The 121896-nt window shown below is 41.0% G+C and overlaps 1 long non-coding RNA gene across 1 annotated transcript; it reads right to left on the bottom strand.

Moving 5' to 3' along the window:
* Positions 1-559: 559 nt before the first annotated feature.
* LOC124882314 lies at positions 560-99371 on the bottom strand. The gene is made up of 3 exons (XR_007041858.1): positions 99100-99371; positions 10833-10931; positions 560-616 (listed from the first exon to the last, which is right to left on the bottom strand). It is a non-coding gene; the product is annotated as an uncharacterized LOC124882314 (long non-coding RNA).
* Between the last annotated feature and the right edge of the window lie 22525 nt (positions 99372-121896).

Below are 121896 nucleotides of genomic sequence, written 5' to 3'. Positions count from 1 at the left end.
GTTAAACGTTTTTCTATCTAAGGAAACCTAGTAGATTGCATTTAGTCAGTGACTTGCAGCATTCACTCCTCCTGGATGAGCCTCTACATGCTCACAGTGGAATGTCGCTTGCATTGACTTTGTGGCAATCCCTCATACTGAGCATGCAAGTAGCGAAAGTGGAGAGCAAAACTCCCTTTTAACAGGAAGAAACCTCCAGCAGAACCAGAACCAGGCTCAGTGTGAGCCGCCATTTGCCACGACCAACTGGAGGTTTGAGAGAACAGAGCAGAGACACAAAAAGAACATAGAAGCACTGATCCAGTAGTACTTTCTATAGGAAAGAAAAAGTGAAGCACTAATAGTTATAGCTCATTTAGTGGCTTCATCTAGATGAGAAAAACAGCTAAGCAGATGAACTGTGAGCCAGTTTTCAAGTCTAAATTATGAAAGAGAGCACATACAGTTTGTCACAGTAGAAGCTCAGCCAGTAGCTGAGGATTAAACACTGAAAGACAGGGCCAAGTGTATCATCTGTATAAAGTAAGCATTAAGTTGTTGGCATCAGAAGCTCGGTCAATGCCCCCCCTCCAGGAAGGTGCCACAGCTAAACACAGAGCCAGGTCAGATGTAACTTCTAGGAAGAGAAAAAACAGAGATAACATATAGTTAAAAGCTGAAATAACACCAAATAACGCAAAATTGGAGAGTAGTATGAGAATGTAGCAGAGTGAAAGTGGTCATTATGTCCTATAGTCTAAGCCTATAGCAGCATCACTACTGAGATAGCTCATGATAACTTAAGCCACTCTAGCTTTATCAAAAGGAAAGTTTTAAACCTGGTCTTAAAAGTAGACAGCAGTAAAACAGCCGTTTTCAAATCTTGCCACAGATTTTTGATTGGGTTTAGGTCTGGACCTTGACAGGGCCATTGTAACACATGAATATGTTTGGTTTTAAACCATTCTATTGAAGCCCTGGCTTTATATTTTGGGTCGTTGTCCTGCTGAAAGGTGAACCTCCGCCCCAGTCTCAAGTCATTTGCAGACTCCAACAGGTTTTCTTCCAAGGTTGGCCTGTATTTGGCTTCATCCATCTTCCCATTAACTTTGATCACCTTCCCTGTCCCTGCTGAAGAGAAGCATGCCCAGAGCATGATGCTGCCACCACCATATTTGACAGTGGGGATGGTGTGTTCAGAGTGATGTGCAGTGTTAGTTCCCAGCCACACAGCGTTTTGCATTTTGGCCAAAAAGTTCAATTATGGTCTCGTCCGACCAAAGCACCTTCTTCTTCATGTTTGCTGTGTCTGCAACATGGCTTCTGGCAAAGTGCAAACAGGACTTCTTATGGTTTTCTTTTAACAATGGCTTTCTTTTTGCCACTCTTCCATAAATACCACATTTGTGCAGTGCACGACTAATAGTTGTCCTGTGGACAGATTCCCCCACCTGAGCTGTGGATCTCTGCAGTTCATCCAGAGTCACCATGGGCCTCTTGGTTGCATCTCTGATCAGTGCTCTCCTTTTTCGGCCTTTAGGTGGACGGCCTTGTCTTGGTAGGTTAACAGGTGTGCCATACTCTTTCCATTTCCGGATGATGGATTGAACAGTGCTCCGTGAGATGTTCAAAGCTGGCAAATCTTTTTATAGCCTAAGCCTGCTTTAAACTTCTCCACAACTTTATCCCTGACCTGTCTGCTGTGCTCCTTGGACTGTATTCTCTTAACCAACCTCTGAGGCCATCACAGAGCAGCTGTATTTGTACTGAGATTAGATTATACACAGGTGGATTTTGTTTAGTCATTAGAAATCATTAGGCAACTCCTGAAGGCAATTGGTTGCACTCAGAGTAAAGGGGGCTGAATACATCTTTACAGCGCACTTTTCAGTTTTTATCAACATCTGATCATTGAATATTGTTCGGGACATGATGTGGATCAATCCTGGAAGGTTTTGTGTCTTTGCAATTTTCCTTGTAGGAGCTATAACAGTTTAGTTTTTTTTGGCAAGACATCAAACTTCGTGGTCTGGCTCTGCCCCTTCAATAAGCTCAAAAATTCACGATTTTAATAAATTTAGATCCCCCATCCTTTCTGAGCCAACTGACTAATTTTCAAGCTGATCAATCAAAATCTCTAAGAGAAGTTCAATCGAATACAGGTGCTATAAACGGACAAAATGAGGTCAAACTTGCAAATTTAATCCAAGATGGCCAACATGTTTGTTGTAGAACATGGGTGCAAGAGTTTTAGGTAGCTCTCAGGGAGTACTCCAAGGGCCTGATCTTCAAAGATCCTAAATAGTGTGTGCTAATTTGCGTGTACTATAAATACATTGCACATGCAATAAGTGGGTGTGCTGCATGCGATCTTCAAAGATTGCGCGTGCAATGGATATTAGGTGTAAAACAGGTGCAGACCACCCAATTTAAATGAGGAAATTGCGTGTGCTACTGGCTGGAGTAAAGGGGGCTGAATACATCTTTACAGCGCACCTTTCAGTTTTTATCAACATCTGATCATTGAATATTGTTCGGGACATGATGTGGATCAATCCTGGAAGGTTTTGTGTCTTTGCAATTTTCCTTGTAGGAGCTATAACAGTTTAGTTTTTTTTGGCAAGACATCAAACTTCGTGGTCTGGCTCTGCCCCTTCAATAAGCTCAAAAATTCACGATTTTAATAAATTTAGATCCCCCATCCTTTCTGAGCCAACTGACTAATTTTCAAGCTGATCAGTCAAAATCTCTAAGAGAAGTTCAATCGAATACAGGTGCTATAAACGGACAAAATGAGGTAAAACTTGCAAATTTAATCCAAGATGGCCAACATGTTTGTTGTAGAACATGGGTGCAAGAGTTTTAGGTAGGTCTCAGGGAGTACTCCAAGGGCCTGATCTTCAAAGATCCTAAATAGTGTGTGCTAATTTGCGTGTACTATAAATACATTGCACATGCAATAAGTGGGTGTGCTGCATGCGATCTTCAAAGATTGCGCGTGCAATGGATATTAGGTGTAAAACAGGTGCAGACCACCCAATTTAAATGAGGAAATTGCGTGTGCTACTGGCTGGAACAAGAGGAAAAGCAAATAGATCCTCTGCTGTGTTGCTGGAAACATGCAGTGATTGATCCAGTTCCTTCTGCCCTTGCTTTTCTGGAAATTTACACTTAGTTAACTTTGGTGTCCTGACGAGATTATTTCTCCTATCTTGCTTGATGTAACTCGCAACAAATTGGCAATCAATATTAACAATATAACAGACAAACATGTCTGTATTAGAGGTTTGCCTCCCTTGATCTTTTAATTATTTTCAGAGACTCACTGGGTTCTTTTGTTTTTTTGAGAGTCTGTTTGAAGAGTTCCGAGTTAATGAGAAACATCCACAATATTTAAGCCTGAATGTAATATTAGCAACATAAAACAGTTTGTTGTAGAAGTTGGCTAATTTTAAAACACCATAACTGTTTTGCAAAAAATTTTAATCGAACATTTATGTACATAGAAAAAAATTATTTTCCAATGATTTTACTGACCTTGTTTTGCCAATTTTTTAACGATATACAACGTGTTTAATTATTTAAATTGTTTTTTGGAGACACAAAATAATTGTTTTACTGCATAAAACCCTCCCCTGGCATATGTTCACATTTAAACAGCATAATCAAATTGATCCAGCTCTGATTGCCCTGCAATGACACAATGTTACTATCAATAATGCAATGTGTTTAGTTTAGTGACAAGGTTAAAGCACATGCACAGAAGATTATCTCTTCCTGCCATCTGTCATTCTATCTATGCCTCCTTCTGGCCAAAGTGACAGCAGACATTTTTGCAACCCAGTTAGCACCTGCATTTCAAACATGCTAAATCCACATGCAAAAGTTGCGCCCGTAAACCGTTTCAGGTTTGGAAAATTGCATTGCGGGTGGTAAGAGATGATATTTGCATATCCTCCTCCCATGAATTTGCACATTTGGGTCATTATCATATGTTTTGCATATTTATGAAGGCAGACGCTAAAAGGTTTGCACCCGCACTTCCGCTGATTTTCCACACGCAATCCGATTACCACCTTGCTTGTGAATCAGCTTTGTGGATACAAACAGGTTTTTGTGTGGTTTAGTACACGTAAACCTTTTGAAGATCAGGCCCTAAGTGTACAAAATTTAATATGTTTGTGTTAAAGTAAGGTAAATGTGGTGGGTGTTTTGAAAATTTCAGGGGGGACACTGTTAAGCTACTTTTATTGAGATTTTTGCGAAACCCCCAAAATACGTAAATTTCACGCACGACTGATGCCTCCACCAAATTTGGTGAGTTTTTGAAAACGTTAAAGCCACCAAAAACACAATTCATTAGATGTATGAATAATAAATATTCGAATTACAACAGGCCTTTGTAGCGCTTAGCTGCTCGGGCCTAGTTAATCTGCTAAAATAAACTTATTTGTCATTAGTTGCCAAATTTAAGTCATTTAATGAATAAAATCTTTACATTTTTATCCAGCTGTATATCTAACTATATTCAGCCAGTTGTTGACCCCATGGTTAACAACAATGTTAAGTTGGATCATTCCAAGATCCAACTTTTAAATATGAGTTTACATAGCACAAACTGTTAAAAAACAAATGAGCAAAGTTCATCACCTATGCATTTTTCAAAATCCAATTTGTTGTTTTCAGGATGGATGGAATTATTGGGGCTGCACGGTGGTGCAGTTGGTAGCACTGTTGCCTTGCAGCAAGAAGGTCCTGGGTTTGATTCCCAGCCGGGGGTCTTTCTGCATGGAGTTTGCATGTTCTCCCCGTGCATGCGTGGGTTCTCACCGGGTACTCCGGCTTCCTCCCACAGTCCAAAGACATGCCTGTTAGGGTAATTGGTCACTCTAAATTGCCCTTAGGTTTATGAATGAGTGTGTGCATGGTTGTTTGTGTGTTGCCCTGTGATGGACTGGCGACTTGTCCAGGGTGTACCCTGCCTCTCGCCCATAGATTGCTGGAAATAGGCACCAGCTCCCCCGCGACCCACTATGGAATAAGTGGTAGAAAATGACTGACTGACTGGAATTATTAGAACCATGCATCAGGTGACTGTGGATCTGTGGGACAGAACCATCAGGGTTGGATAAATTATGTGTTGGATTGAAGTTTCTATGCTGCCCTGAAGTTGTGTGTTTAAGTCTGAAAATGATTTATTGTATTCCCAACCCTTAAACTTTTGCACATTTTGTTACAAAACAACCACCAATTTTACTGGGATTGTTTGTGATAGACAAACACAAAGTAGGACGCTTGTGAAGTAGAAGGAAAATGGTTTTCAGTATCTTTTACAAATGAATATCTGAGTGTTTGTATGTATTCAGCCTTCCTGTGTCTATACTCCCTGTTTTAACTTTTTCTACCAGCTTTTCCTCTTTTCAAAATAGCTCAAGCTGAGTTTCATGAATAAGGAAGATCTGTAAACATCAATTTAAAGTCTTGCAAAAAATCCTCTGTTAGAGAATTTAAGAGCATTCTAACTCAAGAATATGCTTTGATCTAACCCTTTCCTTAGTTATGTTTAGGGCTGTTGCTACCTCCAGCAGTCATTGGGCAAGAGGCGAGGTACACCCTGGACACCTCGCCAGTCCACACATACTCACACCTAATGGCAATTTAGAGTACCCAGTTTAGAACCCATGCACACATGGGGAGAACATGCGAATTCCATACAGAAAGACCCCAGGTCAGGATTCAAATCCCAGTAAAACCCTGGTTGCTGAAAGGCAACATTGCTACGAACTGAACCATCAGACTGCCTGACAGCTCATCAATCTGTGAAAAATATAAAACAAAATATGTGATCTACAAATTATAGGATTTGATGTATTATTTTGAAAAGAATAAATGCTGAAATGTATACCTTTTTGAGTTTGACAAGACAGTAGGCCTATACAGTTGTAAATACAATATATGTTACTTATTTATGTGCAAAATGATTTGTAGATCACAACACTGCAAGCTCAATTAAAATGTGGCCACAATGTAATGATATAGAACAATCCCGATGCAGTTTGTAGTGTATATAGGAGGTTAACATGTTTACTGTAGGATCTAGGAGGTACAAAATCTGCATGTGTAATTAAAAGTCCATATCTGGCTTTTGAAATTATTTCAATCCAAGTCCACTCAGTTTATTTATATAGCCCCAATTCACAGCAAACATCATCCCCAAGCACTTTATAAAAAGGTTCTACAGTACACTAAAAGTGTAAGAGGTATTAGACAATTTTGAGTTTTTCATTCTTTTATCACATTTTAATGTTTCATAAAACTAATTTTAATATAAGAGATAATCAGAGTATATGTTAAATATAGTGTTGGAATGATTTGAATTATTTAGAGTAAAAAGCTACCCAACCAAGCTGGCCTACTAATTGCTCACTAAACCTAATTAGTTGTGTCACCCTTTGTGTCAACGAGTACCATCAAGTGTGATAACTAGCAAAGAGCCTTTTATATTGCTGAAGAGGAATTTTGCGCCACTCTACTTTAAATAATTGTTGTTTTTTTGGCTATATTGGAGTGTTTCTGAACATGAACAGTCTGTTTAAGGTTTTCTTTCTGAAATGCTTTGAATTTTACACCAGCAGTGGGTTTTCTCCCATGGATGCCATTTTTTTTTATTGTTGAATTCTAACACTGACCTTAACTGAGTCAATTCAGGCCTGCTTCAGACATTATTTTGTGACCTCCTAGTATGAAGAACTTTATAGGTCAGAAACTCCTGGGAAGGTCCATCTCTGTTTCATGTTTTCTTCATTTGCGGATAATCTGAGGTTCAGAGTAGTCGCGTAGCTGAATAAATGGCTTTGTCAGTCAATGATTTTGTTTCTCTTCTGATCCTGAATATTGTTTGATTAGAGCATGAGGTGTTGCTTTTTTAATCTTTTAGCCTACTCCATGTTGTCAGGTTCTATTTCAGTGAAATCTCCATTTAAAAGCTCTGGCAGTAAGCAGGCATAGGTGTGGTTAATGACACTAAACTAAAAATTTTCAAAAAATGTTCAAAGATTTAACAACGGAGGCAATTACATATTCAGATAGGGCTGGGTTGGTCGAGATTGCTTATTTGTCTTATAAAATGTACTCAACATTTCAAAACTCAAATTTCTATTTATTTGATGATCTGAAACATTTAGGTGTGACTACCAGAGGAGTTTGAGGGGTCCCCAGAGAATTTTAGATGTTCCTCAGAGTATGTTCCTGAAACCACTAAGGTTTTGACTTTCCATAAAATATTTTCTCTTTGGGTTCTTGTTTTTCTGAAGTGTGTCATGTTTATTTTCCTTTGATGTTGATGTTGCTGTATAGCTGTATATCGCTAGCGTCCTCCTGTGTACGTTTTCAAACAGAATCATGTCCACTTGGTAAGCCATCACGTTTTTGTCAGTGTGGATCTGGAAGTCATATTATTCCTAACTGAACGCCGTCAGTCTGCCTGCCGGTGTTGTACACCCAGTTGTTATGTGCTGGATGTTTTGTAGACCCTGGCATTTGTTGTCTTGTGCTGAGTGTCTGTCATTTTCCTTAGTGCTTAGTTTTATTGTACTGTGCTTCAGTCCTGCCTTCAGCCACTATCTCACTCTACCAGTCTAGACATATTTACTTAAGCAAGAAAATCTGACCTTGGAATTCACTGAACCACAGAACAGCGTTCCAGAAAGTAAAAAGTGAAGGAATCTGGTGTTGTTTGACATATTTCCCCTAATCAGATGTTTGCAATGGCTAACAACAGTCTACAAGTTGACATCTTAAAAAAACACAGACACTCAGACATGGTATTCTTTCCTCCATGGTGCTTTCCTTTTAAAATATTAAGACAAAAGTTATGGGATGTAACAAAGTCTGTATAAATAATATTCTGCAAAACCATATTTAAAATCTAAATATTTGTGTGCGTACACTGGACCACAAAACATGAATATGGAGCAAAGTTGAGTTTTCAACAAATGAGAGCATGTGTAAGCCTACTCACCTGAATATTTGTTATTAATCTGAGACCAGCTAAGTTCAAGTTTGGATGATCACTGACTGATTAACTGTTCACATAGTTATCGATTACAGCCTGCATGAATGCAGTCTCACTGATCTGCAGTGGCTCTGGTCGTGAGCTCTCACTGGATGTCTGCTGGTTGTATATTCCGGAGATAGAAGTGTGCGGGAGCCTGTCAGAAAGCCATCAGTCGTCTGGCATCCCAGGGATGAGCCGGGCATGACAAAGCCCCTGAACCTGAGCCTCTCACTAGAGGATTGAGTAAAACTTCAGTGTCGTTCATGCTCTGCCGACTCTCTGTCTGCTTTCTTAAGAGCTGCCATGTGACTCAGCATGGCTGGGAGGGAAGAACATGTGTGCATGTCAGTGCCACAGAAAACATGAAATCTGATATTTTATTTATTCATTTGTGTTCATGTTTCTCTCTGGAAACTCTTGATCTGCACTACGCAGATTTTAGCTACATCTCCCCCATTCTGTCTGTATCCTCTTCAGTTAGACAAACAAAACACACATACATCAGATTAATTTAGCTAAATATACAGTGGGAAGAAGGCATCTCATTAAGTGGGATTTTTTCAGTGTCTGGAGTTAGAGCTGCAAATCAGTGCTAATTGCTATTCTCAAGATAAACACCAAATTATGCTAAAATGTGCAAGGTGTGACAACACAGGGATTCCATCTGCACTGTTGGGGAATCTGCATGACCTCTCAACATGACAACAAACCTGCAGGCAGTAGTGGAAGATTTGTTCATGTGTGGGAGCAGAGCTGTGTCATATGTGTGGGATTCAAGATTACTCTGCACCACAAGAAAAGTTGCTACTTTTTTCCTGCTGTAATGTGCACATGAAACCAGTAAACAGTTCTGCGTGTACTGGTCAGTGACATTGTACGAGCATGTGTTATACAGCAGAGCAGTGAACCGGAGGACAAGGAGGGGTTGCTCCACCCAATCTGTCATTAAAGACTTCAGTTCTAGGCAATAAAAGTACTTGAGAAGAAGTGGCCACCCTTCTATTAAGAACAGTTGCAATGTTCTCTGGCTCTGCAGCTTTCAGCATTACATCCCATAGTTATTTTTCCTTTATTAAGTAATCTTTTATGTTGGTGAAACCACATTTGATTAATATGAAATGCTCCAGAATGTGTTTTACTGAACAAACGATATAAACAATATTTAGGGTTCCTTAAACCCTAAATATACAGTCAAACTGTATGATTCTACTTAGTTAAAGCACGTGAACAAAGAAACAGTTTGACAGTTACAATAATCTATGTATTTTATTGGGATTGTATAACTTAAAGTTGTGCACAGTTGTGAAGTGTAATGAAAAAGCAACATAGTTTTTGGGGTTTTTATTTAGAAAAAATCCAAAAGGTATTCCACCACCTTTAATCCGACAGCCAAAATAAAATCCAGTTGTTTGCTATGCCCGATACAACCTATGCCGTGGTAACAGTAAATATGTGGAGGAGGGTGCTCTGCTCAGATGAGATCAAAATTGAACTTGTTGGCTGACATGAGCAACCCTATTTATAGTGGAAGACCAACACTGCCCAGTACCCTGAACAATCCATACCTATGGTGAAATATGGTGGTAGCGCCATTATGCTGCAACTGTGCAGAGGGCAGGGAAGCTGGTCAGGATGTAAAGATGAGTGAAGCTAAATATAGGACAGTCCTGAAAAATAACCTGAAGATTGGACAGAAGTCACTTTCCAGCAGATGCATGTGACATTTTTCACATAAGTTTCTGATGAAATACTTCCTGGTTATAACATAATACAACGTAAATACATTCTTCTGTAAGGCGCGGTGTTTGTGGCCTGCTGTTTCATTTTCCCAAGCTTCTCTTTGTGTTTTCTTCAAATTTTGACACAGTTGACTAGGAACACCCATCAGATTTGGTCACACGTCACGGCGATGACAATTCAGTATAAAGGGTGATGGAAAGAATTGAAACAACATTTTAAAAAAGAATGGGCTGAAATTCCTTCACAAAGATGTGAGAAGCTGATAAAGTTATAAGAAAATTAGTTCTACAGTAGTTGTATAAGCTGCTGAATTATGGGGTGGACTTAGTTTTAACATATGTCTTCATCAGTCTGAAATGTTTAATATTTGTTTGTTTTTTTGAGGTTAGAAACTTGAAGTTAGAAAAAAACATTTATAGAATCTGGCAAGAAGTAGTTTATTTTTTACTATGTTCTTATACAAGGACTGTGTAGTGTTCTGTTCAAAGCCAGAGTCCTCATCTAGTGAACATCTTTTAAATCTGAAGATCTGAAAACATGGTCCTCGCCTAAAACTGTGATTTGTAGTGGAGCTTCTCATCGAAGCTAATAAACTCTGCAAAATTTCACTATGAGCTATCATCAGTAAAGTGAATTTAGTGCACAACTATCAGTCTCCAAAGAAGGCCCTCCAGAGCTAAATTTTAAGCCATGTTTTATTTTTCCATTTTTCTAATTTCACAGGAAAGAATCTGTCTACTGTTAAACTACTTCTTTATGCAGATGATGCCATATTTTATTGGGGTGGCTTTATCACATAGTAAAGTTGATTAGCTTCCAACTGTGTTTCAGATGTTACAGGCAGGAAAATAAAGTAATGTTGTTGTCATCGGGGTTTCTATAGCTACTTTGGTGTTCAACTATAGTTGTGCACCTGCACCTGCACCCCTTTAGTACTCCATGCAGTCTTATGAGACATTTTCAAACTCTTTCATCTTCAGATTTGCACTCATATATGTTCTTCAGAAGAAGAAGAAGAAGAAAAAGAAAAAGAAGAAAAACAGTTACCAAGACTGACCGAGACCGGCAGTTGTAACCATGCCAGGTATGGTTCTCTGGTCCGTTTCAGGGTCCGGGATGGGTTCACAATGGTGTGGGCCGCTCCAGAAACTGGACTCTGGAATGGTACAAAGCATTCCAAAGGTTTGGTGTGAAAGCATTGTTAGATTTGGGTTTCAGTTTTAGGTTTCAGCTTCACTTGATCACTTCACTTATACAGTTTCTGTGTTGTGATGATTCTAAAGCTTGTCTTGGTGTGCCTTCTTGACCAGGTCTCTCCTGAAAAAGATCAAGGGCTCTTTTGGATACATAAAGGTAAAATAAAATATGTTTTTGTTTTATTATATGATGGCACCTGAGCCAGAGAAACACGTTTCATGAACGTTGTTGCAAAATGTTGTAATAAGTTCTACTGGAAGAATTGTTAGAAGCAGTAGGTCTGGCAAATAAGTTATTTATATCATGGCAGTTGTCTTCCTTAGCTGATGTCACTGTAACTCCTGATTTGTTAAACTGTTGCCAAAAGATTCAAATATTAATACTTTATCAATTAGATCAGAGAATAAAAAAATGGATGTTGTTTTTACATGTATAGGCTGAGACTAGAAGCTCTTGCTGCCTTTTTGGATCACTGAGAGCTTTTTATTGTTTATTTGAACTGTCTGCCTCTGAACTCTCGCTTCATGTGTTTCATCACTAAGCAGAGATTCAGTACATTAAAAGACCCACCACTGTGCTAAATTACACTGAAGTAATGTAGCCTGTCACGACACCCCGTTTACTCCATCACCAGTGTGACGTTTGTCTGTGGGAGCACATACTGCTCATTCCACTTTTGCCTTCAAAGTGTAAAACACAGTGATATCTTGCCAAAGTGTCCCTGAGAGCTCTGCATTTGCTCCGCCTCAGAGGGTGCCGCCCTGCAGCCGACCCTGACCTCTGACTTCCCTGTGGAAGGGAAAAGACAGGAACTCTTAAGGGATCAATAAAATATCAAATCACACTATGTCCACTGTGTTAAAGAGCAAATTTTCCTTGAGTTAATCTGCCATCTGACCATGTGCCAGTTAAGTGTTGTTTTCATAGCCACTGACAGCTGGTCCTTATCATGAAGTCAAGACACGGTATCAGATTTCAGCATCACTCCAGTTGGTGAGAAATATTAGTTTTATCTTTGTAGTTTAAACATGAACAAAAAGCAGAATAAATGTGTGCAATATCATCAACCTCTGAGTCTGCAGCTTTCTGTGGAACAGCCGCCTTCACCTCAGGGTTACTGTGAACAATACAACATGTTACCCTCTGACTGCACTGGGTCAACCTTTGGAGACTGGATGCTTTATCTTTTCTTTCGACCAACAATGAGTACTAGTTGACACAGATTTCAGGTTTTCGTTTAGGTCTGACCACTCAGTTTGACAAATTTATATGGCCTGACTAATTTGCAATAAACCTTATTTGAATTCAACAATTAAATATAACCCATTCTTTAAATAAAATAAAAATGTGCAGCAAGTTTCTTGATGGGAGTTTCTAATCCAACAGAAAATGAAGGTATCACATGATTATTGCCATTTATACATTAAATCAGGGTTTCATCTTAAATGGAATAAATGCATGCAGTTTGTTGATGCATTTACAGAACCAAAGCAGGTTGCTTTTTTGATATATTTAATGCTTCAAAAATGTCCAACCTTTGATCATTTGACCTGCAGATCACATCAGAGACGTTCAGGGAGAATCTGATTTCACTCACTTGCTGATTTATAACTGCATCACTATTCTTGACAAATTTCTATGTTATTAAAAAGTTCAATAACAACCAAGATGGCGCCGACGATGGCAGCCTCGGAGCTTTGCTCTCTCTTTGTTTTTGTATTTTGTGTGTTTTTATGTTTTTCGAGACACAGTTCTGTGGTCTTGGGCCACAATCCTGTGGTCTCATTCAGTAGAGAGGAACTTCTCAACATCAGAGAGTCCTCTCTTGGGATTTTTTCACCATCTTTCATCGATCCGAAGTTCACTGAGCTCCTGGAGCTGCAGCACTATACGGGATACTGCGCCGAAAGCGTCGAAGGGGAAAGCGTGCTGGTGCACTGGTAAAGCACCGCAAAAGAGGACTTTGTACACCACTGCCTTCAATCCACCTGGCAAATGTCCGCTCTCTAAACAACAAGATGGACGAGCTGCTTCTCCTCACCGGTAAAAACACAGACCTCCACGGATCAGCGGTTCTCTGCTTCACCGAGACATGGCTGAGTGAAAACATCCCGGACCGCGCACTGCTGTTGCCGGACTTCCAGCTGTTCAGAGCGGATCGCAGCGGGGATCGAGCTATCAGGGAAGAGGCGAGGAGGCGGAATCTGCTTTTATATAAATGAAGGTTGGTGCAGAGACATAAAAGTGCTGGGAAAAACATGTAGTCCAGATCTGGAGTCATTTTCCATAATCTGTAAACCGTTTTATTCACCGAGAGAGTTTTCTTCGTTTATAATAATTGGCTCATATTTTCCACCGCATGGCTGCACTTCTGCCGCGAAAAAACATCTTGCTGAACTGATTACAGACGTGGTGAAAAAATACATGGACTCTTTCATCATAATACTGGGAGATTTTAACAGAGCAAACCTCTCAAATGAACTCCCCAATTACAGACAGCATATTAAGTGTCCCACCAGAGACAAAAACACACTGGACCATTGTTACACAGCTTTAAAGGACTCATATCATGCTGTTAGAATCAGAATCAGAATCAGAATCAGAAAAGCTTTATTGCCAAGTACGTTTTTGGACATACAAGGAATTTGTTTTGGCGTAGTCAGTGCAATACAATACAAATTAAACAGTATAAACATATCTACAATATAATATAAATATATGTGCACAGTTTTAAGTGAGTGAGAGTAAATATAGAGCAGTATAAGATGCAAGAGCAATACAACAGTGCAGATGATCAGTGTGCAAGTATGGCAGTGCAAGTAAAGCAGGAGTCCAAGCGTAACGCATAGAGTTACAGTTTACAAGTGTCCTGTCAGCAAAAAAAAAAAAAGGGGGGGCAGATGGGAAAAAACTGTTCTTGTGGCGTGAGGTTTTGGTCCGAATGGACCGCAGCCTCCTGCCAGAGGGGAGAGTTTCAAAGAGTCTGTGACCGGGGTGGGAGGGATCAGCCAGAATCTTCCCTGCCCGCTTCAGGGTCCTGGAGGTGTACAGTTCCTGGAGCGACAGTAGACTGCAGCCAATCACCTTCTCAGCAGACCGAATAACACGTAGCAGCCTGCCCTTATCCTTGGCTGTAGCAGCGGCGTACCAGATGGTGATGGAGGAGGTGAGGATGGACTCAATGATGGCTGTGTAGAAGTGCACCATCATAGTCTTTGGCAGGTTGAATTTCTTCAGCTGCCGCAGGAAGAACATCCTCTGCTGGGCTTTCTTGATGAGGGAGCTGATGTTTGGCTCCCACTTGAGATCCTGGGAGATGATGGTTCCCAGGAAGCGGAAAGATTCCACAGTGTCAATTGTGGAGTCACAGAGGGTGATGGGGGCAGGTGGGGCTGGGTTCTGCCTGAAGTCCACAACCATCTCCACTGTCTTTAGAGCGTTGAGCTCCAGGTTGTTTTGGCTGCACCAGTCCAACAGATGGTCCACCTCCCATCTGTACGCAGACTCGTCACCATCAGAGATGAGTCCGATCAGGGTGGTGTCGTCCGCAAACTTCAGAAGCTTGACAGACTGGTGACTGGAGGTGCAGCTGTTGGTGTACAGGGAGAAGAGCAGAGGAGAGAGAACACAGCCTTGGGGGGAACCGGTGCTGATGGTCAGGGAGTCAGAGACGTGCTTCCCCAGCCTCACGCGCTGCTTCCTGTCAGAAAGGAAGTCAGTGATCCACCTACAGGTGGAGTCGGGCACACTCAGTTGGGAGAGCTTCTCCTGGAGCAGAGCTGGGACGATGCTGTTGAAGGCAGAGCTGAAATCCACAAACAGGATCCTGGCATAGGTTCCTGTGGAGTCCAGGTGCCGGAGGATGAAGTGAACATCCATCCATCCATCCATAGTATCTGCTAAATCTTTCGGTGTGCAAGGATAACAACTACTGTAGGTCACCAGTCCATCATAGGGCCCCATGCAAAGCCTGTTTCATTCACTATATTGCCCAAAGTATTTGTCTGTCTACTTTTACATGTACATGAACTTTGAAGACATCTTATTCTTAATATATATGGTCAAATTTGTTGATAGATCTACTGTTGCCAGCAACAGCAACTTTAACTATTCTGTAAACATCTCTAAACATCTTCCACAAGGTTTAGGAGTGTTTTCATAGTTAGATGAGAAAACCAGAACTGCAGCTTCCACTCAAATTCACCCAAAAGGTGTTCAAGAAGGTTGTGGTCAGGACTCTTTGCAGGCCGGTCAAGTTTCTCTATGCCAAACTTTATACATCTGCAGCCATGGAAGTGATTGGAACCCCAGAATTTATTGATATGGTGGTTTGACTCAGTACTTTTGATTATATAGTGGATATTGTTTCTGTAAATGCTCCATCTCCAGTTCAAAGTTTCAAACATGTTCATCTCCTGTTTAATATTTGTTAGTAACAGAACAAAGTCTTGCCCTCCTTCATTCTTGTTCTGTGCTTTAATCTGATCCTTTGCATCTTCTACAGATATTATCATTCTGGTTAACACTAACCATATATCAGAGATCCCCTGTTTATATTTCCACAAACTGTAGAACATTATAAACACTGACTCCAAGAAAATTTTTATATTCCCAATACAGTCCTCAATTCTGAACTTTAATACATTTCTTAAATCAAGTTAATATATAAAAAAATGAAAATAATAGAAATCCCAGAGACATTAATATTAAATCAAGTGTTCTTGTTAAGATATAGCGTAATTTAGTCAAGGAATTTGGTTTTATTTAGTTTCCATGACTCTGTTCTACAATTTGAGACATGCAGCACAAAGAAGTCTTGAAGATAGAGTGCATAAACAGCTACTAGAGGAAAAAGGTAAGATTTCAATGAATCAGTCCTGCTTGTTTCTGAGCTGCTACTGGAACGTTTTAGGCTGCCAGGCGTTGTGCTTCCCAGCCTGCTAGTGTTTGCAGCTTCCCTATTTAAAGGTAATCCACCATAAAAGTATGTGCCACATGTTCATAGTTAAGTTTTGTAAAATTTTTAATATGAGCTAAAAAAGATTGAGAATACTGGTAATGTGAGTCTGGAAAAGAATGGAATTCTGATATATAAAATGAGAAGAAACCCAAGGTGACAAAGTGTAGTATTTTACTATGCTTGCTTGACACCTTGTTACCAAACTGGTTTACTGCTATTGTGCACCACTTGTGTATTTAACCCATCATGATGCATCTATGGCCTTTTACTTCCTTTCAAGCAGAATCCTTAGGTTTTATTTTAGAATAACTTTCACATTTTGCTTTGTTAGATCACTGCATTTATCTTAACTTGCAAAATGTTATTTTTAAAACAATAAAAACGTAAAAATCCTTGCATCAAATGTAAAAAAACATTTCTCATGAACAGAAGCCACAGGAAAGGGAGATTTCTGCATGTATTTATGCTAATGCCTGGGTATCAGTATCACTCTGCTTTTATCTCCTTCAGCCAGTCTGTGTGGGTGTGTGTATGTGTGTTTTCCAGGCCACCCTGGCAGGAGAGGTTTCATTAGGCACATTTCATCCCAGTGATATCTCCTTGACCTCTTTGACCCTTTAATCTCCCACACAGGCTAAAAGCAAATGCTTCTAAAAAAAGAACGAAAGAAAAACAAAAACCAAGTGATTGGAGTTCAAAGCAGGTTTACTGCAGGTCAAAACTTTTGGCTGTGATTCCTTTTACATTGAGATTATATCATGTTTAATTTCAACTTCTCACTTGCTTGACCCTGAATTCATGTTTATCTAACTGAGAAGACATAAGAATAAAAAGGAAAGCGTGTTCTCTTCTAGGGACTCATGCTGTCGTCCCACACACATATGACACATATGGTCCCCCCAGAAACCAATATGTGTGAAAGAATGGCAACTTTTTTTTTTTTTGGTGTTGTTGCCAGTGTTTGATTTCAGCCTGACAGGTGATCCTCCTGAGGACGGCAATTAATATTTAATTTGATAGGCCGGAGTGGCTGGCTTGGAGCAGAGCGAGGGCACAGTGAAAGAGGCAATTTAAAAATGTAAAAGGAAACTATTGAAAACTGTGGATCATAAGTCATCTGTGAGCGATTGAAAGGGTTTGTGTGTATTGTGCTGCAGACCCAACATTCAATTAAAAATGCTCCATTATTTCCTCTCATCCATATTTGTTGCTCTTTGTGAGGCAACCATGTTCATATCCAATCCTGGTGCATGAAGGGAGCCAGCATGGCGCCTCACTATTATGTTTCTTTGGCCACCAGATTCAGTCAGTGAACCTATATTGTTTACTAATAAGTATAACAGTTGTAATTCCCCTTTAATTAATTAGACATCCTCTGGTGACCCCTAACCTCGTCTCTCCTTTAAACTTTTGAATGAAATCCAGCCTTCTCCTTTAAAGTATTCTTAGGAGCTCCCCTGGAGATTCTGACATTCTGCCCCTTCCATGCCCAGTCATATCTGGAGGTAAACATAGCAGTGAGGTAAGGGATCGCATTCCAGCATACAAGTTCCCCTCAAGCAAAGCTGCAGAGGAAGTACGCAAGGAGTGTACGCTGCCCTGTCTAAGGTTTTTTATCAGTTCAAAATCTTTCTGTTCATCTTCACTTATCTGCTTTAAGCTTGTAAGCTGCTTTAGTGAAATACTCTTTCAAGCACGGGAAAAAGAGAAAACGATTCTGAAACTTTTGTTTTTTACCACATATGATGCTGATACAGACTGTATAATGAATTGACTTGCCTGTCAAACTGCAATAAAAGTGTTAGAGGGTTTGTTTGCACCACATGTTCAATTTGAAAAGGAATTGGGATGGAGCATAAAAACTCTTCAGACTTTCTTAAAACGTTTATTTATTTTTCAGACACACAAGAAAGAACCAGCAAACTGACAAAGGAAACAATATGAATCCTAAAAATAGATTAACAGTTCACAACTGCTCAGGCATGAGTATGTGTGTTTCACTTTTAGATTTTATTATTGTAAATGTTAAAATCACCAGCATTTTTTAAATGGACTGGAAAATCAACTGGGAGTCAAAAATAAGGAAAAGAAAACAGATAAAAGAAATATTAGATACAAAATTAGATTAAGATTATATTAAATAAATTAGATTAGATATAAAAAAAAGGGCAGTGCAATACTTCTAAAATAAAACATAAGGTATGGCTGACATTAGTATAGAATGGTTCTAACCACTTGCAGCTTATACGAGGCTCCTTTAAATATGATATTTGTATACCCGCTAATGTCCATGTTCCCCACTTAACAAGGAACCCGTTCTAAGGTTAATCTTGAATAAATTCAAGTTGATAGCTCACCACTAAGCTTTCTAAAACACATCCACTATCCACACGTGTTAGTTCACATTCATTCCTTAATTTTTCATGAGATCAGGTTTGTGATGATGCTATGCATCCATGACGGTATGAACACTGTTGTGTATTTTAATTCTAGTCTACACCACTGTGTTTCTCTCCTGTTACATTTCTGCAAATAACTTGTATTTTATCCTTGCATTTGTTGCTTAGATCTGTTCTCCCTTGCAGCAATGTGAGGGCAACGGTGTCTATCTCTAGCTGCCACTGGGGGAAAGGCAGGGTACACCGTGAACAGGTTACCAGTCCATTGCAGAGCACCACAAAGAACCATGCACACACACAATCACACTTAAGGACAATTTAGATAGGGCAAAGGTGCGTTCTGAACGCGAATAAAGCGACAGGAGCGAGTGATCGAAGGACTTAAAGCAAACGGCTCGATTAGAAAAAATATATGGAAGTGGCAGCAAAGTGAGAGCTAAGCGAGACCAAAGTGAAACCCGCTATGAACACGAAGCATGCGATGCGAACAGCGCAAACAAACATTAACTATAATTTTCTCACTGTGTGACATCCACAAGCCTTTCACAATAGAAATGTTGTTCCTGACAGAATAGGTGGAACTGGGCTCATGACTATGAATATTGCAGTTCACACTGAAGGCATCAAAAATATGAATTAACACATGTGGAATTATACACTGCACAAAAAAGTGTGAAACAACTGAAAATATGTCTTATATCCTAGGTTCTTCAAAGTAGCCACCTTTTTCTTTGATTACTGCTCCGCACACTCTTGGCATTCTGTTGATGAGCTTCAAGAGGTAGTCACCTGAAATGGTTTTAGAACAGTCTTGAAGAAGTTCCCAGAGATGCTTAGGACCTTTTGCCTTCACTCTGTGGTCCAGCTCACACCAAACCATCTTGATTGGGTTTAGGTCCGGTGACTGTGGAGGCCCGATTCTCTATGGGGTTCAGGTCAGGAGAGTTGGCAGGCCAATTGAGCACAGTGATACCATGGTCAGTAAACCATTTACCAGTGATTTTGGCAGTGTGAGCAGGTGCCAGGTCGTGCTGAAAAATGAAATCTTCATCTCCATAAAGCTTTTCAGCAGATGGAAGCATGAAGTGCTCCAAAATCTCCTGATAGCTAGCTGCATTGACCCTGCCCTTGATAAAACACAGTGGACCAACACCAGCAGCTGACACGGCACCCCAGACCATCACTGACTGTGGGTACTTGACACTGGACTTCTGGCATTTTGGCATTTCCTTCTCCCCAGTCTTCCTCCAGACTCTGGCACCTTGATTTCCGAATGACATGCAGAATTTGCTTTCATCCGAAAAAAGTACTTTGGACCACTGAGCAACAGTCCAGTGCTGCTTCTCTGTAGCCCAGGTCAGGCGTTCTGCCGCTGTTTCTGGTTCAAAAGTGGCTTGACCTGGGAAATGCGGCACCTGTAGCCCATTTCCTGCACACGCCTGTGCCCAGTGGCTCTGGATGTTTCTACTCCAGACTCAGTCCACTGCTTCCGCAGGTCCCCCAAGGTCTGGAATCGGCCCTTCTCCACAATCTTCCTCAGGGTCCAGGTCACCTCTTCTCGTTGTGCAGCGTTTTCTGCCACACTTTTTCCTTCCCACAGACTTCCCACTGAGGTGCCTTGATACAGCACTCTGGGAACAGCCTATTCATTCAGAAATGTCTTTCTGTGTCTTACCCTCTTGCTTGAGGGTGTCAATAGTGGCCTTCTGGACAGCAGTCAGGTCGGCAGTCTTACCCATGATTGGGGTTTTGAGTGATGAACCAGGCTGGGAGTTTTAAAGGCCTCAGGAATCTTTTGCAGGTGTTTAGAGTTAACTCGTTGATTCAGATGATTAGGTTCATAGCTCGTTTAGAGACCCTTTTAATGATATGCTAATTTTGTGAGATAGGAATTTTGGGTTTTCATGAGCTGTATGCCAAAATCATCCGTATTAAGATAATAAAAGACCTGAAATATTTCAGTTAGTGTGCAATGAATCTAAAATATATGAATGTTAAATTTTCATCATTACATTATGGAAAATAATGAACTTTATCACAATATGCTAATATTTTGAGAAGGACCTGTATATATATATAACCTCTATGTTTAGTGCTTTTTTTTTTTTCTTAGATTCACACTGATAAGCCCTTTGAAGGCAGACTTTCTCCTGTTGTCTTCGATAAGCTCACAGATTTCTTCTTCAATATTTTCTCTATGAAACTCTTCGATATGTGGGCTTACTAGGAACCAAAGTATGGAGTCTACCAATCTATTACTCCCAAGGCCTCTCCTGTCATGGTCGTGTCGGTTTGTGAGGGATCCAAGTGCAGACTGAATGGCAAACACAGTTTGCAGGGAGAACAGGTCCTGGAACACAGGGAATAGCAGACAGAGAAACGGAGCACGGAACATAAGGTGTACAACAGAAGAAACCAGCAATGAGTATTAACAACCAGAGAGCATCTATACAGAGGCAGTGTGGAGAAAGGCATGGAAGGCAGGTATGAGTAATCAGGTGAGAATGTGGAACAGTTGAGGAAGACAGAGGACCTGAGGGGAGGTGACTGCTTAACACAGAGGAACTGAATGGAGATAAATAAAACCCTAGGAAAATCTAACAGAGAAAATCTAGATATATAAAGAACACAAGAATGAGCTAACAAACTAATAAACAAGGAATGAACTAAAATGGCAACAACTGGAGAAAATAAACAAGGAATGGATCTGCTAAAGTATTTGGTCTGCAGCATTCTTCTATGTATAAAAATATATAAATTTTTGGGAGTAGTGAAAAAATTTAGTGTCACGACTATGAGATGGTGGAAAAAAACACACAAATGTGACACTGCTAAAGAACTGGCACAAGTATAAATAGGGAGCCAATAACAACATGACCCAAACCTATGCTACACTGATGCAGATTCACTCAACTCCAGACCCTCAGTGGAAGGCAATCATCCAATCTGATCTACTTGTTAAATAATTCTGCTAATAACAGTTTGAGCACCTGGGAACACTCGTAGATTGTGTATACTGTAGTGAATAAGTATATATATATATATATATATATATATATGCATATATATACCTGACAGACCAGGTATGTTGATGGCTACTGAGTATGTCTACCAGGGTACTTTACTTTAGATATAGAGCTTGGGTCTCCTTATTAAGACATGCATGTTGTATCATCACCTTCATGTACACTAAGGAGCGCTCCCTGTAGGATTAGAATTGCAGAAAAAAATACTTGTTTGTCACATTCAATGAGGATAAAGGAAGAAGGTTTTGCATGTATACATTTGTGTTTTAAGAATTTCTCTGTTTCCCAGATCCTTTTAATAAGATGTGAGTGAGATGCTGAAATGAGAAGATTAGTCGCTGTCAGTCTTTGTCTGATTTTTGCTGCTAATTTGCAACTGGGGTGCTGAGTCAATATTTGCATCTTCTGATATATTCTTTTGTCTACTTCTTTGTTCTTTGTTAGACTGTCACAGGCTGATGTCTTTGTCAGAGATGTTCCTGAATAGAGCCAGGACCTGCCTGTACCTCCCAGTCTGGCAGGAAGTATTAAAGCTTATTTGAGATATAATTATAGAAACCGTAAAGGTTGCCATGAGGTGCACCAGCGATAATTGATACAGGCTTTTTTTTTATTGGGGTATTATCTTGTCATCTCTGCTGAGTATGGCTTTGCTTTTTATAGTTCTGAGTAGTGGCAGCATACACAGATGTATTTACACTACATGGAAAGTCCATTCCACCACCTTTACTATAAATTATTACCTCTTTCTGGAGAGCTGTATATTTCTTTTACAATCTTTTAAAATTCATAGGCTTTTACTGAAACACAGGAATTATGGCTTTGTGATGGATCCCTTCCTTATTTATTGTGACTTACTAGTGGCAAAGACCGTAAACATTTTTGCAGTACATTTGAACTGTCAGCTCCTAACCTTTCTCGTTCAGCTCTTCCAACAATTGTTCTTATACTGCAGCTCTAAAAATATCCCAGGGCCATCAGATTTCCAACCCCGCCACCCCCCTTTGGAAGACCTGCAAGTGCAGGTCGGTAAAACATGCCATTAGATAGATTTGAGGAAGAGGTATGACCTGCACCAGGCTGTGTGGAGTGTGTGTGTGCAATGTGTGTTAGTGAAAATAGGATTGTGTTTTGGGTTGAAATATCAGACCATCAAATAGGAATTTGGAGGAGACTGTCAGAGAAAAGCAGCTCAATTCCTCCATAGATAGGTGAAGCATTAGTGTGAAAACTTGGCAGCTTTGGGCCTTAGAGGAGAGGGATGCTCCTATCAAATGGAACACTGAAGATGATTATTACATGACCAAAAGCATGAAGCGGGAGCTCCTTGGAGTGATTGGAGGTGTTTCAGTGGGGTGGGGTTATGAGGGGGAGACATAGCTGGTTATCAGGATCACAGGGAGGCTTTGGGAGAACGGGAGTAGGCCAATTTGACACATGAGGGGGCACATTTAATACAGGAATCAACCTAAAAACAGTTGAATTGCCTATTTGTCCCATTGCAGAGCATAGAGTACATTCCTGGTGCTTAAATCCTTTCAAAGCCACTGCTCCTCCGGCCTGTGTGCTCCAACACAGCAGCCATCATCCATAGTAACCTTATGTTACTGTCTGTTACTGTAGCAAACATGCACTAAGTTAAAGTTGTAGCTCTCAGAATAAAAAGGGCCTTGCTGATCTTGTCAACAACATAAAACAATCTGTATCACACTTTCACTTTTGGTGTGAAAGCATGATACATCCACCAGGAACATCTATGTCTACATTTAAACGTTTGTGGTATTTTTATATGTAGATACAGTCCCTTAGAAAAGGACTCATATCACTTGAACATTTTACAATTTTGTTACATTACAATCATAAACTTCATAAATTTTCTTTTGTGAGCTGGATAAAGTTCATTTAGATTGGATGGATGGTATCTGAGCATCAGTATTAAGACTTGCCACAATTTACCACTAACATATAGCTCTGGGCCATTTTAATGCATTAATTTGCTTTGATGTGAACCATTTCACTCCTCTAACTGCATGTTTGGGATTGCTAACCTGCTGGTTGAACCTCTAACCCAGTGTCAGGTGTTGTCTTTTCTTCCAGGATGGTCCTGTAATTAGCCTTGTCCGTCTTTTCATCAACTCAAACCAGCTTCCCTATCCCTGCTGAAGACAACAATCTACACGGCATGATTCTACCACTCGGCAGTAATCGCCAGATTTGTGGAGCGCGCAACTAATTGTTGTCCTGTTAGCAGATTCTAACAACTGCGCCGGTGATTTTGGGCCTCTTGGCTACTATTCTGATTAATGCTCTCTTTGACTGACCTGTCAGTTTAGATGCAGTTGTGCCATACCGTTTGTATTTTTGTATGATGGATTAATTAGTGATAATGCTTAGGATGTTGTTTTTAATCCTAACACTGCTTTAAACATAACTTTCTCACTGCCCTGTCTGCTGACCTTAACATCTGAGACCCTCACAGAAGAGCTGGATTAATACTGTGATTAAATTACAAACAGTTAGATTTTATTAATTATTAGGTGAAGGTAACTAGTTGTATCTAGGGGTATTTGAGTAAAAGGAGCTGCTTATAATTAATTAATAACACACAATTTTGTGTTGATGTATTACATAAAAACCTGATAAAATACATCGAAGCTTGTGGTTTTAAAGATTTTCTTCCAGCCATTTCTTCACTACAATACAAATATAAATGACCAAGTATTAAATGGATATAAATAAAAAATGTTGATGAGTTTGGACAAAGTATGTCAAAAACTTTTAAATCACGTTTTGAGCCAGATGGTAAAAATAATGCTTATCTGTGCCATATTATTAGCCTCATAGCATAATTGTCTAAGTCATATTTTGGCTTACTGTGACAATTTTAATAAAAATATAATGTGGTTGCTGAATAACTTGTTTTCTCTTGTTTTCTGAAAACGTTTAAATATGACTTAGGCAATTATGCTATGAAGCTAAAAATATATTGAAAATGACATGCAGATCTGTGGAGGGGTTGTAGTTTTTTCCATTACCATCTGCAGAATATTTTTTTGTTTTTTGCTTGTTTGTTTAGTTGAAAACATTCCAAAACATTGTGATGCTAGAGTTTTGTGGAAACCAATCTGTCACATCTACTGATGCTGAAGCGGAACCCCTCCATTTCCAGTGTCGAGTCCGGTTTCAACTCAGAGATGTGCCACTAATCCATTTTACACAAACATGCTCCAGCAAACTGCAGGTGTTAACCATTTGTCGTGTTATACAAAAATTAAACTCCAGAAAATGAATTTATCTGGTTAACACCTGCAAACACCTGCAAAAGGCCCATCTCATCTCATATACCTGAAATTAGCACAAATGATGCAACAAACCAATCTGGGTCGGCAGGAGTCACCAGCTCAGTCAGCTGCTCAGTCAGTAAACTTTGCGGTGTTGCCAGTTTCGTTGCTCATACATCTCTTCATGTGTCCAGACAACAGTATTAACATCTTCTATATATCTGATGCAACTTCGGTACTCTGACTGTAGTTTTCCTTACTGCTATCTTTTTAGCAGAAAGCCATTTTGCTACAGTGTGTGTGTCTGGGATGTGTTCCTGCTACACTGCCCCTCATGGCAATCTAGACAAGTGCACTACTTCAATTTCCATCTCATATGTTCTGCAAAACCTGTTTAACTACTCTCAACATCTTATTCTTAAGTCAAAAAACACAAGGCATTGTAAAAGATGCACAGTGGTGAGATAAAGCCTTTAACCTGAAGAAAACAGAAAAAACCTCATGGGTATTAGTATTATTTAAAGGCACAGTACACCATGGCAGTGGTGTCTACTTCTGTCTCACGCTTGTTTTAACCCCTTAGAGATAGAGCGTGCAACACCAACGGCCTCATCAGTCTAATAAAACCTCGGCAATCTGTCAGACTGCTGAGAGCTTTGAGGCCTTTGGAAGCAGTGTTGGTTAAAGTACTTTGAAATCTATTTGCTTGAGGCGACTGTGGCTCAGTAGGAAGAGTAGTCGTCTTGCAATCAGAATGTTGTGGGTTCGATTCCAGCTTCCTCCTGCTGTATGTCAATGTGCCCCTGGGCAAGGCACTTAACCTCAAGTTGCCTACCGATGTGTGAGCGTTAGTGAGTGCGATTGGGTGAATGTGGCTCTAGTATAAAGCGCTTTGAGCAGTCTGTATGACTGGAAAGGCGCTATATAAATTCAGTCCATTTACCATTTACAGCATAAGTTCATGGCTAAGTGCTTTGCATAAAGTATAACAATAATATCAACTGAATTGTTTTCATCTGTTCCCTACATCAGACTGTAGACAAATGTTAGTCTTCTATTGAACAGATGCTCCCCAAAAAGCTGAATAAACTATTTTATAACAGATGACATAAGCACCTCCTTCAGCCTTCCTGCACTTGAAGATAAAGATGCAAATAAACGGGCTGTACCCTTTAAATAAACAAGAGCTGAAAAAACCCTCCCTAACTCTGTAATGTATTCACGAGCCTCACCTCAGCTGCCTGATGAGATACCTAATTTGTCTCAGATTCATTTTACAAGATGCAGCCGTGTTTGTGTTTATCTGATAGCTCTAGTTCGGATAAGGAAGTAGCGTGCATTTTGTGTGGAGGAGGCTGTTCATCATTCTGTGCAGCAGCTGGAGACCGGTATGAGCTGGACAAACCTCCCTACTCCTCATCATCCCTCTTAGAACACTTGCCCGACTGCGAGCCACATATCCGCCTGCTCTCTGCCAACGTGGAAAGCAGTCATTATGGGAACAAGTGATTTCTCTTTCAGCCTGGTTCATGGGTCAATGGCTCTTTCCCTCACCATTTCATGGCAGAGTTGATGGGATTGAAGCTCTCCTCTAACCTGAGCTCCCCATTCCCACGCATTCTTTGGGGCTATTGAATCCTCCAGAGCCTCACAGTTTGCTCTTGTGCTTTTGCAGCATTGTGTTTTACTTTATTGATCCTAACGAGGGGGCGATTTGTGTCATCCCAATAGGCGGAGTGCGCTGTTTGTCCAGATTTATGCGCCGCCCCTTCAATGAAAATCCCTTCCCAGTAAAATCTTTAACACCCTTTGCTGTTATCTTATTGAATAACTGTCAGGCGTCTTTTGATGACAGAGTTTAGGGCTTTTCATCACTGTAGCTGGGGTCTCTTCACACACTGCCTCTGTAAAGGGAAATGCATAACTTATCATTAAAAAGTGTCACTTTTATCTTTTTTTATGATGTGGATACTGCAACTTTGACAAAGTATGATATTGAATTGACGAGGGCCCTAGCTGTCAAGCATAGAAGGCTTTAGCATCAGTCTGAGAAAACCAGGCAGCTTTTCCCTATCTTTCTCTACTTTTATATGTGAAGCAGGAATTATCATTGATTTTAGTGGTAAGCATTTAGAAAAGCTAAAGTCATCCATCTATCCATCCATCCATCCATCCATCCATCCATCCATCCATCCATCCAAGTTCATATATAATACATTAGTTAGCACAGGCCAGAGAATACGTTTTGAACATGTAAAGCCTTTTTTACAGTAAATATATTTCTGAGGGTATTGTCATAAAATGCACTGCAGATGTTGGCTAAAAGCCTAAGTAAATCACACAGACAGAAAATTCAAAATAATTAATTCTATTAATTATATTAGGTATAATAAAAAGGGATGAAGTGAAAGGAGGTGCAAACAAGTGCAGAATGTCAAGAAAATAGCACAAATTTGTAACTACTCAGAAAGCAACCCAGCCCTATCTATTATCAGCTGATGTATGAAAAGGTTACCTATTACCAAGCTATTGTACATGAAACATCTCATGATGGGTAAAAGTATCTGAAGGTCATAGAGCACAGAAGAGTTGAAGGGTATTTGTGTGGAAGAATGGGTCAAAATCACATCTGAGCAAATATACGACAGATTTCTTCCGACAGTTGACATCTTGAAAATGTTATTACCATAAAACGTTACAATTTAGACTGCTTCTGATTAACTGGGGCTGTCAAGCAATCATTCAATATGGTTCTGAAATAACTTGTAGTTTATGTGATGCCATGGCTATATGTTTCAGGTAAATCTTCTCCGATGTTGTAATGGTTACATTTATATATTTTAAGGATTAAATTCTAAAACATCTACTTCAGAAAATCTAGGACTTTTTTTATTCACATACACACTTGAAAATCTAAACAGAGCTGATCATACTCAGACTGGAGGAACAGTAAGCAGGTGGAATTTTTGCTCCATATTGTTTGTTTGTTATATTGTTTGGGTATTGTTTCATACATCAAGATGAAAAAGATCTCAAAGGAGTAAAACTGAGTGGCACACTAAACAACTGCATCTTTTTCTCCTACTCCTGATCTGTATTTAAAGGGCGAAGGGGCTGTGGCTCTTATTACCTCTTCTTGTCCATATCCCAGTCTCCACCTGCCATCCCTGTCCCTCTCCTAAAGGCATTAAAGTAAACACAGCTAAGTTGTTGACTTTAAATCCTGATTCTGCTGTGCACCACACCACTTCCTCATACCCGTTTCCCTCACAGGATATATTAGCAAGAGTCCTTTCTTTTCTCACTTTACCCAAGAATTCACACAGATGCTTTTCCCAACAAAAGCAGCCCATTAAACTTGAGTCATCTCCTGGAAGGTAACACAATCTCCTTGAAGCTTAGGTGCAACATGTCACACTGTGATTTAGTATTGACACACAAGGACAAGCAAGAGTACAGACAGACAGCAGCCACTTCACACACTATAAAGATCACTGATAACAAACTGTAAACTGAGCACATAGGACTTTTCAAGGATCATGTGGTGACACTTTCACCAAGGGAATAAAAAAATCAACTACAAGCCAATAAACACATCCCTGACATATCAAACCCCCTTCAATCAAATCACAACTTTCAAATTTTTCATGTTATGATAGTGTGTCTCAGTAAATTAGAATATCAGTGTATATATGTATTGAAGTATATTAAAAGTAATTCAATTACTGAAAAAAAGCTTAAAATTTATTTTATCAAAACATTCATTAAACCAATAGAGAATACAGTAGGCTACTTTAACAAAACCTCCCAGGGGCCAGAGAGGTTTTTGTGAATTTTACAAGTTGGTCTGATTCCAAATTCAGAACATTTGTTAAAATAATCACATGAATTTTTGGATCTTAAAATCTTCAAAGTAGTTCCAGCTTATTGTCATCATGAGGCACCAATCATTCAGTATCTTCATCGATACATTTTTTGATTTTTCAGGCATAAAATCATACAACCTAAATTTATATGCCTGCTTGTACACATAATACTGCAACATCACCATTTCCTTTAATATCCCTGGTAGCCCTGTTTGTGTACTCTGTCTTCAGGACTCCTTATGCTGCATGTTTCAAATTGTTTAGAACAGAGCCATGCAAATAAAGTAGGACCTTTTTTCTGATTAGAGCTGTTTCTCAAGGACAAAACCTGGTTTAATATTACTTTCTCTGGTATTTATATTCGTTTCATTTTCATTTATCCTAATTATATTTATATATTTAGCCTAAATAATTAAAGTTCAAAATGGAGGACTGTTTTCAGATTATGAAACTGTTCCAGGTGCCAGTGTTTTTAATGTGTCTGAGACAGGCTTGCATATTGTGTTGTTAGTACAGTTTGTGGAAATTTAAATATGGGATCTCTGATATGTAGGTAGGGCTAACCAGACTAAAGCATGGTACAAGAATGAAGCAGGACAAGATTGCTTGTTCTGTTACTAACAAAGGAAAAGTATGAGATGTTCAACACATTGCACTGGAGATGGACAATTAGAGGAACAATATAATGAAAATGGCTTTGTAAACGGTCTTGGGGCACTATGATGAAGTAGTGATCTAAATATGACTCAGACAGATGGATGGATGGATGAGGTAAGGGGTCAGTAGTGTAGCACCCTGGTACCTTGGCACCAACTGTAGAAGAAATGTCTGGCAAACAAGTTCTGGGTTTGCACAAGAGTCTTTTCCGCATGGGATGCACCCAGAAGTTATCCTAATCTGATGCCCGCACCACCTTAACTGGCTCCTTTCAATGAAAAGTCTTACTCCAAAGAAAAAGTTCATCTCAGTTGCTTGTTTCTGAGATCTCATTCTTTTAGTCACATTCAATATCTCATGACCATACATGAGGGTTGGAATGTACATATACCAGAAAGCTTCCCCTTTTGGCTCAAAAGGTCTCCTCCCAGCCCCTTCTTCTCCTACCCAAAACCCTAATTAGAATAAACAAAGGCCTAATCTATTTGTCCATCTGGACTCCTTGCTACACTTATGAACATCACATTAATACTTAATATCCTCCTTTGAGACATAGACTTACTCCATCTCCTGTTGATAACCAACACATAATGTAGCTACTTCACAAGAAAAGTAGAACTATTCTTTAAAAAAACATAACATTATTATTCCAAATTCATTTCCTACACATTCCTACACAATCCTCCCTGTTCTACCAGACCCATGTTCAAGCTCAACCACCACAACACACTGTAAAGGTCTTGCATACCAGTACCAGAAACCTTCACAAAACAGATTCCCCAGTGTGGCCACAAATATGGGCTCTTCTTAACACTGTTATAACATTTCATAAATCAATATCAACTCGGCATCATCTGACAAATACGTGAGCATTTAGAAATAAAGTCGTCATCATGAAGCAAAGGAGGCATGCAGTGGAACTAAGCAAGGTTAATTAGGAATGCTTAGCAAAAGAGGTGATTTATTTTTTTTATCTGGCTGGTGGCACAGGCCAATGTCATCACTACATTACAACCTCAAACTGTGAGGCTTACCCTTTAGGCTGTCACTACCACGCTCAGCAGCCTCAGAAACTTTGTATCAGCAGGTTGTCCTCAACCTCCCACACCACTTTGGCCCTTCAGCATTTCATGAAGAGTCTGTCTCCCAGCTTGAAGAGTTTTGTGAAAGGGACTGCTGTTGTTTGCAGTTGGTAAACTTTACAGAATAAAAAGAGACATGATGAAAGTCAAGTATAAAACCAGAACCTGAATACTCATGATTGGCTAAAAGATGAAAATGAACTTACATAGTGCTCAAACAGGAATATAGAATTAGTATATGTAGACAGATTGTGGTTTAGTGGCTTGTGCAAGAACACTTGAGCAAGACGTGGGTGGAAGATGGAATTGGACCTGCAACTTTCTGATTGCCAGTAAACTACTGTTCCCATTACTATTCCCATTTAGCTTCTCCAAGATCCATCTAAATTGAAGTTGGAATACATTTTTCTTATCCATCCGTCCATCCATCCATCCATCCATCCATCCATCCATCCATCCATCCAGCCATCCATACACTCACCCACCCACCCACCAGGATATTCCCACAGTGTATTTTTATTTATCTGTTTTGCTGAACCACAGAGGGAATTTCGTACTTACTATAGAAATATACAAAAACCATTACACTAAGAAAAAAATAAATACTGTTATTTTAGGAAATGATCTTCTAAGTCTAGAATAATAATGCTAGTTTTTTTTCTTTTTTTCTTCCTATTAAATTAAAATGATTGTGCTCAGGTTCTCACAGAAATAACCCTCAGAAATTAAGTGTCAATTTACAATGTTGAGATGTAACTGAGGGCATAAAAACTGCTATAAGAAATCACTACAGTTTTGCAGAAGTCATTCACAGAAATTCAATCACAGATGTGATAGAAAGTTGTACTAATTAACAACATCGCAGGAAGCCAAAGGCACAACGCAGTTTTTGTGGAATAATCAACTTCAGAGCTTGCATGTAACCCACACAGCCAATGGTATGTGAGCTCTCAGCATCTGGCTGCAGAGACGGGAAATGTGCTCACTTGAGTTCAAAAACAAACACGTAATTTGATGGTATTCTGTGTTCTTATATTTGGTTTGGCTGAAGCCCTGATGAGTGATGTGGCAGAAAACCTTAGAGATGCTGCACACTGTGTTGATGGTCTACTTCCCTCCTTAATAAGATGGAGTGTGTGTGTTTGCATGTGTATGTGTGTGTGTGTGTGATTGATTATTTTTATTCTTTAGGTGCTTGTGTTTTTTAGGCTTGTGTCTCTATTTTGGATTACCTGATTGGTTAGGAAATACCACCCTCTCTGGAGAGATATACCTCTCCAGCTGTAGAATTCAAATCACCCTAAAAACAACTGCTGCAGGGAATAAAAACAATATCTGTCCTTAAACTCATTGTTCGACTCTTGAGTAGGCAACACCAACAGGCAAGGTTTGCAGGATGATATTTTATGCAGAGCCCATGACTCACTGCAAAGACATTTGGAAGAACCGATATATGTCTTTTTTACCATATGTATGTATGAAGCTGCTATTTGGTGTTTCAGCAAAGTTCTCCACAGGAAAACATCATCAAGAAAAACAAGGTGTGATTTTTTTGCATACTGGAACTGTATGTCCAATTAGATATATATTTTTGTATCGGAGGATGTGTTTTCAGGAAATTATAGCTTAACCGAGTTAACAGCATGTTGGAGGAGCATATTCAGGCTGTCCTGCAAAAAACATTTCTGCAGTTGAAAAACACAGATACTTCAGCATCCCAATCAATGCTGAGTTAGTTAAGCCCTTGTAGATGATTGTGGCAAAATTGCCTCAAACTGCTCCCAGCTTTAATGCAGCAGAGATTTCTGTTGGTCCATATTCTTTAAGAACCATTCTGGAAGCGCTTTGCTGTCTTCTAGTAGTCAGAGTGTGAACAACACCTGGTTGTCATTTTACAAAATGAAGCTGTACTATGGAGATGGACCACAATGAATTACAAAGAAAATTATGTTTTAATTCCTTTTTAAGGCTTTGCCTAGCAACGGCAAATAAAATAATCTACATGTTTGAGACTGGAACAAATAACTAGCATAACCAATTATGCTTAATGTCACTAATTTACATCTTACCTAAATGTATATATATTCCATGTGCTGTAATTCAAATGACCAATCTTTTCTTATTCTAGTATTTGCTTGACAGCAAAAACAGAACACATTTATTTTTATTATAATTTTAAATAAATTCAGGCATGTGTTTAGTGCTAAACTGTCACAAAACTAAGACCTGATATTGGTGGAATGTAGTGTGTTATTTTACTGCATATGAAAAGCTTTTTTTGTATTGATAAAATATCTGATAGGCAGTCTATATTAGCAGTTGACTATTCATAAATGACTCGAAATAGTTTATGAGAAGAATTCCTGATTAGCACATCCTTTATTCATATATGTACAAATACTGAAGGTTTCAATGAAGAATGACAAGTTGTAATAAAATCAAATGATGCAGTATAAGCCTCCCACTGAAAAAAAAGAAAAACACTAATATGATATGATTATTTTCCCAGGGTAATAAAAAGAAGACCTGCTGCAGAAAGATAGAAGATGTCAGGTCTTAGGCAGAGGGTAAACACTCGCTGTCTGCAGTCACACCTAAACCATCATTGACAGGTGCCAGAACACATCTCTCAGTCAACAGCTAAAAACACTAGAAGAACTGAATGTGACTATTACTCTTCAGCAGAAATCAGGCTCAGTCTGGTAGAAACACTCAAAGTCAGGAGTCACATTAAAAGTCACTCTGCTAACCTAGATGAACCTTTCATTTGTTCCTAAGAACTCTACTATGGGACCAAGGGGTGAACAGAAACTAACAAACGGAAACCAGAAAACTAAAAATCACTAAAACAAAACATAACCCAATATAAAAATTGCTCCATCCACCCACCCATCCATCTATTCACCAATCATCCACCCATCCATCCATCATCTTGCACTTATGTGATATCAGGAGTGAGAGGTCCAGGAGGCTTCCCAATGGGGTCCTGGTCAGATACCTGAACCCGTCTACTTTTAATGTAGTTTTAAGATATCTGTCAAGCTGGTGGTACTTGAAAAATGAGGTATTTACTGAAGCGATTGTCTGTACACTCAGCTACTTCACTGAATCCACGCTCTCTTGATAAAAATATAAGGAAATTGCACAGATACAATCAAACATGTACGCTAAGGTGCTGGGTGATGATGTTTGGGCTTTACCATCTACCCCTCTCAGTTCCCTTATCAGAATGCTTTAGCCCAACTCACTCTCTGTCTTACTACAGCCTCCTCTTCTTCATTTTAGAGTGCATTTGTGGTTTTCTTTCACTCCACAATTTGTTATTGAAGGAACTTCCCTAATATAAGTCATTTGTCATTTTGTTCTATTTCCTACTGCAGCGAAGACTTTTTCTGCATTTGCCATGTCATCTAAGTGTGTCCTTTGCTCTGTTATTTGAAAAATGGTCATCTTTAGTGTATCTGCAAAACACAAGTAATATTGATTTAGTAGCACTGAGCAGAATAAAAACAGGTGTGTCAACTGAAGATGAAGAGACAGAGTTAAATAAATGATCCAGTTATGTATCTGCAGGACCTGTCAGTGTAACTTGGAGAATACATGAGTATCAGTTTCCATCGTGAGCTGATTAACTATCGAGTGTGATATCAGGGTCAGCAGTGTTTCCACTCCAGTGGAGGATTTAGTGACTTTAATGTATGGTGGGAGCGCATGTCTGTGAGATTCCCCTCGGCTAAGTAACCATTAGGATGAGGAAACAGATCTGCTTCTGAAATCATCAAGGGGGTCTCCTGGGTCCAACGGCAACAGCCTGCAGGAAGGAGGGCTGCCACGGTGGCAGTGGATGACCAAATATGCTGCTGATTGGACATCTTGCATTCATTAAGGCAGGTTCTGTGATGCACCGTGTCCATCAGCCCAGAGAGATCCAATAACAAAGCCGAACTGTGCTGGGTAAGGCGATCCCAGAGCAGGGCTGTGGCTGCAGGCCTCTGCCTCCAGTTCCAAAGAAACAGCCCTCTGTTCCGCTGCCGGGGAAATGGAGACCCTGAGGTGCACATGAAAAGTCACATGTGGACATGGACATGTGAAGAGGACAGAGAGAGACAAACAGAACCGCCCTCTGAAGGCTCATTCCAAAACCAAACAATTTGTCTAAACTTACACACACAGACCATTGTTAATTGTCCCATAATCTTTGTAATGTAGATGGAATCAAAGTCTCTTTTTTAATTCTGTCATAATCTTCTTAAAAGTTCCAACATGATGATGTGTAACACATTAGATTTTATTTTTTTTACTCAAATTGAAATTAGAAGAATGGGGCTCAATCTACATATTCATAAAAGCTGATAAATGAATTGAAAGGTTAGCTGTTGTTTATTTGGGTTATTTTCTCTGTTCTTCACAGATTTCACAGTTGAATCTTTACTGCTTTCTCCCAAAACTCACTCACCGCTAAAGTATTTCTAACTGCTTCCAGGTTTACCCTGATTCCCTTAAAATCCCAGAATATGTCTGCTTTCACATTTAATGTTCCTGTTTGAATTGCTTTTCAATTGTCCTCCAGTGAAACACATGCTCAGGTTTTTATGCCATCTGCTTCGCCTCTTATTAGGAGGCTATTTCCTGTTTGGTTACATTCAGTTTCTTATTTATAATTTTATATTCCACAGCATACAATTGCAATATATTGCATAGAATGATACAGAAATGAAATGTGTGTGGCCAGCGGTAAAATAAATGGGCCTCTTTGTGATGTCATCTTCATACCACAGGAAAACATAAAGTCATGGATGACTAATAAGTTTAAAAAAGAAAAATGCTTCATTTACTTTTATTGTACAGAAAATGTAAACGGTGTTAAAATGTTTTATTTTTGGTGGATTTGTTACAATTAGTTTTTCCAGATTTTTCAATATGACAGTTTGCCACTTCTGTTATAATAAGACTTTTTACACATTTAATAAGTGTGGAAATAAATATTGCCAGTATTGTATACTCAAGACAATAAATAAAATATTTTCCCATGGATTTCTGTAAATCTATGGCACAACCTTTCTTTTTGTTTTTTACTTCCAGTGAATAATTACCTCTTTTACATTGATCTTGATCAACAGTTCTTTAAATTTTTTTATGTCAAGTCCTTGTTTAACCATTTTTAAAATAATGGGTCCAATTTTATTAAAAAGTCTCCACTGGTTTCAACAGTTTTTATGGGCACAGGTGAAGTTATACCGTTGACTGAAAGAATCTTGATGATAACTAAGACCAAGACAGAAGAGTACTGATCTGCATAGCTGTTGGTGAACATGGCAAACAGGTTTCAACCATCTGCTGACAAACAATGCAGATTACTTACATCAGTCAGTAACGAGGGTGGACTCTACGGTGCAAAGTCGTGTGGTAAAGACTGATGGCAAATGTTCCTTTGCTATGCACAGAGTGGGAAAAAGAAGCCCAATATATTAATTATATTGCATGGTGAAGCAAATTTAGTGAGAGTGGAAAGGAAAAGTGTCTGTTGGTGAGATTTGTCCCTTGGCTCAGAGCGGCCTTTATTGGAAAGATCTATGGTTCAGCTGCCGTGATCCAAGCGCCTCGTGGATGCACCCCCCTGCCAACCTTCAAGCTGAATTATAAGGAAGTCGTCAATTGAAAAACCAGCAGTTGATCCAAGCCATTCTGCAGTTTTATAACTGGGCTTCCTCTGTACTTTTTTATTTTGCTGAAGGAAAAAAACAAACCATAGTTATGCAACATTAACATCAGCGTTTACAAATTATTTTATTATTGCCAGTTTAACAATATTGGGTTTCGTTATTTGACATTCAGAAATGGGCGCAATATTCCAAATTGGCAAAGCTTTCCTTTAGCAACAAAAAGACCTTATAGGATTGCTTTGATAGGCTTAGCAATACTAGCAAACAATGTTTTCCATTTTTCCATCTTGTCATCAATTTAAAAAGTGCAAAATATACAGTTTGGCTAAATAGTTCTCCTTATAACATTTTTTATTGAAAAAGTTATCTCATGGCAAAGACGGCTAAAATATTTATCAAAAAGTGAGGCATGAAGAACATTTTGATGAAAACAAAAACAACATTCACCTTTTGATTTGGTAACAGAACCACTGAAAAGATCCACAGCTACTCCACTGTGTACATTTCTACCCCATCTAAATGTTCCGCTTCAGATTTGGTAACGTTTGGTGAAGTCCTGTTAGTAATAATTTGCTTAATTTTAAATGGACCAAACAACACATATAAAATAAGCTACCATTTTACCTTTTCAAAAAACCAAAATTACATAAATATATTTAGGTACGTCTTCCCCCCGTGATCTGATCCTGGTGGTGGCATAGGCCTTGATATGGAAGGAGTTGGGAGCCTATGGTGGAGAAGGGGTGGAAGAGGGTCGAAGCTCATCAGAAAAGCGGTGTCTTCCATGCAGAAGTTCTTTAAAAGTGATGCCCTGGGAGATGATTGACCGAGGAGGAGTGCGGACCTGCCGTTGATTGGAGTAGCCAATGAGGAGTGATTGGATGAGACGGGGTGGTGAGTCTTCCATGTTGAATTTTCGTTTAAACTCCATTTCAAAATCAGTCTAATTAATCTCAGTTGGAATCCAAACATTAAAGATTCTCCAAAGTAGACAGGTTGTGCCTCATGGACTGAACCTGGGAACTGGTTCTGGGCTTTATATGTGAGAAGGATAATTACAAATTCTATTCTGGATTTAACAGGGAGCTCAATAAGAGAAATATGATCTTCCATTTTAATTTTATCAGAATTCTTACTGCAGCGTTTTGGATTAGCTGAAGACACAAGTCCATTATCTGAGGTCATAAGAGTATCATTATTGACTTTCGCCAGTGCTGTAAAAACCTTCTTTTTGTAAAAGCTTTTTTATCTACAACGTAAAACTACAAATAAACTTTTAATTCTTTATACTATATTAAACAAATTTTATATAGTAGGTACACATCCAATTTGTTTATTCAGTTAAATAGTAAAAAATGCTTCTTTTTATAAAGGTTGCTGTCCCCTGACCTAGACAATGAGTTCATACTTGCACACATCAAACTAAAAGCAGCTTTACTGTCAATGTTTGAACAGACAGTGATATAAACAATATTAGAATAAGAATCAATTGGTTATTTTGTTAGCTTGCTTTTTAGATTTTGTAGCTTATTTGCCAATACTAGATTTCAGATGACACTGCCCCTTTCCTTAATTCTCTTCACCGAGAGTCCCCCAACCCTGGGCATCCAGCATCATTCCGCCAAATCTATCTTTCCAAGTCAGGTCCAGCCTGAATAATGGAGAAAATAAAGTGATCTAAATGTCAGTGGGGAGCTGAGTGCATTCTCCTCGCCATGTCCAGAGACCGGTCACCCAGAACAATTCGTGATCCTGGGACAAAGCTGATGACAACAGGTGGCCACATAAAGAAAATTTCCTGCAAGAATTAGATCTTATCCCAGGAAAGTGCCATTGAGTCATAGATAATACAGCCCCCACCCCACCCCACCATCCTGCTGGGTCCAGAAGGATTTTCATTTCAATTTCTTTACACAACAATGCTTGTCATCTTGACCAGGGTGAGATGACAGTGCTGCTGCTATGAAATAAATGGGAAGCAGTTGAAAGGTAGAATTATCCTCAAGACCTGCAACATTGCTTGGAATGTCCTACTGTTTCTATTCATGTATATTTGTGACACTCTCAGATGCAGTAGAAAAATCCCCCACACACACGTGCAGTCATGCACAGATAGATACACACTTTCCAAGCGGCAGTGTCACCCATTCACCCCCCCTCCCCCCCACCCCACCACCACCACCACACACACACACACACACACACACACACACACACACACACACACACAAGCTTAATCTAAACAGCTCTGGTATTTCATAATTTCATATGCTGTATTCTTTTTCCCCATCCCGTTTTCTAGTTGTCTGGGGGGCATATAAATGATGCATGAGAATGAAAATGTCACCCTCAAAATAAAGAGAAAACAATTTTACCACATAGAAAATGGTAATTTTTTACTCTTTCCTCAGTGTTTTCAGTTTTTTTCAGAGGTCTCCAAGTGAAATGCCAACTCATACAAAGAGCCAAATGCTTCAAAGCATTCAATGAAGGGAAGACATTATTCACACAGATGGTGCACATCACATGATCAGAGGTCATACAATGTGATCTAAACTGACTCAGATCTCACTGTGATTCCATCCGGTTGCTAATTCTAGATGTCAGGGTGCTACAGGTACTGAAGACATGACTATCAATTTCATGAATTAATAAACTTTAACTTGGACTGACCTTTGCTTCCATTGGATTTCTTTTTAGTGCTGGTCCTTATTTTCAGATGTAATGACATTCAACTCAAAACAGCAGTTGCAGCATACCAAAGGAAGCGCTACAGGGACTATAAAACCAAAGCAGTAAAATGATTAAACACGCTGTAAACAACCCAACAGCTGATTCACATTATCTTAACCAGTGGCTCCCAACTGAGGGGGCCTCGGACTTGCATGAAGCTCCAACATAAATTGGAGGAGTCACAAGATGACAAACAGATAAGAATAAAAATGTACACTTTTGGGCCTGAACAAAGTACAGGTCTTTCTCAAAATATTAGCATATTGTGAAAAAGTTCATTATTTTCCATAATGTCATGATGAAAATTTAACATTCATATATTTTAGATTCATTGCACACTAACTGAAATATTTCAGGTCTTTTATTGTCTTAATACGGATGATTTTGGCATACAGCTCTTGAAAACCCAAAATTCCTATCTCACAAAATTAGCATATCATTAAAAGGGTCTCTAAACGAGCTATGAACCTAATCATCTGAATCAACGAGTTAACTCTAAACACCTGCAAAAGATTTCCGAGGCCTTTAAAACTCCCAGCCTGGTTCATCACTCAAAACCCTAATCATGGGTAAGACTGCCGACCTGACTGCTGTCCAGAAGGCCACTATTGACACCCTCAAGCAAGAGGGTAAGACACAGAAATAAATTTCTGAATGAATAGGCTGTTCCCAGAGTGCTGTATCAAGGCACCTCAGAGGGAAGTCTGTGGGAAGGAAAAAGTGTGGCAAAAAACGCTGCACAACGAGAAGAGGTGACTGGACCCTGAGGAAGATTGTGGAGAAGGGCCGATTCCAGACCTTGGGGGACCCGCGGAAGCAGTGGACTGAGTCTGGAGTAGAAACATCTAGAGCCACCGTGCTCAGGTGTGTGCAGGAAATGGGCTACAGGTGCCGCATTCCCCAGGTCAAGCCACTTTTGAACCAGAAACAGTGGCAGAAGCGCCTGACCTGGGCTACAGAGAAGCAGCATTGGACTGTTGCTCAGTGGTCCAAAGTACTTTTTTCGGATGAAAGCAAATTCTGCATGTCATTCGGAAATCAAGGTGCCAGAGTCTGGAGGAAGACTGGGGAGAAGGAAATGCCAAAATGCCAGAAGTCCAGTGTCAAGTACCCACAGTCAGTGATGGTCTGGTGTGCCGTGTCAGCTGCTGGTCTTGGTCCACTGTGTTTTATCAAGGGCAGGGTCAATGCAGCTAGCTATCAGGAGATTTTGGAGCACTTCATGCTTCCATCTGCTGAAAAGCTTTATGGAGATGAAGATTTCATTTTTCAGCACGACCTGGCACCTGCTCACAGTGCCAAAACCACTGGTAAATGGTTTACTGACCATGGTATCACTGTGCTCAATTGGCCTGCCAACTCTCCTGACCTGAACTCCATAGAGAATCTGTGGGATATTGTGAAGAGAACGTTGAGAGACTCAAGACCCAACACTCTGGATGAGCTAAAGGCCGCTATCGAAGCATCCTGGGCCTCCATAAGACCTCAGCAGTGCCACAAGCTGATTGCCTCCATGCCACGCCGCATTGAAGCAGTCATTTCTGCAAAAGGATTCCCGACCAAGTATTGAGTGCATAACTGTACATGATTATTTGAAGGTTAACGTTTTTTGTATTAAAAACACTTTTCTTTTATTGGTCGGATGAAATATGCTAATTTTGTGAGATAGGAATTTTGGGTTTTCATGAGCTGTATGCCAAAATCATCCGTATTAAGACAATAAAAGACCTGAAATATTTCAGTTAGTGTGCAATGAATCTAAAATATATGAATGTTAAATTTTCATCATGACATTATGGAAAATAATGAACTTTATCACAATATGCTAACATTTTGAGAAGGACCTGTAGAAGCTGTATGTTGTTCTGATTTAACTTCACTATGTAAAACTGAATATTATATTCTCTTTAGACCTCTTGAAGAACATAAGGTTGAAGGGTTACGCAATCAGGGAGAAAAAGAAAAATATTTTTGGAGAAATTGAAACTTGAAGGCGAGCTAATGCATTATGTATGAGTGGATAAAAGACGCCTGCTTTGTTTTAAAAGAAACATGTGCCAAAAGGTCTTGTTTCCTGTTTCGAACCACTTTATCTGGGGTAATTCTACAAGTTAACACAAAGGTTTTGGTAATAATCCCCTACTCAAGGTCAAAGTTGATCTAATCTTTAAAATTCTGAATTGTTTTAGTGTTACTGCAAATGTTTGGGTCTCATTATATTGCGAAGGCAAAAAAGAAAATCTGAATAGAATTCAGCCTGAAATACAGTAAACAAACAGAATAAATGTTAAAGAAATTCAGCAAGGGAAATCTGATAGGTAATGTTTACTTGTTTGTCACTTTGCTTGCAATCAAATTCTTATTGTAATTTTTGTTATATCAGATTGAGGTCAGGACTGAGCTTTTCACAAAAAACTCAGTAATGTAAGTCTTTGGGTTTGTGCTCTGGTGCACCGGTCAGGTTTCCACAGGCTTCAGAGCATGAAATTGCCCAAAACATCTTAGTATGCTGAAGCATAAACGTTGCTTTCACAAGCCCAACTCAATTCCATTCAGTTTCAATTCTGTTTTATTTATATAGCGCCAATTCACAACACATGTCATCTCAAGGCACTTCACAAAGGGTTTGGAATGGTATAGGGTTGTTGGGGAGGTTAGATTAAACTACTGAGTGTTAGAGTTTGACCATTTTAGAATGGGCTATTTGTAGGGGTACTAAGTAAAATAATACACTGATAAAGTTTGTCCATCTTGAGCCCACTGGTGGCCATTGTTATACTCAAAACCACAAGGTTTAGGATACCTCTCTCTGTCAGACTGATTATAACCATTGGAAAAGAGAAGAGGTCATACATGTAGCAGAAATGGAGGGTGTGTTTGCACCTCAACCATAACTGAGACGGTTTAGGCTAAACCTGACTCCCCCTTACTTCATCCAACAGGAAGGGAGGAAGGCAGAGGTAAAAACAATTGGCGAGTGTGGTTTCCTGTTGCATTGTATGAAAGGTGGGCAACTTTAAAATGGGCTAAGTCAATTCAATCGAATCATATAGATTTCAAGTCAGGCACATGCATTCCAATTAATAACTAACCATTGAACAGTACAGTCAGATTCAGTGATTTATTCAAATTGGATAAAAAGTTTTTCTATCTAAGGAAACCCAGCAGATTGCATCCAGTCAGTGACATGTAGCAGTCATTCCTCCTGGAACTCCTGTGTTTATGTGAAATTTTGATCAATCTTCCAGGATAGAATTTTCATGCAGTCAGAGACTGATATTGGACATCAATGTCTGGTTTGCATTCTCAGGTTTAATGAATTACAAATGTACTCTATCAGGTTGAGGTCTGGATTATGTGCAGGCCAATCAAGTTCTTCCAGTGCTGCTATAGGCTGCTGGAGGACATGCTAACCGCTTTCCTTCCCTCTGCTACTCTCCAGTTTTGAATGATTTGCTCTTATTTCAGCTTTTAACTTCATGTCCTCTTTTGTTTTTCTTTTTCCAGAAGCTACATTTGGCGTGGCTTGTGTTTAGCTGTGACACCTTCCTGGAAGGGTGCACCGGCTGAGTTACTTCTGCCAACAACTTAATATTCTCCTTCTATAGATGATACCCCCTCCTGGACCCCCTGCAGTTTGCCTACAGAGCCAACAGGTCTGTAGATGATGCAGTCAACCTAGCCCTTCACTTCATCCTCCGGCACCTGGACTCCACAGGAACCTACGCCAGGATCCTGTTTGTGGATTTCAGCTCTGCCTTCAACACCATCGTCCCAGCTCTGCTCCAGGAGAAGCTCTCCCAGCTGAGTGTGCCCGACTCCACCTGCAGGTGGATCACTGACTTCCTGTCTGACAGGAAGCAGCGCGTGAGGCTGGGGAAGCATGTCTCTGACTCCCTGACCATCAGCACCGGTTCCCCCCAAGGCTGTGTTCTCTCTCCTCTGCTCTTCTCCCTGTACACCAACAGCTGCACCTCCAGTCACCAGTCTGTCAAGCTTCTGAAGTTTGCGGACGACACCACCCTGATCGGACTCATCTCTGATGGTGACGAGTCCGCGTACAGATGGGAAGTGGACCATCTGTTGGACTGGTGCAGCCAGAACAGCCTTGAGCTCAACGCTCTAAAGACAGTGGAGATGGTTGTGAACTTCAGGCAGAACCCAGCCCCACCTGCCCCCATCACCCTCTGTGACTCCACAATTGACACTGTGGAATCTTTCCGCTTCCTGGGAACCATCATCTCCCAGGATCTCAAGTGGGAGCCAAACATCAGCTCCCTCATCAAGAAAGCCCAGCAGAGGATGTTCTTCCTGCGGCAGCTGAAGAAATTCAACCTGCCAAAGACTATGATGGTGCACTTCTACACAGCCATCATTGAGTCCATCCTCACCTCCTCCATCACCATCTGGTACGCCGCTGCTACAGCCAAGGATAAGGGCAGGCTGCAGCGTGTCATTCGGTCTGCTGAGAAGGTGATTGGCTGCAGTCTACTGTCGCTCCAGGAACTGTACACCTCCAGGACCCTGAAGCGGGCAGGGAAGATTCTGGCTGATCCCTCCCACCCCGGTCACAGACTCTTTGAGACTCTCCCCTCTGGCAGGAGGCTGCGGTCCATCCGGACCAAAACCTCACGCCACAAGAACAGTTTTTTCCCATCTGCCACCAGCCTGGTTAACAAAGCCCGGAAACCACCCTGACACTGTCCCTTTCCCCCACACCCCCCCTTTTTTGCTGACAGGACACTTGTAACCTGTAACTATGCGTTACATTAACGCTCAGCTTGGACTCTCTTATACTGGACTCATCTTATACTGCTCTATATTTACTCTCACTCACTTAAAACTGTGCACTTATATTTATATTATATTGTAGATATGTTTGTACTGTTTAACTTGTACTGTATTGCACCGACTACGCCAAAACAAATTCCTTGTATGTCCAAAAACGTACTTGGCAATAAAGCTTTTCTGATTCTGATTCTGATTCTGATACACTTGGTTTTGTCTTCAGTGTTTAACCCTGTCTTTCTCCTATATATAGCTATTGGCTGAGCTTTTGCTGTGACTAACTGTATGTGCTCTCTTTCATTGAAAACTGGCTCAAAGCTTATCTGCTTTGCTGTTTTTCTCTCCTCGATAAGGCTACTGAAGGAGCTACTATTGACATTAATGTTTTACTTTTCTTTTACATAGAAAGTCCTCCTAGACTAGCGTTTCCGTGTTATTTGTGTGTATGCTCTGTCCTCTCAAACCTCCAGTCGGTCATAGCAGCCGGCAGCTGACACTCCTGTTAAAGGGGAGTTTTCCAATCTATTGTTGCTACATACATGCTCAGTATGGTTTGCTGTAAAATAAACGACACAATGAAAGCGACTGCCCACTGTTGGTACATGCCCACCTAGGAGTGAATGCTGTAAGTCAGACTCGATGCAATCTATTGGGTTTCCTTCGATTGAAAACCCTTTAGGCAATTTGAATAACAAACTGAATTTGACTGCACTGTTTGATAACTAGGATCAACTGGAATGTAGGTTCTTGATTTGGAATCTGTATGATTCAATTGAATTGACTTTGTAAAGTGCCTTAAGCTGACATGTGCTGGGAATTTGTGCTATATAAATAAAATTAATTGAAACTGAACTGAATAACCACTATCCCTCACACTGCTACATTCTCCTACTACTCTCCAATTTAACGTTATTTGCTGTTGTTTTGGCTTTTAACTCTATGTTCTCTCTTTTTTTTTTCTCTTTCTAGAAGCAACATCTGTACTGGCTCTGTGTTTAGCTGTGACACTTTTCTGGAGGAGGCCATCAGCTGAGCTAGTGCTGCCAACAACATAAAATTCTCCTTCTATGAATGACACACTCGGTTCTGTCTTTCAGTGTTTAACCTTGGCTCTCTTCTAGACATAGCTATTAACTGAGCTTTTACAATGATTAACTCTATGTGCCCTCTTTCATACTCAATTTCGAAAAATGGCTCAGATCTTATCTTAGCTGTGCTTCTCTCCTAGATGAAGCCACTAAAAGAGCTACTACTGCCATTAACATTTACTGTTATTTTAAAAACAAAGTACTCCTGAATCAGTGCTTATGTGTTCTTTTTCTGTCTCTGCTCTGTTCTCTCAAACCCCCAGTCGGTCATTGCATATGGCCGCTCACACTGAGCCTGGTTCTGGTTCTGCTGGAGGTTTCTTCCTTTTAAAGGACAATGTTCCTTTCCGCTGTCGCTACATGCATGCTCAGTACAAGGGCAAAGTCAGTAACCCAACGTAAGCGACTGCCCAGTGTTGCTACATGCTCATCCAGGAGAAGTGAATGCTGCAAGTCAATGACTCAATGCAATCTGCTGGGTTTCCTTAGATAGAACAACTTTTTAACCAATTTGAATAATAAACTGAAGTTTATTTGATAACTATGATCAGTTGGAATGTATGTACTAGACTTGGAATCTATATGATTTGATTGAGTCAAATTTGTAAAGTGTATTGAGATGACGTGTTGTCACTTGGTGCTAAATAAAGCTAGATAAACTGAATTAAAATGAATTAAAGCTGAATTGAATACTCCTCAGCATCCACTGATGGAATTTTATGTGGCCTCCCACCTTGTGGCTATGTTGCTTATGTTCCCAATTGCTTCCACTTTCTTACTATAACACAAACAGTTGACTGCAGAATATATGTAGTCAGGAAATAGCTCAGGAGACTTCTTATCACAGTACCATACTGGGATTCACTGAACTCCTGAGAGCAACCATTGTTCCACACATAGTTGTAAAGGCAATCCTAATGCCAAATGACTTCTGTTTGTGGCCACAGAAGTGACTGGAACATCTGAGTTTAATGAGCAAATATATTTGGCAATATATTATATGTCTTGACCTTGACATCCTTTGCCATTTCTTTGGTCTTTCTTCACCACAGTGGTGATAAAGCTGGAATTGAGATGGTTTTTCGACCAGGTGTACTGTACATAAAACAAGCTGTGATCAGGAGTTTCAGTAAATGATGGATTCATTTGAGAGCCACAAGCACACATAGCAAACCTGTCAGAACCAGAATTCTAGCTTGATTGTAGATGATTGAATATTTCTTTTCATGTAATAAGGTGCAGATGTTTTGTTTTGTTAAATGTTGTTCAGCCTGAAATGTTGTTAATATTTTACCTGTCCATTTAGAAAAGAAACTACCATAAAAATCAGCTTGGGCACGAATAGTTGTTTTTTTCTATACTGTAAAAAGAGATGAGTTCCGAGTGGTCAGTGCTGTTTCATTCACAGGCTTTGGGTGGTTGCTGCTGGGATTGATGGGGATATCCACCTCTGTTCCCTACATATCCATACAGGCAGATAGGTATTTCCCTGTGTACAGAATTATTTGTTTTTTGTACTCTCATTTTGTCATCTCTGTTGTTCCTGCCTGGTTGTCTGCCTGGTTCTCCCACCATTTCCTCTGTTTCTCAACCCCTTGTCATCTTTGTGTCTTTATAACTGTCGCCTAGCTCCTAGCTGTCTATGCCAGATACAGTCTATCTTCCCATTAAATAAATAAAGTTAGTTATTCAACAGGGGTAGTATCTGCTTCCCCCTCTTTTTCAAGCGAAAATCTGTTCCAACATGGTAAGAAAACCAGATCCACCATACTGTTTACCTAAGCTGTCAGGGCAGGACATGATATGCACAAAGAAAAACGAAAACAAAATAATGTCTTAAAATCTGGCCAGGAGAAACATAAGGACTGATCTGTAAACAAAACTGAAAGGAAATTTTAAAAGAAAATCAACAAAATGAGGGCTCATCAGTTTTATTTTAGAAAGCTGGCAGTTGTTTTTTGTGCTTTCCTATCAAGTTGTCAGGTGGCTATTATTGCATTGTGCCCATTTGTCCTTTTGAATGGTCAGTTTACAGTTACTGCGGAAGACTTGTGACGTCACCCTGCAGATCACAGTGAATATTTGAAAAGCTAAAACCAAGGTTTCAATTTTCGAGCTGGGATCTGTAAACTGTGGTTTTGAGTCACATTGTGCTTTGAAATGTACTGAACCAAAACGTTTCAGCCATGGATAACTCATACTTTGAAAGGCAGAGTAAAACATATTTTCTGAAGGCCATAGTATGTACAGATTCAACACTGCAGTTGTCTGCTTTACTCAGACTATATGGGATCAGAGTGCACTGAGTCCAAAAACATGCTCTGAAGTCTCATGCAATATATTATCAAGTTTCACTCAAAACTAGGTTAACCTCAAACGCACTACTAGCTAGCCAACTTTAGATCTGTGTGCATGTGTATGATATTATGTGGCTTTAACTTAGCTTTGACTTGGATTGCATTTACCCACATATGAAAAAGTGTGCTGTGATGCTACTGTATGTATGCTATTTACATTACATAATAAGCCACATTCTGTTATTTCACAATTTGTTTGGGTTTTTTAGACACAACAAAATGTGGAGCTAACAAAGAGATTATGGCATGGGGTGGGGGTAGGGGGTACAAATTCAAACTAACATGAATTCAGACATTTACAGTTTCACACAATGACATTTAATGCCAAATCCCAAAAAGTCATACCCAGGCACTTTATCGGAATAGGTCCCATTCATATCCAGGGATATACAAACCAATTCATTATATTCAAGCCTTGTAGATCCCTTAGTTCCTGGGTGTTATGAGGATTAATAAGTCTTCTTCCCTCAGCTGCCCTGCTGTCTACTCTCTCACAGCTGTTCTACATTCTCTGATTAGGCTCACCTGGTTCCCATGTCATTGATCGCATCTCCTCTGTATATAGGCTTCCCTGGTTCCCTTAGTTCACTGCTGGTTTCTGCTGTTACCAAGGCCTGTTCTCTTTGTGCACTACCTGTAAGTTCTCTGTCATCTTTATCATTAAAATCTTGATCTACTATGCTGTTTCCAGGCAGTACTAAATAGAGCTGTTAACACACTCAAAATGCATTGAGAATGGTCCTTCTCAGACCTACTGGACACTTGGCCTGGGACACTTTTGGCAGTCTATAACCAATCCATCCTGGGCTACATTGATGGACTGAAATATGGTGGTGTCAGCATCATGCCGTGGGGATACATTTCCTCAGCAGGAACAAGGAAGCTTGTTAGCACTGATGGGAAGATGTATGGACTAGGACCTGTAAGAGGGTTTAAAAGACTTATGGCTTGGGCCAGCGCTGACCCGAATATGTAGCAGAAATTTATTTAGGGCCCCTCTTCCTGTTAAGAACATTTCCACCACAAACTGCATTTCACTATAGGCTTGGTGGAATCTGGGAGAAGGGGATACATTTGATTGGTTGAGCTTAAATGGAATCATGGATAATCATTTATCAATTGCTGAGGTGAATTTGTGAACGAACCACAAAGAAAACATTAATTTGTAGCATTAGATTGTAACCATGTTAACACAACAATCATAAAAGGAAAATTATTATTTGCACTTTTACAAAGTAAATTTGATGATTCCTTTAAATGTTAATTTAAAAATTTACCACTTTAAAAGCTTTTCATGTATCTGTGCTGAAGCAATCGCATCAATTACAATTGGATTTTTCTCAATCAACTCTAAAATCCCTTCTGTGTGTTAAGTTTCAAGCATTTTAGGCAAGGTCTCCGATGGTCTGGAGGCTCTAAGCAGTGGCTTAGCTAGCGTTCGCCTTGGGTTGGCACTGGCTGGGGCGGAATGACACTAAGCTAGTCCAGAAGTAAAACTGTGACAATACCTGAATAGTTTATAGACACTCTACTCACTTACATAGACAATCTCAATGTGACTGAGCTTGTGCTATTTTGCATAGAAGAATGGGCAAAAATGTGGAAAATCATGTTTCAATTCAAAATTCAATAACAAAGGTCTATTACAAAGACTCTTAATAAACTACACCAAAGTTTAAGATTTTTGGGGACAAAATATGCAGGGGAGTGTAGATCCATAACAATAATATTTAGATCAATAATGAATTGAAAATGTTTTGCTAACAAGACTGTAAAAATCAGGCTTTCATACAGCTTAAAACATTCATTTCTTAGAGGAGTGGGCAACTAACCCAGTGCATTGCTGAAAAAATAAATCAAATTTTTTATTTTTTTGTTTCATACTGGATCTGGAAAGCCTATTATATGTTTATTTAAATAAACCATTGGGATGTTGTATGAAAACAGACCAGTGTTACATGGATGGCGACCCTCCTCTATGCATCCTAAAGCAGCCAGTCTGCTCTCCCAGCCTCACCTTTACCGGATCATTTGCTCACTAACACCTGATACTTTCATTCCGCTAACTCGCAGGCTGCCTACAACTGGCTTGCCAAATGGCTGAAGACCAACTATTTTGCAGGTCCCTATTGTGGCTTAGCTGAATCTTATCCAGGAGCAAACTCTGCCTAATTAACCCCATTTGTTCTCCCAGAATTTCTGATCCACCCGCTGGTCATATCTGCAGTTGACTACCAAATCACTTATAATCACTTGATGCATGTATGAGCTCAGCAGTCAAAAACACATAGGAGGTATTGATCTAAAGGCAATAACTCTAAGATAAAAGGCACTGCTTGGTTTTGGTGGCAAACAGAAAGACCTTCCAGCATTTAAAAGACTCCATAAAAAAAGATGGCATGCATGAAATTCACAGAATTATTTCAGAAGATCAAAAGACAGCATTCTTTTAAATTTTTCACAATTTAAAGTGTTTATGTTTTTCAGTGCTGTGATAGTGAGGGACCTTAAAGAGATATAACAGCTGGAGAGGAGGAATAAGCTACAGTTGGCTGGACTGTTGGGAGTCCAAGAGTATTGGCAGCTGCATAGTGGGGAGTAGCCACTGTTGTGTGCAGCCTTCACCTCTAACTGTAATTTATTTAGGGGTTGTTGGGGGAATTTGTAACAACACAACAGAGCATTTGCTAATAAACACATTCCCATTCAGTTGCTCCTTGTAAACATAAAATTGATTTAAGAAGTTCATGAAAGCTTTAGAGTCTCTGCTCTAAAGGTTTGTTATTCTGGGTCTTTATAGGGAAGAACCAACATGCTAAACACATTATCCTGTGCTTTATGTTTTTTTGTCCCCACAGTAATGTCTCAGAGATAGACGGCAAAAACATTGTACTCCTTACTATTTCTCTACTGAACCATGACAATCAGATTTACATTCAGTTTTCAGTGCAATTCAATTTACATTTTTTATTTATATAGCTCCGATTGCATCAAGTCAGTGACTTGCAGCATTCACTCCTCCTGGATGAGCATGTAGCGACAGTGGGCAGTCGCTTGCATTGACTTTGCAACAATCCCTCATACTGAGCATGCAAAGGTGGAAAGGGAAAACTCCCTTTTTAACAGGAAGAAACCTCCAGCAGAACCAGGCTCAGTGTGAGCGGCCATCTACCACAACCGACTGGGGGTTTGAGAGAACAGAGCAGAGACACAAAAATAACACAGAAGCACTGATCCAGGAGTACTTTCTTTGTAAAATTAATGTAAAACGTTTTAGGCAGTACTAGTTCCTGTAGCTGTTTCATCTAGGAGAGAAAGACAGCTAAGCAGATGAACTCTGAGCGAGTTTTCAAGTTTGGAGTATGAAAGAGAGTACATAAGTAAGTTAAAGTAGACGCTCAGCCAGTAGCTATGTCTGGGAGAGACAGGGTTAAACACTGAAAGACAGGGCCAGGTGTATCATAGGTAGAAGGTGAGCATTAAGTTGTTGGCAGCAGAAGCTTGGCCAATGCCTTGCTCCAGGAAGGTGTCACAGCTAAACACAGAATGACGCCAGGTGTAGCTTCTTGGAAGAGAAAAAATAGAAAGAGAACATAAAGTTAAAAGTTGAAATAACAGCAGATAACTCAATAAACACATCTCAGACTGAAAAGAAAAATAAAACAATTAAATGTGACTTACTGAACATAAAATATTTCTCTTCAAAGACTGTTAGTTAATGACTTGGTTTGTGACAATCAGATTAATTTATTTAGTCTCACAGAAACCTGGCTGCAGCAAGAGGATTATGTTACTATAAATGAGTCAACTCCTAATTATTAAAATTTTCACATATCTGGAAATACTGGGCGCGGAGGAGTAGCAACAATCTTTCAGTCCGATTTATTGATTAGTCCCAGACCAGATAAAATGTCCCCTCCTTGAACCGCCACCTTAACGTGGTGGAGGGGTTTGAGTGCTCAAATGATCCTGGAGGCTATGTTGTCCGGGGATTAAATGCCCCTGGTAGGGTCTCCCATGGTAAACAGGCTCTAGGTGACGGGTCAGAGAAAGAGCGGTTCAAGAACCCCTCATGACGACTACAAAATCGAGGCACGTGACGTCGCCCGGTATGGCGGAGCCGGGGTCCCACCCTGGAGCCAGGCCTGGGGTTGGGACTCGTCGGAGAGTGCCTGGTGGCTGGGTTGCTCCTCGCGGGACCCGGCCGGGCCAAGCCCGAACGAGAAACGCGAGACCATCCCTTAGTGGGCCCACCACCTGCAGGGGGAATCGTGAGGGATTGGTGCAAAGAGGATTGGGCGGCGGACGAAGGTGGAGACCTCGGCGGCCCAATCCCTGGATGCTTAGTCTGGCTCTAGGGACGTGGAATGTCACCTCGCTGGGGGGCAAGGAGCTTGAGCTGGTGCGGGAGGTCGAGAGATATTGACTAGAAATAGTCGGGGTCGCCGGACCCTGGAACCCATCTCCTCGAGAGGGGCTGGACTCTCTTCTACTCTGGAGTGGCCCACGGGGAGAGGCAGCAGGCTGGGGAGGGTTTGCTTGTCGCCCCCCAGCTCAGCCGTCTCGTGTTGGGGTTTACCCCAGTGGATGAGAGGGTTGTATCCCTGTGCCTTCGGGTTGGGGAGAGGTCTCTGACTATCATTTCAGCCTACGGGCCAAGTGGTAGTGCGGAGTATCCGGCCTTCTTGGCGTCCCTGTCGGGGGTGCTGGATAGTGCCCCTAATGGGGACTCCATTATTCTGCTGGGGGACTTCAACGCCCACGTGGGAAATGACAGTGACACCTGGAGAGGCGTGATCGGGAGGAAAGGCCTCCCCGATCTGAATCCGAGCGGTGTTTTGTTATTGGACTTCTGTGCTAGTAACAGATTGTCCATAATGAACACCGTGTTCAAACATAAGGGTGTCCATCATTGCACTTGGCACCAGGATACCATAGGCAGGAGGTCAATGATCGACTTTGTTGTCATATCATCAGACCTTCGGCCGCATGTTTTGGACACTCGGGTGAAGAGAGGGGCTGAGCTGTCCACTGATCACCACCTGGTGGTGAGTTGGATCCGCTGGGGGAGGAGAAAGCCGGACAGACATGGCAGGCCCAAGCGCATAGTGAGGGTCTGCTGGGAACGTCTGGCGGACCCCTTGGCCAGGGATGTGTTTAAACCCTCACCTCCGGGAGAGCTTTGACCAGATGCCGAGGGATGTTGGAGACATAGAGTCCGAGTGGACCATGTTCTCTGCATCTATTGTCGATGCTACTGCCTGTAGCTGCGGCCGCAAGGTCTGCGGTGCCTGTCGCGGCAGAAATCCCCGAACCCGGTGGTGGACAAGCTGAAGAAGGAGTCCTATCGGCTGTGGTTGGCTTGTGGGACTCCTGAGGCAGCTGACGGGTACCGTGAGGCCAAGCGTGCTGCAGCCCGGACGGTGGCAGAGGCAAAAACTCGGACCTGGGAGGAGTTAGGTGAGGCCATGGAGAAGGACTACCGGTTGGCCCCGAAGCGATTCTGGCAAACCGTCCGGCGCCTCAGGAGGGGGAAGCAGTGCTTCGCCAACACTGTTTACAGTGGGGGTGGGGAGCTGCTGACCTTGACTGGGGACATTATCGGCCGGTGGAAGGAGTACTTTGAGGATCTCCTCAATCCTGCCAATCCTCTGGTGGAAACAGAGGCTGGGGACTCGGAGTTGGACTCTTTCATCACCCAGGCTGAAGTCACCGAGGTGGTTAAAAAGCTCTGCGGTGGCAGGGCTTCGGGGTTGGATGAGATCCGCCCTGAGTACCTCAAGTCTTTGGATGTTGTGGGGCTGTCATGGTTGACACGCCTCTTCAAAATTGCATGGCGGATGGGGACAGTGCCTTTGGATTGGCAGACTGGGGTGGTGGTCCCCTACATAAGAAGGGTGACCAGAGGGTGTGTTCCAACTACAGGGGGGATCACACTCCTCAGCCTCCCTGGTAAGGCCTACGCCAGGCTATTGGAGAGGAGAGTCCGGCCAATAGTCGAACCCCAGCTTCAGGAGGAGCAGTGTGGTTTTCGTCCCGGCCGTGGAACACTGGACCAGCTCTATACCCTCTACAGGGTACTCGAGGGTTCCTGGGAGTTTGCCCAACCGGTCCACATGTGTTTTGTGGACCTGGAGAAAGCATTTGACTGTGTCCCTCGTGATGCCCTGTGGGGGATGCTCCAGGAGTATGGAATCGGGGGCCCTTTACTAGGGGCCATCTGATCTCTGTACAAGCGGAGCAGGAGTTTGGTTCGCATTGCCGACACTAAGTCGGACCTGTTCCTGGTGCATGTTGGACTCCGGCAGGGCTGCCCTTTGTCACCGGTCCTGTTCATAACTTTTATGGACAGGATTTCTAGGGACAGCCAAGGGCTGGAGGGGTCTGGTCTGGGGACCAGAAGATTTCATCTCTTCTTTTTGCAGATGACGTGGTCCTGCTAGCCCCCTCTAGCCAAGACCTACAGCATGCACTGGGGCGGTTTGCAGCCGAGTGTGAATCGGCTGGGATGAAGATCAGTTCCTCCAAGTCCGAGGCCATGGTTCTCGACCGGAAAAGGGTAGCTTGTCCTCTTCAGGTTGGAGGGGAGTTCCTGCCTCAAGTGGAGGAGTTTAAGTATCTCGGGGTCTTGTTCACGATTGAGGGAAGAATGGAGCGGGAGATTGACAGACGGATCGGTGTGGCTGCCACAGTAATGGGGGCGCTGTGCTGGTCCATTGTGGTAAAGAGAGAGCTGAGCCAAAAAGCGGAGCTCTCGATTTACCGGTCGGTCTACGTTCCTACCCTCACCTATGGCCATGAACTTTGGGTCATGACCGAAAGAACGAGATCCCGGAGACAAGCGGCTGAAATGAACTTCCTCCGTAGGGTGGCTGGCCGATTTCGTAGTCGTCATGAGGGTTTCTTGAACCGCCACCTTAACGTGGTGGAGGGATTTGAGTGCTCAAATGATCCTAGAGGCTATGTTGTCTGGGGCTTAAATGCCCCTGGTAGGGTGTCCCATGTTAAACAGGCTCTAGGTGACGGGTCAGACAACGAGCGGTTCAAGAACCCCTCATTTTAAAGCACAATGTTAGAAAATTGGAGAGAAAACGGCACTCTAGACACGTAGCGGATTCCTACTTAATCTGGAAAAATAGCCTACTGTTGTATAAAAAGACACTTCACCAAGTTAGAACAGCTTATTTCTCATCATTAATAGAAGAGAACAAGAATAATCCTTGGTTTATCTTTAGTACAGTTGCTAAACGTACACAAAGTCATAACTCTGTTGAGCCACCCATTCCCCCAGCTCTCAGCAGTAATTACTTTATGAGATTCTTTTTAAACAAAATTGATTCTATTAAAGATAAAATCATTGGCATACTCCTGAACATGATTACTACATCCTTGGTAAATAAAACTGCATTGGAAGTAACTGTAGAACCTGATCTGTGTTTGGACTGCTTTGATCCAGTGGAGCTTCCTGAGTTATCAGAAATATTAGCTTCATCTAAACGTTCAACTTGCATGTTAGACCCAATCCCATCCAAATTATTTAAGGAAGTGTTCCCTCTGATTACCAGCCCCATTTTTAGATATGATTAAACTGTCCTAAGTAATATGGATATGGATGGATATGTACTACAGACTTTTAAAGAAGCTGTAATTAAACCTTTACTTAAGAAACCTTCGTTTGATCAAGATGACTTAATAAATTACAGGCCTATATCCAATCTTCTAGTCTTATCTAAAATTCTTGAGAAAATAGTTGCTAATCAAGTGTAGGAGCATTACCCAGCAATGATCTGTTTAAAGTGTTTTCAGTCTTGTTTACAGTAAGCAAGAGATGAAGAAAATGTTATTGCTGCTTTTTCTAATATTTTAAAACTTGGATTTTCGATTGGTTTAGGCTTATTTTTATATAACAACTGAAACACTGAGAATCACACATTTAATAAATGCACCAACTGATGGAACATAGATATAATGATTTGTCAATCTTACTTAAACCAAACATTTCATCAAACTGCTGAGTAAACCCTAGCTAGGGCAACAGTTCAAAAGGTAAACAAGCATACCAGATGGTTGCAGTAATTCACCAATTTGTTGTATGCCAACTGCAATATAAGCTAAAGAACAGGAGAGAAATTAACTAATGTGGACAACAATGATTAACTTAAAACAAGCATATTGTTATGAATTATGGCCAACTTTCATATTCATGAAATTAAATTTCAACATCATACATGGGGGCAACTGTGTTTTAGCGGACTGAATAGCCGTCTTGCAAACGTGCAGTTGTTGGCTTTATTCCATCTCACTTCTCTTGCATGTCAATGTGCCCCTGAGCAAATCATTTAACCTCAACTTGCCAGGCCTGTCAGTCTGCATATTGGTGTATAAATGTGTGTGCATTTGAGATGGGTTGTTTGACTAGAAAAGGGCAATATAAATTCAGACTATTTACATTTAAAAAAACAGCCAACCAACCTCACACACCAGCTCTGGCTACTTACCCACCAGATGAAATTCCATGTCCCTGGAGCGAGGAAATGACAATGGAAATTACAAACCCAGGCCCCTCCTTTCGCCTACCAACAGATGGTAGGTCCACATGGGACACATCAACTATAGCTACTTTAAAGATAGTAAAAAAAAAAGAAAATATAGCTTTTTAAGAAGTTCCAATCTTTGAGGTTTTGAAATCAATATATTCAGTTCGGAAACTCTAAATATAAAATGTATTTGTTTGACTACATACATAAGTGAATATAGTTACTAAATGATGACTGAAAATAGATAGACAACACTATTGATAGCCCGACTTAAAGCTAACCAAGCTATCTTTGTAAAGTTGCACTAAATGAATGACTGATTTTGCCTTTAATCAAACATTTAAATGTTTATTTGTAGAGTGTAGTTAAATAAGCTGCTCATTAGTTTAAACTGACTACAAATCCAGGAAAAACATTGTGTTTGATCATTTTCTCTTTGGTCATTAAAGGCAATTTAAACAGAGCGCCATGTTGCATTTTTGTTTTAGACAGGCTGCCATAAGCTTTATTTGATTGTACAATTTTGGTGCCATCTGGTAAGCCATCACATTGCCTAGGAAATAGAGTGATTAGAAAATGGTTTGCAACTTTGAAATGAACAAGTTTTTGTTTTCTTAATGTTTTTAAATTATGTACGAAACTCAATGGGAATATTAAAAGGTGGATGTCATGATTTGTGGGTGTTTTGGGGTTTTTCTTCTTATTATTAATATTCTTGATGGGTTTTGAATCTTGCTTCTGTTTATTATTTTCCTGGTCATGCTTTAGTGTTTGTCTTCTAGTTCATGTTTTGTCAAGTTAGGTTTTTTGGATCTGGTTATGCTTTAGTTTCATGGTTTACTAGTTGTGTTGAAGTTTGCATTCAACAGTCTCTGTTTTGCTCCAGCCACGTTTTGTTCTCTCCTGTCTGTCAATTAACTTTATTTGGTTCACCTGCACCTAGCATTCTTTTTTTCTGCTCTCGGTGGAGGAGGACGCTTTTTCTCTGTCTCCCGCAGCCCTCCCATATCTGCCCTGCTTCAGCTCTGTGTCTTGTCTTTTTGGAGCCTCTTTTTTGCATATTTTCCAAATTCTTCCAAAATATGGATTTGGTCAGCTGGTCTCTCAATGCAATTGATCAAATTTTCTCGACGAGAAGACAGGGGTCAGGAGAGCCTACTTGCCCGGACGGAACATTTTTCTCCGGATACACGATGGACTCCTGGCAGAAGTGGAGGATTGTGTGTCTGTCGATAATGTCAGTTGAGGATGTGGAAGATGTGTATATAATTGGATGTTTGATATCCGGATTTCTGCTTTTTGGAGTCAGCGGTTACCTGGAATATCGAGAAATTCGGAGAATGTCAGCAGCTGTTCTGGCCATTGTGAGGCTGCCTGGCATGTGTGATGGGATCTTTGCTATGGGATTCTGATGGGATAATTATTGTTTTTGTGAATCTGGCTCCCCTGCACGGCCTTGATGGCTGGCTATCTTCAACCTCTCCCGGAAGTTATGTAAACATGACGCTCTGCTCCCTCTGCCCCCTCCCTTCCCTGAGGACATCTGTGGACCTGCTCTCAACTGTGTGGCTGGTTGATGAACATTCCAACGTACCATCAAGGACAATGGCCTCTGGGACAGTGCTTCATGGACTTACATGCACACACTCATTTGCACACACACACATGCTCAAGATAAACATATGCACCCCTCACACCACCTTCACTGTTCCCAGCATGATGTTGTTTTGTCAACTTGTTGCTTCTTTGTGCTGAGGTTTTTTTTGCAATCTCAAACTCCTGCTAAGGATAAAGCGTGAAATATGATTTTTTCCCTCTACTTACCTAATGTGGCCTCTTTTCTCATCTAGCAAGGGCAGCGCCTGTGAGTGGGCAGCAAAGCCTCGGTGACCCGTCCCCCCCTTGTCTTGTGTCATGATGTATGTTTGGATGGGTTGTACTGGAATTCTAATTTCCCCTCGGGGATCAATAAAGTATCTTTGAATTTGAATTGAATTGAATTCAGTATCCTCGTTTCACCTGGTTCTTGCTCCATATATACACCTCTGTACTGTTCTTTCCTCACGGAAACATTAAGGTTCATGCCATGCCTGTCTTGCCTGCCTGTTCATTGTTTTGTTCCTGCCTACTCTAGAGAGTGAGTTTTTGTTTTTCTAAGATTATATATTTTACTTACCCTCATACCGCCTGCTTGTCTGCATTCCGGGGTCCTCCGCTACACAAACTTTGACAGTAGATTATCCTAATTTCATTTTGTGAAAAAATAATAAACCCTTACTTTTCCTTTTGTGTGCAATAATCAGTTCAAGTACTGTCCTGTGAATACCAGCCCAATATGCTGGTGACATTAGAACAAAATTTAAAAGAGTGATTTTTGCAATGGCTTTAAGAAAACAGCAATTTCTGCACACAGAATAAATTCACAACAATTATTCCTTAAGATAATAATTGGCTACGAATTTATCAACAGAAACATTTCAAATCTAACTAAAACATCTATTAGTCTCTAACTCTAAATAGGCTAGTAAACATAAACTACAACTACTCAGCAAACATGACAATAACTGAAGCTAAGGAACTATATACAGTGCAAATTAAGGAAAAAGGGAAAGAATAAAATGGTTGAAAACCATAACTAAGAAAATGATGCAGTGACATGACAGTATAGTGTGGATATTTATGTTTGGGAACCAAGGTTTAATTTGAGGAATTTGGTAATGAGGTCAAATTTGTTTTAAAACTAATTAACAATGATTGTATTCAAGCAAGTCACAATGCAAATAAGAACAGTAGATAAGACATTATTTAATAAAATAATATTTTAAAGAATAATTTGCCGAGTTAGAAATAAATAACCTTTTTGGACAATTGATTCTCAATGTGGTTTTAATAAGTCACCGTTATTTTAGTAAAATAATATTTGAAGTGTTATTATTTGCAGAATTAGAAATCAATAATGTTTTGGACAGTTTATTTTGATGTTGTCAACTAGCCATCATATGAAGAAACTGACTACTAAATTGATGGAGAGGAACGTCTACGGACTCTCGCAAGATGGCGACAAGCTGGAAATAAATATTTGACCTTCCTGGCAGTTATCAGGTTTAGCAAACGAAGGAAAGCTTAGAGTATTTTTTAGCAACCCTATAGGTTTTACTCATACTTTATCATTAATACAAACATTAATGTGTTTATAAGCGATGGTAGTGCATCATCTAATGATTACAGAGCAAACAAAACTAGTTCTGTTGTAAAACACAGCCGAATACTGGTGTGCTATAACAGAGCTATTAGCTTGTAAGCCGCTATCAGAGAAAACATTTGGCATGTTTTAAGCATTATTTGGACCTAATTCTAGCATGTTAGTTTATGAAGATTAAAGGGGACATACTGTATCATGCTTTTAAATCTTTCCTGTTCACACTTAAATCATTCAGCTGTGGTCTATATAAAGTGGAACTCCTTGTTCTTGTAGCTCCACAGGCTCCACTTTTACCTGTTCTGAGGTGCGTCTGAGAGCAACTGGTTTTGGAGTCGTCTCTTTAAACGCTAATGAGGCACTTCACACCCCGCCTCCCTCTCCTCGAGGGCTGCACTTTAACCCGTTCAGCTATTTTTGGAGTTTGATAATACTTATCTAGTGGTGCAGAAACAAGACAAAATTGATCAGCAAGATGTCCATGGCCTTATTTAGCTGTTCAGCAGTAAATAATGTGACATAACAGTTGGAAAAACGTAACAGATGATAGAGAAAACTGAACGGACTGAAAAATATGACCCAATCAGAATATAAAGATATCTCCGTAACACCTGGAGAGACTAAATTAAACTTTTCTGCACTTCTACAGACTCCAAGTATACAACAGAATGTATTTAAGGGCTGCAAAAGTGGATTTTGCATTACATGTCCCTTTAAGGGGGCATGTAATACAAAACTCACATTACTGGACGATCAGTGTTTAAGACATCTTACTGAAATAAAGTTTGTATAAACTTCAAAACCAAGCCGATCTTGCTTGTAACCTCACGCTCTTTAGCCTGGTAGCACCCAAATAGTTTAACTTTAGAACCACAAAAAAGTGAAACAACATGAAATAAACAATATTTAGGTTGTTTTATGCTAAACTTTTTTCTCTGCCCAGACGCTTCCTCTTATGTGAACCGTTCTGATTAAAGGACTCCTGGATCAGTGCTTCTTTGCTTTCTTTGTGTCTCTGCTCTGTTCTCTCAAATCCCCAGTCGGTCGTGGCAGATGGCCGCTCACACTGAGCCTGGTTCTGCTGGAGGTTTCTTCATGTTAAAAGGGAGTTTTTCCTCTCCACTGTCGCTACATGCATGCTCAGTATGAGGGATTGCTGCAAAGTCAATGCCAGGGACTGTCCAATGTCGCTACATGGTCATCCAGGAGGAGTGACTGCTACAAGTTTCTGACTCGATGCAATCGGCTGGGTTTCCTTAGACAGAAAAACCTTTTATCCAATTTGAATAAATAACTGAATCTGACTGCACTGTTCAATGATTAGGATTAATTGGAATGTATGTACCTGACTTTTGTGAAGTGCCTTGAGACAACATGTGTTGTGAATTGGCGCTATATAAATAAACTGAATTGAATTGAAACTGAATTGAATTCAATGAGCAAAAGTGAAGAATGTTCAAAGGACGTTAGGCTGCGTGGTGAAGGTGAAAAAAACTGCTCTCAGTGGCAGCTTGTGGTAGCTTCAGCTTCCTGGACACAGGAAGGTGTGTGATACTGTGGTTCCTTTGCTGTCTTCTCTCAGGGCTTCACTTAAAATGTTTTCTTCTGCTCTTGTTTCTATCTTTTGTCACTTGTTTGAACACTTCTTTTTTACAATTTGAGTGTATATTTAGTATTTTTTTCCATGCATTTTCAAGGCCAAAGGGCCTTTTCAAATCATCATTCATCTGCAATATGTAATTTCTGGTGCTCTGTGGGTGACTGCACTGCTGCACAAGACCAAAAAAGGTTATCACTCATGGCTGTGGATAAAAAAAAAAAAATAAGACCCAGAAGCCAAACAGAAAACCACCTGAATCTTGAGAAAAATTATTATCGTATTATAATTTTATTTTTTATAACCACCATAAGAAAGTGTGCGTGTGTGCCTTGCGTGTGCTCAGGAGTAAGAGACAGAGTTTTAAAAGGGCCCATGAGTGCACACAAACAGTTTGGCCTCTGTGGCGAACTTCCCATAGTGCCAGGGGAGAGCACTACATATACAAAATAGCTGCCTCAAACAGCTCCTCCAACAAACTGCCACACACAGAATCTGGAACAAATTGCGATCTAACTCTTGCAGGAATTTTGTGCAAGCTGCTGAAAATATCAAAAGCTAAAGCAGTCTCCAAGCCAGTTATAGTCAAAACTGCAAAAGTTGTCAAAGTGGAAAGAGTAATAACGTCAGAACAATTTGTGTCAGTAAAGTTTATTAGACAACAGAAAATTATGATTTAGTTCCATTTGATATATTGCCATCACTATAACACAAGAGATTGGCAACAAATTTTTAGTATAATAATTTTCCCCTTTAATTTTATTTACATCGTTATGTCTATTCATCTATTCTAAAGAGAGCGTCAACTAAATGTAATGTCTTCCAGCGGGATGGGAGGAATTATGCACTGACTGCTACATGATGATTCACAGAATGTGTTCATTCCAACTGCCCTGAGCAACACGGAACAAAACTGTCTTACCCTAAATCTCAAAAGTTGTTGTCAAAATGTTGCCCCACAAGTTTGTAAACCCTTCAGATGAGATTCGAGAAAGAAGGGCAACTGTTTTCTGTCACAAAAAAACTTTCATATATGCTGTACTTAACTGCAACCTGTGTTCAGAAACCTGAGCCTAGATTCTTGTGCAGATCATTCGAATTGACCCCATGATACATTCAAGCCGTTTTGAGGTATAATCTATCTTGGTTTGGCCTCAAAGCCTGGGCACTGGAACTGGTGGGACATGTTTTAATTCTTTATAGAAAACAATGCAGAAGGCATCCTGCCCAAATCATCTAAAATGGTTTCTTTCAGTGCAGATGGCCAACATCTGTCCTCTAAACCTTCTGAAGCCAGTCCCTCAAGTTGAGCTTAGCCTCTTCACAGAGGAAACAAATTTAATTTTCTTGTATTTGTGATCTCATTTTCTGACTCACAACGATGGACACAACTAAGCATTGCTTTCCTAATCAGCCACTGTTTTTCCACAACATTATTCATGTAACTGCTGACCCTTCCCTTTTAATGTGGTACCCCGTTATACTTCCACTTATCAACCAGACCTGAGATATTTCAGCACCTCCATTTGTGGCAGTAGATCATTCCCTACACAGAGTTGACAAGCCATAATTTTCCCTTATGAGCATAGTGGCCTCTGATTTACTGTGGAAGACTCTCTCCAGTACCTGCTGGAGGTCCCTGCATAATGAGGTCAAAAGGATCATATCTTCAGAAAGCAGTATTAGTAGTGTGGGCTCCTCCACTGTCTGCTGGGTGTATGTAGAAGTTCTGTTCATAACAAATTATGAATAGAATTGATGACAAAGGTAAAAAGTGGTAGATTTGAACAACTTTGAAAAATGAGTCTACCTTATTACTTGAAATACAAATAAAGCTTTACTCTCAGTGTACAGGGACCAAATGGTCTTCAACACAGATCCAGAGGTCTCACCACCTAAGTAAACCACACTCCCTGAGGAGCTCTGATGTAGAACCTATCCAAATCAACAAAGCACAGAAAAACTGGTTTAATAACAATCACACATTTATCACAGATCTTCGGGGTCTGGACTTGAACAGCTATGTCGAGGACTTAAGCATCCATATAGGTTGCCTGCTCTACCACTATGCTACGCACCCCACCCAAGTTTAACATTAAAAAGGACATTTCACTGAAGGGCCCTGAGATAAACAGTCCCATGGGGACTGAGAGATGTATACTCAAAACCTTGAGGAACTCTGGGTAAATCAAAGCGAGTTATTCAAGTCTTTAGACATGCCTTATCTCAGTCTTTGACTGAATTATTGTGGCTTTTTCCATTGTTTATAATCCGTCCACATTTACTCTCTTTACCACAATTTTAATTGAAGTTGTGGCTGCATTTGTTGTCATTTTGTAAACTATACTGCAAGCAGTACTCTTATCTGCAAACATAGAGAAGAAATAAATATTTTGAATCTGCAGAATACACATACACCCTACTTCAAATAACTCCCTTCAGCTTCAAAACATAAACACTGATTTCACATCAAATTATTTTTTTATTTAATTGTCAATTGACATTAAATGTGCATCTTACTTGTAGTGTATATATATTTTTATTTAAAAAAAACTTCACTGTGTCTCCAACCAGTTTGACATTTTGACTGAAAGAGGTCATGATGGATGGAACAGGCCATTGTGGTGGCAGATAACAAATGTCCTGTGGGCCATGTTTTCCTCCCCTGATGAGATGTTTCCTGCCCAAGTGGCTATTAGTCTTCTTCACTTCACAGACCTTTTCTAAAGATTGTTATCTTCACATCTGTCTGAAGAATATTTGGTCTACAAATACTACATTACATGAGCTTCTAAAAGAGACAGAATAACTGAAAACTGAGGCTTAAATGCATAATGCAATGTTATATTGAATACTGTTTTTTACTGAACTACTCATAGGCATGCAGAATATTGCTTTCATATTTTTTATGCTGGTTAATAGATTTATTAAAGAAAATATGTCGGCTTAATGATGTAAACTAGGATAGAATAAGCCAAACTGTGGCCTAGGGCAGCACTGTGGTGAGACATTTTCAAGCTTCAATAAACGGGAACACAGTTGATACTTTGACTTTAAAATGCTGTTCAAGAATAAATATACGGCCCTGACCATTACTAGTGGCACAACTCTGGTGGTGCCACTGCTTTTAATATTTTGTACAACCCTTTTTACCAATAGAACTGCACTCTCCTCTAACATTTCATAAAGTTGGGGCAGAGGGAGGATCTTTGACCATTCCTGTTTGCACAACCTCTCTAAATTAGACTCCTGGATTCTGTCAAATGCTCTATTCTCAACAAGTTTTCTGTATGATTTATACTGTAGAAATATCCAGTGACATCCTGTTTTAAGTATTCATACAAGTCAGTCAGAATTTTACTTGTCTCAGCAGTTCAAATAGTTCATGATTCCATGTACTAAAAAGGTTCCCAGGATCTTTGAGAAAAAAAAAAATTCAATAAAATTTCATTTCCGTTTATTTACATAGCGCCAATTCACAACATTTGTCGTGTCAAGACACTTCACAAAGTCAATAAAATCGAATCATACAGATTTCAAGTCGGATACATACATTCCAATTATTCCTAACTTTCAAACAGTGCAGTCGGATTCAGTTTATTATTTAAATTAGTTTAAACGATTTTCTGAAGAAATGGGGGTTTGAGAGATCAGAGCAGACACAAATAACACAGAAGCACTGATCCAGGAGTACTTTCTCTAGGAAAGAATAGATAAACATTAATGGTTATAGATCCTTTAGAGGCTTCATTTAGGAGATGAATACAGCCAAGCAGATGAGCTCTGAGCCAGTTTTAAAGTCTAGAGGATGAAAGAGAGCACATACAATTATTCACAGTAGAAGCTCAGCCAATAGCTACAGGGGTTGGACAATGAAACTGAAACACCTGGTTTTAGACCACAATAATTTATTAGTATGGTGTAGGGCCTCCTTTTGCGGCCAATACAGCGTCAATTCGCCTTGGGAATGACATATAGAAGTCCTGCACAGTGGTCAGAGGGATTTTAAGCCATTCTTCTTGCAGGATAGTGGCCAGGTCACTACGTGATACTGGTGGAGGAAAACGTTTCCTGACTCGCTCCTCCAAAACACCCCAAAGTGGCTCAATAATATTTAGATCTGGTGACTGTGCAGGCCATGGGAGATGTTCAACTTCACTTACATGTTCATCAAACCAATCTTTCACCAGTCTTGCTGTGTGTATTGGTGCATTGTCATCCTGATACACGGCACCGCCTTCAGGATACAATGTTTGAACCATTGGATGCACATGGTCCTCAAGAATGGTTCGGTAGTCCTTGGCAGTGACGCGCCCATCTAGTACAAGTATTGGGCCAAGGGAATGCTATGATATGGCAGCCGAAACCATCACTGATCCACCCCCATGCTTCACTTTGGGCATGCAACAGTCTGGGTGGTACGCTTCTTTGGGGCTTCTCTACACCGTAACTCTCCCGGATGTGGGGAAAACAGTAGAAGTGGACTCATCAGAGAACAATACATGTTTCACATTGTCCACAGCCCAAGATTTGCGCTCCTTGCACCATTGAAACCAACGTTTGGCTTTGGCATGAGTGACCAAAGGTTGGCTATAGCAGCCCAGCCGTGTATATTGACCCTGTGGAGCTCCCGACGGACAGTTCTGGTGGAAACAGGAGAGTTGAGGTGCACATTTAATTCTGCCTTGATTTGGGCAGCCGTGGCTTTATGTTTTTTGGATACAATCCAGGTTAGCACCTGAACATCCCTTTCAGACAGCTTCCTCTTGCGTCCACAGTTAATCCTGTTGGATGTGGTTCGTCCTTCTTGGTGGTATGCTGACATTACCCTGGATACCATGGCTCTTGATACATCACAAATACTTGCTGTCTTGGTCACAGATGCGCCAGCAAGACGTGCACCAACAATTTGTCCTCTTTTGAACTCTGGTATGTCACCCATAATGTTGTGTGCATTTCAATATTTTGAGCAAAACTGTGCTCTTACCCTGCTAATTGAACCTTCACACTCTGCTCTTACTGGTGCAATGTGCAATCAATGAAGACTGGCTACCAGGCTGGTCCAATTAAGCCATGAAACCTCCCACACTAAAATGACAGGTGTTTCAGTTTCATTGTCCAACCCCTGTATATCTATGAGGGACAGGGCCAAGTGTATCATAGGTAGAAGGCGGGCATTAGGTTGTTGGCAGCAGCAGCTTGGTCGATGTCCCCCTCCAGGAAGGTGCCACATCTACACACAAAGCCAGGTCAGATGTAGCTTCTGGATAAAAAACAGAGAGAGAACATAGAGTTAAAATCTGAACAAACAGTAAAAACACAAAATTGGAGAATATTATGAGAATGTAGCAGAGACAGTGAAAGTGGTCATCATGTCTTCCAGCAGCCTGAGCCTATAGCAGCATAACTACAGAGATAGTTCCGGATATCATAAGCCACTCTAACTATAAGCTTTATCAAAAAAGTTTTAAACCTAGCCTTAAAAGTAGACAGGGTGTCTGCCTCACGGACTAAAACTGGGAGCTGGTTCCACAGGAGAGGAGCCTGATAACTAAATGATCTGCCTCCCATTGTACTTCTAGAGACTCTAGGAACCACCAGTAAACCTGCAGTTTGAGAACGAAGTGCTCTGTTAGGAACATATGGAACAATCAGATCTCTAATGTATGATGGAACTAGATTATTAAAGGCTTTATATGTGAGTAGAGAATTTTAAAATATATTCTGGATTTAACAGGGTGCTTTTAACTGCATTCTGTGGACATCCTTTTTGGACATTCTGGTCAAAGGTGCGCTCACCTTTGTTCACGCGGTGAAACGCCGGAAGAGAGGGAAACGGGCTGGGGTGCTGGTACGTCTTCGCCAGCGTGGACTACGAACACCATTACCTGGAATATTTCTCTCTAACGTGCGCTCACTTCCCAACAAAATTGAGGAACTACAACTGCTGTTGGGGAAAAACAGGGACTTTTATTCATCGGCAGTTTTGTGCTTCACGGAGATGTGGCTGTGTGGATTAATACCGGACTCTGCGCTGCAGCTGGCAGGATTCCAGCTCTACAGAGCGGACAGAGACACGGAACTCTCTGGCAAAGCGAAAGGTGGAGGAATCTGTTTTTACCTCAACAGTGGTTGGTGCAACGACGTGACAGTGATTCAGCAGCACTGTTCTCCAGACCTGGAATCCTTCATCATAAACTGTAAGCCTTTCTATTCCCCCCGTGAGTTCGCTTCGTTCATCCTGGTCGGTGTTTACGTCCCGCCGCAAGCTAACGTGCAGGTCGCACGGCGCATGCTCGCCGACCAGATACTGAGTGTGGAGCGGACCAACCCGGACTCCTTAGTAATCGTCGTTGGCGACTTTAACAAAGGTAATCTCACCCACGAACTCCCCAAATATAGACAGTTTATAAAATGTCCGACCAGAGAGGACAACATTCTGGATCACTGTTACACCACCATCAGAGACGCTTATCACGCCGTCCCACATGCTGCACTGGGCCAATCCGACCACATCATGGTCCACCTGATTCCTGCATACAGGCAGAAACTAAAGCTCTGCAAACCTGTTGTGAGGACGACAAGGAAGTGGAGCAGTGAGGCTGTGGAGAATCTCCAGGCGTGTTTAGGCTGTACAGACTGGGATGTGTTCAGGACTACTACCAACAGTCTGGACGAGTACACAGAGGCTGTGACTTCCTACATCAGCTTCTGTGAGGACAGCTGTGTACCATCATGCACCAGGGTGAGTTACAACAACGACAAACCCTGGTTCACAGCTAAACTCAGAAGGTTAAGACTGGATAAGGAAGAGGCCTTCAGGAGTGGGGACAAAAACATATACAGAGAGGCAATGTACAAGTTTAGCAAGGCAGTGAAAGAGGCCAAACGACTGTACTCTGAGAAGCTCCAAAACCAGTTCTCAGCCAACGACTCTGCGTCTGTCTGGAAAGGGCTCAAGCAAATCACCAACTACAAGCCGAAAGCCCCCCACTCCATCAATGACCGACGCCTCACCAACGACCTGAACGGGTTCTACTGCCGCTTTGAAAGACAAAGGGACAGTCCTGCAACCATCCCCCACGACGCCCCCCAACAGCTGCAGCCACAATCCACCACCCCCACCTCCCCAACCTCAAGAGGGGCCTTGGCACCTCCAACCCCCACCCTGAAGTCCCCCCCCCCACCAGCCCCCTACCCACGCCGAGGACGGCTCTTTCCATCCAGGAGAGGGACGTCAACAAACTCTTCAGGAGACAGAACCCCGGAAAGCTGCTGGTCCGGATTCTGTCTCACCAGACAGCCTGAAGCATTGCGCTGATCAGCTGTCTCCAGTCTTCACAGACATTTTTAACACCTCACTGGAGACATGTCATGTGCCAGCCTGCTTCAAGTCCTCCACCATCGTCCCTGTTCCCAAGAAGCCAAGGACTACAGGGCTTAATGACTTCAGACCCGTCGCCCTGACCTCTGTGGTGATGAAGTCCTTTGAGCGCCTTGTGCTCTCACACCTAAAAGACATCACCGACCCCCTCCTGGACCCCCTGCAGTTTGCCTACAGAGCCAACAGGTCCATAGATGATGCAGTCAACCTAGCCCTTCACTTCATCCTCCGGCACCTGGACTCCACAGGAACCTATGCCAGGATCCTGTTTGTGGATTTCAGCTCTGCCTTCAACACCATCGTCCCAGTTCTGCTACAGTAGAAGCTCTCCCAGCTGAGTGTGCCCGACTCCACCTGCAGGTGGATCACTGACTTCCTGTCTGACAGGAAGCAGCGCGTGAGGCTGGGGAAGCACGTCTCTGACTCCCTGACCATCAGCACCGGTTCCCCCCAAGGTTGTGTTCTCTCTCCTCTGCTCTTCTCCCTGTACACCAACAGCTGCACCTCCAGTCACCAGTCTGTCAAGCTTCTGAAGTTTGCGGACGACACCACCCTGATCGGACTCATCTCTGATGGTGACGAGTCCACGTACAGATGGGAGGTGGACCATCTGTTGGACTGGTGCAGCCAGAACAACCTTGAGCTTCACGCTCTAAAGACAGTGGAGATGGTTGTGGACTTCAGGCAGAACCCAGCCCCACCTGCCCCCATCACCCTCTGTGACTCCACAATTGACACTGGAATCTTTCGGCTTCCTGGGAACCATCATCTCCCAGGATCTCAAGTGGGAGCCAAACATCAGCTCCCTCATCAAGAAAGCCCAGCAGAGGATGTTCTTCCTGCGGCAGCTGAATAAATTCAACCTGCCAAAGACTATGATGGTGCACTTCTACACAGCCATCACTGAGTCCATCCTCACCTCCTCCATCACCATCTGGTACACCGCTGCTACAGCTAAGGATAAGGGCAGGCTGCAGCGTGTCATTCGGTCTGCTGAGAAGGTGATTGGCTGCAGTCTATTGTTGCTCAAGGAACTGTACACCTCCAGGACCCTGAAGCGGGCAGGGAAGATTCTGGCTGATCCCTCCCACCCTGGTCACAGACTCTTTGAGACTCTCCCCTCTGGCAGTAGGCTGCGGTCCATCCGGACCAAAACCTCACGCCACAAGAACAGTTTTTTCCCATCTGCCACCAGCCTGGTTAACAAAGCCCGGAAACCACCCTGACACTCTCCCTTTCCCCCACACCCCCCCCTTTTTTTGCTGACAGAACACCTGTAACCTGTAACTCTATGCGTTACATTACGCTCAGCATGGACTCCTGCTTTACTTGCACAATGATCACCTGCACTGTTGTATTGCTCTTGCATCTTATACTGCTCTATATTTACTCTCACTCACTTAAAACTGTGCACATATATTTATATTATATTGTAGATATGTTTATACTGTTTAATTTGTACTGTATTGCACCGACTACGCCAAAACAAATTCCTTGTATGTCCAAAAACGTACTTGGCAATAAAGCTTTTCTGATTCTGATTCTGATTCTAATAGTAAAGAATTACAATAGTCCAGCTTTGAAGTAACAAATGCATGGACTTGTTTTTCAGGGTCACTCCTGGAGAGTATATTTCTAATTTTGGCAATATTCTAGAGGTGAAAAAAGGAAATCCAAGAAATCTGTTCAATATGGGATTTAAACAACATGGCCTGGTCAAAAATAACACCAAGGTTTTTTGTACTTTATTACCAGGGGTCAATTTAATGCCGTCCACATTAACTGATTGACCAAGCAGTTTCTTTCTCAAAGATTCTGGTCCAACAACGACAACCTCTAGTCTTGCCTGAATTTAGAAGCAGACATTTTAAGTCCTCTAGGTTTTTATGTCTTCAAGACATGCTTGTAGTTTATCTAACTGGTTGGGCTCATCAGGATTTATAGATAAATAAAGCTGAATATCATCAGCATAACAGAGAAAATTTTGCCCATGCTGCCTGATCATTACACCTATTGGAAGCATAGGTAAGTAAGAAAGTGTATCTAAAATTAAGTGAGAAAGTGTATCTAAAACTTTTTGCTAATAGTGTATATAAAGAGAATTGGCCCAAGCACTGAACCCTGTGGTACTCCACAGTTAGCCCTGGAGTTTAAAGATTATTTATCGTTTACATGAATAAACTGGAATCTGTCAGAAAAATAAGGTTTAAACCAGCCTAGTGCTGTTCTCCTGATCCCTACAGCATGTTCCAGCCTTTCTAAGAGAATATTGTGAGGTTATCTGACACAGACTTTCATAATCGTTCACATTTTTCCTTCTATTCACTCATAAACAGCACCACTCACAGGATATTTACAATATGAATATAGAACCTCTCTCAGATGTTAATTAGACTGAAAACCTAATTAAAGGGGGGAAATGTGGAAGCCTTAGGCTCTGTTTAAGTAGATAAAAAGTCTTATTATTGCCTTTACCATAATAAAATGAACTCTGTGATGAGTCCACTCTAAGTAGTAAGGGAAACAGATTACATTAGGGAAAGGTTCTTGGCAAGAGTTAAAGACTGATGAGTTTGTTATTGCAGGAAATCTTGTGATATTCTGACTCTGCCAGGCCAGTGTGACATGGAATAATAAGAGCTTGCATTGTGTTTCAGTTGGGAAAGTTCTGATATCCCAACAATTTGACCTGTATCCTGATAGAGTCATGAGAGTGTTGTTATGAAATGTCACGTACGCCAATCTGATGTTTTTCAGATGTTGGGCCGGAGTGTATTCTCGGAAAGAGTAGAGATAACAGTGTGAATGTGCCAAGGAATGTTATGTAACGGAGAATAATGATTTCAATTGGTTAAGAAGGCCCCAATACACACCAATGCTTTGTATCTGTATAAAAACCGCCCTGCAAAGACTGGAGGCAGGGTGACTTCTGGAATGTTTGATGAATATGATACTGTGCGCTTTTTGAAGAATAAAGTACCTTCTCGTGAATATTGTTTGAAGGGAGAATATTCCTGAGTACTGTTTTAATTATTTTGGCTCAGAGATCTGACCGCATCGCTCCCAAAAGGTCAGGAGATTATCATTAGTGACTTTCACCAGTGCTGTTTCTGTGCAGTGATGAGCTCTGAAACCTGACTGAAACTTTTCAAACAGATCATCACTGTCTAAATGCCCACACACTTGATTAGCAACAAATTTCTCAAGAATTTTAGATAAGAATGGAAGATTGGATATAGGTCTGTAATTTATTAAGTGATCTTGATCAAGCAAGGGCTTGTTAAGTAAAGGTTTAATAACTTTTAAGATCCTATGTAACATTCTAATTTGGGTTTTTTTCTGATCTGTAAACCATAATCATCAAAATGACCAGAAATAAAGGCTTAAAATAATTTACTCTGTGTATTAAACCTGTACAATATATGAGTTTCACTTTCTGGAATGAGTGACAGAAAATATTGAACTTTTTCATGATATTCTGTATCTTTTATAGATGTACCTGTAATTTTAAAAACAATCAGAAAATCACACCCTAAGTATAAAAGTAAAAAATGTCTGAGACTGTGATATTTCAATAAATCGGTACCAATCCATTACATTAATTCATTACATTAATGGAGCTTCTTTTGTTTTTAAACAAACAAAATAATGAAAAACAAATTGATCAACATCTCAAAAGAACTTGTATATCAAAGTTCTAGATGTGTTGATTGTTAATGATAATTACTGTCTAGATAAGTACTGTAAAATAAATAATTTCGTACCCTAACATGACATCATTTAATATATACAGGTCCTTCTCAAAACATTAGCATATTGTGATAAAGTTCATTATTTTCCATAATGTCATGATGAAAATTTAACATTCATATATTTTAGATTCATTGCACACTAACTGAAATATTTCAGGTCTTTTATTGTCTTAATACGGATGATTTTGGCATGCAGCAAAATTAGCATATCATTAAAAGGGTCTCTAAACGAGCTATGAACCTAATCATCTGAATCAACGAGTTAACTCTAAACACCTGCAAAAGATTCCTGAGGCCTTTAAAACTCCTAGCCTGGTTCATCACTCAAAACCCCAATCATGGGTAAGACTGCCGACCTGACTGCTGTCCAGAAGGCCACTATTGACACCCTCAAGCAAGAGGGTAAGACACAGAAAGAAATTTCTGAACGAATAGGCTGTTCCCAGAGTGCTGTATCAAGGCACCTGAGTGGGAAGTCTGTGGGAAGGAAAAAGTGTGGCAGAAAACGCTGCACAACGAGAAGAGGTGACCGGACCCTGAGGAAGATTGTGGAGAAGGGCCGATTCCAGACCTTGGGGGACCTACGGAAGCAGTGGACTGAGTCTGGAGTAGAAACATCCAGAGCCACCGTGCACAGGCGTGTGCAGGAAATGGGCTACAGGTGCCGCATTCCCCAGGTCAAGCCACTTTTGAATCAGAAACAGCGGCAGAAGCGCCTGACCTGGGCTACAGAGAAGCAGCACTGGACTGTTGCTCAGTGGTCCAAAGTACTTTTTTCGGATGAAAGCAAATTCTGCATGTCATTCAGAAATTAAGGTGCCAGAGTCTGGAGGAAGACTGGGGAGAAGGAAATGCCAAAATGCCAGAAGTCCAGTGTCAAGTACCCACAGTCAGTGATGGTCTGGGGTGCCGTGTCAGCAGCTGGTGTTGGTCCACTGTGTTTTATCAAGGGCAGGGTCAATGCAGCTAGCTATCAGGAGATTTTGGAGCACTTCATGCTTCCATCTGCTGAAAAGCTTTATGGAGATGAAGATTTCATTTTTCAGCAAGACCTGGCACCTGCTCACAGTGCCAAAACCACTGGTAAATGGTTTACTGACCATGGTATCACTGTGCTCAATTGGCCTGCCAACTCTCCTGACCTGAACCCCATAGAGAATCTGTGGGATATTGTGAAGAGAACGTTGAGAGACTCAAGACCCAACACTCTGGATGAGCTAAAGGCCGCTATCGAAGCATCCTGGGCCTCCATAAGACCTCAGCAGTGCCACAGGCTGATTGCCTCCATGCCACGCCGCATTGAAGTAGTCATTTCTGCAAAAGGATTCCCAACCAAGTATTGAGTGCATAACTGTACATAATTATTTGAAGGTTGACGTTTTTTGTATTAAAAACACTTTTCTTTTATTGGTCGGATGAAATATGCTAATTTTGTGAGATAGGAATTTTGGGTTTTCATGAGCTGTATGCCAAAATCATCCGTATTAAGACAATAAAAGACCTGAAATATTTCAGTTAGTGTGCAATGAATCTAAAATATATGAATGTTAAATTTTCATCATGACATTATGGAAAATAATGAACTTTATCACAATATGCAAATTTTTTGAGAAGGACCTGTACATCAGGTACGGAAGCCATTATAAGGGCTGATTCCTGTGGTCAAAATGAATGCATTACCAACAGAATAAGTTTTCTTTGTGTCATCTTGTGTAAAGACAGACGCATGAAGACAAGCAGCTGTCAGCTCTTAAACATCCAGCTTTTCAAACTGTTGGCTTTGAATGGAGCTGTCAATGCTTCTCCATCTTAACAAGCTCTTAGCTCATGGCACATGAATAGCAAAGCCACCGTAATACCTTCTCCACTCCTCACAGGTTATTATTATTTTAATCAGTGTTGAAACAAGCGAGTAAACAAACACTTCATCCATTTAGTTGGAAACAGTTGTGGCGGCCACTCAGAATTCAAATCTGTGAAATGGTAATCTCTTTTCATGGTCGAGGCCCCCTTCTCTTTGTCCTCAGCCGGACTCCCACTGAGATTCATGACATGATTTGAATACGAGGCACAGAGCTGGCACCTTGCTGCATAGGGGGCACTGCACTGATAGATTTAGGCCCAACAGAGAAGCCACAGTGCAAATGGGCAATTTGTGCATCACTGTTTTAATAGGTGGAAAACAAACATCTACAGAGAAAGCAAGAAGAATCATTACATAAGAAATTCAACAGAAACATAGAACAAAATAAATAGAATTAAAATATGTAATATCAGGTTAAAATTAAGCTAAAATATTGTTCAGTGTGTAAACAGTCAATTTATTCACAGAATAACACAGATGTAACGCAGCATAATGCTGCATTTAATTTGTTTCCAGAAGTCAGAGATCAGATCCGAAGATAACGTAACACCCCAGTACAGCACATCCTTCTTATAGGTTGGAATACAGTTTTATTAGCGGATAGTCGTGCTCAGTCACCAGGTTAACTCCAATTAGCTGAACAGGACAATAACAAGATATCCCTCTGCAATTCAATGCACTGTAACAGTAAAGAAATATGCTCACTAATAACCATTGCATAGGTGCCTGTTTGCCACTGGTTTATTGTGATACAACCTCTCAAATGTGCAAAAAACAGCTAACTCCAGCAACCATTCCAATTCATACATTGAGTCTGCACTCCTGATTAGCTGGGGTTATTAGCTGGGTTGCCTCAAACGTTACTAGCAGAAATTCTGATACCGTGGGAATTGATTTTTCCAACTTGGAGTTCACAACGTCCAACATGCTACTTTGTACTGTATTGCAGATATCTGATTCAGTTCATAGTTTACAAACAAGGATAAATTCATAAAGGTTTTTCTGGGTCCTAAATGCTTGCAGACCTGAGTGTACTTCTAATTCTGAAAATAGAGACAAATCCAGCTAAAAACAATCTACACAACAAATAGCATCTGTCTGCACTGACTTTGTTTGCCCACATTTAAAAGGAGCTTTATGCAAACATTTACCTGACAGCTCATACATATTTATGTATATTAATGTATAGCCAAAGCAAATTAATTGAAAAGGAAATTTACTTTTTTTGAAGTCCAGAGCCAGTTCTTTACCACCCGGAACAAAAATGGGAAATGGGCAACCTGCTCTGCTATTGGCTTTACAAAGCAAATGTTCAGGGATGTTCAGTTTAGTTTAATTGTCTAAATAATGTTTAATACCATGTAGGTGCTTTTTCAAAAGCAGAAAACAAATCTAAAGAAAAACATAAAACATTTTTTTCTATCTCTTTGATCACAACACTGCATCTGCTGTTTCTGTTGGTGAGAATAGGACAACTGCAACCTGAAGCAAAATAAGGAACAATTATTCCCATTTATCAGACCTGATGGGAAGGTTTGCATCTTTTTATGTCTAGAGCTATCTGCTCTCTGAATCCACTGCAGAAATAAAGCAAATTAGAGGTAGCCAAACACCCCCCACCCATATGTGTTATTTGTATCTTCTAATGATCTAAAATCCAAATCATATCCTCTAAATGCTTGGAAATGTGTGATAGCTCTGTTAGGAGGTTGTTGAACAGTCAATAATTAGTGCAGGTTTATTAAACAAAAAAATAGCTAACATTTTAGATTGTAATACTATTGTTAGCATGTTTCACAGATAATAAAACAATACATAGAAATTATTTAAATTCATTAAATTGCTTTACATTAAATTGTACTTGCAGCTTTAGGTGGTGTAAAGAAGGTGTAAAATACATTGATTTGTTTCAAACAGAGTATTGTGGTAACATGCTTAGTTCAACACATAACAAAACCTAAATTCATATCCTGCCAAAGAACTAGGCCAGATCAGAAGGACCTACTAGCTACTGCGTGTTATTGATTAGAACTGTGCTGTCAGTCTGATCTATCTGTTTAATATCTGTGTGTTCAGGGCAGACTCCAGGAGGAAGAGGACCGTTACAGTCTTTTCAAGCCTTCTGTCAATCTGTCTTATTGATGGCTGTGCCACCACCGGCTCACTGACTGATTGCTGGAAGAACATCCCCCTGACTGATGTGACAAGCAATTGGTCTGATGTTCCAGTAACCCTCCTCTGCCACTTCTTTCATACAGTGGAGCTCAGAGTGGACACTGACTGGCTGTGTTCACTGCTGCATCATCAGATGCAGGTCCAAGTTTGGTCCTTATCCAGGGATCTGGCACACCTTGGGTCTCAATGAAAAAGGACCTTTTGCCCTAAAAAATAATTAGTTGATGAATTGTGACAGCAATAAAGCTTTTAGGGTGTGGAATCATTGTGCAATTCTCACTAATACAGAAAGTATCTTAAAATACTGTAAAGCACCTTTGTTCAATAAGATATAAAATAAATTGTCCAAACATCTCTTTATTCCAGATGGAACAATCACAAGTCATCAACTCCAGATGATCCAAGGCGGAGTAACAACAGTACCTACTGAAATTGCAAATAGTACAGGAGACTTTCCTTTGAAGGTACAGTCTGGCGTTTTTTAATGAAGGGATTGTATATCTGACTGTACTGAATGAGGTGGACTGAATCAGAATAAAGTGCCCTGCAAATAAAATCATAATACTTTAACCTTTTTAGATTTTGTAATGTTATAATTGCAAACGTTTCTGGAATTCATTGGGGTTCTAAGTGATTGACAAAAAGGGTGCTGCATGAATCCAAAGTGTAAGAAAGGGAATTCATCAGTACAATGTTTTTTTACAAATAATTAGGGTTCTTGTATTTTCCCCAGTCTCAAGTCTTTTGCAGCCTCTGATAGGTTTTCTTCCAAAATTGCCTTGTTAGGGAGTTTTTCCTCTCTGCTGTCGCTACATGCATGCTCAGTATGAGGGACTGCTGCAAAGTCAACGCCAGTGACTCTCCACTGTCTCTACATGCTCATCCAGGAGTGAATGCTGCAAGGCACTGACTGGAGGCAATCTGCTGGGATTCCTAAGATAGAAAAACTTTTTATCCAATTTGAATAAAAAGCTAACTCCGACTGCACTGTTCAGTTGTTAGGATTAATTGGAACGTATGTACCTGACTGTTGTGAAGTGCCTTGAGACAACATGTGTTGTGAATTGGCGCTATATAAATAAAACTGAATTGAATTGAATTGAATTGAAGCTCCATCAATTTTCTCATCGCCTCCTCACAGACCATGCTGCAGAAAAATGCCTCCAACATACTTTACTGTGGAGATTGTGGGTTGAGAATGCAAGGTGTTACTTTTCCACAAAACACAGAATTTTGGGTGTTGCCAACAAAATTCAGTCTCCTCTGAACAGAGCACCTTCTTTCACAGGTTTGCGACCCCCTACATGTGGAGAATTACAAACAGGACTTCTTACAACTTTCTCTCAAGTATGGCTTTCTTCTTGCCGCTCTTCCATAGAGCACAAATTTTTGCAGTGCTTGACTAAAGAGAAGAACATAGGCGGGCATACTTGACTCCACGGACTCTGCGCAGACTAACCTCCGGTAAAGCCTCTCACAGATTCTCTACCCCTTTGACATTGCAGTTGCCCATAGATGCAGCTGTTAAGTCTGCAGTGCCTGTCGTGGTGGCAGTCCCCATACCTGGTGGTATGCCGGTAAGAGATGTAAAGGATGCCATCAAGCTGAACACGGAGTCCTATCTAGCCTGGCTGGCTTGTGGGACTCAAGCAGGTGACGGGTACCGTGAGACCAAGAGCGCCGCAGCCTGAGCAGCTACAAATGCAAAAATACGGGTCTGGGAGGAGATCGGTGAGGCCATGGAGAAGGACTGTCAGTCAGCCTCGAAGTAATTCTAGCAAACCGTCTGGTGCCTCAAGATGGTGAAGCAGTACTTCACCAACACTGTTTACAGTGGGAGTGGGCAGCTGCTGACGCCGATGGGGGACATTATGGGGCGGTGGAAAGAATACGAGCATCTCCTAAACCCTGTTTACATGCCTTCTCTGGTAGATGCAGAGACTGGGGACTCTGAGCAGGGCTCATTCATCACCTAGGTCAAAGTCACCAAGGTGGTTAAAAAACTCCATGGTGGCAAGGCTTTGGGGATGGATGAGATCCGCCCGGAGCACCTCAGGTCTCTGAATGTTGTGGGGCTATTGTGGTAGACACGCCTCTTTAACGCCGCATGGCGTCAGGGACAGTGCTCCTGGACCTGCAGACTGGGGTGCTTTCCAGTTACAGGAGGATCACACTTCTCAGCCTCCCCAGGAAGGCATATGCCAAGGTGGTGGAGAGGAGAGTTCACCCAATAGTCGAACCTTGGCTTCAGGAGGAGCTGCAGGTTTATGTCCTGGCCATGGATCACTGGACCAGCTCTACACCCTTTGCAGGGTGCTCACGTGTTCATGGGAGCTTGCCCAACCGGTCAGCATGTGCTTTGTGGACCTGGAGAAGCCATTTGACTGGAGAAGGCATTCGACTCGTGGTGTCCTGTGGGGTGTGCTCCAGGAGTATAGGGTCCGAGGCCCTTTATTAGGGGCCATTCAGTCTTTGTACAAGCGGAGCAGGAGTCTGGTTCATATTGCTGGCGTTAAGTCAGACCTGTTCCTGGTGCACATTGAACACCAGCAGGGCTGTCCTGTTGATAACTTTCATGGACAGGATTTCTAGGCGACACTGTGCCGATCAGTTGTGGCGAAGAGAGAGCTGAACCGAAAGTCGAAGTTCTCAATTTACCAGTCTTTCTACGTTCTTACCCTTACCTATGTTCATGAACGAAAGAAACGAAATCCCAGATACAGGCGGCTAAAATGTGCTTCCCCCACAGGGTGTCCGAGCACTTAAAGATAGGGTGAAGAGCTCGGCCATCCAGGAGGGGCTTGGAGTGGAGGCACTGCTCCTCCACATTGGGAGGAGTCAGCTGAGGTGGCTCAGGCATTTGTTTCAAATGCCCCCCGGACGCCTCCTTCAGGAAGTATCTCAGGCATGTCCCACCAGGAGGAGGCCCAGGGGCAGGCCCAGGACACGTTAGAGGGACTATGTCACCAAGCTGGTCTGGGAACACCTTGGGCTACCCCCAGAAGAGCTGGAGGGATTTCTGGGGAGAGGGAAGTCTTGGTGTCCTTGCTGAGACTGCTGCCCCCTCAACCTGGTCCCCAATAAGCGAAAGACGAGTATGAGTATGACAAGTGCGAGACTAATAGTTCTGTTGACCCTGAGTTGTGGAATTCTGCAGCTCCTCCAGACTTACTATGGGCTTCTTGGCTATTTCTGTGACTAATCTGTTCTGTCAGTTTAGGTAGAAGGCCATGTCTTGATATGATTGCAGTTGTGCCATACTCTTTCAATTGATGCGTATGTCCAAAGCATGGGGTATTCTTTTATAACCTAATCCTGCTTTAAATGTCTCCACCACTTTCTCCCTGATCCGGATGCTGTGTTTCTTGGTCTTTATGATGCACTTTGTTCACTAATGTTCTCAAACAGCTGTGCTTATATTGAACTTTACCACTTACATGACTTTTGAGGCAAATACTTGCACTAGATTTAATTTCCAGTTATCCAAATAAAAGGTGACTGAATAAAAGAGCATACCAAACTTTTCAGATATTTATTTTAAGAAAACTAGGTATCCTTTTACTTTTACTTCACAATTAATAACTTGTGTTTGTCTACCACATACAATCCCAGTACACTACATTGAAGTCTCTGGTTGTCAAATGAGAAAATATGAAAAAGAGGAAGGAGTACCTTTGCAAGGAACTGTATGTCATTAGATTGAAATGTGAATCGAAGTGTTTTGACTGAAATCACAATTCGCTTTGGATCTGTGTTCACATGCTGCCCTAAATGAAGCAAAAGTTTATTTAATACCCCTCTGCAGTCACAGAAGCCCAATATCATTAGATAAGAGCATGTAATTAGTAGGGTGCACTATTTGTTGGTGTATTGCGTTATCTCGCAATACTTTGTGGGATAGTTTCCAGACCAGACAACTGCAAAACAGGAGCAAACACTACACCCGTTTACTACACACTTTATTGAGTTTTATTTTGAAATCTGCCTTTAATTAAAAGATATTCAATCAGACTTAAAGACAGTTATTATCTACAGAGCCTGCGAGGGGATTTGGGGGGATTTTTTTATTTCGCGTCCCCATGCAATACTTTCGCTCGCAATACTTTTTGCATTAGAAGTGCTGGACACTTGAGAGACATGAAACACAGGGTGGATACGTAGGCCGGAAGGCAGGCACAGACGAAGAGCAGAGGGACTGATGACTGAATCGATAGTGTAGGGGCCAATGAAACGAAGAGACAGTTTTTTGGACATAGCCTTCAAAGGGATGTCTCGGGAGGACAACCAAACCTTTTGGCCGGGATGGTACGTCAGAGCAGGCCGCCGTCTGCGGTCAGCGTACTTCCTGTTCTGGTCTGCTGTACGAAGGAGAGCTCTGGTAGCATTTCCCCAGATCTGTTTACAACGGCGTATGTGGTGCCGAACGGATGCTACACCTATGTCCTTCGCATCAGCGGGGAATAAAGGAGGTTGATAACCAAGGGAAATCTCAAAGGGTGAGAGGCCAGTTGCAGATGAGATTTGAGAATTGATTGCATATTTGACCCTGGGGAGATAAACACACCAGTTAAGTGGTTTGGTTGCGGTCATGCATCTGAGAATGGACTCCATCTGTTGGTTCATGCGTTCTGTCTGTCCATTAGATTGGGGATGATAACCAGAAGTCAGGGAGGCCTTGGCTCCAACAGCCATACAAAACTGTTTCCAAACACGAAAGATAAATTGGGGGCCACGGTCTGACAAGATGTCCTGAGGTATGCCATGAAGGCGAAAAACATGCTGAACCAACAGCTGGGCAGTTCGAAAAGCAGATGGAAGTTTCTTTAGTGGTACAAGATGGCAGGACTTAGAAAAACAGTCTACAATGGTGAAAATGACTGTATTCCCTTTAGATATGGGTAAACCTGTTACAAAATCAAGAGCGATGTGAGACCAAGGGCGTTTTGGTGTACTAAGAGGCTCAAGTAACCCATAGTGGGCCTCCACATACTCAGTAACATCCTTATGAAGGGATGGCCACCAAAATCGCCTTGAAATGAGGGAGATGGTTCTGCTAACCCCTGGGTGACCTGAGAATTTGGCTGTATGGAACCAGCGGATGAGCCTAAATCTAACAGAGTTAGGAACATACTTCCTGTTGGGAGGACCAGTACCTGGGTCCGGTTCGTTTCGTTGGGCATTGTCTATAAGTAATGTTTGCAAGTAGGCCAGATTTCTGTGATCGGTCCATACTAAAATCGGGTGCTTAGCACCCTCCAGCCAATGTCTCCACTCTTCGAGAGCTAACTTAATTGCTAGCAGCTCCCTGTCTCCCACGTCGTAATTCCATTATGTGCTAGTGAGACGACAAGAAAAAAAGCACATGGGTGAAGTTTTCCATCTGTGGCTGACTGCTGAGAAAGCTCGGCACCAACACCTGTATCAGAAGCATCAACCTCCAAAATAAACTGTCTGGAGGAATCAGGATGAACTAGTATGGGTGTCTGAGAAAACCTCTCTTTTAATGCCTGAAAGGCCTCGTCAATTTCTGGTGTCCAGGAAAACACTGTTTGTGGAGGTCAAGGCGGTGAGTGGTGCGGTGATTAAACTAAAGTTCTTGATGAATCGTCGATAAACGTTTGCAAATCCAAGGAACTGTGGAAGCTGCTTGCGGGAGTCTGGGACAGGTAACTCCAGTACTGCCTTGATCTTCTCAGGGTCCGAGCGAACCTGTCCACCCTCCAGGATGTATCCCAAAAATGTGATTGATGTTTTGTGGAATTCACAATTCTCGGCCATTACAAACAATCTATTTTTCAAAAGTCTTTGCAGAACTAGACGGACATGACGGGTGTGTTCTTTAATGTCTTTGTAGTAGATCAGGATGTCATCAAGGGAGACAAAAACAAAAACGTTCAAAATGTCCCTAAGTACGTCATTGATAAAGGACTGAAACACTGCAGGTGCGTTACTTAATCCAAAAGGCATAACCAGATATTCAGAATTGCCTAACGGGGATTTGAAGGCAGTCTTCCACTCATCCCCCTGGCGGATCCTAACTAGGCGTTAAGGAGATCTAACTTAGAAAAGATTGTTGAACCGTGAACTGGTTCAAAGGCCGAGGAAAGGAGAGGAAGAGGGTATTTGTTTTTTACTGTAATTTGGTTTAACCTATAGTCGATACAAGGGCGGAGTGAACCATCCTTTTTTTCGACAAAGAAAAACCCAGCTTCGAGTGGAGATGAAGAGGGGCGAATTAACCCAGTCACCAGAGACTCATTAATATAGTCCTCCATAACCTTTCTTTCTGGTCCTGAGATGTGATAGAGCCTACTGGAAGGCAGGGGGGCACCGTGAAGCAAATCTATTGCACAGTCATAGGGTCTATGCGGGCGTAATGACAAAGCCTTGGATTTACTAAAAACTAACCTGAGATCATGGTACTTGGGAGGGACGTTAGAGAGATCGGACATCTCATTATCTGCAGGACCTGACTCAGAGGGGAGTGATGCTACTGCTGACTGTAGACAAGAAGAAAGTCAGTTAGTGGACCAGGATTCTACTCGGCTTTCTGCCCAGTTTATGTGAGGGTTATGTTTCTTGAGCCAAGGAAAACCCAAAACGATTGAATTTAATGCGATGGGAAACACAAAAAAAGAAATCTCCTCCCTATTTTTTCCTGAAAGGATTCAAGTCAACGGTTTGGTTCTATGTGTGATTCGTTGTAATTTTTTCCCATCTAACGAAGAAACGGATTGTGGTATGGGGAGTGGCTCAGTCTCAATCTGAGCTTCACTAACTAACCTCTGATCTATAAGGTTCTGGTCGCTACCTGAGTCAATAAGAGCGGAAGTTTCTGAAAAGGACGGTGAGAAATTAATGTGGCAGGCAAATTAAGTCTGGGGGTAAGAGGACGGTCCGTCAGTCTCCCCTCACTTACTGACGGACCTGGCCTTTTGGTCCCGAGGGACAAATAGGACAGTTTGCGAGAAAATGTTCAGATGAGCCACAGTAAAAACAATGATTTGATTGGTGGCGTCTCAGTTTTTCCTCCGGGGAAAGCTGAGTTCGTCCATCAGCATGGGTTCAATTCCAGAATTATGCGAAGCAGAAGTGGGGGGTATAGTTTCGGGAGTTGGGCTAGAGAGATGAGTCCTAACTGCTCTCCGTTCTAATCGGGATCTTTTTCTTTCCCTCATTCGGTTATCTAATCTGACGGCTAACTTGATTAACCCATTCAAGGTCTTAGGCTCGTCGACTAATGTTAACTTATCCTTTAATGGTTCATTTAAGGACTGGAAGAAAGCGGCTCTAAGAGCACAGTCATTCCATCCAGAAGCTGCAGCCAGGGTGCGAAAATCAATGGAGAACTCAGCAACTGACTGGTCTCTCTGTTTAATAGACCATAGACTTCGAGCATTGGCGGTTAAGTCTTTCTAACTGGAGAAAACCTGTCGAAACTCGTCCTCAAACTCGGAAAATGTGCAACCAAAGTCCAAACAGTTTGAAAAACGGGCCTCTGCCCATCTCAAGGCTTTTCCAGTAAGTAACCCTAGTACAAAAGAAATCTTAACAGAATCATGTGGAAAGGATTGTGGGGAATGATTGAAAACATTGGAGAAGCGAACCCTTACAATCTTCTTTCTCACCAGAGAATTTTTTAGGATTCGGGGAAGTGAGTGCGGAAATTGCTGAGAAACCGGAGAGGCTGAAGTGCCCTCTACTGCCGGGGCAGAGAAATTACTCAAGGTGTGCTGAAACACGGAGGCTAGTTGTTCGATCTGCTGATTGGTCTGTTTCTGCTGTTCAAAAAGAGATCGGAGGGAAGAATCATGTGTTATGATTTGGTGGTGTTGTTCAGATAGAGTTCTCCTGAACGCTTCTGCTGGGTCAGGTTGGCCAGAGTGTTCTGTCATATTGTTTTTAACGGATTTGACCCACATGCAGAAAGCAATCAAGGAGACAGAGTTTTACGGTAAAGTGTTTATTTACAGAGCAGTGAAGTGAGCAGGAAACTGGAACCGGGATACCAACTGTAAAAATAAACAGGATGAGCAGGGATAATTCTGAGTCAAAACTTATAAATAATAATTCTGCCTTACTGGATTGATGGAGCGATCCGCCAGAGGGGGGAGCAGGGAGACCAAGAGGTTGGTTACCCGTGAGACCGGTGATGGTGGATAATGGTGTGCCAGGATGATTAGTTGGTCCAGGAGTTACAAAAGTAGGTGCAGTGGAAGGAGGAGGTTGGACAGGGTTCATGAACGGAGATCCAAGGAGTGACGATATCAGGAGGCTGCCAACGAAGTAACAAGAGCCTTCAGTCTTAGTTCATGGAGCTGGATCACTTCTTTCCAGAAGTGGGTAATCCAGACGGAGTTCCATGCAGTAGGCAAAGTCAGGTTCAGGTAATCCTGCAAGGTAACAGATTATGATTATCAAAAACTCCAGGCAAGGACAAGACAAAGGAAATGTGGCTTGAGCTGTACCACTAAAGGCAACACTCTGGCAGTGAGTTGCTGGCAGCCTCCTCCTTATATACTCCTCAGCAGGTAATCAAGGGAATAGAGAAGACCTGTCACCTCTCATCCATGTTCCACGCCATCTAGGGGCTAAGCACAGTAAAAGCACCAAGACAAACAGAGAAGGCACAGATCCTGACAATAAATCTCAAAAACGGGTGTAGTGTTTCTTCCATTTTTGCAGTGGTCTGGTTTGGAAACCATCCCACAAAGTATTAAGAGATAACGCATAGACTATTGCATGGGTACGCAAAACGTATTGTGTGGGGATGCAAAAGAAAAAAAAATCCCCCCATGTCCCTTTGCGGCCCCCGTAGTTTAAAGCTCACTTTTGGGGATATTTAAAGAAGACTGAATAATTTCTTTAACCTTTCTTTTGCCAACTTCCAAGAATCCTCATAAATCCTATACTTTCACAATTCTTGGCAATTCGTGTTATTTGTGGTCTGTGTGGAATGGATTGCAGCATATCTTTAATGAGGCATAATCCCCAGTAAATGGGTGCAATAACATTAGCAAGTGTGTTTTGGGGATAGAATGTCAAAATACTCCAAGGAGTACACTCTGTTGACACAGACTTAGGCCTTGTACACATATAGAGGGGTATTCAAAAAAACAAATATCTCCTCCACATCGTTTTAAAAAATAATATCACATGTGAAGTTTTTCAGAAATTTTCATCCAAACCAACCCGCAGAAGTACTTCACTTGTCAGGATGTGGGGTTTTGTTTGTTCTGTTCCTGTCTGTTTTGTTCTGCAGCCATCCACCAGTGGGGCTCCTGCTGGTGCTGGGCACTCCTCCTCTGCTGCACCTCTGCACAGGTTCAGCACATCAGAGACTATCAGCCGAGCAGAATAAAGAGGCTGGAAGCCAGTCACTCTTCGCCTGAATGTTAACCGTCACTGGTAACAGCAAGCCTCCTCTTGTGTTTCTGAGCACTCTGCCTAGAATCTTAGCTACCTCTGAGCCAAGCCTGAGCTTTGCCTGAGCTTCTTGTGTTCTTCCTCTGCTAATCCTCGTTCCTGTGTCTCTCCTCTCCAAGGGTTTCCCTCACTCCAGCCTGGACACTGATGACCATTTGTGGACTCACCTTCTCGTTCCAAGCTTCCTGTGGACTCCGGATCATTACCTCCACGACTGGCTTCCTCCTTTCTGCACTACCTGTCTGCCCAGGTAGACACTTCAGACGCATAAGGGGCAGAGTACAGCAAAAAGTAAACCTATGTCCTTCAAAACAATCATGACTTCCTGTTAGGTATAAAACATGGCGCCAGGAGGTTCATTTGTGTTGGCAGAAAAATACGTTCTACTTCATTTAAACACAGTTTTAGAATATAAAACTGATAAAGCACAAGATAGTGTCGATTGGGAATCGTTCATCATTCATTTTTACTCCACTGTACGGCGAGTCTATAAACAATGGTCGCACATTTGACGTCAGCGCCACAATATTTGTAGCAGACTGATCTGTAAAAATATGTTTGATCATGAACGCATGCGGGCTCAAAAACTGAGCTTTTATAAATCTCCACTTTGGCCCGCGGTTACAGAATTATTCATTTTTAGTGATGTAAAATGGAGTTTATGTGTGGATGAAAGGCCAAAATGCATAAAAAGTTATTTGTTTTCCCAGATATCTGCCTATGTGGGGACAAGGCCTTAGTTTAACAAAGGAGATTTTATTTCAACCAGGCCCATATGAAAAAGTACAGATCTGTGCAACAATCTGCAGAAATATGGGATTCCCATCAAATTATAACCACAGCCCCTTTTTATAAACATGTCAGACAATACCTACGATTTTATTATCAGTCAGCTTAGGGCATCTAAACAGTGTTTGACACTTTTCACCGTCTTTCATCCACAGAGGGAAGTGGGCATCTGTTGTCACTGAAGGCAAATGTATGCATCACCATCAGATTGACAAGTAGCATATGGTAAAGCCTACTTATATTACTCGGGCAACTCTGAGCATTTATATGGGTACAGGTGTTCCAGTGGCCATAAATTGATTAATGGCAAATTCAAACAGAAATTACTGAAAATAATTAAACATAGTTTTGTGACAAAAGCAAAGAGGAATATACAAATGATTCCACAATCAGTTATCATCAGTTATAACTGATGATGGCAAAAATTCTCTGACACCCAAAGTAGGGAGACATTATCAGAGATCGTGTGAATGAACTGAAACATATGGTAGAATAAAATGGTAGAGCTTTTATGGCATCTTTCACATTATTAACTATTTTGAGCATCTTCTGTATAAAGTATAGATGTAAAGTAACTTCACCAACCAGCTGTCAGTCACAGGTGGTAGGTAGCACTGGGGCCCCGCAGGATATTGTTCTGTCACCATTTGTTTTCACCATTTACACAGTGGACTTCAACTACAACAAGGACAAATGTCATCTCCAGAAGTTCTCTGATGACTCAGTCATCATGTACTTTGTGGACTGGTGTGAGCGCAACCACCTGTGCATGAACACCAGTAAGACAAAGGAGATGGTGATAGACTTCAGGAGAAGGACACCACCTCACTCACCAGTAAATATCCAGCAGGAGGACATTTAGTCAGTGGACAGATTACAATACCTGAGTGTTCACCTCAACAATAAACTGGATTGGTCCGATAACACCAACACCCAGTAAAAGAAGGGCCAGAGTTGCCTCCATCTTCTGAAGAGACTGAGGTCCTTCGTACTGTTGGCCAATACTTTTTATGGACCCTCTGCCATCCTCTGTGCTGTCATCTGCTGGGCCCCAGGCAGCACAAAGCAGGACAGGAAGAGACTGGACAAGCTGTGATGGGTGAGAGGAGGATGTTAGCCAGCTCACATCCATCATAGACATAACCTCTCATCCATTGCACCGGACTGTGGAGGAGCTGAGCAGCTCCTTCAGTGGCCAACTGAGACACCCTCAGTGCATGAAGAAGCGCTACTGCAGGTCCCTTATCCCCGCCGCTGTCCGACTGTTCAATTTGACTTTTTAATGAATCATGTAGTAACCTCGGTATTTAGTACAATCACCTCCACTATTTGCTGTACATAAGTTATTTTATGTTTTTATTTAATGTTATTCTATTACTACTTGTTTTTGCACATTTAGCTTGTTCTACTTTGATTGCACATTTCCTAACTATCTGCACCCTACACGTGTGTTACTAAGAGCTGCTTTAACAAAATAATTGCTCGATTGTGAGATCAATAAAGTCTATCCTATCTTATCCAAACAGAAGTAGACCAATCACTGGCAATGTCCAGGCTAACTGAGTTGATATCCAGTTCGGCTCTATTTCAATCTCATATTGAAGCATAAACTTAGAGTTCAAATCAAAGTTAAGTGAGTAAGGTGCTGTTCACATCTGGCTTTAACATGCATGATGAGTGTTCAGACCACTCCCTGATACCTTTGTGTGTTGTCAGGATCTGGGTTGTGTTTGTATTTTGTGCTTGCTACATGTGTTCAGTGTTTTCAGACGGTGCTGGAGTTCTCAGGTGTTCTGGGTGACAGGTGCGACTTATTCTACTGATTGCTTTGATGAGTACTTGAGCAGGAGGCTGCCAGCACTTCGATGCCTGAGTGTTTTGCCCTCAGTGGTAACAAGCTCAAGCCAAACACTAAGTCTATGTTTTGTTCTTTGACCTCGTGTAACTTTGTTTATGCTCCTTCGCAGGTCCAATTTACAACATAAGAAAATAAAAATATACAGTTGTTTAAAATAGCGTACCCGGATTCAAAGAAATGTGCAAATGCATAGGATAATTTCAAAAATGTACAACATGTGCATGCATATTTTTGCATTAAAAAAACAAGCAATATACAAGGAATGGCAAAACTGCAAATAAAAGCAGGGATGTAAACATTAATTGACTTTGTTGGGAGCAGTGGTTTGTGCACCTTTGTGCACATAGGAGGCAGCAGTCTGTCGCTGAAGGAGCTCTACAGTTCTGTGATAGCTTCATGTATGGGATGGGAGACATTGTCCAGCAGTGATGTTATTTTTATTGTTCTAGTGAACACCCAGGTATTTATCAGAGTCCACTATCTCAACATCAGTTCCCTGGATGTTTACCAGTGTGGTGGGTCTGTGCCTGTGGAAATTAGCTTTTCGCACGTTGATCAGGAGGTGGTTTCACTGGGACCAGTCCACAATGTCCTGTGTCCACTGTCTGTACTCTGCGTCGTCCTCACCTGTGATGAGGCCGACCATAGCAGAGTCATCAGAGAACATTTATAGATAGCATCCTGGGGAGATGATGGGGAAGTCTGCAGTGTAGAGATTTAACAGGAACAGTGCGGTGTCCCATACTGCACACCAGCCTGTCATAGACACAGCCCTGTGTCCTCATATACTGCAGGCAGCCAGTTAGGTAGTCCAGTATCCACTGAGACAGGTGGTGGTCCACTCTATACAGCTCTAGCTTGTCCCTCAGAAGTCCAGGCTGGATGTTATTAAAAGCACTGGAGATATCAAAGAACTTGATCCTCACAGTGCTTGCAGGCTTCTCCAGGTGGATTGGACCTCAATGTAGGGAGTAGATGATGGCATCATCCACGTCGATGGCTGGCTGGTAGGTGAACTGCAGCAGGGGGCAAAATTGTTGAGGACCAACCTCTGGATTGTCTTGAATTACTAGCTGAAATACCTCTCAGTGAAAGCAAATTCTCTGGTTGGTTGGTGAATTTGTCTCTACAGTGTAGTTTTTCTTTATCACTTTTGGAGCATACTGAACCTGCTGCTATTACGGCATTATGAAATGACTTAAGCAAAGCAAATTATCTCTATATGTGGAATGTTCAGTCACATTTACATGTATGTAAACTCGTAAAATTGTACAAATAGTTCATCAGTTATTATGTTAATGTTTTATTGGTTAAAATCTCTGTTTATTGAGTTTTATAAATTCCGATATTATTTATTCTCAGTTTTCCTAATATTGCATGTGTTAAGTTACACAGGTGAGTCCGTAAAGAGTTTGTAGTCTAAACAACTCAGTGACATTGATCTCTTAATATAATTAAAGTATTAGAGCACATCTGAAATGATACAGAAACATCATGTCCTGTTATTTGCTCACCCTACATCTTACCCTAGGATGTGGCTGCATGTGTATTTCCATGTAAATCAGGTAACTGCTAAATGTCAGGGTATGGTTTCAAAGGGAAGACTGTCTTTAACATAACCCTGGCTATTACCAAACCACCAATAGAGCTGGCAGGTCCTGCAAAGATGTGAACTTTTATAAATGAAGCTGTCATCACAACCAAAGGAGACACTGAGTATATTGAGTGCTTGATATTGGTGTGGAAAGAATGACACCTTAGACGTTTTGGATGAGTCAGCCTCTTGACTATTATAAAATAATTGAGCTACATTCCACTTTAAATGTGATAGTGAAAATAGTCACGGGTCACTAAGATCTGGAGGTGTTCTGCTTTTCAATGTGTGACATGTTGGAGCCGCTACCAAAATGAGTTTGATGTTGACCCTCTGATGTTCCAACCTCTCTTCCACCAAAGGAGGTAGTCACAGCGTCAACATAGTCAACACATATAAAGATCATAAGATGTGTCTACAGACCTCCTTTGTTCCACAATGCTAGTTGCATGTTGTCATTTCAATATTCTTAATTTGTTGTAGAAGTTGACACTGGCTACTGGAAGCCTTTTATTTACATAAATCTCATAAGCTGTTTCATTATCTAAAAATCTGTTTTGAAGAAGGAATACTGTCCTTCCGACTGAGTAATCATAACCACACATTAAAAGCATAGGATATACTGTGTGATTCTCAGAATTAAGATTTAATTTCCATTTGATTACTTACATTTAACCAAGGATTACATTTTTGAAAAATCGTGCTATGGTCCGTTTCCTAATGATGTATTCAAGTAAAAACACAAAACCTAACATAGAGGCTAATACAGTTTTTTTCAACAAGAAAAGGGAATGCCACTCATTTTCTACGGGTGAGAGGTGGGGGAAACCCTGGACAGGTCGCCAGTCCTTCGCAGGGCAACATAGAGACACACATTCATACCTTAGGGCAATTATGAGATGGCAATTAACCGAACAGTGATGGTTTTGGACTGTGAGTGGAAACTCACATTTAAAGTTCCATATGTAACTATTCTGCTTAATAGAGACTGATTTACATTTCAATTATTAAACATTCATTAAAAGAGATAATTGGACCCATATTAGGATATTCAGACAAGACTTCGTCTGAGCATAACTTGGAACTTGTAAGCGTCAGAACATTAATGATCAAGATCAAGTCAGTTTGCCCTCTGCGTGGGATAAAAGGTTGTTCTGGTCAGTCTAATCATATTTCAGGTCATTGTGCAGCAGAAATTTGGTCTGTTCTTTTCACTACAATATCAAAAACAAATCAAGTAACTAGGTTCACTACAACAAGGTTCCAAGAATCATTTATAAATTATTGGACTTATTTAGAACATCCTCAAAATGTACTCTCTGTATGAATTAATATAGTAACTAAATGCAACAGTGAAGCAGCTTGTTTTAAGAAATGATGCTTGTTCTTGCAACAGTATGTCAGTGTGACAGTGTTTCACCAGCTGGTTGCATTGTTATAATACCAGAGGCAGATTCCTTTTTGGACAGCAGAACAACTTCTACCTTCCTCCAGGACTTACCTGGAGTCCAGAGTGAAACTCTGAACTACAACTCATAAAACATGTCTTTGTTAGTGTGAGTGAAGGCCCTGGGTTTCAGATGTTAAGTTGCTCTTTCTCTGATTTCAGAATCAGAATCAAAATCAGCTTTATTGTCAAGCTTGTACATACAACAAACAAGGAATTTGACTCCGGTACACTTTCCTTTATGCAGCAGATTCAATACAAGTCTTTCTATAAGTGCTTTTAACAACAAATCCACAACAACTCCATTATTTGCCATTGTGTAGATTCAAGTAAAAGGGATGTGTAAAACTTTTACAACCAGAAAGATGTGTTAAGTGTTTGAAAACATTCAACAAAGAAATCCATCTGTATGGGCATAGGGCCAGCTTTCACATTCCAAGCCAAGAGCAAAAGTCTTGGTGGATTAAATTAACTCTCCGGGGCTCCATTATAGGAGATGTAGGTGTGAGTGTTTATAAATTGTGGTCCAGCCTTTTGCTGCCTTTGCTGCTTCAGTTTGGGGCAGTTTCACCATCTGGCAGATGTGCCAACTTTATTCTTGGAATTTGCCTTTTTAGCTAGGAACCATGTGAAAATCTGGAGGATGGCTAGAATTACTTAAAAAAATACCTGGATTGAACATATTTAAAAAAGATGTTTTAGCAAAACCTCTTAAAATGAACAATCAAACATTGCTTATTGTCTTTGTGTTAGATTTTTCTTTGTAAAATGGCTGCTCAATGTGCCGCACACGTACTGGAGGACACCTGGAGGTGACAAAGATGAGCTACATGGGTTCATAAAAATCAATAAAAATAAAAAAAGCAAACATGACTGACGCACAAGGAACATCAGTTTTGTTTCTTCAACAAGGAACTGGTATTGATGTGTGGCAGCAGCATGGAGGAGTCAAAGAGACAGATAGCTGACCACTGAATTTATGAAGATAACTCAGTGTCCCAGAGGAAATTTGTCTTCATTTTGTCTTGGCTTTTCCTCCTTGAAAAAATGGAAAGGAAAAATACAGCACCTTTCAGAGGTATCCATATCCCCTTTTCACATTTTGTCACGTTTCTATCACAAACCTTCAATTCACACTTCTGATCAAAATCTGAAGACCAGGGAATACATTGAAAATATTTGCAGATGTAAGTAAAGTTTTAAAAATGCATAAAAAAACAGAAGCAAGAGACCTGACATACAGAGTAGGCAAATAACTAAAAACTGCATTTAAGCTCCAAAAGGCTCTTTATCAGCTGATCAAGACTTTAAAACCAGCTTTAAAAAGTCAAAAACTGCACAATAATCTGGCTTTTATGTTATTTTCTGTCTGTCAGGGATTGAGATGGTGGATTTTCTGCTGGCAAAGAAATTCACATGGCAGCATTTTTGAGATGCTGCCATGTGAACAATTGCTTCTTGTAGCACACCATTGCTACTGAGGTTGAACAGAAAATGATAGTCATGCCATCCTGCATGTTTTCCTGATCTGAATCCCAATGAAAATGTTGCACTCCACAAAGTTGGCCTTCATGGAAAATTGGCAAGAAAAAGCAATTGTTGAAGAAGCCATGAAAAGTCCCATCACAAGATATATAGCCAACACAGCAAACGCATGACGATGGTAAGACCAAAACTAAACCTTCTGGCCTGCATGCAAAACACTATGTGTTGTGAAAAACCAACACAGCACATCACCCTAAACACACCATGCCCAAATTAAAACATTGTTAAAAAAAAAAAACATGGTATTATGTTGTGGGATTGTTTTTATTCAGATGAGACAGGGGAGCTGGTCAAGGGTTGAATTAAGTGAAACACAAGGCAAAACTGGATAGAGGCTCCATGTATCATTTATTTTTCACTTTGTGATTATGTACTATTTTATGTTGGACTATCACATTAAATTCCCCCAAAATGTATTCAAGTCTGTGGTTGGTTACAGTTCATCTGTAAGGGTCTGTGCATCACAAACAAATAGGAGGCAGATGTAGGTAATGGGCAACAGCGATAGCTTGCATCAGTTTGTGCAGAAAGTGTTGAGCTTACTTAATTTAAAAAACATGATTATATTTTAATCTTCTCATGCCATTAAAATGTTCTAGTCTAAATTTGGAAGTGAAGAGGGTGAGGCATTGTCTCTGTTCATTATTACTCATGGAAAAAGGTGAACGATCATCTGACATCACTGTGGAGAGCTGGCCAGCACAGCCAAACAATGGGCATCACCAAGAAACCTCTACACCAATTCATCAACCTCTCTGCAACTTTTCCTGACAGTTTTATCAGCAAACATGCACTGTAAAATGCTGTTTAACAAAGACTAGCTCAAACAGGACCACCGTGCCTGAAGATGTTGTGCCTGTGCTTCTGGCTCATCGAAGGAAAAAAGCCTTGGCTCCATCTCAGGACTCTTAAGGGGATTTGACCATACCAGAATTCTAATCTGACTTTGACTGCATTCCAGAAAACTGCACCGTTAATAGCCTTTCTCTCTATTGAATAATACTTTGAATCTGTAATGAGGTGCATACACAGGAGTGTAGTTTAATGTTCCTCTGAGGCAGCTTCATTTCCTGCACCACGGTGAACTGGTGAGAAAGCTGGGTTATTTTTTCCTATTAGTTGGAAACAACGTTCACCTTCTAGACAGTAATGCATCTTTGCCTCGGCACAGAGCATAATAATCCAGCAAACTGAGCATTTCAGCCCACCCTTCCTAACTTCTGCTTCTACATAAAAGAAGAAAGGGATGAAGAGAAATACACTTCTAAACAAGTTGCAGTGGTTTCACAAAAAATGTGCAAAAATGTCTGAAGAAATGTCCTCACATGACTATTGTGCAATCAATAAAATATTTTCCTGAATCTCTCAAGATATGAATAAATTCATGGAAAGGAAGAAAATACTTTTTGCACTGTGGAATATATGACAACATTTTTCATCTTGCAATTCACATACAACTTAATGGCATTTTTCACAGAAGACAGATTGAAAAAGTACAGAAACCTGTCAATTTACCTGCCAGGGCTTAGAGCTAACCCCAGTGCTTGAGTAGTTTATAGAGCATTTTAAATGTGATCAGAGTACTACGGTACTCTGTACGCTGTATATTTTTTTATTCTTTTGATTTTCTTACAACAAACCTTGTTGCTTTGGTAATGCCTGACTTTTCATAAAGTGCCAACATTTTTCTATGCAAGGTTACTAGAAGCTTTAAAATGGACATATACCAAATCCACTTTTTTAGCCCTTACATTTATTTTGTTTTGCACTTGGAGTATGTAGGAATGCGGGAAAGTTGAAATTAGTCTCTACACGTGCTGCGTAGATATCTTTATATTCTGTTTGGTTCATATTTTTCAATCCGTTCAGTTTTCTCTTTTCCTTATCAAGTCTTTTTTAACTATTACATCACAGTATTTGCTGCAGAACAGCTAATTAATGTCATGGACTTCTGACTGATCAATTTTGCATATTCAGCATTTTTATTTCTTGCTGAGATTTTGTAGTCAGATCTCGAGTATGCCAAAGCTGCAAGTGAATAAGTCCAAATACTTGGTTGTTTGGTGTTTTAACCCACATTCATTGCACCTTCCCCCAACATCAGAACCTCTTTGAAGTGAAAATGATGCTAATTAGTGTATTTGCTTAGTATGGATGCAGAGAGTTTAAATACAGTAATAACACACCGTTGCAATGCATTCATTTGTTCTGCAGGTTCTGTCATTCTACTCTCGCTCTGGGTCAGACTCTGGCTCAAACATGTAAGGCTGGATGGACAGGTCTTCCGTTGTAGACATCTTTTAATCAATTTGGGGAAAAAAAAGTTTCTGCACCGCTCAATAATTATATCGCTATTAATAAACTACAAAAATGTCAGAACAGGGTGGAGTGGAAAGCTCTGCGACCTGGAGGGGAGGGGTGTGAAGGGCCACAATAACATTACAGAAATGGCAACAAAACGAGTTGCTCTCAGACACACCTCAGAGCAGGGGTACAACGGAGCCTGTGGAGCTACAATAAAGAGGAGTTCAGACCAAAGCATTGCAGTTCCACTTTATATAGACCACAACTGAATGATTTAACTGTGAACAGGAAGGATTTAAAAGGCTGATATGTCCCCTTTAAGCTACTTAAGTAACTACATATTTGATGTGCTGGTTTTATGTTGTAATCCTAGAAAGTCAACTTTGATGCTTCACATTTCTATTCCTAAATTTAAACACAAAGTAAGCACACACAAAAAAAAAATGACTTTCCTTTAACCTAGATGATAAGTTTATGTTGTTATCACAGAAGATGGGTAGTTATAACTTTATATTGTGACCCAGTTTGTTTGGTCAGAAAGAAGACTAGAAGCAGTCTAATCAATGCTCAGTTTGAACAATACAATGACCCAATCAGACATCACTAAAATTCTTCCGAGGGATGACATAAGATATACTTAGATGGTAAAATTATGCTACATAGTAGTATTTTTTAAATTTTTTTTGGCACTAGTGGCCCTTTTTGTAAGTTGACCAACAGGAAATGGGGTGGAGGAAGAGGAGAAGACATCTAGTGAAGGGCAATGGGCCTGGACTCGAACCCGTGACGGTTGCGTCGAGGACTGCAACCTCCATATATGGGTCGCGCACGTTACACTTGCGCCAAGCCCCGCCCTGCCACTGCATATTAATGTTAACAGTCATTGGGTTGTGTTAATGATGGTCCGCACTAAGGAATGCATGGCTTCACTTAGTCTTCTATCTGCCAGGCAGCTCAAACATATTAGTGCTAGCTATGTTCAACATTTAAAGTTTCATTTAATAATCAGTTATAAAGTCAATACAGCAAGGCAATGTTTTATGTAGTTATATTATATACATATTGCAAAAAAAGTATTCCCTTGTCTGCCTTTGCACACATTTAAAGTTGTTTTAAATCCCATTTTTAATCCATAGTGTTTAATATGATATTGGAATTATAATATGGAATTTCGTGCAGGGTGAGGTCAGACACGGATTTTGGATGAGAAGAGTCACAGTCTCTGCTTTAATCCACCTCATGATGTGTCCCTGTTTTATATAGTATGCATGTATTGTGATAGCAGGTGCAGAATTCAACGTGTTCTACTGCGCCAAGATAGGGAACTGTTATTTATTACTGAACTCTTCTTTATTATAGAGAGCTTAGGAATAAGGCTGATTCTAATTCTGTTATCAGTGACATCACTTTCTCATTTTATACTGCAATACTTACTGATGTGAAAATTAAATTGTCCTGACGTGTTCTGACACTTCAGCATTTAGAGATCAGTGAATTTTGACAAGTGCGGACGGAGTGTCTGCTTATTGGTGATCTTGAAACAAACGGCTGTTAGAACCGGTTCTTTGAAGTGAGCACAGTAGGTTAAGTCAAGCAAAAAAAACTTTAAGAGCCATTTGGAGTTCCCATACTGCATACCATAGTAGGAGCGTAATGTGTGGTGTATGTGATGTCTTAAAGCTGCAATGCTCATAGCACATCCAAAACCTTCTGACAATCTGACTTAGCTGGAAAACAAATTGTCTATGCAACAGTATCAGATGTGTCATTAAGGTGATGCAGAAACATTCATCATTTAAAGCTGAACATGTTTCTATGCCACTGAGAATTAAATATTCTTATTATGTTAGTCAGTTGTGTTTTAATTTAAAAAAGGCTATTCAGTTGATTTTAAGTTTAAATAATTTAAGTTTCACTTGCACAGCAACAATTAACATATACAATTGTCATTGCCATTCATATAGAGAAATCCAAGTGTTCTTTGAACAGAAGGTTACAACAATGGGACAAAAAAAGCAGCAGGAAATCTCCTGCAGAACCAGACTCAGGGAGACTGACCATCTGCCCACACTGGATGGGGTGCAGCTAGAGTGAAAAGCATGGCCACAGAGAGATAGAAAACAAACAAGAACCACTTGATACTGGGCTAGCCGATTGTGCCAGCAGTCGCAGACAAAAACATGCTTTTCTGTAAAAATGTACAGGCAATAAGAAAATGAAATCTAGGAGAGAAATCAACAAACCAGAATCAGCATGAGAAGAGACAAGCAACTGTCATTATGGACATAAGGCTTGAGTGGTAAAAGTACACATACTCTGTTTCAGGTCGGAATTGGTTTTCTGAATCCTTGCACTGAACTGCTGTGGGGCTGTGTTGCAACCCCCTTTGCCTGAGTCTGTCCACATGCCAGGCGTGACTGTCAGGGCCACCTGTTGAAATAGTGGGTGGCTAATTCTAGTAGTGACTTCAGACTGCCTCTCCATTACAGCCCATCTGACAGACCACCAGCATCATTCACCCCTTCCCAGCCTATCTGTCTTGCATGCCCCCAGCCGGCGTGTTGTTATGGCAGTCCCCCTTGATTGATGGACTATGTCTACTCAGGGTTAATTTACTCTCCTGAATAATGCATGGAATAAAGCCACCATTCCATTCTGCAGCTCACCATGGGGTGGGATTTCTGCATTTCTGCGGAATTGTTTCTTCTATTTTTACCACTCGTGCTCTCACAGATAACACAGAAGGAAAAAATTTGTTAGGGATAAATGTAATTGACTATTTATTAGGACACTGGTGAACATGGTAAATTTATATCAAAAGGGTGTAATGGTTAACAGTATGATAAAAACAGTTGATTGGAGCAAAGATATAAAATGTGAATCAGACGTACCAGCTGTCATTCTTGCTAATCATGTGGGCAGACATATTTTACTGGTGTTTTAAGCAACACCAACATATAAATTTACTCACTTATGTTGATAAACACAATGCAAATTAGTCAATTAAAATTAAATATAAATCTCAGTCTTAAATGCGTTCAGAATTCTGTGAAAAATATACAGTACATTGTCAGTTACAAGATGAGCATTAAATAAAATGTCATCTCTGACCCATGGGGGGAATAGGGTTAAGGGAAATTTAAGTGTTTATTTGCACTTATTAACTGCAAATATGATGTCACAAAGGAAAAACTAATAAATTAATAAAAAATAGGTTCTCTTGTTCCATCAGGTCATAATAGAATGATAGTTTGGAACTACAAATGATAACCAAACCCAAAAAATTTTGAAGCTACATGAATTTGGGGTGTTTAACTCAAGTGTGTCCGTGTGGTTGGTTTTCTCTGTTTATGGAGTCTTAGGTCTCCACTGGAAGGCAAGGTTCGACCAGGGTTACTGGATCCCTGGAGGGTGGACTTGAGCAGGTGTACTCTGGCACATCTGTTCATTATCAAGTCATCAGCTGGAGTATATGAGGAGTTGTCTGTCAGTACTTCAATACTTGACGGTTCAACCTATGTGGTAAACCTGAGTCCTCTGAGTTCCTAGTGACTCTCTCTGTGGTTTTTCCATTGCTAAAGATTTATTTTTGTTTTCCTTTATTCAAGGTATCCCTTAAACTGCAGCCAAGTTCCTCCTCTGTGGGCTTCTAGCTCTCAAGCCACAAACCATCAACTATAAACAATAACCTTCTGATCTCCATTCCAAGGCTGAAAACCTCAAGCCTCCTCATTGTCCTCATACTCAGTGCAACCTGTCTGCCCTCCGACACTCCCATCTCCACCTCCGCTTATAGCTACACCATCGGCTTTCATCTCTACCATCTGCAACGCCCCACACAGACCTCTCCCCCCAGGTTCCACTCATTCCTCCTGGCGTTCATCCTCTGCATTAACGAGTAAGCCTCCTCCATTCCTTCATCATTATTTCCCTACAATATTTCCTCTGCTCACCTAATCCTCTTCTCCTCAGTGACTGCTGTCCCTGACCAAGATCTTCTTCACATTCATTAACATTGACTTTAAATAAAGCTTTTAAGACTTTCTGGTCTCCTGATAGTATTCATCCATGTGGGTCGGGCATTTAAACAAAACCATAACACCAATATATTAAATTTTTAATTTCTTTAAACACCCATTGAAAGGTAATATATTTCATAATAAATATATATAATATAAATGCTGGCTGAAATTTAATAGCTTTATTTTTTGCCTGCACCTGTACTGACCGCAGCCTACACTAAAGGGAAACCTGCTACAATACAGCTCCTCAGTCCTTGACTTTGTCAAAACAAAGTCATATTTACCAGCACTTAACTTATCAAAGTATCAGCACCATCTATGATTCACATCTTCTTCGATCCTAGGTAATGTGATTACTGTGCCCTTGTGGTAGCAACTGTAAGACTTTTCTAAACTTCAAAAATGTGTGCCCATCCCAACTTGAAACAGACCTGCTCTTGGAGCAGTGGTATGTAGAGAGACCTGTTTGGAGAATTAAAGCTTCAGTCCCAAAGGCCAATGGAGCAGTAATAGCAATTAATCATTCCTTCTAGAAATTGACCAAAGCAAACCAGTGACCCTCTTGTCCCAGACATCTAGCCTCTGAATATCAATCTTATTTTAGGTTGTCAGTCTTTTTTATATTTGTCTTCTTCTGTTATCTCATTTTCTCACATATGCATTAAGACAGATGTACATCCTCCATGAGTCTGGCACTGTCAGTGGTACGTACTTGTTAAAAAATTTTCACTTACCACTTATCTTGTGTTACGGCTGGTGGCCGTATGGGTTTGTTTTGTTTTGTAACCTTGTCAACAGACTGGCCGTCCAGTGTCGCTGCAAAGCTCCGTTTTCTTCGTTGCTCTTGGTAGCACTGTTTCTGTTGGGCTCGGACCTCTTCTTCTCTCCTCCTGCTGAACATCCTCTGGTTACTATCTTCTTTGCTGGATACTCTCTTATTTGTCGTTCCTATTGGACTCGGATCTTCCTGGGCGCTCTGCACTCCTCCTGCTAGACGTCTCTGGGAGCTCATGTTGGACTGTTGATTTCCTGTTTCCGCCAATGCGCCGCCAATCACCGAAGAGATCACCCTATACAGGTCCTTCTCAAAATATTAGCATATTGTGATAAAGTTCATTATTTTCCATAATGTCATGATGAAAATTTAACATTCATATATTTTAGATTCATTGCACACTAACTGAAATATTTCAGGTCTTTTATTGTCTTAATACGGATGATTTTGGCATACAGCTCATGAAAACCCAAAATTCCTATCTCACAAAATTAGCATATTTCATCCGACCAATAAAAGAAAAGTGTTTTTAATACAAAAAACGTCAACCTTCAAATAATCATGTACAGTTATGCACTCAATACTTGGTCGGGAATCCTTTGGCAGAAATGACTGCTTCAATGCGGCGTGGCATGGAGGCAATCAGCCTGTGGCACTGCTGAGGTCTTATGGAGGCCCAGGATGCTTCGATAGCCGCCTTTAGCTCATCCAGAGTGTTGGGTCTAGAGTCTCTCAACGTTCTCTTCACAATATCCCACAGATTCTCTATGGGGTTCAGGTCAGGAGAGTTGGCAGGCCAATTGAGCACAGTGATACCATGGTCAGTAAACCATTTACCAGTGGTTTTGGCACTGTGAGCAGGTGCCAGGTCATGCTGAAAAAGGAAATCTTCATCTCCATAAAGCTTTTCAGCAGATGGAAGCATGAAGTGCTCCAAAATCTTCTGATAGCTAGCTGCAGTGACCCTGCCCTTGATAAAACACAGTGGACCAACACCAGCAGCTGACACGGCACCCCAGACCATCACTGACTGTGGTTACTTGACACTGGACTTCTGGCATTTTGGCATTTCCTTCTCCCCAGTGTTCCTTCAGACTCTGGCAACTTGATTTCCGAATGACATGCAGAATTTGTTTTCATCCGAAAAAAGTACTTTGGACCACTGAGCAACAGTCCAGTGCTGCTTCTCTGTAGCCCAGGTCAGGCGCTTCTGCCGTTGTTTCTGGTTCAAAAGTGGCTTGACCTGGGGAATGCGGCACCTGTAGCCCATTTCCTGCACACGCCTGTGCACGGTGGCTCTGGATGTTTCTACTCCAGACTCAGTCCACTGCTTCCGCAGGTCCCCCAAGGTCTGGAATCGGCCCTTCTCCACAATCTTCCTCAGGGTCCGGTCACCTCTTCTCGTTGTGCAGCGTTTTCTGCCACACTTTTTCCTTCCCACAGACTTCCCTCTGAGGTGCCTTGATACAGCACTCTGGGAACAGTCTATTCGTTCAGAAATTTCTTTCTGTGTCTTACCCTCTTGCTTGAGGATGTCAATAGTGGCTTTCTGGACAGCAGTCAGGTCGGCAGTCTTACCCATGATTGGGGTTTTGAGTGATGAACCAGGCTGGGAGTTTTAAAGGCCTCAGGAATCTTTTGCAGGTGTTTAGAGTTAACTCGTTGATTCAGATGATTAGGTTCATAGCTCGTTTAGAGACCCTTTTAATGATATGCTAATTTTGTGAGATAGGAATTTTGGGTTTTCATGAGCTGTATGCCAAAATCATCCGTATTAAGACGATAAAAGACCTGAAATATTTCAGTTAGTGTGCAATTAATCTAAAATATATGAATGTTAAATTTTCATCATGACATTATGGAAAATAATGAACTTTATCACAATATGCTAATATTTTGAGAAGGACCTGTATAAACTCTCTGCACCTGCCACTAAGGGCAGCTGTGATTTAGCTCCCCTCGTTTGTTCTGGGTGTCTTGAAACCATTAAATTTGGTTTGCATGCATGCTTGTTGGTTAGCTGGCTTGATTGTTAGAACCTTTTTCTAACTTGGCTCTAAGGAGTTTGTTGAAAGCTAGTTTGCTTTTCTTTGAGTTGTTTGTTTACTTAAAATAGGGACTAAAGCTTTTCAGTCCCCTTTTTTGTGTTAAACTTGTTTTAAGAATGAACCAGTGGCAAATTAGCTTCTTGTCCCGACTATTGTGGGATTATTTTTAGTTAAGTTAATGGTTGTGTATTTTGTTGTTAATTTGGTATTTTGGGTTTTACCTCCTTTTTAGGCCCGAGCAGCAAAGCGCTGTGAAGGCCTATTGTAATTATTGTAATTCTTTGTTTGTTTTTTCTGTTGCGTCTTTGCGGGGCAATTTGGGGACTTTGCCATGCACCAAAATGTGTACGATTTTACCCAAAATTGTCCCCCGCGTGAAATTCTTGTTCTTTAATGGTGTCGTCAGTGGGCGTGACCAAATCACTTAGCCACGCCCCCAAACGTGAGATAGGCCGAACCGTAAGTCCTATAGATCTGAAATTTGGTACACTGCTAGAACTCCTCAAACCAAAAAAAAGTCTCTTGGGGGAATGCCCTAAAACGCACAGGAAGTCGGTCATTTTGGGTTTTTCATTTTTACTCACCTCAAACTTTAATGAACTCCTCCTAGGGATTTTGAGCTATCGGCTTCATATTTGGTCAATATGCAGATAAGGCATGGGGGATTAAAAGTTATCAAAATCGTGAGTTTTCAGCCATGTTTAGGGGGCGTGGCCGGGGCACGAACTTGCCGTTTGCACCGACAGTGAAAAATTGCAATAACTTTCCCAAAGAAATGGCAAATCATACCAATGTTTGGCATGAAGGAGGACCTTCAAGTTCCCAACGATCCTATGGGGTCATATGCTGACATCATCAAAGCCACGCCCCCTGAAAACAGGAAGTCATTTGTTTTACTGGGAAAGGTCACTATCTGGCTGTATACACTCAATCAACTTGAAAGTGTGTCAGAAGACAGATAACTAGTGGGTCTAACTTCGTTTGAAGCACAGTAACTTTTCATAAAAGGGCATGGCCGTGGTGGCGTGGCGAAGTTGGACATCACGCCATGGCCATACGTTTGGCTTTAATTTCCACATACATCATCTGATCTGCACCAAATTCAATGTGATTGATCCTAGTCCAGTCCCCAACAGAGATCTGATTATATATTTGGTGGGCGTGGCCTAATTTGTCCACAGCCCCCCCTAGAAAATAAAAAAAAATCGTCCCTAAGCCATGCTTTGACCGAGGATTGTGAAATTTGGTACACATATTTTCTTCCTGCTCTCAGTGGAGGAGGATGCTTTTTCTCTGTCTCCCGCACCCCTCCCATATCTGCCCTGCTTCAGCTCTGTGTCTTGTCTTCTTTTTGGAGCCTCATTTTGCATATCTTCCAAATTCATAGTTATGGATTTGGTCAGCTGGTTTCTCAATGCAATTGATCAAATTTTCTAGACGTGAAGACAGGGTGAAGGAGAGCCCAACTTGTCCGGACGGGACGTTTTTCTCTGGATACACAATGGACTCCTGGCAGAAGTGGAGGATTGTGTGTTTGTCGATAATGTCAGTCAAGGATGTGTAAGACATGTATAAAATTGGATGTTTGATATCAGGATTTCTGCTTTTTGGAGTCAGCGGTTACCAGGCATATCGAGAAATTCGGAGAATGTCAGCAGCTGTTCTGGCAATTGTGAGGCTGCCTGGCATGTGTGATGGGATCTTCAGGGCGATCAGCACTCAGACTGAGATGTTACGTGAGCTGAATCGCAGACTGGATGTGATCCTTATACAGGATCGCAGACAGGTTGCAGTTCCTGGACTCAAGGGTGAAATGGGATAAATCTTGGAGAAAGTTGTTCGCTCGGATCTGGTGAAAGACCAGGAATTTGGCTGTTTGGATTCGCCTTTGAGAAGCACCAGCAAGACTCTCAAGGCTGACGGAAAATTAAGAGTCAGCCTAACCCAAATAATTATTGTTTTTGTGAATCTGGCTCCCCTGCATGGCCTTGATGGCTGGCTATCTTCAACCTCTCCTGGAAGTTATGTAAACATGACGCTCTGCTCCCTCTGCCCCTCCCTTCTCTGAGGACATCTGTGGAGCTGCTCAGAACTTTGTGGCCGTTTGATTAACATTCCAACGTAACATCAAGGACAATGGCCTCTGTGACAGTGCTTCATGGACTTACTTGCACACACTCACTTGCACACACACATATGCTCAATATAAACATATACACCCCCTCACACCACCTTCACCGTTCCCAGCATGATGTTGTTTTGTAAACTTGTTGCTTCTTTGTGCTGAGGTTTTTTGCAATCTCAAACTGTATCCTGCTAAGGATAAAGTGTGAAATATGATTTTTTCCCTCTACTTACCTAATGTGGCAGCAAAGCCTCGGTGACCCGTCCCCCCTTGTCTTGTGTCATGATGTATGTTTGGATGGGTTGTACTGGAATTCTAATTTCCCCTCAAGGATCAATAAAGTATCTTTGAATTGAATTGGAACATATGTAACTTCTCAGGACCTACAAAAATGTCTCTTGGAGCATTGGTCCAAACAAACAGGAAGTTGGCCATTTTGGATTAAGTTGCCATTTTGACCCTGTTTTGGCCGCTTCTAGTTCGCATATCTGAGCGAACTCCTCCTACAGCTTTTGACTTAGAGACTTACAAATCACTCAGTATACTCTTAAGGCACTGGGATCAAAAGTTATCTAAAGCTTTTTGATACATGAAAGCGTGTGGGCGTGGCCACGCCTCAAAATATGATTTCTCGCCATAAAAGACAAAATTGATATAGCTCCTACAAGGAAAGTCACAGAAACCTTCTGGGATTGATCTGCCTCTGGCCCTGAACAATATTCACTGATCAGATACTGACATCATCGAAGCTCCGACCCTGAGAACAGGAAGTGTCACGTTTTCCTTCAGAGAGTCAATTTTGGATGTTCTTCACCTAATCAATGTGAAACTGTCCAAAGTGACAGATAACATGATGACAGTCGCTAGTACTGACTGCTTTAACTGGAGGGTGTGGCTTTGACGGTGTGGCAAAATCTGATGTCACGCCACGGCCATACGTTTGGCTCTAAATTACACATGCATGGTCCGATTCACTCCAAAATAAATATGGTTGATCTTTGTCAGCCCCCAAACACCTCTATTTATAAAATGGAATTTGGATCAACAGTGCCCCCTAGGACACTTCAAAGGCTATATCTCCCTCATACATCATAGGATACACTTTACACTTGAAATGTAGTATACATGATAATGAGTTAAAGATGGACATGTTGACACAGTCAATGGATGACATCACTTTAGCCCCGCCCACTAATAAACAAATGAGTGTAGCTTCCATCTGGAAGGTCGGATTTCACCCTAATTTTGAATACTTCTCACCAGACCAGAATTCTGCATGAGTGAAGATCATGACATGATGCCCAAAGTGCCACCTAGAGGCGACATTTGGATTTGAACGGCGGTCTCGTTGGTGGCGTGCAGCCGGTGATGCCAGGCTCCCACTGTCGCTACACAGGCCAAGTTGCGCTGAGATGCGAGGGCCTTCAATGCTGCTTGCAGCTTTAATTAATGGTTTGTACTTGTTAGGTACCCCCCTTTTGTTTGTATTTGTCAAGAAAAAGAGAAACATTAACTGAAAAGCAATAAACTGCTCTTTTCTTTCATAAAACCAATAACATCTGGTTTAAACGTTTACTTCCCCCTACCCCTGGCTGAGTTGGGTCGTAACACTTGTTTTATTTAATTCATTTCAAGATTTATTTAATTTACTTAAAGATTAATTTATTAATTAATTAATTTTATAATGCAGTTTTATTTTGTAATAGGAAGACATGAATGCTGAAAATGACATGAGCTAAGATGATCATTTGTAAGGCTTAGATTTAGAGATGTATTCCCCCTGATCAGACACTGGTGGTGGATTGGTGACCAGGGAGCGAGGAAGCCAGGAGTAGATGTGAAGGAAGATAGTGGAGGTGGGGTGGAGGAGGGATGAGTTCAGCTGACAAGCGAGGATGAAGGTCCTTTAAAAGCAAGGCATCGGAAGGTGATTGGATGGAGAATCAGGCGGACAGGATGCTGATTGGAGGCCGGGAGACGCACAGAAAAATCATTGGAAGGAGCGGGCGGTGAAGGTGAGTCTTTCATTCTGAATTTTCATTTAAACTCCATTTCAATCTGAAAAGACTCACAAAGAGAGGGATGTGTTGGGACCCACAGCCATGGATTTCAACATTAAACTCCAGTACAAACTTTTCTGGAACTTTCAAAATAAATTGCATTTAACAGACTTTCAGCACAACTTCAGAAGGGGGAAAGGGGGGGTAACAGAGGACTTCCCATGATGCCACTGCCCGCATAAAACCCCCACCTTCCCACAAGTCTTTCTCTTCCACACCGGTGTTCATAGGGATAGGAGGGGGACAAAGCGCGCTGATGTCTTTTGCTAGCAAAAAGACATAAACTCTTCAAACTGGATCCAAGAGTGTCATAAGATCACACGATCATATGCACAGGTTAAGTATGAGTGAAGCACTGTTTGTGTACCTGGTGATTTCATTCATAAAGAGGGGAAATTAAGGTATAAGCATTGCTGACTTTCTCTCCGAGCCCTGCAGAAGCAAACGGTGTTCGAGAGAAACCCCTGCAAAGATGCGGTCTCCCAGTCTGGAAGGAAGACAGCAGAGACCGCATCATCCGTGTGGTCAGGGGACAGGACGGGCCGCCCAGCTACAGCTCTGGAGCTAACCCTTTTGTTCACAGAGTGAACGCAACTTCAACCCCCCGTGAAGCTACCGAGCTAACCGCTTGTTGACTATGGACGTTTCTTCAAACTTTGCCCCTTGGACAACATTTCCTCACCATGGTCCGAGGTTAGGTTGTAGGCAGATTAACAGTTAGGATGAAATGATCTGAACGTTTTCATTCTATGAAGTTTTGTTTTGTTTGTGTGAAACTCGGCTATCTTAGTGCTAGCAGGCTATCTGCAGCACACGTGCCCTGTTTGTGTTCTGTGTTTGTGTTTTTAAGTTAAGTCAAACTTTACTTGAAGAGGGATTTTAAACACAGAAGATTGCTCATAACGCACCGTCCGCGCTTATGCATTTTAACCCTTTTATTAATCCTGGTATTTTAAAGGTATGTGTTGATTCTGGTGCTAAGCTATTAGCTTCTTTTGTTAGCTCAACTGCTAACCGGTAAGAACACGGGCTTGCTACTAAAGAGTATTTAACAGAAAGGTTGTTAGTTTTCAAGCTAGTGAATAATAGTCCCTAAACATCATTTACTAGGTTTGATAACTAAGTAAACACCATTAAGCCCAATTTACCCAGAAAGATTTGGCTCTTTTCCAAAATACTCCCTTAATAATATCTCTTTAAATATTATTTCAATAAATAAAGGCAGCCAATTAGACACCGTTGAGAAATGGTCTTCCAGAAGGTTGGTTTTATTCAGCAGATCATTATTTAAAACATTATTTTATTAAAATAATATTTTATCTGATCTTGCATTGTGAGTGGTTGTCTAAACGTTTGCTGATTATTGCCTAAGTTAGTTCCAAGACCAACTTAACTTCATTTCCAGATCCTTCAAGATAATCCTTGGTTCTCAAACATAAACATTGGATGGTAATGTTGCATCACTCTTTTGGTCATGGTTTTCAATCATCCTTAATCCACTTGTTTATATTGTACATAGCCTATTAGTCTTCCTTATTCTTTAATTCTGCTTGGTAGTTTAGTTGGATTGTTTTAGCATAGTAAAGAGTTTGTTGATTGAAATATGTTTGACTTTGAGTTAACTTATTTTTGTTAATAAATTCTTGTATTTTAAGAAATTGTGTGAATTCATTCCATGTGTGTGCAGAGTTTATGCTGTTCAATAATGTCAGAGCTCGTCTCACACCTTTCTATTTTGTCCTAATACCATCACTTTACTGGGCTGGTATTCACAGGACAACCCTTAACAGACTGAAATATTATTTGATAAAATATAAAAATATTAATATTAAATATTATTCTCAGATTAATAATCACAACAGATGGAAATTAGAAAAGTTTTAATGATGAGAACTTACATGGTTATCTCATTGGCGCTCGGACCTGGGAGGAAGACATGAATGCTGAGAATGACAAAAGCTAAGATGATCATTTTTAAGGCTTAGATTTAGAGATGTCTTTCCCCCAAAATAAGGGCCGAGGCGTAATTGAGTACTAAACGGAGCATCTATCAGAAAGTAGGATGAAATAAGAAAGGAAGAGAGAAGCAAAAGCCACGGGAAAGATTAAAGCAGAGAATAGAAGTTTGTAAATAGGCTATAAAGCGAGGAAAATAATAGAGAAGCAAAGAAGATGATAGGTATGCCGAGAGCGGCAATGCAAGGTGATGGAAACGCCTTTTGGCAATGCCGTTCTTGCAATGCGAGATGATAGATATGCCGTTTTTGGCAATGCATGATGATATATGCTTAGAGAGCAGAGCAAGGTGATAGATATGTCGTGTTGGCAATGCATGATAAAGCGTATATTCTGCAGAGGATTTACATGTAAAGATACGGAATAAAGCTATGAACAGATCAGCTGAGCATACGAATAGATAGAATGTGTAATGGTAGAAAGGACTCCTGGATCAGTGCTTCTGTGTTCTTTTTGTGTCTCTGCTCTGTTCTCTCAAACCCCCAGTCGGTCATGGCAGATGGCCGCTCACACTGAGCCTGGTTCTGCTGGAGGTTTCTTCCTGTTAAAAGGGAGTTTTTCCTCTCCACTGTCGCTACATGCATGCTCAGTATGAGGGGATTGCTGCAAAGTCAACGCCAGTGACTGTCCACTGTCTCTACATGCACATCTGGGAGGAGGGAATGCTGCAAGTTACTGACTGGATGCAATCTGCTGGGTTTCCTTAGACAGAACAACATTTTATCCAATTTGAATAAATAACGGAATCTGAGTGCACTGTTCAATGGTTAGGATTAATTGGAATGTATGTACCTGACGATTGTGAAGAGCGGCTGAGGGAGAGACATTGGGTCGCTGCAGTAGTGGCTGCTCCTATTCTGAAGGAATGGTGTGAAAACTGGATGGGGCGTAATGCATTGAACTGGGACATGCCTATAATATTTGAGGAATCAAGATGTGGACATGGGGCTCCTTCTAGCGTGAGAAATGGGGCATGCGAAGTAAAAGGATTTGAAAGAAGAAAAAGGTTAACCCTGATAAATAATAGAATGCGGGTTGATATTAGCAAGGATGAAGAGATGGATTCAATCAACCTTAGGACTTTAAAAGGAGAAATTGAAGTAGACTGATGGGGAGAAATAACAAAGACCTAGGAACTAAATAGAATAACCTGCAACATGATGGGCAGGAATGATGAAGTTATGAGTTATGACTTGCCAGGATGCACTGGAGGTAAGGCATAATGCCTTAGAGGACCAGCGGCTTTGACTAACGGGATTGACCACTGCTGCATTATCAGAAAAGCGGCAATGTGCTTCTTCCAGAAATGCCCCAAATGCAGCAGGTTATAGTGATGAGATGATCTCTTAGAAAGCCGGGGATTCTGATTGGGGAAGGAAGCCTTACATTGGAGACGAATTGCCCTGAGAAATCCCCCAAAACCCACGGACAGAGCTACGTCCGTTTCATAAGAGTTTGTTATTCTGCTGCGGCAGTAGAGCAATTTGTGCTTATGTTGAAACGCATAGACCGCATAGTCCAATTAATACGAGAAAAGATAGTTATGGTGAATATCGAATGGGAAATAGTTTCTTAGCGCCTGGTTGATAAGGGAACAAGGTTGAAATATAATAATAATAATAATCCCTGACTGGCTGCCTGGGGTTCCACCATCAAGTGATAAGGGTCAGTAGCCTATGAGCCACATGCTTGACTCCACCCCTGGGAGGTCGTATCCACCTGTTTGCAGATTACGGTGGAGAATGGTGCAAGCTTCCACAGACAGGAAGAAAGAGAGAAGAAGCATTCAATGATCTCTTTGCCATGCACTAAGGAAACATCTCAACTTCTTACACAGACGATAAACACCTAAAAGTATATATAGCTAAACTCTGCTATTAAAATGACTTTCTCAAAGCCTTTTGGGAATAAGACCATTAAGACAAGCCTTTCTTGTCAACTAAAAATCTGGCTGCTTCTGGCAAAAAATAAGTGCTTACATATTAAAAGCTTTGACAAAGATTTGTTGCTCTAGTACAATTTCCTTTTTGTTGAGTCACAGAGAAGCACACACACAGGATCTTGCTTTACAACTCTGTGTTTAAATGGAAGACAAACAGAAGAGAAGCAGTTCAGCAAGGTCATGTGCTGAGCTAATTTGACATGTGAATACCAAGTTACATTATTTAATAATTTGTTTTTTTTTTATTTAGTAGAGGGTGACAATATTCTTAGTACGTTATGCACGCTTTATCGCAATACGAAAGTTTATTAGGTTCGATATCATAAACTAAGTAAAGTCACAGACAGTTGAAATATATATTTTATATCATTTCATGGCACTGGGAAATATAGGGAGGTGAGATGTTTAATAAATATATGGCGAAACGGGCTAAAAGCACTCAAAGGAAAGACTGTCAAGGACGAAAGGTTTGTAATAATTTAAGATAAATAAGTCTTTTTTGGTAAAGTAATGAGGAAAAGAGGTTAAAAGCAGCATATAGATTGAGTTATTAGAAGGTATTACATTCTGCATATCCTTAGATCTTACAATGTGATCACATGCAAGGCTCTTTCAACCAAAGGATTGTGAAACATCCGCTAAGAGACCTTCTTTTAAACCGGGACAATACAGACTGTAAAACTTAAAATGAGTCAGCCGAGCGAACGACGATGCAGGAAGAGAAGGAGATATCGTTCCAGTTAGAAAGGAGACTGGAGTGGAAAGCCCGGCAATTTGTGACCATGCAGAAGTTCTGGAAAAAGTAAGAGAAGAGCAAAGGGCTCTGATGGCCGACTAAGCCGCTGGAATCAGAAGGTGGTTTGCAATATAAATTGTCAGTGGAAAGGACAGCGCAGTCTAACCAGGCTCTTGATTGAGCGAGGGTGGATGCAGCTAAGGCTGAGAAGGACTGGAGATACTGATGAAAAACGAGCAGCCAAATTAGAAATAGGACAACGATGAGGGACGGAAAGTATTGAATTATTAATTGAATTCTATGCTCGGGTGAAACTGTGCAGCTGGCGACTCTGAATGCCTAGAGACGGCTGAGCACCAAAAGAAGATCCTAAGAAATGTTAGGGAGAATCTTTAATAATATTAAGCATAGCTGATTTTGTCCATACATCATATAAAGATAAGAATACACATCGAGACACATATGGGGATAAATGGCCTAAGGTTTGACATGAATGACCTAAGGCTGGGGCACTGAGTTTTTTAAAGGGAGTAGCCGATAATTGTTTCGTTAGAATGCCGCAGCACACTTAGATTAAAAATGGACACCAGCTACTACACAACCTATCAGACAGACACCGCAATGGTGACATGTAATCTACTGATAAACACTAGGGAAGTGCACATCTATTGCTTTGGAGTGCCAGATAAAAAAACCATGTGACCTTCTTCGGGGCTCTTTGTCAACCTTTCACATACGGCAATGATCCGAGACAGGAGCCTCAGCACTGATTTCTGTAATCATTCCTCTGCTTAATTTAGAATAAAAGAGCAGAAAGTTAGAAGCTGTTTGAGAGTTGTTCCTTTAAGAGACAGTGTTAGAGAGTGTGATCACTTCTGAGGACCAAGGACCGGAGAAACTCAGAGAGGTCTGACCGGCAGCAGCGTGCGGTAGTTCGGACAGAAAGCTGGGGACTAGATGATTTAAACGAAGCAGAAAAGTTATCAGAGGAAGCGATACATTTAGACAGCCTCGGGAGATGGTAAAATGAGAGAAACCAAATTAATGAGTTGCGTCCGTAGGATTTAGAGCTGAGCCTGAACAAGATGGTAAAATATATGGGAGTAAATGATCAACCTGAATGAAAAGAGGGGTGTGAAACTCCGCACGTTTGTAGAGCACATGAATGAAAAAGATAGAGAAGAGAGAGTGGAGTGATACATCTCACGTAGAGACAAGCTAGGCCGGGCGTTAGCAAGGGCGAACAGCGGTGGGAGGAGCCGAGGAGCAGGCAGCAACGATGGAGCGGGAAGAGGAAATGCTGATGTGGCAGAGATGGCGGCGAAGTCACAGAGCAGGTGAGTAAGGGATGACGTGGAACGCTGGAGAGAATCCATGAACGATGAATGAAGCATCCAGTTTGAGGGATGAAGATGGAAGGAGAAATTGCTGGAGAAACCAGGCCGGGTGACGGAGAGGCGGGAGCCGGTGAGGAGGCAGGGCTACCTTGGCGATGCTTAGCAGGAGAAGTGTAGGAGTTCTTGATACGCTTTCCACTTGCCCAGAGCTGAGACAAGGAAGAAATGAGCTACGAACTGAGGCAAGCGCTCCTACGAGCGGTAGGGGAGGAAGGAGAGTTTGTTACGAACAGTGCAAGGAAGCGTCGGAGTTGTAGATGAACTCAGCTGACAGGCGAGGATGAACACAGCCGAAGGTCCTTTAAAAACCAGGCGTCGGAAGGTGATTGGATGGAGAATCAGACAGACAGGATGCTGATTGGAAGGCTGGGAGACGCACAGAAGAGTCATTGGAAGGTGGAGGCGGTGAAAGTGATTCTTTCATTCTGAATTTTCATTTAAACTCCATTACAACACTGTCACCTCTCCAATGTCGTGTGTGGGTAAATTTTTCTTTACTCTGCTGTTCCTGCCAACATAGAGAAGGTAATTTGACAGTTATTGGATTTGAATGCAGCTGAAATAGAAAAACAGTAGAAAAAAAACATGTTGCAGCATTCAAACCTTAAATGTAAAACACAAGTTTGGTCTTTTGCAGCAGTAGTTGTTTACTGGAACATGACTGTATGGGTAAATGCTTGTAGAACAGCATTAACAGCTGTCACACATAGTAAGGTAAGTTGCAATGTTCTGATTTCTGCAAAACTCCATTTACCTGCCCTTAGAATATACTGTACCTCCATCCGCCATCACACACAGCTCCAAGATCAGTGGTGGTACCACTGGCTTCAGTGGGAGTTGGGTATTAGGGTCAGAATTTGAAGACAAAATCTGATAAAAAGAGTATCTTGATGATTGATGGCAGACCAGCCAATTTCGGCACAAAACAGTCCTAAAGCGAACATGTGATGCATTTTTACTCTGTAGAAGGTGTCAACCCACAAACCCCCTCTCTGTCCCAACCCCAACCTCAACCCCCACTGATTCTCTGTCCTCCTCTCTTTTGTGTCTCCATTTTTCATCAGTGACAATTATGTTGCTCAGCACTTTTCCAGCCCTGACTTCAGCCAGTCCCTGTGGGGAAGGGCGTATTCCTGTATCCACATAATACGAAGCACCTTCCAAAATAAAAGGAAATGATAAACTGCAGAGTCCTGGTTGCAGTATGGCATGGTGGGCAGGATCCATCTTGGATAAAATCAAGTGCCCTTGTGTTAAGGTTGTCAGGTCATCAGGGTTTGGTACTGTTACTGGGCCATAGTGCTACTTCTTTAATAGAGGGTTTATGATGTAATCCCACTGACCCACCAGCCCTGCTCCCCCTGGCTGTAATGTCTTTATGTGCCTCATATCAAATTGATTGTTGGTGGACTTCAGAACCCAATCTCTCTGCATCTGGTCCCTTTCACTAGTTTTTCTTTTATTCTAACACTGAAATTTGCTGCTCAAGTCTAGCACAGTGTACAGCAGCTCACCTTTCCAACACCTGGTAGGTCATTTTGGTTTTGTCCAAGCCAACATCAATTTGATATAATATCTTTCTATCTTGTAGTTTCTGTGAAACGTCAAACTAAATGAAAAATGTATTATGTCTGGTGTTGACTGACGTTTAACATTGCAAAATGACATATTTTCTCCTGTACTTTTGAACAAATGTCTCACAAAAAGAGACTACAATTAAAACTATTAAACTAGCGGATGGCAACAGCACAGTTATGCTCAACATATATATCTGATTTGACTTTTAAGTAATGTGAATGGATCTTAATATTGATAAGGTTAGCATTACTCCCATCAAACAGGTCAAGTTTGTTAAAACACTATTCAGAATATAGACTGGTGCAGCTGCAAGCAACAGCTGTGTTGTTCCATTTAGATCCCCATGAGACTTCTTTCTGTGTTAAACAATCTACTTTTGTGCTGACTCTTCTGCACCAGAACAAACTGGCTGCATTTTGAACCATTGTATATATCTATGAATAGTATCAATATATGCCACCCATATAGTATCATTTGAACAATATGTAATGCATATATGATACAAATGAATATTTAAAGCATCTATCTGATGCCATTCCAAGGTGCAGTAGGATAACTGCAGACTAAATCTAACTGATCTGAACACTGACATTTCAAGTGCCTTAAAATCCTCCATAAAATATTCAACACTACCCACTTTTATGAGAATAAGAGTTCTTGAGTTTATCTTTCAGGGCTGTGGGGGATCAAAAAAGGTCACAAACCGCTGATATTGAGCTGAGTGTCTTATCTCAGTGCAATACTAGAAAAATCAAGACTGAAAAATTAGACAGAATGATTTTTTTGTTCAGTCACTTGAGGCAAAGCTACCCACATCTCCTTAAATTTAAAAATATGTTTCAAAATCAAAACTTCAAGCAAGGAAGTCAGATTTGAGGAGGTTACTGTGGTTAAATAGGATTTGACATTTGGTTACTTGGCTGAGGCAGAGTACTTCAGTTCATTTTATCAATATTTGATGCCCTATGGGTTATTGTAAAAATACATATATGGGTTATCAAAATTTCCCAGTGATTTTACCTACGAATGCATTATTAATATTATTATTAGTTTTATTTTAACATTCTAAATATAATATTCAAGGGTTATTTTAAATCCTGCTGTTTTAACTATAGCATCACTACATAAAGCACCATAAGAAAATTCCTTTGCTTATTGATTTCTTCCATTTGTCCTTTTCTGACACATATTTTTCAAATTATCAACAACTTTTAATATCAGACAACGATGTCCTGAGTAAATACAAAATGCAGTTTTCAAATGATGATCTCATTATTTTATAGTAAAAGCTAAGCAAACCAACCTGGCATTATGTGAATAGTGTATCCCACTAATCCTAATCACTGAGTCCTTTACATCACGGCGGAGGAATTTTGCGGCACTCTTCTTTGCAGGTTGTTAGAACTCACCCAAATTGGAAGATCTTCGAGCGTGAACTGCCTGTTGAAGGTTAGACTTGCTGATGTGCTTCAGATGTATAAACTAAGTGTGTTTGAGTGTAAGATCACTAAATGATGGTCAAAAATGCATCAAGATTTTCAGATAAAGAGCAGAATTCATGTTCCAAATTTAGTTTTTTTTTTATCTTTTAGACAACTTTATGCTTTCAGACAGGTAATATTTAAGGGAATTTGGCAGTAATTTGTCCTGAATCTGGATATTGTTATTAAATAAAATTAAACACAATTCAATAACGATTTAGCAACACTTTAAAAGAGGTTGTTTTCTTAAGAAATAAACTTCAAGCCACATTTAGCTCAACTAACAAGCTTGTTTCCAAATTACTTGAAACAAGCATGTAATACTGAATGTGGTACTGTTGTCATACGTTAGCTCACTGTTCATTTTAAATTTTGTTGGGTATGATGTTTTTTAATTCTTTATTTCATAGTCAGCATTTGATTGTAGAGCAGTCCGTTGTCTGTCTGAATAGGTTTTAAACTCCCAAAGTGAAGAAAGATTATGTAGGATTCCGTCTGGTCTCAGGTACTGATATGCAACATTTCTTCATCAAACCTCTATATTTCTCACTAGTTTATCTATACAACTTTGCTTGCTGACTTTGCAGAGCCCAGGGCTTCTTCTTAATGGCAGCATCACTGAAGGTTATTACCACAAATACTTTGAAGTCTAAAAAAGCTTCACACATTAAAATTGACTACCTTAAATTAACTCAAACATGCCTAGTTAAAACAAAACTTCTATCACAGTGCATCACTGTCCCACAATCACATTTGGGTCTTGATCTGGACCATGGTCTATCATCTAGGAACCTCTTTTTAGGCTCCTATTCCTCATCTAATGCTCTTTATCTCCATTAAAACACTTTTCTATCACAACTGCACTTTATTATTTGCCATATAAGCACACTAGCTAACAAGTGACCTTGCAACCAACCCTAACATTACTAGTTAGTAATCACAACGACCTTTTATCACAGTATGTTGTTTTCTTTTACCTAGAGAGGAGTTTGTTCAGAAAGGATATAAGAAAAGCTAACTATTGGTCTGGTCTTGTTTAACAACTGAGATGAGACCTTTATGGCGTGGGATAAAGTGTCAATCGTCCAGCAGGCTGTACTTATTGTCCACCTGTAAGACCACCAATCTTGTCTGAGCCAGTGTATTGTTGCAGCCTAGGTATTGACATGCTTCATAAATCAGAGCTCTTGGATTACCAGCTGCTATTTTTACACACATTGACATGGCCTGCCTGCCAGGGGCCTCTAAACCTGCTGAGTGCATATTAACCTGATGCCCCTAGAATCTAAACAAGTAGGTGAGCCCACGTTGTTCACTCCCTGTTATTCTCACTCTTATATACCGGCCTGATCTCTTACATGTCCTGTATATTTGTTACCTTCTGTAGGTCTAATGGTAGCACACCTATACCTCATGTTTTGTTTCTCTCCCCTTATTTGACAACAAACTGGGACCTTGTTTCTAACCAGCAAAGAACAGGCTCCGGTGAGATATCTTCTATCTGTCTTTAGCCATTATACTTTACATTAGACCAGACAACTTCCTTTTAAACAGCCGAAATATGTGACTGGATTGAGCTGATCCTGTGCACTTCTGAAGAGAGACAATGGAGAAAGAACACCAGTCCCTTCTGGGATGCCCAAGCATCGGTTTTCATTATGCCCTGTCAAGAAACAGGTAGCATATTTTGCATTAGATTTTAACACATGATTTGTTCCAAACCTGAGTCCTCCCTGTAAAATGTTGACATCCCGCTATCCAGAAGATTGAACAGTTGCACTCAGTTTTGTCGTTATTTCCCTGCTTTTTTGGAAAATAAAACTTGTTCACGAAAGTATGCACCTGTTTAATTCCAGGGTTGTAGCTATTTTTGTAGTGTTTTGGGGGTGAACGCTTTGTTCAAACATTCCTTTTCAGCTTCAAAACATATGCTTGATGTAGTCTTTTCAGATGAAAGGGAATTTTGTTCATTTGGAAATCAAGGTCCAGAGATATATGCACTGCTCAATTGAGAGCAAAATGTACCAGAGTCAAATTCCTTGTTTGTCTGTACAAACTTGGCAATAAAGCTGATTCTGATTCTTCTGATTCTAATAAAAAAAAAAAAAAAGAAACACAAAAATCAGAGTGGATATCAATACTGATATGGAAAGGAAAATGTGTTTGGATCAAAAGGATGCCACATCATTTGATAACAATGAAAATGATCAACCCAGAGAGGGCTTATTGCAAAGTCACAGAGAATTCTAAACTGAAATACCCATGCAGGATTTGCTGAAATGTCATCACAACTCAAAATGTTACTCAGTAGTTTGTATGGCCCATGTGCTTGTATGCATGTCTTACAACATTAGGGAATGCTCCTTATGAGATGATGGATAGAGTCCTGGGGTCTCTCCTCTTAGATTATGATCAGGGGATCACTGAGCTCCTGAACAGTCTGAGAGGCAACTTGGTGGCGTCCGATGGACCTAAACAGGATGTCCAACAGATGTTTATTGGATTTAGTTTAGGGAACCATGGAGACCAGTCAATGGTATCAATTCCTTCTTCATCCAGGAACTACCTGCACACTCTGTATGTATCTCCATAGTTTTGCTCTCATATAGAAACCTGGAGCTCATCCAATGGTATTTATTAACCAGAAGATTTCTGAAGAAATTTAGATGGGGCTTGTCTCTGGTGCATGCTTGTCAGACCAGAACCAAAAGTTCTGTGGCTGAGGCAAACCCAGTGTGCGTCAGGTTTGAGTGTAGAACCTTGAAGAGCTGTAAGATTGCATCCTAAGTGCAAGAAATATACTAAAATTACACTGTATTCCATTACAGGCTTAAACAAACAGTAACTAAGAAATGTTGAGGCTTTTATTTAGAAAGTTTCAGTAAGCCTTATTTTAAAAGGATAAAGTAGACCCATTTCCATCACTGATTGAGGCCCAGCAATATTGGTAAAAACAATGCTGCAATTATCTGTTGTGTGAAATATGAAGACTTTTATTTTGTGGAGTATGTTTGGGTCTTATTTTGAAAGTCCAGCATAGTTGTACTGTCAGGTTTGGGTTAGTTCCATTAGTCAAATGGAACCTGCCTCCTATGCTAAATTCCCAGTGTGTTATTTTATCAGCTTTAAATATAAATAGTAACTATAGCAAATTTGAGCATTTATTTTGAAAGTCCCAATGACTGAAACTGTGGAGATCTGTTGTAGCCCAATTTGGAGGAGCTTATGTATTCATTATCTGACAAGCATAAAACAATGGCTCAAACAGTAACTGGTACAGTTAGATTGAAGGCATGACTTATAAATCCTGAGAGCCATAGTTCTGTTGCTCCCTAAGCTGGCCTCCCTGAGCTCCCCAGCTGGCAGCACGCGCATGTGTCTGAGTGTGTGAACAGCCCCAATTGTCTCCCCCTGAGTCTGCACACCTTATGGTTGGTTCAGACCGAATGTGAAATGAGCACCAGGAGCATCTGGTTTTCATACAAAGTCTATGGTGGAAGCGCGTCTCGGATCATCAAGAGGTCCTGTGGCACATTTAATGCATCTGGCATGGTGTGTTTTAAGATTGCAAGCGTCTGACACGCGCCCAAAGCGCTAGAGTTGGGAAATCTGAACTTTTGGAGGTTGACGCAGCGTGTCAACCAATAGGAGAAGCTTAGCTTTGCAAAGTAGTGACCCTTGGTTATTTTCAAACTTTGCTCAGACGCGCGTCTTGAGCGTCTGACTTTGAAGTGCGCAAGCGTTGGGAGCCTTTTTGACCCTTAAATAGTGTTTGGTCTGAACGCACCATTAGAGTTTCAAAAAGGTTCCAAACAAACAGGGATAGTATGAAAACTATGGTATTTGAAAAATGTTCAAACCATGGACAACAGCCGTCCCTCGTACCTGATCGTGGAGATTTTCATAGCTGTACTTCATTTACAGTAAAAGATAGGATGATGGAAAGACATTTTGTCCCTCATGGATTCCTGCTCAAACCGTCACTGAAAATACATGAGAAAGGGCTTCGGAATTCTTTGACCCCTGGTGATCGGGAGGGGTTTGACAGAAAACTGTGAGACCTAAAGCAATTACAAATAGATTGTGTGAAAGCAGAGGCACAGTCTTACAAACTGACCGAAAATGGTGAGGGCAAGTTAAAAACATTTTCTCAGAAAAAAAGAACAGCTTCTTCCACTCAATTCAACTGGCGTCTCCATTCTAGTGGTTGGATTTTACAGCAAACTTTGTGGCGCCTTAAGTTTAAATTTAGAGAACCTGTAGCAGGTATCAACAAGGTTTTTCCCAAATTACATCGCTAAAGCTGTGATTATTTTCAGATCTTTTCAGCATAACAAAAATCTGTCTCTAGTAACTGCACGAGCCTCTTTCCAAAAAGATAAACATGGCTCTTACTTAACGTCAGACACTTTTGTTCTAGCCTGAAACTTTTAAGTACAGGTGAGGTGTTCAAAAAGAAAATCAAAGGAAGCACAGAGATTTTATATCATATGTCAAGACGTGACAGCGCGACTTCAGAAAATAACAGGAAGGATGAAGGCAGTACAGCAAAGTTGCTCTGTTTCATTGTTTTGAACTTTCTCTAATTCAGTTGAATTCAAGTTAATTCACATGTTGTCTCAAGGCACTTAAAAAAAAGTTAATTCAATCTAATTTTACAGACAAATTTCAAGTAAATTACATACATTTCAAACTAAACCTAGTTATCAAACAATGCAGTCAAGATTTATATCTAAGGAAACCCAGCAGATTGAATAAGATTGAAGTCAGTGACTTGCAGCGTTCACTCCTGGATGGGCATGTAGCAAGAGAGGACAGTCCCTTGCATTGTGCTGTTGACTTTGCAGCAATCCCTCATACTGAGCATGCATGTAGGAACAGTGGAAAGGAAACCTCCCCTTTAAAAGAAACCTCCAGCAGAACCAGAACAAGGTTCATTATGAGTTCCTGGGGATTTTTATTTTATTTATTTTTTAACCGTGTCCTGTCTGGCAGAGTAGCACAGAATTGTTGTTTGAGTGCCAAGAAAAACCACAACAGATTTACTTTCACAAGTTTAGCATTACAGCTAATGCTTTAAAGCTCTGCTTGATATTTATGAAAGAAACTTTATTAGAAACTGCTTTGGGATTATTTAAATTGTTACGGACACGGAGACAGAAAAGAAAAGAAAAAAATAGGAAGCACGAAAGAGATAGAGGTGCATTTAAAAGGAAAAAGGGAAAGAAGGAGAAAATAATGGAGGAGAGAAAGAAGGATGGAGAGATTACAAGACAGCACCCTCCTTGCTTCTACACCTACAAAAATATACAAAATAGCAGATTTTTACCAAAAATGCATGGCACTTATGAGTGCCAGATGTAATTAGTGGTAAATGCGGCTTAATATTTAGAACATTTGTGTACCTGTTAACACCTGAATCTAAACACCTGTGGGTCTGAGTGTGAGCGCACTTGTGTATACAAGGTTTCTCCATAAAAATATGCATTAGCGAGCCACAGAACTGCCCCTCCTAAACTCAGGACAGATACAGAGGAGATCCAAACCATAGACATCCCAAGCCCCCCAGAGCACATGAATCCCAGGAGAACCATCGCCGGGACTACCGCAATCCCCCCAGAGAAGAGCAGGGGAGAGTCCCAGGGGAGCCACCCAGCAGCCACGGTGCAGAAGCCCCAGGAAGCTGCAGCGACGAGCCCACAGGCCCCGCCAGCAGCCGTCTGCACCTGAGCAGATCCAGCCATGGACCCAGAGAACTGGGACCCTGGGACATATTACTCCCCAAGCAGAGGCCCGGCAGAGCCCAGGGATCCGGGCCCCAGGAAGCAGCTACCGGGAGTGAACCAGCACACAGCACCCAGCCCTGGACAACGAGAACTACAAGTACACCAGCGGGCAGAGACACCAACCACTGGCAGGTAGTGTGGTGGGGAGGATATATGCTCCACATTTGATGGGGGACCTAAACTGATACAGGAGAGGGAGCAGTCAAAGATCCAACCTGACACAAAAATCTGGCACACAGTCACACAGACAACTGGGGATTTGAGAGAATAGAGCATACATAGAAAAAACACAGAAGCACTGATCTGAGAGTACTTTACTTCTAGTAGTATCTCCTTTAGGGGCTTCATCTAGGGGAGAAACAAAGCTAAGCAGATAAGCTCTCAGCCAGTTTTCAAGTCTAAAAGATGAAAGAGAGCTTACAGTTAGTCGCAGTAAAGGCTGAGCCAGTAGCTATGTCTAGGAGAGAGACAGGGTTAAACACTGAAAGACAGGGCCGAGTGTACCATCTATAGAAGGAGAACAATAAGATGTTGGCAACAGCAGATGAGCCGATGCGCCACTCCAGGAACGTGTCACAGCTAAACACAGAGCCAGGTCAGATGTAACAATGAAGAGAAAAACAAAGAACATGACGGTAAAGCTGAAAAAAGAGCAACTAATGCAAAAGTGGTGAGTAGTATGAGAATGTAGCAGAGTGAGAAAAGTGGTCATAATGTCCTCCAGCAGTCTAAGCCTATTGCAGCATAACTACAGAGATAGTTCAGAATAACCTAAACCACTCTAATTATAAGCTTTATCAAAAAGGAAAGTTTTAAGCCTAGCCTTAAAAGTAGACGGATTAAAACTGGGAGCTGGTTCCACAGGAGAGGAGAGGAGCCTGATAACTAAAAGATCTGCATCCCATTCTACTTCTAGAGACTCTAAGAACCACCAGTAAACCTGCAGTCTGAGAACGAAGTGCTCTGTTAGGAACATATGGAACAATCAGATCTCTAATGTATTATGGAGTTAGATCATTAAGAGCTTTATATGTGAGAAGGAGAATTTTTAATTCTATCCTGGATTTAACAGGGAGCCAATGAAGGGAAGCTAAAGTAGGAGAAATATAATCTCTCATTTTAATTTTCATCAGCTGAATGCTGAAGCTGAAGGTAAAGATAAGGATGTACATTTGCTGCCGAATACAGATGGAGTGTTGTTTTTGTAATGCTTAGCAATCTAAACGTTCTGCTTAGAAACCAAAGATGGTATAAATGTCAAATATTACTAAAACCCTGTTTTTCCACATCTGTTCTATATACACACAGTGTGATGTGGCCTCTGCTCCTAATAGAAATAATTAACAACTGTTCATGACAGGGTAGCTAGAAAAATATTTTGAATGTTGAAATTAGTGTCTGCTATAATTTTCTCTTTAAAACTTTTCTAAATAATTATGTTTTTGCAACAAATGTATCCAGGCATTTGGCTTTCAGTTGGTTCTAAGAATCCGGCCTTGTGTGAGAGGTTGTACTGGTTGTTGAGGCAAATTAATGAGCCAGACACTGCTAAATAGCTCTGTCAACCTGAGCTGAACAGCACCGCTG

This window comes from Girardinichthys multiradiatus, chromosome 15, assembly GCF_021462225.1.
Source record: "Girardinichthys multiradiatus isolate DD_20200921_A chromosome 15, DD_fGirMul_XY1, whole genome shotgun sequence".
NCBI lineage: Eukaryota > Metazoa > Chordata > Actinopteri > Cyprinodontiformes > Goodeidae > Girardinichthys > Girardinichthys multiradiatus.
Note: the sequence above shows the minus strand (reverse complement) of the source record. Positions and strands in the feature narration are given on the sequence as shown.